General features: G+C 40.3%; 1 protein-coding gene across 1 annotated transcript; it reads right to left on the bottom strand.

Annotated features, from left to right (window-relative positions):
* Positions 1-2,844: 2,844 nt before the first annotated feature.
* rtn4r (reticulon 4 receptor) lies at positions 2,845-68,189 on the bottom strand. The gene is made up of 2 exons (XM_077522961.1): positions 67,728-68,189; positions 2,845-4,918 (listed from the first exon to the last, which is right to left on the bottom strand). The coding sequence occupies exons 1-2, from the start codon at positions 67,747-67,749 to the stop codon at positions 3,537-3,539; spliced, it is 1,404 nt and encodes a 467-aa protein (XP_077379087.1). The 5' UTR covers positions 67,750-68,189; the 3' UTR covers positions 2,845-3,536.
* Between the last annotated feature and the right edge of the window lie 52,056 nt (positions 68,190-120,245).

Below are 120,245 nucleotides of genomic sequence, written 5' to 3'. Positions count from 1 at the left end.
CAGGGCCATTTGCAAAAAGCTCTTTTTGCCAGTGTTTTCAACAGGTTTGTTAATAATGATGAAACTTAGCAATATTCTAATGCTAATTGCTGCAAAATGGAAACGCATATGTTTTTATAGCAATAGAACAGAACATTCTGTGGACCTTGCAAAGTCAGTCAAAACCCAGTAAAACAGGCAGGAGCAAAAGGGGTTGCTTCTGTGAAAATGGCTGGGAATTAAAGAGTTAAAAAAAAATGAATGCATAGAGGGTAGTGCCAAAAGCAACAGATACAAATACAGCAAGGTTGAGAGTCACAAGCGAATGAAAAGTAAAAAAAAAAAAAAAAAAAGGTAAGTTTGAATGTGACAGAAAAGTAACGAGAACGCCGTGTGCTGCAGCGAGTAAAAGACGTGAGGGACAAATCCATTTTCTCGCCAAATGTACCAAATATTATTTCTGCTTGGCCAAATGATAACTGATTTTCAGTCCAAGTGTGTAAGGCTCAAATTCACAGACCTTGTGATTGCACATATGCTTTGTGGAAATATTTCCTTCGAGACTGTGGGATATTTAGTGTGATTTATGCAAGTGGGTCAGGCCAGAAAAAGTGATGCGGTCGGCAATCCTGACAGATTTAATAATTGCATTTTCTGTAAAATGTCAGGCCCTACAGTATAGTTTGTGTCGGGATCGAGCACGGTCAGCTTCTGTATTAACGAGCAGTGGAATTATTTTGACTCTTGCAAGTGACACCTAATTACTTAGATCCACCCAGGCTGTAACTGCTTACAGCTTGTCAGTGTCCATCAGTGAAGGATACTGTAGTTACATTCTATCAGAGGAGCCTTGTTGATTTTTTTTTTTTTCTCCCACTTGAGTCAATAATATCTTCTCAGGCTTCCTTCAAGCTTTTTTCTTTCCCATGTTAATCAAGGACAATGGAACGCTTTAGGGACTTCTGTAGACACCCCTTCCAATTATTTCACTTTTTTGTCGATTTGAAACTGTGCAAGCATTGAATGGCCACAGCGCTGTATTGTTGAAATAGTGTCCGGTTTAATTTATTTAACTCCAGACAGTAGCGCACATTTGTGAATCCATTGAAGAAGAGATTTTATCTATGCAAAGGAATGATTAAGTATGGAGACAGAAATAATGCAGTCAAGCTTTTGTAATAGTGGTAAAGAAATGTGCTTCAGATAAGCAGTTTCTATTCGTGTCTCCTTTAATTATTAGTTCCTATCAATAATTCAGTGCCATTGCAAACAGGACTAATTACCCTACTTAAGTTTCAGCACATCACATATATGATATGAACAGTGAGTGATCTTTTATTTATTTTTTCCATGTATGTATTTGCTGCATTCTTGAGTGTATGCAAATGTGAATTTTGTGGTTTCTATATTTATTTTTTGTTTTTCATCACAGTTATCAATGTACTATTTTTTTGTTGAATTTACTGGCAATTCTCAGACTATTTGATGTGCTGCTTTCAAGTACCTTACACTGGCTGCCAGTCAGCTGTGTATTTAATTTTAAAATCCTGCTACTAGTATATTAACTCATTCACTGCCATTGACGGATATACACGTCAATGGGAACGGAATTGACTTAACTCATTCACTGCCATTGACGGATATACACATCAATGGCAGTGAATGAGTTAATCACTGAAAAGTTTGGGTCCTGAATGCTAATTGAATATCAATTCAGTAGGGCTCTCAGGTCCGGAGACAATTAATAGAGTCCAGTTTTCAAAGCAAACATGGTGAAGCAGCATTTGTCTGTTGTGCTGCACACAAATAGAATAATTTCCCATTGGAATTAGAGTCACCCACAAGTATAAATACTTTTTAAATTCAGGTTTAATACTTTGCATTTTCTTTTCGTAATTTCAGAAAGTCTTTTACGTCTTTCCTTTGCCTTTAAATGTTTATAAATCTTTTGCTTGCAAATACACTTAAATGTTTTCGTTATATATTCTGCTTTGCGAATGTCTTCAGTTGTACTGTTAATGTTTTCAAATGTTGCGCTTGTGGTTGTGTGAATGAAGCACATCGAGTTGCCCAGTGTATGAAATGTGCTATAATATAAAGTTGCCTTGCCTGGATTAAATTGGAGTGAGGCCAGATCTGATACAGTTTATTTGTATTATTGTTTTTGTGCCTCATCTACAGTATGCAAAGAATACTTCAAAATACTACTTTGCTTTGTTATGATACCTGTCGGATTAATTCTAAATCTGAGTCATGATGGGAGCTGCATTAAAAAAAATACATATTACATCACCATTATTATAAACAGTTTAATAATTTAACCAGGGATGCAGCTGTGTTTGCTTATATGAATTTGCTTATATTTCTAATGAGATGTTAAATACCATGATGCTGCCTCAGGCAGCAGCCACGAACGGCTTCTAAATATGCTGCGTGTATAGATGTTGACCTTGTTTAAAATTACAAATTACAGCACAAATCAATTATTTGTTTCAGACATCCAGCATCCATCAATGATATGAATTATTGGCCCACGTTATTCATAGACAATGCCGTCAATATGATATGGTGGATCAGATGAAATTGGTGATAATGGCATTAGGTTTACATTAAATATCAAGTACTACATTAAAGTATATTAATACTGTATTTTCCTCACATAGTGGTTTGAAGAGTATGAGGCATCGAATAAGGGAAAAGGCTTCTAAGAAATGTGGCCTTTATTTTTACAAACACATTATAAGTAATGATATTAAATAATATTCATACTAATTGAGGTATTGAAATACAAATCAACATTAAAGGAAATGGTAGAATGGAATAGTCCTAAAAAAAAAAAAAAGAAAGAACACACTGTCGAAAATATCTACGAAATCAAAACTTTTATTCATAATATATTCATACTTGTACACAAGTAAAATAAAATGCATATCTATGCTTCCATTGCAATAAACAAATTGACAGCATTCTTTTGGCAAATGCTACCCATATATTCTTTCTTTCATGAAAATAAAATGGAAAATGGGGGAAGATAAAACATTTTTTTTTAACATAACCAACATAACATTACCCAACAGATGCATCACTTTCAATAAATAACGGGGGGCAGGGGTTCCGTTGTTTTCATTAAATGGACCCAACATTCGTCGTGTGCTTACTGTGTCAGATTGCTTGTCCTTTTTTTTTTTTTTTTTTTTTTTTTTTTTTTTAACTCCGTCTCTTGGTGATCTCTCTAAGCAGTAAAAGCTTTTAAGGGGGAAACGGGGGAGGAAATCTCCAAAATGTAGCTTAGACACATACAGTTCAGTACATAGAGAACAAACAATTTTGGGCACCGATTCATTATATACATCAAATCTGTAGTGTTCTGTAAAGGCATCCATTTTGTTAAACATACTCTTATCTTCATCCTCGTTTTGTTTTCACCCTCGCAGGGTGAACGTAGAGCAACTCACTTTTCAGTCACTGCCTGTTATAGATGCACCTTGCGTCATCACTTATCATTGTCATGAGCATCCACAATCTTCAGTCCTGCATTTTGAATCGTATCAGGAGTCCTAAGACATGGCTAGAGAGATCCAGATGGTGGGAATGAGGAGAAAGCGCAGCATTTGCAACGTCGCACCCCGGCCTTTAATGCAGTGGGTGTCTGATCTGGGCTTTTTGGAGCACTTCTTTTTCTTTTTGTTTGAGACTGTAGAAGATTCTAGACTGTCTATAAGGTTAGGGTTCATATTTTCCAGAGACTTGTCCAGGGTGTTGGATAAGGTTCCAAGGGGTCCGTCGTTCTGCTTGTTCTGGGTGTCATTTTTCGTTCTTTCGGGATCTTTAAATTTCGTCTTGGACATGTTCTCCTTTTCCTTCAAGGGGTTGTTGGTGATTTGGCGACTCTTTCCAGACAGGATAGAGGACTTATCGTTATCACCTAGACAACACCTAGGAATTGTGTCCCCTTGAGGATTTTCAGTGGAGGGGAACTTCCCAGATTGGGCCTTGGAGGTGAAGAGATTGGTCTGGATTTGAGGCGTTTCCACACATCCCTCCAAGTCTTCGCTCTTTAGTCGTTTCAGGTCCTTTCCTGCCAGGAATTCGGGAACATCACACTCCAACTCCGAGCTGGAACCCTTGAACCGTTTGAACCACTCCCACAAGGTCCTGGCCCGGCAGTCACAAATCCACTGGTTGCCATTTAAGCGCAAGTACTGGAGGGTGCTAAGCGGATCCATTGTTTCCCCGGTCAAAACGGTGAGGTTGTTGAAAAACAAAAACAGGGATTTCAGCTTTGCCAGATCACTGAAAGCACTTGGTTGGACAAAAACGACACGGTTCTGGTGTAGCAGCAGGCGGTCGAGATTAATTAAACCATGGAACATGTTGTCAGTCACTATCTTGATCTTGTTATTGTGCAGGTAGAGATAGGTAAGGTTGGCAAGGTCCAGAAAAGTGTCGTCATGCAGGGTTAAAATGTTATTATCCTGCAGGTAAAGGTACTGTAGGGAGAACATTCCTCGGAAAACCCCCACAGGCAGCTCTGATAGGCCGCATCTGTGCAGGTGGAGCGTGTGCAGTTTAGTTAAGCCTCGGAAAGCTGTCGGGCTGATTGTGCGCAGGTTGCCATTGTCCCCAATGTCCAGTTCCTCCAGTTTCTCCAAGCCGTAGAAGGCACCGGCCTCTATGTGGCTAATGTTGTTCGAGTAGAGCCACAGGACGGTAAGATTTTGGCAAGAGCTGAAGCTCGTGGATCTCACAACCGTCAGCTTGTTGCTCTGGAGGAAGATCCGCTGGCTCCGCACGGGAATCTCAGTCGGGATGGAAAAGAGTCCTTGTTGCTGGCACGCCACAGTGGGCCGGGGTTCACTGTAGCACACGCACTTAGCAGGGCAGCTGTCGCTTTGAGGCGCAAAGTTCAGCCACATGATCAGAACCAGGAGTCGCCCCCCTGAAAAGACAAGAAAGCATAGCAAACGTATTAAGAAATGGTTTTCATTGTCTATACGCAACACTTGAAACCAACACAGTTTGATTCATGACGCAGGCAAAGTATAAACCACGGTTTTACTTTATTAGTGATGCTTTATTCCAAAATACATTTTATGGACCCCAAGATACTTGTATCTTGTAAGTATCTTGGGGTGTTGTTCACGGGTGAGGGCAGGATGGAGCGAGAAATCGACAGGGGGATCGGTGCATTGTCTGCAGTGATGCGGACTGTATCAGCCCGTTGTGAAGAAGGAGCTGAGTCGAAAGGTAAAGCTCTCGATTTACTGGTCGATCTACAATCCTACCCTCACCTATGGCCACGAGCTGTGGGTCGTGACCGAAAGAACAAGATCCCGGATACAAGTGGCCGAAATTAGTTTCCTCCGCAGGGTGTCTGGCTCTCCCTTAGAGATAGGGCGAGAAGCTCGCTCACCCGGGAGGGACTCAGAGTCGAGTCGCTGCTCCTCCACGTTGAGAGGAACCATTTGTGGTGACTTGGACATCTCGTTCGGATGCCTCCTGGACGCCTGGGGAGGTGTTCTGGGCAAGTCCCACTGGCGGGAGGCCCCGGGGACGACCCAGGACACGCTGGAGAGACTATAGTTGTTTTTCCACCGCTGAAACTTTTGGAGAACTTTTCAGTTTACCTTGATAAAATTCAGTTCCCGCATTTTTCCACCAACAACAATTACCAGGGTAATTAAATTCACCAGGGAACATCCAAGTACTATCTCGGCAGCAGGGTCTTGCTGAGCCAGGCAGGAACTTTGAGGGGGCGGGCTGCAATGACCACGGCTGATTGGTCAAATTTGGGGGCGTTGTTTTTACATCGGCTGGACTCAATCAAACTCATTTGAATTAATTACTGAGAACTCTAAGACTGCTGTGAAGCTGTGGAAACACAATTCTCAATTCCCTGCTGAACTTTTACAATCAAGAACTCCGTTTACCCAGAACTCAAAGTTCCTGGGCTTATTGGTGGAAAAATCGCTTATGTCTCTCGGCTGAACTGGGAACGCCTTGGGATACCGCCGGAGGAGCTGGTTGAAGTGGCCGGGGAGAGGGAAGTCTGGGCTTCCCTGCTAAAGCTGCTGCCCCCCCCCCGTCCTGACCCCGGATAAGCGGTAGATGATGGATGGATGGACATTTTATGGACACAATAAGTATATTTCATAGTATTTGAATCAATGGACTAATTCTCTCCCTGCTGCCTGCTAACGTGAGCAGGCAGAAATGAACCGTCCAAGTAGATTCATTTAGAACTGTGGGCTGCCTTTATGTGAAAGACGCCAACTCTAATATGGTCGACATAAATAATGGTGCTTCTCCCAGGGTGATAAGCTTTCTGACCAACAAAGAGGTCGGATGTTTGGAGCCCAGGTGGTGAAAGCTCCATGTGTTCAGTTAGTTTCCAAAGCATATTGTAGCTGTTAATCTTGGCGACCGAGATGTGATATGTGGCCTTAGAGCTTAGCTTGCCCTCCAGACATCGACGTTCAAACTGAGGCATATTCTGTATTTGTATGCATTAATTATGCTTGCTTGTGTGCCAGTGTAATTCGGATGAGCTTACTGCATGGAAGCATATATGTTGAAAGTGAAACCGACTGGATTAGCACGTGGATAATCACTTGGTGTTTCACTGCATTTACAACGGTTGCGGCGAAACGGATGTATATCTTGCGGTGCTTGCATGTGTGGCAGAAGCATGTCTTAGTATCAGCGCATAACTGCGGAAACAACATCCAAATCTCTAAATCCCCTCTAGCTCCTGTCCAATGCGCTGAGATGTTCTATTATCCGCTCCCATGCATGCGTTTGAATCCCAAGCTTGCAGCTATGACAGGTGCTGAGACCTGAAGAAAAAAACGCTTGAGCCTTACTCAGCCTTCCGTCCATCTCTTCTCATTTCCCTGCAATGGATAGCGGGTGCAGCTCATTTGTGAACTTGTTAAAGCGAGCCCCGGTGTGGCCCCACAGAGGGCCTCTGCTGCAATTTCCCTCCAATCGCCCTGCTCAGCCGTCAGACTGCCACCGGAAAGCTGTCAAGACTTTCCGTTCTTTCTGCATCGCAGCACTTTTTCTCCCAGCAGTGCCTAACAATAGCAATATTTTACCGCACAGCACGCTCCGTGTATCTCCTCCGCCGTCTTTTTTTCTGCAAGCCCTCTCCGCTGTCTATTCATTAACAGGCTATTTCCACCCACGCGTCGCATGTCAAAGTCAGCTTTCCTCTGCTCTCGGCGTATTATGTCCTGTCTTTGTTAGCATCTGTTTGAATGGCAGCGTTAGGCCCACAATGTCGTCAACTCCATCACAATTATGCATGCACAGTCACTTATCCAGTTTGCATATGTCGATGATTTATTTCTATGCTTGGTTCCCTGGAGGGGCCACATTTCTGAAGCTCAAAACGTCCGTGGGTCATCAAATATTTAAGTCCTAGCATAGCAATATTATGCCATGTCACTGATTACATTTATATGCAGTCAATAACCCTGCGGATCTTTAAAAAAAATCTTTGCTGGATGACTTGTGGTTGCATCGCAATGATGTTAGCGGAATTAGTGATTTTAAGGACTCTTATTTACAGATGCATATAATTTATATTGCATGTTTTTTTGACACAATCTGTGACATTGGAAACATTGGAAAGTTGGCCTTAAATTTTATTTCAAATGAAATAAAGTCTTAAAATCTTGAATTTACCTTGCCTTAAGCTGTAGCTGTGAGTTACACGCTGCCATGAAAGGCAAGGCGAGTTTATTTTTATCACACCATTCATTCACAAGGAAATCCATTATACTTTACATTTGTAGAAAAACAGAATTAAAACCATGATCAAATGAGAAGATAAAAATCCCAACATAAAAGCACGATAGCTTAAATGAAAAGATAAAACAACAAAATAGTAAAATGACCAAATGAAATCACAAAATCAAAGCAAGATGGTGAAAACAAGAAATAATATTTTTGATTTATGAAACTACAGAAGTGAGCAAATAAAAAAACAACAAAAAATGTTTATAGACCCAATTTAACTGTAGGTGAGAGTGGGGTAAATTGAGTCACTTTTTATTTCAGGATCACCACGGGAAGGGGCATACTAAAATATGAATAATATATATAATAATAAATGCGTCAGTATGATGATCTGCATTTACTATGCTACATGACCTCATGTTTGTGCGTATGAGTGTGACTTCATGGATGCATTCTGTTCACATCAGAAGTCAACATTTGTTTTTATAATGTGAACCACTATATAAAAAGATTGGATTTAACAACAAAAATCTGAATTGGGCATCTTACCCTGTAGTGTGAACATGGTCTAGTCTGTATAGATGTCATGTTCAAATGTTTTGTCCATTGCTCTAATTGCACCCTTGCGAGACAGAATTATGCAAAATCTGTCGGAATGTATTTTTACATTATTATATTGCTATACAGCCAAAATACACAAATAGCGTAGATTCGGTTTGGACACCAGCTCAACTTGCCCCTGCCCATATCGCTCAACTTACGGCTGCCATATTGAATTTATTACCCTACTAGAATGGAAAAACTGTTGAGCACAATTAGCTACAAGACCATTCCAAACTTTGCAGACCCAGAATTATTTCCATTCTTTGGCTGACAGGAAGGCAGTGTAGAGTTGTTAGTAGGGCAATATTGTGATATTGTGATATTAAAACTGCCACAATATCGTCGTTGTCATGTTCACAATATTCAAAAGGAACACATCTGTTATAAAAGTCAGGTTGATTTCCATTTGTGCAGATCTAGCACCCCCTAGTGGCAAATTTATTCGTGCAATGTAATTTTCATTAGGGATGTTTTGGCCTTCTATGTTTAAAAGCTATGCTAATTGTCAGATGAAGGTGAACCTAATTTGCTTGTGAAGCGATCAATGTGTGCTTGCATTAGCAAGTAAGAGCCTCAATATTGTTATTAGAGATTGTAGGTGGTTTATATGCTTTGCTATTATGTACAAAAGCGCAATATTGCGTTTTGTTTTTTGGTATGAGGTCTTTTTTTCCCAATATTGTGATCTTTTTCAAATATCGGCAGTCGCCAATCTACCGCCCCAATATCCTGATAATGATCGTATCGTGACCTTCATATTGTGATAATATCGTATCGTGATGTTTGGATATCGTTACATCCCTAGTTGTTAGGGCCCTTGTGACCTGGTCCAATTTCTGGTTCCAGTAAAGAGTCAAGCTTAGACACTCTGTGATCCAAAAACAAGCCTGATAAGGATTTACCATTCCAAACCGCGCCATGTGGAACCTCACAGAGATCTACCATTTGGTGAAAATATGTGTCAGTGGGTGACTTTGGGTTGAGGCCATTTCTCTCTCGGGACAGACACCCATGTACAAGTTTTATCAGGGTTGCATTTGGGCACCAAAACTCCTCACTTTACCTTTGCTGTCAGTGTACATGAAGACACTATAACGGTACAGATTGGCCCCCCCAACCCAACGATATCTGTCTGTTTGTTTTTACTGCTGATGTTGTTGATGCTCAGTCTAACAATACAACACCAAGGTTGCGGATCGGCGTAAATAAAATGTATTCCTTATCGTCTTCTGCCAGTTTTGTTTTCAACACTTAATCTCACCCTATCTGCTGTGTCAAAACATGCTTGTGAGCACCGGCTCCCTGTTTCAAGACCCTGCCAGTGGCATATCTTCAGAGAGCTATAGCTTTGTACAACAGCAATCATCACTCAGGGTGAGCAGACGAGGCTCTTTTGTTTCCTCTTGACTGACACTGTAGGCCCTTCAGCTTAAAGTACATAGCTTTGCACCCTTAACACTATTTACAATTGGACCCTGACAAGTGAGGACAGATTTGCAGGGTTTGACTATACTTCAGTGATACTCCATTTGATTGACAGAACAATTTCTCCATCACAACAAATATCCCTAAACTGTGTGGTCACGTTGTGCTATTCATCTCGTCATCCAGTATAGCGCTTATCCTGCTTGGGGTCACCGCAGGGGTTGGAGCTTATGCCAGCCGACTTGGGTGAAAGCCAGATCATACTCTGGGCTGCTCTCCTGTCAATCACAGGGTGATTATGAGCAACACAATGAGTGGAAATCGATCGTATACCGACCAAATGACAGGCAGCTATGTGAACCACTTACACTAGCAAGTAGGGGTGTAAAAAAAAAAAAAAAAAAAAAAAAAATCGATTCGGCGATATATCGCGATACTACATCGCGCGATTCTCGAATCGATTCAATAAAAAAATCTTTTTTTTTTTTTTATTTTTTTTTTTTTTAAGAGCTCAGAATTGTTCATTCGGTAGTCTTACCGATTCAACGTCTTATCATCATTGCCTTTTTTTTTTGCGTGTGTGAATCGATTTTTAAACTTCCATTTTTAATGGAAAAATATTCAACAAAACGTCTGACTTCGGGTTAGGATTCACACCTTGAGCATGGAAGAATGTTATATGAACGGAACTTAAGCCTTAATATTTTATTTTAATGCTGTTCAAACATGAAACAGATTACAACCTCTATAAGACTGAAATTTCAGATAAATAAATAATACATTTTCATATAAATCTTACACTCTACAAGCTTACTGATTAGTATTTTCTAAATTTGAATGAAAAAAATCGCAACAATCGACTTATAAATTCGTATCGGGATTAATCGGTATCGAATCGAATCGTGACCTGTGAATCGTGATACGAATCGAATCGTCAGGTACTAAGGTACTTTGAAATATAGTATACATGGTCTAAAAGCATACAGGGTATGTACAATTCATTACCGAGTGTAAATTGATGGTTGTCCCTTTCCAGACTATCTAAAAGTGACACATAAATCTACTTAATCGAAAAGGTGTCTGAAGCAGGATATGTGTGAATTACTTCTTTCCTATGGAGTACAGCATAAATTCCACACAATATTTGCTGCAGGGTTTTTTTTTTACAGTATGCATGCAAACACTTAAACTAACACTGACACCAACCCTGCAGCATGAAGAGAGTGGGTAGTGTCATGAAGATAAGGATAAGATTATAGCATACTGATTTCAACCGTGACAGCGTGAGACTTTTTTTTTTTTTTTAATATACATGGGACTATGGACAGACCTGACCATGAGTAGCTAATTTCTGTGAATAAATCTGTTGTGTTTAGTCCTAGTGTGTGAAACTTTCATGAGCCAAAGTGGCAGTCGACATGGGTTTCACAAACCCAAAATTGTCTACTGTTAGATTGGAAATTGGAAGAAGTCTGATTGAGCAGACGACCAGTCGGATGGTTTTGGTGTGGTTGCGGCCAACAGTGTCCGTTTTTTGTCTCAATTAAAGAGACTGTAGTTTACAACAAAAAGAAACAATTTTCAGACTTTTTTTTTGTTTACATTATAGAAAAGCATGAATAGTTAAGTTTTTTTTCTGAGAATAATAGACAGGATCCAAAAAGAAAAACAGGAATAGGTCAGTTCATGCTGAAATATGAGCATGCATGGCATGGGGTCTATGGTGCTACAGTATACATTTTCTTAATGTACTGTATTTTCACGACTATAAGGCGCACCTAAAAGCCTTCATTTTTTTAAAAATCTGACCCTGCGCCTTATAATCCAGTGCGCCTTAATATGGATCAATATTGAGCCGCAACAGGTCTCGCTGTCAAGACGCAATCAGTGACCCTGCACGATCGGTGACGCGGATGCGCAGAAGATCCCGCCATCTTGGATCGCTAGCTAAGACTAATTCTTTACCCCAGATAATATAATAAAACAGCTGTTTATTCATTTTGGGAGTGAATGGAGTTGTCAGAAAGCTATTAATAAAGTTTGACTGACCAATCTGACTGTTTTGTTGACATTCCCTTTAGCGCAGCACCATCTAATGGATGCATAACGTAACCCCAGCCTCTACTGTAGCGCCTTATATATGGAAAAAGTTTTAAAATATGTCGTTCATTGACGGTGCGCCTTATAGTGCGGAAAATACGGTAATTTCGCCAAGCAGTAGGCAAGAAAGAAAGAGCTAAAGCTCAAAACAGCAAATAGTATAAACCAAAGAAATCTTCATGAATGTGGCCCCATGTCTAAATATTTATTTATCTGTTTTTTATGTGTAACAGATTATTTCTTGATTTGCCATTGTCTCCTTTTCCGTAAATGCTTCTAATTATCTGAAATGTCTTCCGGATTGAGGTTATAGCACAACTGTTGCGTTGACATTTCTTTTAACGGCACTGGTGTGGAAAGATATTTTTTACTTTAGCCCGAAGTGAGGAGAAAACAAGTCTCGAAGTAATCCAATACGTGTGGACATAGCCGAAAATAGAGACGTCCGCAGGAATGAGCATATACGAGCGGTTGCAGTGTGTTGTCACTTATGTATCCCCGGTAAGTTTAGAACACTGCACAAACACTAATTTGTCCCAGTGCAAAAAACAAACAACCAAAAAACACAAGAAGCACTTTCCTCCAACCCCCAAAGTAGTCAAAGGTCATGCCAGGACAGTATAGAGCGCTGCCAGTCCATCACAGTAGCTTTGCTTTCGACACGCTCGGGATTGGGAATGGGTGGCTAACATGACAGTCTCATCACCCCGGCCCCCCGAGTAGAAGCGACATATCTGTCAGAGATGAAACACATTCCTCTCCACCGGGACCTCCTGGCCTTTTTCTGCAATCATACATTATTGTGTTGCTCTGAGGCAGCCCTGTATTTAATATAGCTGTGATCCTTTCCTCTAAGGTTGAGTCTCTGCGTGAAACCATCCAAGCACGCATAAATTGTTTCCATCATTTGCATAAGCATTTCAGATAACAGCAATGTAAGCCCTAATTTCTGATTAGAATATCACGGACTACTCTAAACGACGCTTTGACCCCCGGGTTGTAAGGGTCATTTTTACCATTTAGAGTTGTGCATTTATGCTTTGATTAGACAAGAATGGTACAAGGACTCCAGCACCTTTGTTGTCATCAGTTATTGCTTCACATTAACCGCGTTATCTGCGCACATTTGTTTTCTCTCTCCGGCATATCAACACGGGCTCGCCGCCTTCTGGTGTTCATTGCAAACAAACCCCCATTCTGTCAATATGCTTCAACAAGATAGTAACTGGCTATGTTGTTGCTGTATGGAATTAAAAACAGAATTGTGACATCTTTCGGCAAAATTATTTCTTTCGAAGGGTAAATTTTTTGGGAAAGAATACATATCATGGTCTCTCCACAGTATTTTATAGGCTTTGTACTGTTTTTTTTCTGGGTGGAAACCCGGCATATTATATCACAAGAGAGGTTTAGGGCCTGAGCTCGCGGCCAGGCAAAGATACATTTACTCAGTTTGTACATTTGGCATTTTCATACCCACATTTAGAGCTCGCTTCTCCCATTCCAACTCAGAGGATAGTGGTGGTGACTGACTAGGGCTGGGAATCTTTGACTGTCTCACGATTCGATTCGATTACAATTTTTGGCTCTACGATTCGATTCGGAATCGATTTTCGATTCTCAATTCAAACGATTTTCGATTCAAAATGATTTGATTGACAAATGATTTCTGCTTCAATTGTAAGATATGCACAACATTGTCATGATCTACTCCAGTCTGCTTTGCAAGACAAAATGACAAATAGACATTAAAGTGTCTTTTTTTTGTTTAAACATTTATTAATTTTGTATTGTAAGTGCCTTTTTCCACAAAAACAGCATGTGGGCTACAACTGCCTTTTCCCCTTCTTCTTCATTTCTAATTTAAATAAAATCGTTTTTTTGATATTAATATCGATTCGATTAATACGTAAGAATCTCGATTTTTTTATGAATCGATTTTTTGGCACACCCCTATGACTGACCACAAAAAAGTGTCAGCTAACTCCTATCGAACAACATGTGTTCTGTTATTTTTTTTTATTTAAAAAAAAGTACTGTATGTTAACACACTTTTCTAGCTTGTTTTAATACATAAAAGAAAAACTCTTTTAAATTTTAGGGTTGCCTGAGAACCCCCAAAAATGGGTTCGAAATGCACATGGCAGGACTAGAGTAGAAAGTCACACTGCAGCAGAAGAATGTATGCAGTAAATAACGTACAATGTAAATAATGTTCAATTAATATATGATAAAACATTTGTGATGCTTAAATTATTCTTATTTTACTATGTTTGTTTTAATTGTTCAGCACCTTGAGTTGTATTTTAATGTATGAAAGGTTCTATAAGCAAAAGTTTGATTTGATTTGATAAATGTTGCTGTCAAGTCTTCAGTCATGTACATAAGGATTCATTAAGGCTTCAGTTTCAGCTCTGCAGAAGCAAGACTGATTTTTGTCAAAGATGAAAAGTAACAAGACATAAAATTAATCTCCGAAATTCACCGCTTTTGACATTTGAGTGAGGATTAAGCATGGCGGCCATGGAAGAACTGGAAATACATTTGAAGGAAGTTTGCTTTGAACTCTTCTTTGCCCATAAAGCTGTGAAAAATGTCACATAATGGGAAGAAATTGAATATTCTGGAAAGTGTAAGGGTTGTTAGGAAGGTTATATTCACATAGAGGAGGTTGTGATCATGAAAGAAATGCACCGTTTATGACGTTACTTTCCTTGTCACACGAATGGAAAATGTTTTTTTTATTTTTTTATTTTGATTATTTTTTTATCCTAGAATAAAGTGCAATTGCACCTCCACAACATTAGGGGGCTGTGGCGCTCTCATTATTGGCAGAGTGTGCGCAGGGAACATTCGCTTGGTGGTGTAGGGGTTTTGTTTGCACTGAGCATGCGAGCTTTGTATACAGCAAAAAAAAAAAAAAAAAAAAATCAGCACAAATTATTTTATATTTTTGTTTTGCAGGTTAATTTAAAGTTGTTTTTTTTTTTTTTTTTTTTAAATATTGTGCTCCCGAGTTAATGTTGGTGATCAGTTTGAATGCATTATTATTTATAGATTTTATGTAATTTTATTTGTCCGTATCATATGGTTTGACATGACACTCAAAAAATGTTTATAGTTTAATTAAGGATTTAATTTTATTTTTGAATTTCAGATGCACTTTATATCTTTTCTGTTACAGTTAATAAAACTATTCTTTGTTGTAAGTTGGTCCATAGTTCTTTCTTTTTTTTTTTTTTCATTCTCTTATACGTTAATACGGATACAGTGTTATGCAGAGGTGTGCTTATAACAATTTTATAGACAAATGATACTATTTATAGTCACGGGGACGGGGGGCGCAAGATGTTTTCTTCTTAGGGGGGGCATGACAGAAAATAATTGAGAAGCACTGATCTAATCCTACACGTAGACATATGCACACCCAAATATACGTTGACAAATCTTTGCTTGTCGGTACGACGTCGACGAAGCAGACGCTTTGATCCTAAACGAAGACGCAGACGTCAGATCAAACGGGTTATTTAGGACATGCTGGAGCGGAGGGGGCACAACGGAGTATTGCAGGGAGCATTAGTGGCACTCTTGGAATGCAGATGAGGACACGATTAGATGGCCGGATTGGAAGATGAGGGGAGGGGACAGATGAGGTCCTGTTTGACACACATGTGACACAGCACTGGCCCAAGCAGATGGCTCATGAATAACTGAGGAACGGGCCGGTTGGCTGGACCAGGCAAGGCTGTGTGTGCGTCAACATCGGGGCCGCATCGACACGTACACACATGCGAGTGTTCCGCAGGAAAGATGAAAATCAATAAAGAAGAAAGCATAGTAAATGCTTCAGGATAATACTAGCGGGCAGATCTTGTCACATGGTTAAAATGGATGCAGTTAAGTCGAGGCAGCGGGATGGCGATGTCCTGACAGCAAGAGAATGAGCTCGCAATCAGAGGGCTGTCGGATCGAATCCCCCCCCTTGACTGGTGAAAAATTGAATGGGAAAGTGGAAGTGAAGAGTTCTCCCTTTTCAGCAAATACCATCAAATTATCATCAAGCCCCTGAGTGATACGCTGACCTCCCAAGTTAGGCAATGTTGTTATCAGACTCAAGCTCCAAGCCAAGCTCAAGATGCTGCTTCCACTTTCTTTCATTAGCGGTGACGGCATAATATTGCAGCATGGCGCTGCCAGCAGACTGAACTTTTTGCTTTTGGAAATACAGTTTCATAGTCTCACGCAATCAACTTTGGTAAAGTGATCATTTGTCCACAACGGGACAGTCCCGCATCCTCGTAAATTTCGCCAATCCCACTTTTTGTCCCGATATTATGGAGGTCCCGTCCCAGAGTCCCGTTTTTTTTTTTTTTTTTACCATGTGAATGTCAATCATAAAGTTGTGGTAGCGATTCATACGATAAACCCATTGAAATTCCTTCCTATTTGCTTCCAAATTCACGTTTGCATTCTTATTCACATCCACATCTAATCAGAAGCAAGCCAGAACTAGAACTACTTCCCGCTTCCGTGTCTAGGAATCATGGGAAATTTAGTCCTATTGCTGCGATCGCTGGTGGTCAACGCCGATGCAAGCTGAGTGTTTCTCGTGGCATGTTTCCAATGCGCGATCCGCGTGAGGTAAACTAGCCAGCTTTTAGCTGCCGGGACCAAACAAAAAATGGTGCAGAATGGTGAGTGAATTGATTGTTTAGCACTGGTTAACTGTCAACAGAGATAGCATTTAGCAAGTTAATTAATTACTACAACCCCCCCACCACACCCCCCACGCTGCCCCACTCTCCGTCAACTAAAATGATTTAGCACATTCCCTTGATGAAGATTGACTAGCAAGTGAGATTTTTTTTGTACATTAGATTTTCAGTTACATTTTAGCATCCCAGTTGTTAATTTCGAAAATCTGGTCACCCTACTAAAACTTGGATCTCGAGGCTGATGTCCAACTTCAGAAGCGTATTTGGAAGTTGTTTACAAAACAGCCCGTAAGACTCCAGATGTTGGTAATTTATCAGTCACTTTTGGAAACATCAATTTGGGATGAGCGCGTATTTATTTCAAGTTTGCTATCTTTGGCTAGAGCAGATATTGCACAACAATTGCGGCAGAGTCTATGAAAATTGCATATTAACGTCTTCTATGACCTCTTTCGGTATTCTAAAACCGTCCTCTATGCAGGGCTGATTACGGACACAGTATCTACATGTGTATGTGAAGGTGTCCAGATGGACCGCTCGAGCCACAGAGGAGCAAAAAGTCGAATGGCCTACTTGGGGTTTGTTTTTTTTTTTTTTTGTTTTTTTTGTGCGTGTGCTAGCTGTAAAGCCACTTTGCCTCACGTCGTGTTGGAGGCTTTATCTCATCTGCACATGGATGCCACGGAAAAAAAAAAAAAAAAGAGGCTCCGTGTTTCACTGCATGCTCACAGTCGTGGCATTTGAACAGCCTTCGCATTTTAATCATTCCTAATGCTATTTTGTTCAAATGCACATGTTGGAATATACAATATACCGGCCCTACCTTTTTGACATCATGGTATTTCCCTGCTGAAGCTTATATTAAAAAAATGCTTTAATGCAGAGCTAACTGGTTTCAAGGATAACCAATTTCACAAATATATTTTGCACATATGTTTCATACCATCATAAACCTTCACTATCAGATTGCTGGCATACAATTTAAAAGCGTTGAATGGAGAGAGATCTTTTCTAAGGTCTTTGAGTCACTTAACAAGTGCACTTTTTATGCAGCATCCATTTCCAGTGAGGACTGTGAGCAATCACAGTTCACAAATGAGCCTAGATGAACCCTGATGAATGACATTTTAAAAGCACGGAAAAGTGCCACCCAGCATCACATTATAGCTTCAGATAATGCTAACACCTCCACAAATAAAAAAAAAATACAAAAATAAAAAACCAAGGCAGTTTCAAGCGGTGATGATGATAACACAAGTGGAGGTGGTCTGACCGGAAGGCACGCTTCAATCAGCGTTGAACCGTTTTGGAATTTGATTGTAGCGTGTCTTTGCTGAAGGCGAAAGCTGCACTCTCGACTGACTGTGAGCGACGGACTCCGGTGGGTGGAGAAGAAGGTGGATGTCACAACATGTTTTTGGCAGGGTCAGTCGTACAAATCCCTAAGTTTGGCAGTGGCTCGCTTTGTGTTTGTCGCAAGCTCGGGAGTGGAAAGTGACCAGTCTATTTGGTGGTGTGGCTGGGAATTTGAGGTTTTGGGGTTTTAAGTCAAAGAAGAAAATGACAACTATGGAAACCTAAAAGGACAAGTTTCAAGTTGGCCACATTATTATTTGAAAGTATTTCTCACATAAACAGTCCAGTGTATAATTTTATGTTGACCAAAGCCCAAAATTCCGAGTTTTGAAGGCAATGAGGAAAGTTCATCTACTCTCTGTTTTTTTGTTTTTTGTTTTTTGTGAGGAATGAGGAATCTCTCTTAAGTTTCAAGTTTACAGCATTGTGTATGTTGTTTCCCAAATCTGTCATATTCTTACAGAAGACGACTATTTAGCTCGTTGGCAGCATCTTCCTCTTATTGTGATAAACGAGCACTCGGATGTTTGTTTTCCTTGAAAAGATAACCTTTTTGAAATTTAAACACTCTACTTGGTGACCTTTAGTTCCTCCGTTGCAGTTGCCAAACCCTTATTTTACAGCCCGAGACTTTTATGAGGTATCTTATGGCCATTTATTTCTCTCCTTTTCAGGATTTTTATTTTATTTTATTTTATTTTTTTATGAGCCCGTTTGATCAAGTCAGCTCATGAGTTTGATGCTGCATCAATGGATATGTTCATAAAACATGCACGTGACACAATATAGCAGACGTTAACAATCAAGGCACTGGCAGTGCTGCTTTGTAAATAGATTTATGATTACGTGACTCTAAGAAAGGGAGCTGAGAGCAGAAAAAAAAAAACCTCAAATGTTGACATATGTTTCCTTAATATCCATCCATCTTCTTCCGCTTATCCGAGGTCGGGTCGCGGGGGCAGCAGCTTTAGGAAGGAAACCCAGACTTCCCTCTCCCCAGCCACTTCAACCAGCTCCACCGGCGGGATTCCAAGGCGTTCCCAGGCCAGCCGAGAGACATAATCTCTCCAGCGTGTCCTGGGTCGTCCCCGGGGCCTCCCGTCGGTGGGACATGCCCGGAACACCTCCCCAGGGAGGCGTCCAGGAGGCATCCGAACCAGATGCCCGAGCCACCTCAGCTGGCTCCTCTCAATGCAGACTCTGAGTTCCCCCCCGGATGACCGAGCTTCTCACCCTCCTGTTTCCTTAATAAACCAATGTAAAACTTAAAAGACTTAAAGGGGCACACTTCACTTTTCCAAATGTATTTTTGTCGTATTTGTTACAACTAGAGGTGTGCTCAAAAAATCGATACGGCAATATATCGTTGCGGGCCTCATTACAATACACGTATCGATACTGCTCGTTAACTTTAAATAGGCAGTTAACGTTTGCCGTTGCAGCTTGCATTGTAAACCAGCAGTATCTTTGAAGTTAATTGCTTTCAATTAATGCAAAAATAGCTCACCAGTGATTGGACACTGTGTCTTGGCAAAGAAAAATTAAAGCAGGGGAGGAATATGAACATTTATTTACTTACAAACTTAACATGGCACATGTCTTAATGTACCAATTTTCCTATATTTTGTTTAAAAAAACGAAATAAAATGTGTTACATGAAAAAAATGCTGTTTTTGTTTCCCCAAATATTTCAAATAAGCACATTTTAGAGTTGTAATTTTAATACTTTGATATTTTTGCTCATATCGACTCATGCCTATTAATAAATTTTCCCGGTGTGCCTGTGAAAACTGCTCCTTGCTCTGCAGTGCGTACACATTTAGACCAGGCATGCCGCTTGGTGGTGAACCAGAAGAGCTACTAACAAAAACAGTTTTGTCATCCAACATAATAGACATATCCTTTAGGTATACATATGACTGTTATTATAAAATGCAAGTAAATTAATGTAAAATATCGGGATACATGTATTTGGGATACATATGTATCGTTATACGTATCGTATCGTGAGGTTGGCGGCAATACCCAGCCCGAGTTACAACTGTCAGTTTGACCCTACATTCATATCGTACTACTAGTTTTTAACACTGCAAACACCCCATTAAAAAGTAAAGTAACAATATTAGAATTGAACTGCAGAAAAACATGGTATTTTACTAATATTTGTCCCATTGTACTAAATATCAACAATGCCCAGTCAGAGTTTAGTAGATTTTTTCCACACATTCCAAAGTACATAAATGTATGGGTGGTAAATCAATTTGTCATTTGCCTTCTCGCCTTTTAAATGTAACCACGATAGTCACACTTTTTACTGTCATAATATATTCAACCTCGGATGTCGTCTTCACTTGGGCAATATTCCACTCTGCTGGACCCGCCCGCTGACTATGCAGAATAATGAGTGTCGTGCGGACTCACGATGGCAAACATGGATGTGATTTATAGCGGGACAAACATGAAAGCAGCCACGCGCGAAAAGCAGAAGCCGTTTTCTCGCCAATGTTAAATCAGTCCAAGAAATTTGTTGGGCCACATGAGATTTCATGTTGCCATTCGTGCAGAGACTAAAAGCTCTTATGTCAAAAGCAGCGACACTTGACTTCCTTGAGATTTGGCTATTTTAAAAGTTTGTGAGTGGATTTCTCGCTACGAAATCGGCAGATATACTGAGATGTGCGGTAGAAGCCCTTTTATAGTCTCACTTTGTTTATAAGGAGCTTTAAATTATGTGCAATTTGGTCATTGCTGTTGTTGATTAACCTTCATCCTGACTCATCAGTCATGCAATGGTGGAAACACAGACACAATGTGTGCACAAATTTCATACAAAGACGGATGCTGTCATGGAAGCAAATAAACGTGACACATTGTGCTATTGATGGCTAATTCTGGTGAAAACGTTGGAGGCGTGTGCAACCCTGGAGGCATGTTGGTCTGACAAAAAAAACAAAAAAGGGCAAATCTCTCCCTCCCTTTCATCTAAATCAGTGTATTCATGTTGGTAACAAGAGGCCTCCTTCTGCTGCTCCACACTCTTAACAGGAGAGGCGTCATTAACTGTGTTTGGCCTCTGCTGCATTTAAAATGCTGTCGTCTTTGTAAAAAGTTGATCACCTTGAAATGTGTCGTGCAATCCAAGCTAGACAAGGCCAGTGCTACTTTTGTGTTACTCTTAAGTGGATGGATTTGCATTTTGGTGAGTGTGTTTGGAGGATCTTGCGACATCCGCATGCATCATATTCGCCATCACAAAACTTTGCGCTTGATTGTCGGTCACACTGAAACTCAGGTTGGCAAACTTTGAAAAGCTTTGAAATAAATGCAATTCGGTTTGGGTAAAGTAGTTTGACGCAACCTCTTGGGGTTTGTATGATACATTTGTAGGAAAAAGATGACACATGGATGGACGGATGAATTGATTATTGCTGTGACCTTTTATTTGTAATCGCGCCTTCTATCTTCTGTACGCTTAGTTTAGACCAGTTAAACCTGTTACACTTTGATTGTCTTTCATATTATAACAAACATTAAAGACAAAGCGCCAGCAGAAGTTTGGACGGGACTTAACAGATGTACTGTATGTATGAATAGATGGACAAATTATACAAGATGTGTCAGAAAAGCTCCAGGACTCGTGATACATATTTTCTATTCAAACTACAAACTAAAAGTTCCTCCCTTTGAACAAATCATCTGGAGTCTAACACATTTTCCCAGCATTCTCTGCCATTGACGGCTAAAGACGTCAAATTTCTTTGTCGACGTCTTTAAAACGAGTTTCTTCGCTTGGAAATGAGGAAATAAATTACACGGATCCAGGCAAGGTGAGTAGGGAGGTTGCTCCTGTACAAGCATGGTCGTCTCGGGCAGGAAGTGTCAGATGTTCAGGGAATTGTCTTGGTGAAGCACCAGTCCTGGAACTTTTCTGACACACCCCATATGTAAGGTAAGCTATCTTAATAAACTCTGAATGCATAATGTTGATCTCATATTAATGTGGCAGTGAATGGTGGTTATATGCACGAATGTATGGGTCAATAGATTAAATTTATGTTCCTAATGAATCTGTCGGACAGATGGCGGCTGGGCTGGATGGATGACACATTGATTAATGGGAGGATGTTACATGATAGACAGTTCAATTATATTACGGATTGATTGATGAGCCATTGATTTCGTTCATCTGGATTGATGGGTGATTCATTGATAGGTGGAGCAATCCATCATGAACTGAGTCATGGCTCATACCTTGATGGATCAATATTGGATGGATGATGCCTGGATAAAAGATCAATTCATTAAGAATAGACGGCTTGGGCTTCAACAATAGTAAATGACTAGAACAGACCTTCAAAATCATCATTTAGGACAAATTAGACAATCTAATCTTACATATTGACAGGAGCTCAGTTACATTTCAAATATTTTGAGAGCTCTTTGTATACCTTCAGAGAGTTTATTTGACTTTTGTGGGCTATAAGGGTTAAAAAGGAAAAATAATACCGTATGCTACTGCAGCGGATGTTTTTAGACATATTCAAGCTTTCTTTCACCTTGCAAAATGGGAATAAAAACAACTATGGCCTTGTTGGTTTAATAAGCCCACTTCACATATTGCCTAACAATGAGTGTTCCCTCCTCTGCAAGAATGAAAGGAGGGGGGAAAAAAACCTGTGCATTATTTACCAGTCGCCTCAATTCCGCCGCACCCTGTGCTGCAGGAAAATAGATTTTTTTTTTTTTTCTGCAGAGGATCTCTTATAAGCGGAATAAAGTGAGGGGGGGGAAGTGGGGACAAAGGCACAGAGAGCTTTAGAACGTCTCCACCTTGCTCAGGAATCAGTCACATTTCCCTCCGTAAGCCTCTGCGCTATCTCCCCGTCTTCCTCTCTGCTGGCCTGATAAGGGCAGCTCTTTACATCAAAGGCCTCCACAAATCAGTCACCTTTGTTACTGCAAAGGTCGCACTCAGACCCAAAGCTCACTTGATGCGAGAAGTCATCATTCCCGCGCCTTAATTCCCATGTGAGGGATGAGCCCAGGCTGAGTTCCCACATAGCCCCTCGCCTGCCCTCTCGTCTCTCTGGAAGCAACTTTCGGGTCGCATCCAACGAGATAGGAGGTGACGTTTGAGCTTCCCATTTCACCATTCACGGCATGCAAGGCATCAGATAAGCCAAGAGTAAAGATCCAATAGTGGCAAGTCACCTTGCTGCCGCAGTGTCTGAGCAAAAAGTATTGGCCAGGTTATCTACTTTTATTGCTCCTCTGAGGACGCGCGGCAACACATAGCAATCACTAAAGGAAAAATAGCGACTTTGCTGGATTTAATCTTTCCGTATATGGACAAATGTATTGGGAAAGCTCTCGACAGGAAATGAAAACAACATCCACTCTTTTGTAGAAGACTTTGAAGTGTGTCCCAGGGATTATTTTGTTCCGTTTATGAGCGGATGGTGGGCGAGAGGGCCTGGTTAACTTTTTAGTACTTTCGTGTTGAGGTAAAACCTGTACCAGCCTGCCTTCCTCACCATTCTCATCCAAGCATGCCTTAATGGACCTTGCTTTGTGCAATGGGCACAGTCAAGTTGGATCAGGCCGCTCCCACAAAGAGCTGTCCAAAATGTCTTGGTAAAACACCAACTTCAGATTCAAGGGGTCTTGCCCCATCCATTATTTACTACTGAAATGAAAAAGCGATGTGTAGCAACCGCTCTTTGTCCAAATTCCCCGTGTGTTTGTTCCAGTTTCCGAACAAGCGTAACGTTTCAAGCGTAATGCACAATGGCGCAATTGGAGTGTGGCTATATTGCGGGATGACCCATCTGACAGCACTTCCTGCTTTGCTGCCCGGGTAATGAGTCATTCCTGCCCCAGAGGAAAAGCAATCTGGTATTTTTAAAACCACATCCTTCAGCTGTTCTTTTCTCTCCCTGAAGCACCATCTTGGAAGCACCCGTTGGCTTGCGATATGAATAGCGTTGCCAATGTCACCGCTAATGGGCCTGAAATGGTGGAATATTGCAAATATTTTGCACCACATTGTTTGGAATGAAGCCCTCTGTACTTGAGTCTTCAGCTTCAAATTAAAAGTGACAACCAGTTTGTGGATGTACTGGAGTCTGTACCGGCAGATTTTGGCATCAGCTGGTCAGCAGGTAACAGCAGACAATATATAGAAAAATGATCTATGTTTTTGTTAACTTTGGATTACATTTAGTTTTGCTGTGTCCCTTGTTCAGATTTGTTACGTCTTCCTTTCCACCTGTTCTTGTCTGCCCTGTTCTTTGCGACGACCAGTCAGCTCCCTCCAGCGACTTGTGTGTTGGTTCATTGTCACTTTCATGTTTCACCACAGCCTTTGTCGCCACGTTTTTTTCATAGTCTTCAGTGCAGCATGTTTTGTTTCTCCATTTAAAAAAAAAAAATGCTGCAAACCTGCCACACTAGGTGGGTTTCCATCCACCTGTTTTTATTTTCAAGCATTGTGAAAATACAGTAAACAGGAATAGAAATGCTAGAAAATCGAAAAAGGTCTAAAACTCATAGTTTTTACTATTATATAAGATTTTATTTTTATTTTTTTAACTCATTCACTCCCAGGACATTTTCGCTGTTTTACTGGATTTTGACTAATTTTGTAAGGCCCATAGAATATTGTAGGGATAGACCGCCACGGCCGATTATCGGCGCCGATATTTGGCATTTTGACAATTATCGGCATCGGCCATGTTTTGAATCTGAAGGCCGATAAAGCTCACTGAGCAGGGGATACTTGCGAACGTAGCGAATTTGGGGTTTTCATCAGGATTTGTAAGATGTTCGCAGTCAGTTTTTATTTGTCGTAAACACATTTGGAACATATTCACACAATTTTTCACCGCGAAAATCTTTTTGAAACGTTTTTACGAACCCTAACAAAAACCCCAAATGAGCTACATTCACATGAATTTGTTACTCAGTGAGAAATTATATATAGTTTGAAAGAATTCCCCCCCTCCCCATTTTACTGCAAATGAATATCGGCTTGAAATATCGGTTATCGGCCGACTTGACTACAAATAATCTTTATCGGTATCGGCCTTGAAAAAACCATATCGGTCTATCACTAGAATATTGTGTCCTATTTCTATAAAAACATGGAATCTACCAAAAGAAAGATTATAGCCTCTTCTTGCATCAGGAAAAAAAAAAAAAAAAAAAAGCATGTTTCTATCTGTTTCCATTTTGCATCAATTAGCATTGGAATATGGCTAAGATTCATTATTATTCACACATCTGTTTCAAATAGTGCAGAAAAGAGGTTATTGATCTCTTTTACTCTTCTGCCATCCGCTGGCCGTTTTTGTAATAACTACCATTGCTTCAACCGTTCTCTGCAGTTCAGACGCTGCATCAAAGCCAAAACACATAAATACATCTTTGGGAGCATGGTAATATTTAAAATATAACATATTTATAGGTTTTTTGGAGTAAATGAGTTAAGCATATTGATAAAAAGAAAATGTTGACCAGATTCCACGTTGCATGTTTTGACCGGATATTACGTCACATGTATCACAAATAATGGTGGTGGGCGATCAAGTAATATCTCTTTTGGAGGGTAGGCTTCAAGAAATTGAAATATTTCAGGAATTAATAAAACATGGAAGAACATTTATCTTTTGTTGTTATTCATCCGAGTATCTTGCAGCAGAGACAGGCGCTCTCTTATGACATCATCTCATGGCGCAGTCTCCTCTGCCCTTAAAGGGGAAGTCAACCTTAAATATTTCTTGACAATATGATACATGTGACCTCACTAGTCGAAACATGACATTCTGATTAATATTACGTTTGTGGAAAATGAGTTATGCAGAAAAATCCAGCCATTTTTATCTATCTTAGGGCAGCCATTTTGCCAGTTGATGTCGACTGAAGATGACACAGGGCTCAGGAAACGACCAATCACAGCTCACCTGTTTTCTGAAGCAGAGCTGTGATTGGTTAACTAAGACCTGAGCAGCTGTAATGTCATTTTCACTTGACAGCAAGTGGCAAAATGGCCGCCTTGTGTTATTGCAGCTTGCCTCATATTACACTGACGCAATATTAACCAAAATACCATATCTAGGCTCGTGTAGACTGTGTAGAACATATTGTCAAAAATAATAATAATAATAGTTTGCCTTACCCTTTTTAGTGTTTGCAAAATAATACCAAATGAAAACAGGGATAAGTCGCATGGTTGTTTTGCACATTTTCACAAAATGTGCTTAAAAATTATCCAACATTTGGATGGAAACCATTTCTGACACTATGTAGCTACAATATTACAAGGCAAGAGGGATAAAGATGGTTTGATGTACAGGCATTCAATTAATTCATGTCTAAGTACTGCAACTCATTAAGCTTCTGAAAATTTATGGCAAGCCACCTGCCTGCACTGAATATATTTGAAAGTACACTTGACATATGTATTTGATTTTTAATGGGTGTATAACCTTTCCTATATCAAACCCACCTGAGTGTTCAGTCTGCTTAGAGAGGCACTAGTGTTGCCATATCACCTGACAGCAGGGATTTCAATCATTCCGCTGAGCTTGTAACATTTTTTTTTTTAAATGCAGCTGCCTAATTCTCCCCACAGCTGCTCGCTAGCATCTCGCTAATTTACTAGCACATAGTAACGTGTGCACTTGTGTTTTAGACCATTCTCATCGAGAGACCATCTTCTAAATTATGCATGAGCCAAAAGGAAGACAGAGGGAAAAGAAGTTGCTTTTTTTTTCTTTTTAGGAGAAAAGGCTTTAATCAAAAGGTCCTGAGGATGAAAATAGCTTCAAGGCAAGATTATAAGAAGAAACTTCACAGGTACAAGCACATTTCTTCAGGGCATCTGCTGAAAATAGCAAAACTGCAGATGTTAACCAAGGATTCTGTTTACACTTGTTGGCTGCTTAAATAAATATCATATATATATATATTGTAGGGCTGGGTATTGCCGCCAACCTCACGATACGATCCGTATCATGATACAGGGGTCACGATACGATACGATACGTATCGCGATACAGGGGTCACGATACGGTACGATCCATATCACGATACAGGGGTCACGATACGATACGATACGTATCGTGATACATATGTATCCCAATACTTGATCTTCAAGGCGATACGGATCCCGATATTTCACATTCATTTACTTGCATTTGATAATAACACTCATATGTATACCTAAAGGATATGTTTATTATGCTGGATGACAAAAATGTTTTTGTTAGTAGCTCTTCTGGTTTACCACCTAGCGGCATGCCTGGTCTAAATGTGTACGCACTGCAGAGCAAAGAGCAGTTTTCACAGACACGCCGGGAAAATTTATTAACAGGCATGAGCCGATATGAGTAAAAATATCAAAGTAATATTAAAATTACAGCTCTAAAATGTGCTTATTTGAAATATTTGGGGAAATAAAAACAGCATTTTTTTTTCATGTAACACATTCTATTTTGTTTTTTAAACAAAATATAGGAAAACTGGTACATTAAGACACACGTGCCACGTTAAATTTATAAGTAAATAAATGTTGATATTCTTCCTCTGCTTTCATTTTTTCTTGGCAAGACGCAGTGTCCAATCACTGGTGAGCTTTTTGTGCATTAATTGAAGGCAATAAACTTCAAAGACGCTGCTGGTTTTTATTTTTTAGGTACAATGCAAGGCGCAAAGGCAAACGTTAACTGCCTATTTAAGTTAACGAGCATTATCGATTCTGACGCCTGCGTATCGATACGTGTATTGTAATGAGGTCCGCAACGATATATTGCCGTATCGATATTTTGAGCACACCCCTAATATATTGTAACTTGAAAATTGAGCCATTTTTATTTTCACTGGAAAACAAAATCATGCTTCCATAAACAAGCACTCCCAGGCAGCGTTCAGTTAGTCAAAAGACTAACACTGCAATATTTACTCAGCAATGATGATAACTACCAGATTTTCATTGCATTCCAAAGAAAAGTCACCAAGAGCTTAGAGAAGTTGCTCACGAACATGACATGGTATTTATGTTGAATGGCACTACGGACTGCGTCAAGATAAGAGCTCAATTAGCAGTGTGGGGCGTAGGACCTGACTCAATCTCCCATGACTAATCCTGTGGCTTTTGTTGTCATTAGCAAGAGCAATTGCTCTTTAATCTTAGCTTCTCAGTGCAATGCAGTGACGCACAAAAAAAAAAAAAAAGTGAAGTGAATATAAAAAGTCTGCAACATCCCTGTTCAAATGCAAGGTTTTTGTATCATGAAAAAAAAAAAAACGAGACCAAGCAAAATAATTTCAGAAATTTGACACCATTTATGTGACCTACAATCCAGTGGACCTAGCTGAGCCTGGCAGCAGCCACTTACTGGTGTATGAAGGTGTCAGTGAACGGGTAAATGTGAGCCTCTGTAAAGGGCGTTGGGCACTGTGATGATGTGGATAAAAGCACAACAGCATAGAAGTGCGCTCCACAAATAACACTAAAGCGAACCCTAATGATGGCAGCATCATGCTTTGTGGCTGATTTTCATCACCTTGAACTGGGACCTTCGACAATTTGGAAGGAATAGTAGTCAGTGTTGGCACAAAGCCTTCAGCCTTCTGCTAGAAAGCTAAATAAAGTCAGGAAAGCCTACAAGAACATCTGAAATGTATTTTGGGTTAATCAGAGGTTTTAACTGGTGGTAGATGCGCGCTGACTTCCATTAATTCTGAACACAGCCACAGCCAGTTGTAAGATGTTTATTTACGTCACTTCTTGAAAAGACATTGTAAAAAATCTATTATGTTGGAGGTTATAAGACAAGTCATCTTTATTTATATGGAGTCACATAAATGATGGAAAAAGTTCTGGAATAATTTGTTTTGATCTCATCTTTTTCCATGGCATTTGAGCAGGGGTGTGTAGACTTTTGCAAGATATACATGAGTTTGTGTGATCTCCTTTGGCAACATTGGTGGACATTTCTGGTAAAATGGATCCATCCCGTTTATTAATATTTAAGCAAGAGCGGTCATACTCTAACCTCATTGACTCTGCTGGGGTGGGCTTGGTCGGGTCTGCCACAGATGCTTGTGGACTTATAAGACATATATAGCAACAACTCTTATGAAGGAAACTCAAAACTGAAAGCTAATGTTACAAATGTGTGCCATTTCTTATCAATCTTGTGCTAGTAAAATGTCTTTTCCTCAATGTAATCTAGAATATACATAATCAATATATTTAGATCTAACTGCGTTGATCAAATGACAACAACAACGAAAAGAAAAAAAATCTTGGAATTCTTGCTGAGAAATGCCAACTGGTAAAAGCATTTTTGCGACAGTCAGTTCAGCAGCTGAAAACACATTTGAAAAGTGCCAGAGGGAAACAGACTTGATACGCTCGTCGTTTTTGGAAAGCTGACTCTATTTACTTTCCGTAGGTACACAAGTACATTGTGTTGAAATATTTAAAACTGTTGGGCTTTGCAGAGACTCACATGCCACCCCGTGCTCTCTCTCTGTTTATTTGCTGTTTTGGTTTCTACAGCAGCTCCTTAACTGGTAATCTAGTTTGGCCAGGATTAATTGAACCTTCTGTTGTGTGCGGCAAGTCGGGAAATCCACCGCGCTGCCGTTGCTAAAGACAGGATTTCCCAGACTTGTTTTTTAATTAGTTTCCCAGACTTAGTCAAGTGACGACCCAAAAGAACTTTGTTGCTCCCGACATCAAAATATAATAAATGTGTGCCATAATACGGGCATATAAATAAACGGTGACACACAACGGATATTTACTACAATTCAGGGTTTTTCCTGGCTTAAATTGAGGCAGAGGTGCTATCACCGTGACTATGATGGGTGACTACAGATACCAGGGGTTTATTTCACAAACAAACTGTGAGATTAACCCTGAACGAGTTGACATACCCTCCGATAGGAAACTGCGTTTTCGGTTTCAGTCCAGCTGATTCCAGTGAGTTATTTCAACACTGAGTAGGCTCACCTGGACTTTAAAAGACTGCCTCAATGGAGCCCCGATTCGTCGATTCACTATGGCAACGCGGAAGCAGAGCACGGCGCCGCCCTCTGCTTCCGCGTTGTTTTTTTTTTTTCTTGCCCCTTTCAACCGAAAATCTTAATGCGATCATATGTCGAATTCGAACATGTCTTTATTTAAATAAAAAAAATAAATGTAAAAAAATGCAACACCGTAGCGATATTGAATTGTCAATATAAAAAAAAAAAAAAAAAAAAAAAAGTAACACTGCAGCGGCTCCCCATAGAGGAGAGCGCCGTGGGAGAACATTTGGTGCTCGGGTCAATGCGTAAATTTAAATGTATGGTCTTTAGCAATCACATATTACATGGGAAACCTGTTGAATGGTTGCTCATTAATTCATTTCATTTAGGTACAATCCTGCGAGGGAGAAGCGCACTTGATGTAAGATGAAATCTAACAAAAAACTTAGATGAAAAACATTATTCAAACGTCTATAAGAAAAAAAATGGAGCACAATACATGCTGCGGTGTGAGTGCATATGACCACGTCTGGTAATGTTGCAAATGACGGATTAAGTTGTGCATGCAGAGGATGAACTGCGATGTAAAATGGTACCGCTCAAAAAGGTAACTGTGGAAATGCCAGCTATACGCGGTCTTATAACATTCTCGCAACGAATATCTAATTCCCTGCGCAATATTGTGGCACTTTCATCAATAGGGTTATTGTCAAGAGAACATGTCATGTTAGTGACAAAAGTGGACTTTACGCAAAAAGTCGCCTCAGCGGACTGAATGAATGAGGAAATGAATTGTCTTGTGCGGCTGAAAGGACACTGGTACAGGGAAAAACTCAAGGTTCATTGTGAAAAACCTGCTACCGACCAGGTTAGGTTGATGGACCATGTTGCTATGGTAACTGACCGAGAGCTCAAATGACCTCTTTTTATGAAACAGGCTAGAGTTCCCTCTTATCTTCTGGTTTCAGTTGCCTCCCTTTCTGAAACGAGTTTCCCACTTTTCAGGCTTTCTTTATCCAGGTTTCTCACTAAACCTGCTTTGTGAAATACACCCCAGGTACTCGCGGTGGTGACCGATACCATTATGGGCCGCCCTCCTGCAGCCATTTTGTAATCACGGACTAGAAATTAGAAATTCTATGAATACAAAGGTGCCATTTTTTAATTACAATCATTACAAATTCATCCACTAGTACATATCAGCGTTGTTGTAAAACACTGTTATGTTTATTGTGTATACTGTGTTTTTATAACTTTGGCGATGGCTGGAGCACGCCACCCCTGCCTCGCAACTAGGAAATGGGCTTCTTCTTCGGTACATTAAAGGGATACTTTACTTATTTAGCCATTTTTGGCAGTCAAACATTAATATTTTGCCTATAATAAATTTGATATTTTCATTATTTTTCATGTACAATTAGTACTTTTAAAAACACATTTTGCAACTTGCTGTCGACTGAAAATGACATCACAAGGGCTCAGGTAACCAATCACAGCTCAGCTTGTGAATGTCACATGACCAAACCTAGAAAACAGGTGAGCTGTGATTGGTTATCTGAGCCCCTGTGATGTCATTTTCAGTCGACAGCAAGTTGCAAAATGTGTTTTTAAAAGTACTAATTGTACATGAAAAATAATGAAAGTATCAAATTAATTATAGACGAAATATTAACTTTTTATTGCTAGAATGGGCTAAATAAGTGAAGTCTCTCTTTAAAGTTTTAAAAAAAGAACAAATGAAAGCTGTTTCTTCTTCGGTTGTTGCTTCAGGTCTTTACCGTGCACTGCTGTTGATAGAGCGCCTCCATAATGTTGCAACACTGCAACTGCAGTTAAAATGCATTCCTGCCAAGCTCATTCAACACAACTGGAGCGCTGTGTTGAGCGATATCAGTGGCTCAGGCTATAGGTGGCGAGCAAATTAGGTGGAGGTGGCCGCCTCTGAATTTTGTACACAGGAAAAACCCTGAACATGGAGCAAGGAGCCTTACTCTGAAAATTAGAGGTGTAGCAAAAAACGGCCTTTTTTTTTTTTTTTTTTTTTTAAACTGACCTAAAATGTATCCACCTCACCTGACAAGATCTAATTTTGAAGCAAAACAATTCATAACAATCAATAAAAACAGCGTATAATTGTAATAATCCATTTAAAGTGTTTTCAGTGATGTTGAATGTATACAGTGCACCTATGTCAGTGTAAAATGGTGATGTTCAAACTAAAAATACACAGGTATAAAAAAAACAACAAAAAAAACAGTGGCAGCATTCATATGTGCACAGATATCCACTGAGGAAGTCGTGCGCACTAAACCACATCTCGCATGATGCTGTACTCATCCTCTGCGGGGGGAAAACGTAACACACCATCTGTTCACTGATCCCCGGCAGCAAACAACAGACAGACCAGCAGACTCGCGGCCCGGGCACCATTCCCGCACCAGCAATGAATTGTGGGAAACACGGAGGCAGCGACATGGAAGCGAGGCGGCTAAATGCGAGATGAGAGCCGCCATCGGCTTGTTAGGATTTGATCAGCGGGCCCGAGCTGACATTGCACACCGAGGAATGATGCAAATTTAGGCAGACAGTGCAATAAGCTCGCACAAAGTGAGGCGGCGGGAGAAAGCCAAATGACGGATTGGAGAAGGTGGCCAATGAGGGGGAAGCGAGATGTGCTGAGTGTATTTTGAGCGAGCCGGAAACCGCGCAGACGGAACAAGGGGAGGGCAAGGAAGAGATTTTAGGATGCCAGCAATTTTTTTTTTTAACCACAATGTCTACAGCAGCCTTCGTCAGAATTGCCCACTTGAATGCTATTTTGGGTTTAATATTAAGCGTGTGGGTTAAACAAACACCAACCGAGCGTGTTAGCTCACAGGAGAATTCCACCGTGAAGCCAGCACACGCAGCAAAAGAAATAAAATAAATGATGTTAAATATGCTAGACATGTGCGAGGAAGGCTTTAGCATGCCCCCTAGTGTCTGCCACAATCCCTAATGGCTTTTTACACATCATAACATCATCCAGCTATTCATTTTCGATCACTTATTCTGATAAGGGTCATGAGCTGACATTTGGGTGACACCACTATGTATATAAAGGACAGACATAAAAGGCACAGGGAGGGACTGTTGCATGCTTTTCGTCCCAAATTGTCTCATTTTCTTGTATGAAGATGATTGAGTGGTGTTATATATACAGAGCACCCATCAAATTCTTCCTTCATCAAGGTCTGTATGTCTGTATTCCACGAACTGTGAGCTTAAGGAGCACAGATTGGGCCTTTTTTGTTTGTTCCCCCCCTCCCCTCATTCTCATTGCTTTTTCCCATATAAGAAACTCAGGGCACTAATTAGTGATCCGCCAGGCTTCCCATCCTGTCTCCTGGTTATTTTTCGTGTTTCTCGGACGGGTTGTGCTTGTGAAGACAAATTTCATGTGTTTTTACATACTTTGTCAATAAATCTGATTCTGATTAAATAATAGCTGCATTTAATGTTTTTTTTATGATATTGGAGGAATTAGTGTTGTTCCGATACCGTTTTTACCCCCCGATACCGATTCCGATACCCAGCTTTGCAGTATCGGCCGATACCGATACCATACCGTTTTTTTTCCCTCAACATGAAAAAGCTATCCTGCCATTGGTTCAGAGCATTCAAGGGCCAATAGAATATCTTAGATCGGCATGCAGTGAGCATGTCACATATCAGTGAATGTCGTGCACGAGCAAGACACAAGATGCTGCATCCAAAATCCTATATTAGTGTTGGAATTAATGGTATGTTACTTGTGAGTACTCACAGATACCGATACCACTGTTTTAATGCAGTATCGGCACCTCTGCCGATACCAGTATCGGTATCGGAACAACACTAGTAGGAATAATTGTAAAATGTAAATCATAAGTTATAATACATCATTCACCCAAACAAATACATATATATATATATATTGTATTTTTTGTATGTTTTTATCCCCATTTTTTTCTTTTTAACACAGTAGCACATCGCAACAAAAAAATAAACATACCTGCCCATTGCCCAACAACAACAACAACAACAACAACAACAACAAAAAACATCCAAGCTTTTGGTGATTTTTGCTTCTGTTAAAAAGTTAAACAGATGCTCAACTACACAGTATCGTAAAACAGTCAAATGTTCGAAGACCAAAAATGACGAGACCAAAAAGTAAGTTATTTAATTCTTTAGCTATCTATATATATATATATATATATATATATATATATATATATATATATATATATATATGTGTGTATATATATATATATGTGTGTATATATATATATATATATATATATATATATATATATATATATATATATATATATATATATATATGTATATATTTATTTATGTATTTATTTTCAATTAATCGACCAATTAAGCTTTTGAAAATTTCACTCTCTCAAATGCCGGAATTGGCATCGGCCATATTGGTCGGGCCCTAGGACAAATATGAAACAAACGCATTGTGTATGCTATTACAAAAGCACTAGTGTGAAGGATTTCAAAATGGGAGCAGCAGATCTAAATCAAAGGTGCAGCTTTTTTTTCCCCTCCTTTCTTTAATCACACAAGGCCCTTTTACTTCGCCAATCTCATTTGTGCCCCCGAGATTATTGATGCACAGATTTGATGATTACTAGTCATCTTCTGCTCAAAAAGACTTTGTACTTCCACTTTTAAATGAATTTCTTTTAGCTAAGATGTCTTCACATGATTTATTTAGCTCGCCCTTTCTTCTGGTTAATTACTCTTATTTATAAGTAATGAAAGCATTTTGTTGTGCCTTAGGATGAAATGTTGGCCAGATTTCTCAATAATTAAAAAAAACGGACTCACTAAAAGAAGGCTGGGTGATCGATGGATGGATAGATAGAGTATATAAGTAGATACAGTATGTCATAGATCATCAATGTGATAGACAGGTGGACGTAGCGAGAACGTCAGACCATAATAGAAAAAGAGCCATTATTTGAAAGGACAAAACAATTTGACCCATTCATGACATCACTCATCCGCTTCTCCGTTTTGTATTTGCCGGCAGCAGTTATGATTAAATAATGTGCAATGTTGCAGTGCTGTTAAATACCAGCAACAGACAAGCTGAAGCAAAAAACAAAACAAAACACACAAAAGCCAGTATGCTACTAAGGAAATTAAACAAATGTATTCAACCAAAACTACACAGAATGACAATTGGTAACATAAGTCATATTACTGTCGATTCTGATCTATAATTTAGGGAGGATTTTTGTCAATCATGGAAGTCACATCAGCAGCGTTATATCAATCGTGTTTTTAGTAGCTCAGTAAAAAGGTCAACCGCCCAGATTGTTTTATGTCCAACAGTGATATGCAGCTCATAGAAGCATATGAATCTTTCAGGTACGTGAGGATATAATCCTGTTGGATAATGGTGTAAACTTAATGATCGCTATGGCAACACGGACTGGCAAACCTGTCAGCTTCTTGCAGTGAGTTGAGAGGGAATAGCGGAGCAATTAGTCCAAACATACGTAACGACTCGCCTTATCGTGATTCTGTGCCAGCATTAGATTAGGGCGTCGTAAATAGAATGTACATGTCCATTCATCCATTTTCTATTTGGCGCTTCCTGTTCAGGGTCAAGGGGAGCTGGAGTCGATCCCAGACGACTTCAGATAAAGGCTTTTTTTTTTTTTTTTTTCTCCCAATGAATCTATTTCAGGGTCCAACTGCCGTTATCATAAATTGGGATAGAGACGTGACTGCCATATTATACAGTTTTGCACTGTCAAACCATGTCATTGATATATTTACCATTGTTAATTTATATTAACAATTTTTTAATTAAAGCCCATTTAATGAGTTTATCTCAAAATCAGAAAATCAGAAGGACGCAAGGGCCACATAATGTTATGAAAATAAATTGTGTTTAGTCCTAAAAATTATACAAATAATTTATTTGTGCTTTTGCATATTTAGAAAAATACTACAGTATATAAATCAATTTATTTGTAATATGGCAGTAGGGTTATTATAGTTTTAGAATTTTTCATTTTAATTAGTTTGTATTAGTTTTCAGGGTGGTTCTGTTAGTTTTTATTAGTTTAGTTCTTTAAAAAAAAATGCTTAATTTTAGTTTAGTTTGTTAGTTTCAGTATTAGTTTTTATTTTATTTTATTTTTTAAATGTGTATTACTTGTGCGCAATACTTAAAAAACACGATGGGAGCAACGTTATCTGAAGGTGCTTTTCTATTGGCTGCTGCTAGATGACGTCACTTCAAACGTCATTATTCCGGTTTATATCAAAATAAGTCTACTAAAAATCACATTTAAAATCATCCCTAAAGACTCGTGCATTAAATTAATTACCAAAGACTAAAACGAAGGACATGTTTGCTAAAATTATAGTTTTTTAGTTAGCTTTGTAAACATAAAATGTAGTTTTAGTTAGTTTTCGTTTTTAAAAAGCATTTTTTTTTTTTTCTGTAACAATATATTTTTTTGAATTTTAATTTTAGTTTTTTCAGTAGTTTTAGTTAACTAAAATAACCTTTAATGGCACCTGTTTTTCGATACCCTCCCTTCTTACTTTTACCATCTCCAAACATTTTTGTTTTGTTTATTTTAGTTGAACTGAGTCAAATGCCATTTTTAGTATATGCCGTGGGCCACTGAAAAATGGACGCCGGGCCACAAATGGCCCCCAGGCCGTCGTTTGGACACCAATGATATACATGTTTTGAAAATCAATGTTGAAATCAGGTGCAAAACTGAGAACTGTGCTGTACTCAATTGTAGAAGTTAGGGATGGACTGATTATGAATAAAATTAAATAATTATCAGTTAATAAACCAAATATAAACCTATGCACAAATACATACTGCATACAAATATAAATATATCCAAATATCAGTTCTCAGCCTCCTTAACTACTAATAACCGGTATTGGCCCTGAAAAAAACAAACATGTCAGTCTATCTGTAGTAGAAATATTGCACTAGAACTGTTTTTTATCATTTCAGTTTTCCTGATTTTTGTTGTTTTGTGGCTAAAACACGACCCAAAGACGCACTGCAGTAACACCTCACGCACGTTATAGGAACTTGAACGCCTGCATTACCCGGTTATCCAGCACAATTGCGACATGCAGTTAGCTAGGTAGCTTTGGCTACACCCCGAAAACACACCTGCTTTAGAGCGCCTCGTTGCGTCATGAGTGTGCGCATGTCATGCAGGGTAAGGGTGAGAAGCGAGGAGGCGGGATTCATTTATTTATTTATTTACAATCCGACTCGCTTTGGTCTGGTGTGGCTGCCTTAGCGCCCCCTGTTGTTGCGGCATGGAAAAGCTTCGCAACGACCCAGTTTAATACGTCTTGACTTGTATTTATTTGTTTGTTTATTTATCTTTCACAATTGGCAGGGTTGTTATCACCACTCTTACACTCAAGCACGATTTATTTTTAACTTGCAGCGACTTTGTGAAGCATCTGATGTGACATCATTCTTGACAGCGTTTTCGGATGTGAGGCTCCACTATGCACTGTCTCATCTTTCTAATGGTTATTTAAAGGACAGTGTGATAACAATATATGCAAACAAAAACAAAAAAAACACTGCAGCATATACTATTTTTTTGTTCAGTAAATTGCTTTTGTTACTAAACTATCTATAATAGCATGGTGTCAAACTTTAAAGTCACCACAATTCAAACCTACAGTATGTTTAGTCACAGTATTTATTTTTGCAGTTATGGTCTCTCTGCTTGTGTCGTCTTGGAAGTTTATGATTATATTACCTAAATCAAATCTGAGATGTAAACAAAAGAATAAAGTGTAGCAAGCAAGCTTTAAAACAGACACAGCATATTTTGCTGGTTTAAAAAAAAAGAAAGCATTGCATATTGAAAATACAAATAAAGCAGTCACCCTTTGATACATTAGTGCAACAGGAGCGAGCTCTGACTTCTAATCAGTCAACTCGTTATTTTCAGCTTTAGTTTGCTTGTCTTTTGATTAAGGTGAAATAGAGCATGGAAAACAACGCTGACATGCCCCTCGTATCCTGCTACCTATTATCTCAGCATATCTGCCTCCCTTAGTGGAACAAATTGCTTGTCTTAACTTAGCAAGACTCCCTTGCACAGCGCATGATACATGCAAAAGGGGTCAGAGAAAAGACAAAAGTCACAAACAAAGTCTTGTGTTCAGAGGATTTGTTTGTCTCCAATGATGCTCAAAATGGACATACGGTCCTGGTCTTAGGTTTCAACATCAAATCATTCGGATGGAAAAATAAAAAATCCTGCATTGACAAGATAAGTAGCTGGCCTTTTGCTGGAGAAGCAAAGCAGTCTATTACGCAGGGGTGTACAGTCTCTGATCCAACCGTCAAGCTTAGGAGTGAAAATGCAAAGTCATCTCCTTATCGGCAGGGGGCGAAGACTTTGTGGATTACATTTTTTAATGTATTTCCCCCCTCAACCGAATATCACAGCGCACAACCAGGATAAGCAATCAACAGCGACAAATCTCCTCATAATTCTAAATGAACTAAGAGACCCGAGGCGCTTTTTAAACGCTGCCAGTTGAAACGTTATTGTCAGCAGCGACAGGGCAACAGTCTCAGTGTGAGCAAAACAAACAAACAAACAAAAAACAAATCAACAAATTGCTCCTCAGCCAGTCGGATCTGGCAGAAAGTGACAGCGTGTTGCTTCCCGCCTTCTCCTCCAGCCTAATGTCCCACCAGGGGAACTTATCTGATTGGACCTTGCGCTGAAATCGACACTTTGAAGATGTGAGCTTGACGCGCGCCATTTGGAGTCTATTTGCTGAAAAGAGCTTTAGCGTTGCTAGCCAGTGGTGAGACAAGATCCACTCATCGGGACGGAGGTCGATAACAGTATCTGCTCATCAGGCGAGAGTGACATCCCGTAAGATGAGACCGCATCAATCACGTGGAGCCGACGAGCTGCTCAGATAAAACACGCTGGCACCAAACGGAAGACCCTCACTATGTATTATGCAGTGAGGTCAAGGGGTCGTTAGACTCGTAAATATTTTAGTGTTTTCATTCATGTTGTCCCTCGCTTCCCCAGGCTAGGCTTTAGTACTACTAATAAAAACATACTGAGGCCTCAACACACCACAATCGAATACAATCCAACACTGGAATGTTTTTACAGAAATTAGTCTGTCAGAGGTTTTAATGGGGATAAAAATGATGATTATTTAAGTGAAAATTTGCAATGATTTGAAACAGAACTGTGTGGTAATAAGACCTGTGTCAAACCTCACCTCACAAGCCAGATTGATAATTGTGATTCACTCAATGGAGTTCTTCACATTCTCCGGAGTTTGTGAACTCACAAATACCGCCAGAATTCACCTTGTTGGCAAGGTTACCTAAGACCACTTTCCCCATTGAAATGAATGGAAAAAACATGATCCATATATAAGGAGGGATCTGACAATAATGGCAATATCGTGATATTAAAACTGCCACCATATATCATCATCGTCATGTTAACGATCTTAAAAGCAGCACATTTAAAAAAAATAAATAAAAAAAAAGTCAGGTTGATTTCCATTTGTGCAGTTCTAGCACCCTCTGGTGGCTAGTTTTTTAGTGCAGTTTAATTTTCACAAGGCATGTTTTGGCCCTTCTATGTTTAAAATCCACGCTATTAGTCAGATGAAGCAGAACGAACGTAATATGCTTGTGAAGCGAGTCAATATGTGGAGGAACTCATCGTGTGCGTGCATTAGCGAGTAAGTGTCTCAATTTTAAATATGAGATTATAGGTTGTTTATATGCATTGCTGTAAAGTACAAAAGCACAATATTGTGTGTTTTTTTTAAGTATGAGCTCAATTTTTTCACAATATTGCCTGCTAGCCCGCTATGTTATGTAATCCAACACACGAAACGGTGACTTACTAGACGATGGTGATTCTGGCCCGTGGGCTAACAAGCTTGCTAGCTTGTTACTAGCTTGCGGAGCTAGAGTGTCTCGCTAGCCTGTGGATGTGTGGGTCAACATAACAGACACTTCAAGGAAAGTTTACTTTTTTTTAAGCACAGGCAAACATTATTCAGGCTATCAGACTATTGAGAACATACTTTCGCACAGGAATTTAGTTGCGGACACACCAACATTTTCTATCATAATGTGCATTTGCACATGATGGCCAAGGGGTACATTCGGCAGATGCAAATACAATGCCATGAAAAACTGATTATACCTGAATTATATGCATAAAGACATGAGGCATGCTTCGATTTAATACATTTATTTAAATAAAATTATTTTTCGGGGGTGTGGTCTATATTTTTGCAGTTTTTTTTTTTTTTTACCGATCTCGGGTGTTCCCTGCCTCTCACCGGTCAACTGGAATAGGCTACATCTCACAATAAGGAGAATAAGAAAAGGAATGAATGGATCATGATCTGAGAAATGTCTCACCAGTCTCCATATATCGAGATGTCGAGAAAACTGGTTCCTCAAACACCTAATTGAATTCCAACTGGCACAAAGCCCACCTCTGGCAAACATTCTAATGACTGTTTTCTCAATAGATTCTTCACAAACAATTTGAAAACCCGCAATTACTTGGCAGGATAATATATGTATGAGCTTTTTGTTTGGAAAATAATCCGATGCCAAATATATAGTACCTGAATTGAAATGAAGATTTTCAAAAACATGCTTCCATCTGTTAATTCCAACTTCCTGTTGTCTTGTTCAGTCAATCCCGATTTCTGCCATAGCAAATAAAGCAGGAATGCAAACGGGATGAACCCAAAGCATCTCGGGCAGCTCGCTCCCCAAGGCGACTCGAGAGCAGCAGATGTTGCGCCGCAGCGCACGTTAAGCACCGATGTCATCCAAATTCTCAACATGTTTTCTGTGTTGCCATTTTCGCAGCATGCCACCTTCATACTTGCAGGAATCCGTGACTTGCTTTGCGGCCTTGTGTTCTAAGTGTGAATGACTTGACAGAGTGTAATTTTTTTGACCTTTCTCTTGCTGCTATTTGGACATTTTCTGTCCAACAATGAACCCCGCAGTTAAACATTTCACTTTGCTGCTTAACGCATGTCAGCTTCAATCCTTTGTCGCCGCTTGCAAATTCAATGTGATGTCGGCGTTGCATTTATTTATTTTTTTCCCCCTTCCAGGTTCTTTAAAAGTCAAAAGGTTTCAGGTGAAAATGTGTTCAGAATGTCAGGCCTTTTAAAACAATAGTTTTTCCCCATCAGACTCAATTGAGCAGAATTGTGAAAAATCCTTACTGTGATTGTGTCGCTGTCATGTCATTGTGGTTAGTTTACTTTAGTATAATATAGATTAACCGTGATGTGCTTTATCTGTTATCTGTTCTTTAACTGTGATCTGTCATTTCATTTGTATGGCAAACGTTTCAGGAAATCACTTCTGTAGGTTTTGATTGAAGACACAACCTACTTGTTGACAGTGAAAATTGGAATTGAGCGCAAATAGGACACATGGGGACTCCCAAAGTACAGTCAAAGGTCAAAGCAAAACAAAGAGGCTGCTAACTAACAGACGAGTTGCTGAATAATTTCACTTGTGCCCTTGTTTTACAGTCAAAATAAGTTCTGTGAAACCTCGCAGGGGTTTTAAATTTGTATGGTTAGCGTCTGTCTCCTTACATTTTTACCACACGGGCCATTTTGAAGTCACACTCGCAGCACTGTGACAAAAGAAAAGCGCAATAGTTGCAAAAATACAAAAATACAGTGCCTTGAAAAAGTCTTCATACTGTTTTGACTTTTTCACATTTTACCACCTTAAACGTCAATGTTGTGTGAACATCACACAGGAAGAAAAGAGGGACATTAAGGGACATTTCGTGCTTTTCGGCACCGCCTCTGGTGGGCAGCAGGGATGAAATGTAACCACAGACATTTGTGTGTTTGTTTTTTTTTTTTTTTTTTTTTTTTTTTTAGCTTTACCAACACAAAGTAGCACATAATTGTGAAGCGGAATGGAAACGATACCAACTTTTCAAAATTTTAAGCAAATAACACATTCACTGCCAGCCCAGCAAAAATGCACCATTTGACATATTTTTCCGTCAATGGCAGTGAATGAGATATTCTGAAAAATGTGGTTTGTATTTGTCTTCATCCCCACTATATCATTACTTTGTGGAGCCTTCCCAATTTCTTAGTTTTGCAGCCTCCAACAGGATTTCATCCAGGATTGCCAACTCTCGCCAGATGTTTTCTGCCATGCGTAAAAATTCCACTTTGGTCTCATCTGACCACAGTATACTTCTTCTACGTTTGCAGTGTTCCCTAAATGGCAAATGGAACTTCTTAAGCCTTTCTTTCAACGATGCCTTTCTTCTTGCCAGTGTAATTTACAGACGTCTCAATACAAAATGAATACAATGCACACTTCATTTTTAACATTATTTACTTCACAATTATGTGTTACTTTTTATTGGTCGACCACATTCCATCTCAACAAAACACTCACTTCTGTGATTGTGAGGTCACGAAATGTGTAAAAGTTCAAAGGGTATAAATAATTTTCAATAAATTTCACATTACACCTTATAGCTGCATCTGCGCCATCCTGTGAGAACATCCGCATGAATTATGGTTCTACGCGTTCTCATCACTTCCTCACGAACAGAAGGTTTGAACACCTCTTCGGCTATTCGCCGTGCCGCTAATGACACATATTACGCAGTCACACCCCCGTTTATCATCTTCCTAACAGCATTTCTAAGCCAATTAGCCAAGTCAATATGGCGCCTCTGTTATTGCCGACATTATACCATCGGTAAATTACTTCGAGGTGGTGAAGACTGCATCAGTGTGACACCAGTGTGCCGGTAGTTGGATCGCAATCCGGATGACAGATTGATGGTGCAATATCTCGGGCTTGGTGATTCATGGATACTTCAGGCCCCAAAAAAGTTACATGCAAAGTGGAATACTGTGTAGGAGGCATCGCTCCAGGAAGACAGTGAATTGGAAAAGTTGAAAAAGTTGAAATACAGCCCCTCATGTAAAATAGAAGAGGGGACACAAGGATGCAGAGGGCAACATTAGTATGCAAGATTCTCATCTGTCTGTCTTTGGCTTAAGCAGTGGCGTAGCGTGGGCTGTCAGGGCCAAGGAGACTCAAATATTTGTTCCTCCCTTAGGCTTGAACCTCAAGGGCTTCCTGGGTCTTCTCCCTTGTCTAGTATTCAAGTTTTTAATCAAACAGACACAGCATGAGGTCTGAAACTTGATGCATGTTCAACAAACTGACACTGTGAATATTATCCATGATCTTGACACAGTGTATGCATATTGACCTGACAATTGTAGATATTTAATTTTTTGTTTTAAATGATGTGAAAGTCGTCAAATCGAACCAACTCGAATCATTCCACTTTAACATATATTAGGATATGTAACGAATAGGGGTGCCAGTCTATTTATAGGCCCCGATTTCCGTAATTTTCGGAGATCAGTGATTGGCCGATCCCTTACAATCGCTTAAGAATAAACTGAGCTTTTCTCATCTCTCCTCAGATGTCTGAAAAAGTATCCTCTTCTGCTGAGATGATTAACTAATTTGCTCCCAAAGACGTATTTATACGTTTTTTTTTTGTTTTTTGTTTTTTTATGCTAGAGCAAACAGAAGCGCTTTGATGCAGCCTCTGAACTGAAGAGAACGCTTGAATCCAAGGTAGTTGTTACAAAAACGGCCAGCAGGTGGCAGCAGAGTATAAGAGATCAACCTGGGCCATGTTGCAAAAAAACTATTTTCCCCACTGTTTTAAACAGATTTGTGAATAATGGTTAAACTTAGCTATATTCCAATGCTAATTGCTGCAAAACGGAAACATAAAAATATAATTTTTTTCCTAATGAAAGAAGAGATGCTAAACCTTCTTTTGGTAGGTTCCATGTTTTTATAACAAATAGAACACAATATTCTGTGGGCCTTGCAAAATCAGTCAAAATGCAGTAAAACAGCTGGGAGTGAATGAGTTAATAGCCTTCTATTTTTATTTGAGAGAAATACTTAATGTGCAGTTAAAACAAACTGTTTGCATTATTTTGCAGAAATAGTTCAATATTTTTCAATAAAACAAATTGGAACACTGAAGGTGGCTGCTTATTATATATTAAAAAAATTGGGATCGGCAAAAATTGAGATCGGCAGGTCAGACTTTTTAAAAGATCGGTGATCGGCTGGAAAATTGTGATCGGTGCACCTCTCGTAACGAATCATCTTTTATTGGAGAGGTATATTTTCAGTGTTCCCTCATTTTCCTCTGTGGTTAGGTTCCAAAAATTACCCGCAATAAATGAAGTCCACGAAGTAGTTAGCTTTATGTTTTACATTTATTATAAATGTTTTAAGGCGCTAAAACCCTTCACCACACAGTTTATATACTTTTCTCATTGAGGATTTACATTTTTTACATTTCTGTCTTGTTTAAACGTTCAATAAATGTTCAAACTTTCATAAATCTTATAAAATAGGTACATTGCTGTTAAAAAAAAAAAAATGCATGCAAAATTGCACTAAAAAAAAAAAAATCTGCGAGACCACAAAAAGTGAACCGCGTTATAGCGAGGGAACACTGTATAAGGAAATGACACATTTAAAATACTGGTAAGTTCATTCATTCAAATACACGTATAATCACTACAAAAATGTAATTGCATTAACCCTCTCGTACCATGTGGAATCGAATCGTGATCCCGCTGAGACGAACCGAACCGAATCGTTCCACTTTCAAATCGAACCGTCCTTTGAATCGTTTCGCACTCCACGTATCAAAAACCGTATTGAATTGGCTCTTGTGGATATATATATATATAAAATATTGCCGTCAGAGTGCCACTCATTTGAACTTTGTTACATAACCCGGCGCACTGTGGCGCTGCTCGGCGTGTGGCGGGCCTTATAGTGCAAAGCGCTAGCAAAAGTTTCTGCCATCCCACGCTACGCCACTCACTGCTCTTGAATATGAATATCTGTGCCGTCGCCATTCCGACATCATCATCCTCATCATCACCTGAGGTATTTTTGTTCCTGCTTTTATCTGCTCCGCTGGTGACAGCCGTGTCGCGCGGGGAAAGAGCAGCGGTAAACGTCTTCGGAGAAGTTTTGACACTCGATCTCAAACACGAAGCTGCTCGCGGAGCGGAGCGGCAGCATGTTTACTTCTGGAAAAAAAAGGGGGCACGATTGCAATCGACGAAGTTTGAGCGCAAAGCGAGTCGAGTGCAGAAACTTTGAAAGAAACGCGAGGCTGATGAAATATAGATTGGGCCGGGGTGACCGAGAGTGACGGGGTGTTTTGTCTGGGCTATTCCTATTTCCCTGCTGATGAAAACAGCCTTTGATGGCTGGCCCATATGGAGTTTATTACAATCCTCCCGTGCTAGAATTCAGAGCAAGTTGCATATGGTGCAATTATTTTTTAAATTTCCACACCGCATTTGGGATCCCGTGTCACCTCACCAGAAGCTAATTCTTCACAAACGGAGAAAAGAACAGCTGCACAACTGGAGTGAAGAAAAAAAAAAAAACAGCTTGAAAGCAGTTATTTGAAGTGCTCGTTTGTAACATTATTTGGCTTGCCAATGAAACAGCGAGGACACCTGGGAATCACTCCTGGTAATAACCCTAACCAGCACCTCCCAGGAAATACTGAAATTATTGAGTCTCGTTAGGGTTTACTGCCTGATGCAATCACATAACTTCCCCTCAAGTGTGTTATTTCAAGTCAAAGTTTTACCAAGCCGAATGTTAATTATAGACAGTTTTGTGATTGAAATGGAAACTGGGAAGACTATTATTTGTGCATAATGCAATCATCGGCAATATTACTTGAGCCCGCGGCAATGATTCACAAACCTGCAGTAATGTGTTTTACAGTCACATATTCTTTGTAATCACCCCGGTTGAGGTTCATTTTGCATCTTGTTTTCGGCGAGCGTCGATAAGAGAAGCGCGAGATAAAAGCACAAGTGGAGCAACATTGCTTTGAAGATGGGAGTCAATCTGGCAACAGCGTGTCTTCCCTTCCCCTTCTTCGTCTATTCAGCACAGTGGGAAGGACAGAGTGCAAACTCACCGCAGGTGCACAAAGACCTCCGCTTTCGCACGCCTTCTTGTTGCAAATATCAAGCCAGTTTTGTCTTTTTGATGAATATTTACAAACTCCGCCTGCTTCAGCTTTTTCCAATACTGTAATTTACTGTGAATAGTACGTGCCCTTGTATAATACGCCCTGCCAAAATCACCATTCAAAGCAGTTTTTTTTTTTTTTTTTTTTCGACTAATACTACCAATTTTCACTGTGGAACAATTTTGGGCAAACAATTCTGTTGAGTTAAGATTTTTATTAGGGATGTTCGATACCACTTTTTTTCAGACCGATACAGATACTCAGACCCTAAGTACTCACCGATACCAGTAGTACATTTTGACAAATAAAATAAAAAATCACCAAGATATTTTTAAACAAATATATTTCCTTTAATTTTGACCAAAAAAAAACAGCACAGTCACTCTTCAATAGTTTTGGTGCACTCAACATTTGTTGTTAAAGACAACAGTATTTGAGCTAAAAGTTCAAATGTGCTGTCAGCATAATTGTCTTTTTTGGATTGCACAAGGAATTCTGGCACAAACGGCATTTTAATAAAAGTTGAATGTACTGTCAGTCTGTTACCTTTCACCTGTCACCATCTTTATTACTAACTTGTACATATATTATATTCAAGCTATATGCTAATAATGGTTATATAAGAGTAGCTGCTTGCTTGTCAGCCCCTTAAAAATATTGGCCTAAGTCGTCAAAATAAAAAATAAAAAAAATGCTGGCCACCTTTGCTAAAATTGGCTACATCCCTAGTTGAACAGATTTTTTATGTACTGGTATATATAATTATACACCTGAAATGAAAATAATACTTAATCAGAATGTGTTTCCGTTTTTGGGGTTTTCTGAGGAAAAAAAAGGGTCGAAAAAAAGACTTTGGGCAATTATTTAAGGAGGCTGACGATGCAATCCGATTAGTCGACTAATCGCGACTACTGTTGATGATTAGTCGACTAGCAAAATAGTAGTTTGTGGCAGCCCTAATCTATAGAACGATAATACCCAATACCCAAAATGCTCCGTGGAGGTGATGTTTCAAATCTGTTTTGTAAAATACAGACTGGCATAATGGCTGCCCAGGAACACCGTGCATGCATTTGTGCAGTCCATGTCACGATGCGGGGGTGTTGGAGGCAGGACCCAAATGCAGGGGGCAACAAAAACAGGGCAAGGCAGGGATGCAAGTAAAAAAATGGGTTTAATTAACAAAAAATGTAAACCAGGAACTATGGAAAAATACAAATTAACACAGTCAAAAACAAAGTAATGACGAAAACACAAGGGCAACAAGGCATGGCATGGAAAACATGGGATCACAGGGATAGTAACAGGAACAATGATTCAACAAGAAGTGAAAGAAAGCAGGGTAACTAAATACACATGGTAACGAGAAAACAACAGACACCTGGGCAAGATACAAGAGGCTTGGGGAGCTGATTGGTCAACACACTGGGAAGGGAGGACACACTCAGGTGGACGTGGTTACACATAACGGGACAAGGGAAGAGACAAGGAATACATGACAACCAAAAACACCAAAAGAAAACAAAATCCCACCCCCACAAAACCAAAACATGACAAAAACATGACAGTCCAGGGCTGTTAACTTGCATAAGCCGTATTTAGAATCGCGGACAATGTTATCAAGTAGAAACCTCTTGCTACGTCTAAGCGCCCAGTTCATTTCAAGACAATTTGCATACAAATACCAAAAATATTCCTAAATGTGACTCCAGATTGGGGAAAACACTGAATGAAATGACTCATGTTCAATCTTGGAGAAGAAAACATTTAGTCAGTTTTTCAATTATTTTTTTCAATTGCCTCTTGTGCTGAACAACGAAACAAAATTCCATATCAATGCCCAGCACCTGAATCTCATCCTAGATGAGCTGGAAAACACATACGACCGCAGCTTTAATACCCAGGTAATTACTCTCATCTTGCCCTGCTGGTTAAATGAGCCCTGCTGCCACTGCCTCTTGTGTTTCTGTTATCTGCGCATAAACGCATTAGCATGCGCCCCCTTTAATGACATTAATTAGCTGTAAATTGAGCTGATTTTCCTGTTAAGTACTTGGAAGAGTCAATACCATAACACAAGCCTAATATATGCACGTCTGACGTCTATCTCGTTTGGAAGGTGGCGCAACAGGGAGAGGGGTTTATGAGCCGGCGGCACCCGGTGGGCTAGATGAGCCCGTTCAGTAATAAAGAGGGTATCGCGTATCGGGCGGTATCCGTTCACTTCTCTGATACGTGGAGAGCATAATTACATTGCTGCACTATTGACAGACTATCTCTTTCGGAGGGACTCAATTATGCAAAAAGGAAGAGAAAGGAACTGAAGAAATGATGATCCGGTGGAAAATATATCGGCGAGGAGCGCCGATGAAAGTTCTCTATAGACAAGGATAAGTGGGAAGAGAAAGAAGCACTTTGAGAGAGGAGGGGGGAAAAAAAAACACTTGTCATGGGGCAAGTGAGCTTGAGGAGACAAAGAGGAGCTGCGACATTTCTGTAATAGAGGCGGAAATTACAGAACAACTCTCGATATGATAACAATGACTGTACAAGGGGGTGGTGATACATCACAAGTGATATTTAAATAGTGTTCAAATCAGGGGTGTCCAAACTTTTTCATTTGAGGGCCACATACAGAAAATCAGAAGGGCCACATAATGTTATGTTGAACAAATAATTTATTTGTGCTTTTGCATATTTAGAAAAAATGCTACAGTATATAAACTTATTTATAGTATATAAATGTATTTGTAATATGGCAGTAGGGTTATTATAGTTTTGGAATTTTTTATTTTAGTTAGTTTTTATTAGTTTTCAGGGTGGGTCTGTTAGTTTTTATTAGCTTAGTTCTTTAAAAATGCTTAGTTTTAGTTTAGTTTGTTAGTTTCAGTATTAGTATTAGTTTGTTTTTTTTGTTTTTTTGTTTTTTAATGTGTATTACTTGTGCGCAATATTTAAAAAACACCATGAGCGCGACGTCATCTCAAGGTGCTTTTCTATTGGCTGCTAAATCTACTAAAAATCACATTTAAAATCATCCCCAAAGGCTCATGCATTAAATTAATAACCAAAGACTAAAACAAAAGTCATTTTTGCTATAATTATAGTTAGTTTTGTAAACATAAAATGTAGTTTCAGTTAGTTTTCCTTTTTTTAAAAAGCATTTTCGTTTTTATTCTATTTCGGTAACAATATTGTTTTTTGAATTTTAGGTTTAGTTGTTTTTTTTTAATTAGTTTTAGTTAACTAAAATAACCTTTAATGGCACCTGTTTTTGATACCCTCCCTTCTTACTTTGACCATCTCCAAACATTTTATTTGAACTGAGTCAAATGCCATTTATTCTTACAGAAATAAAATAAAAACGAAAATGCTTTTTTAAAAACGAAAACTAAGTGAAACTACATTTTATGTTTACAAAACTAAACTAAAACTAACTATAATTATCGCAAACATGTCCTTCGTTTTAGTCTTTGGTAATTCATTTAATGCATGAGCCTTTGGGGCTGATTTTAAATGTGATTTTTAGTAGATTTATTTTGATATAAACCGGAATAATGACGTTTGAAAGTATGTCACACAGAAGTGACGTCATCTAGCAGCAGCCAATAGAAAAGCACCTAAATTATTTGTACAATTTTTAGGACTAAACTCAATTTCTCTTCATAATATTATGTGGCCCTTGCATCCTTCTGATTTTCTCAAATGAAAAAGTTTGGACACCCCTTGAACTTGGGAATGACATGGATTGGTCTTTGAATATTCCCAGAGAACCGTGCTGGTGGGATTTTGTGCAATGTTTGAGATTATTGACTGAAATTCATTAAAAATCAAATAAGCTTGGGATGCTGCTGTTTTCCATGCTATTTTTTGACTAACACACGCCGTCAACTGTTAAAAATAAACGACAGATCGTGGGATCACTGAGCAAGGTTAAGCATGTGTGAACCGAATAATGGCTTCTGTGACCTTCAGGTCAGGGAGGGGAACCCCAGTGGAGTTGCTCCGAGACGCTGCGGAGACCAGAGGCATTAAACCCATGTTGACAATGATTGCTCAGTGATTCCACCACCACTGTCATGCCAGTAAAAGATGTCATCAGCTCATCCGCAATAACGTGCGCCGTCGTCTCGCTCTGCTGAGTAATGCTTCGGCGTTCACTGGTGACTTGCAGTGCTCTCTAATGCAGATGCTTCCTAATGCACTACACTTTTGAAATAAAAGGTTTCTATTACGGGCTCGTGTGCAGATGGACTCCATTGACGGGAAACGGCGGACCGCAAGTGACCTCCTAGAATTTCCCAACGCGTACGTCGTCTTGACCGACGTAGCCGCCGGCTTTTAATGGAAGACTACCTCCGCTGCGGAATGCGGTTATCGGCAGGAGGGGCTCATAACGCAGGCAAGTTTTCCAGACAGTTTAATGCTTTAATGGCAGCTGGTCGCTCTCATTGATTAGCCTTTATGGAGGGCCCACAGACAGGAAGTCCTTTCGAGGCCCAGTCATACAGTGAAAGATCTGATTGACTTCGAATTCTGATTCAAAAGGGGGTGACCTGATTTGCTGGATTGAACATATAGCTCTAAATCAATGATTCGGTTTTAGACTAAACACTATGTTAGGGGTGTGAATTGCCTAGTACCTGACGATTCGATTCGTATCACGATTCACAGGTCACGATTCGATTCGATACCGATTAATCCCAATACGAATTTATAAGTCGATTGTTGCGATTTTTTTTCATTCAAATTTAGAAAATACTAATCAGTAAGCTTGTAGAGTGTAAGATTTATATGAAAATGTATTATTTAGTTATCTTATAGAGGTTGTAATCTGTTTCATGTTTGAACAGCATTAAAATAAAATATTAAGGCTTAATGTTCCGTTCATATAACATTCTTCCATGCTCAAGGTGTGAATCCTAACCCGAAGTCAGACGTTTTGTTGAATATTTTTCCATTAAAAATGGAAGTTTAAAAATCGATTCTCACACACACACACACACACACACACACACACAAAAAGGCAATGATGATAAGACGTTGAATCGGTAAGACTACCGAATGAACAATTCTGAGCTCTTAAAAAAAAATTTAAAAAAAAAAAAATTTAAAAAAAAAAAAATCAATTTTTTTTTATTGAATCGATTCGAGAATCGCGCGATGTAGTATCGCGATATATCGCCGAATCGATTTTTTTTTTTTACACCCCTACACTATGTAAAGCAAATCTAGTGGACTAACAGATCAAGAGAGAATCTTTTGCCAGTTAGGGTTGAGATTATTTTTTTTTTATTTACATTGCCCTTGGTAGAGGTCTGAAGAGTGCAATTCCAGCTTCTTTGTTCTAAGTCAAACGCCAATATTTCGTTAAACCCCTGACATCAACTAACAAGGACCTTTTGGCATTTACTCTAGTTGCACCGGGATTTCAATCAACTCTAGCGGAAATACATCCCAGCACTCTTTGGAGTTTGTTGTTTCAGACAGGCGGATCCAATAACAACTATATAGTCTAAAACAGGCATGGATTAGAAAATGCAGGGATGTGACTAAAATGCAAAGGGCAAGAAAACAAAATGCATGTAACAGTTAACTGTCTTTTTTTCACTGTGAAGATGATTTGATGACAACAAACATCTTGAGTTTTAAATCAGAAGTGATCTGTAACACCTGCGGATTCACAGTATGGATTGCCAGAAAAAAAAAACCCCAAAACAAAACATTGTATTCCATCCACTGACTATTTTGCAGATTTTAAATTATTAGAATATAGGAATTCAACCTTGTGGAGATTTTTAACTAAAAAGGAGCGCAACGAGGCGCTCTTCTCTATTTATTTTTCGGCATGTGGATGTTAGTCTGGGTAAGGAGGCACTTTTTATTCGACAAGAGACTGAGGACAGAAAAAAAAAAAAAGCTTATGAAAGTCGCTTTTAAAACTAGGGAATGCATGTGAAGGCCAAGAAGCTCAGTGAAAAATTGTGGATTGATTTGAAATTATATTTAATGAGTAATGGATGATATAGGATGGCACGGAATGATTTGAACATGCTGAAGTTGAAATGGTTTGAATCGGTCAAAAAATATAGAAATCAGAAGGGGATGACGGCGGTTGAAATGTTTTCTTTTTATATTGAAATTTTGTGGTAGAGATAATCTGAACTGTTTAATGATGGAACAGTCTGAATCAGTCAAAAAAAAATGCAGATATTAGAAGAGAAAAATTAAATACATTTTGGCTTCTATATTTAAAAATTTGAAAGCATTTTTTGGTAGGGATAAGCTGAATTGTTTCAAGTTGGGACAGTTTGAATCAGTTTTAAAAAAAAATGTAGAAATTAGAGAAGTAAAACTTTTATTTTTGAAATTTGCAGTGGGGATGATCTGAGCAATAATCAATAAAATCCTTCATTAGGGCTTTTATTTTGATTTGATTTGATTTTTTAATGCTGTTGGGATAGCCTGAACAGTTTGAAGTTGGAACGGTTTGAATTGTTTAAAAAAAAAAAAAAAAAAAGGAAAAAAAGTACAAATTAACTCTTTGACTGCCAGGCGTTATAAAAACAAAACAAAAAAATCCACAGTGCCAGCCGCTTTTGAGCATTTTAACTCATCTTTCAAGGCAAAAAGAATATTGTTTGCCTTTACTACATATACAATGTGGCTACGAAATGAAAGATCACATTCCATTAATTGGAATTTTACTAATCATCATGAAACGTCTTTGGCAGTCAAAGAGTTTAAGTATAAAGGAGAAAAAAAAAGTAATTTTATTAATTTTTTTGTGGGTATTTAAATAGTGAAAAACTTGAATTTTTAAGTGGGAATCTTTTGTCATGATGAAAATCCTTGCCAAGGTGAATTGAGTGAGCTGAAAATTTAGAATTTGTAATGGGAACACAAATCTGTTTTGTTGAATGTGCCACTGAGAACTGATAAGGAGAAATTTGCAGAAATTTAATCAGAGGAATTTTAGGGGAAATTTTATGCATCAAAAATTGATATCGAACATGCCTAGAATTAAGCACAGTTTTGGACTTCACTTCCGAGGGCAACTTATTCCATTTGTCTGCGGCGTAACAGCTAAATGCTGTTTCACCATGTTTGCTTTGAAACCTGTGCTCCACTAATTGACTCGTCTGCAGACATCAGCGCCCTGCTGGGTTTGTATTCAATTAGCATTTGATGAGCAGTGTCTTCAAATCAGAAGGGAGGATGCGGCAATCTCCAGGCACTTTCTCCAAAGTTAACTACGGGTGTTGTGAAGATTCTCCTCAAGTCTGCCAACTAAACCACGTGAGTCAGCAAGCAGCAGGGGGTTCGAGCCGCGCGTGTGTGTGCATGTCACGCTCCTTTACAGCTGAAGTTTGTACGAGCTGAGCTGAGATGAAAGTGGACGATGCGCCTTACTTCCTCCAGTCTCATATTTCTCAGCCTAATGTACGGCCTATTCACGAGACGCCCTTTAAAGGCACGGTGGGACGCTCGTCACGGTCAGGCCCGAAACTTAATATGCTAATGTCTTCCCAGGGAGCGATGGGTCGAGCGAAAACATAACCTGTCTTTTACTCGCGGGCTAACCGCTGAAGGATTTATGGGAAACCACCGGAAATTTTCAGCAGACAAATGAGTTGAAGAATGCAATAAATCGAAACACGGCACCGGTTGTTTGACTCATTAAAAAATCATGTCACTAAACCTCAGCACCTCTGATGGCGGGGGGGGGCTGATCTCTCAAAGCTCTAATGTCTGTCAACAACTCAATTTCTGGCACTGGTCCCGGGACGCCACAGTGAGACCATCAAGAACTGGTTTTCTCACGCAGGCATCGCAAAGGAACCTTCATCATAATTTGTTTACAGCTCAGAGATGGAGTGCATGTCGGCTTCGCTCATCTCCCTCACTAGAATAATTGCTGTAACGATTTGGGAGCTTTTACCAGGCAACACGTGCAGGCATGAGAAAATGTGACAATTTTCGGGGGGGGGGGCAACACTGACACGTTGCTTTTCCTTCCTTCCGTCGTCCTCATCAGCTCAATTATTTCTTCAAGTGTGCTGATACTGAACATTGAAGGCAGCCCTTGGGAATTCTGATTCCGCACTTGGACTGCCAAAATGGACGCAGTGGGAAGAATCTCATGATGCAATCATCAACACTCTGACGTGAATTTTTTTTAAAAAAAATGTTCTTCAAATCCAGCGAAAGATTTTTATGGGAAGAAAGAGGTCTCAACTGCAGGGTGGATCTCGCCTGCAATGAATGTGACAATAATTCATGGCATTGATCTACAGGGGGCGCCGACCCTCCCAAGGATGTAGACGGGTTCTGGAAAATAAACGGGCTACGGAGGTATGCCTGGGAGATGTCGTAGCGTTCATCTTTCCATTTTCTAACGACTCCTGTGTGGTGCACAGCTGAGCAATGAGGAGAAGTGGGGGAAAAAAAACAAAACAATAAAAATACTATAATGATTATGCTTTCAAATTCCGTGCACCGCTTGACTTTACAGTTTGAGCTGAACATGAAATCATATAAGATATTGTCCTGCATGGTATGCATAAAAATGAATGATAAATAACACACACAGACCACCACACAAACAACAAAAGAAATCCACTCAGACAGTGACACTAAGTTTAGTAGACATTCAAGGAAGTAAATGTGATTTGATCGTCGTATTAAAAATGTAGACAAAATTGTTGGATATGTGCCAGACAGTCAAATGATGGCAACAATTCAAACGTACAATAGTCAACTCGACGGATAACAACCAATTAGGGAGAGAAACAAAGAGCTAAATATGCCATGTCTATTTCTGGCTCAAAAACAAAACATATTTTGGACAGATGAAGACAAATACTGAAAAATTGGGCAGAGGCTTTTCAGTCTATTACAGATACAGGTTATAAAATACAATTCAAGGCTTTCTTTGTGTAGCAGTTTTGATAATCAATGATTGTCTAATTTTGAGGCACAATTTTTGTGCAGGTTAATCCCAGACCTGAAGAACAGAAAAATATAATGAATTGCTTTTTACATGAACAACAGTTTTTTTTTATGTCTTCAATTCACATTGCGTATGGTGACCAAACAGTCCGGTTTGAGCTTTGTGTCCCGAGTCCCGGTGGATTTCACCAGCTCCATTGTTTTGTTCCACTATTACGCATGTCCCTTCCTGGCATCCCCGTTTTTCCAGTCAGCAAGCCAATTGTTTGACCGAAGTGTGTCAGTCACACAGCTGTCATAGCAATTCATACTATAAGTTAAAAAGGAATTTAACTGCGAAAAATTCTCTCTTCCTATTTGCGTTTACGTTCACGTTTGCGTCATACCGGAACTAGAACTACTTCCTGCTTCCGTGTCTAATCATCATCATGGAAAATGTAGTCACACCAAACACAAGCTAAGTGTTTGTATGACGCATTTGTTTTCACTTAGAGACATGAAGAAAACTAATTTGTGTGTTTTGATTTTCAGTTTTATAAACAAAAATATGCGCCAATAAAGTGATTGAATTCAATGATTGTTAGTTGTGTAGAGAAAAAAAAAAAAAAAAGCAAGAACTCTCACTCGCGCCAGATACTTACCACTTAATTCCGATAACATGTCAATGTTAGGTTAGCTTAGCAATTAGCATGGCTTCTCCGTCTTTCCTCATAATCCCTCCTGAGAACGATACTTGTGAGAAGTGTATCTTATTCACCGTCATGAAGTCAGTGATTACTGACATCAGAGCGACTCCGCAACGTGTTCACCCGCGCTAGTAGCCAGCCGAAGCTCGTTGTTAGCTAGCTAGCTGGTGTGGTGCAAGTCACACCCACGCGTAGGTGATGTAAGCAGCACATTAACATCCAATATGTGTACATCCAGCCTAACAAAACTTCTTGCGATTGAAAAATCAAAAACTTAAGTCTATGATTGTCAGTTTTGCTCTTCAAAATGCCAATTTTGACTCACGAACTTGCAATTAAACAGCCAGACTTGAAACATCCTTGTTGGTTGCTTGATAAACTCTCTTCCAAAATCTTCTACCTTAATCCATGATACCAAGGGACTAAAATTCATTTCCAGCTCTCTTCAGCCCACCACCAGATCCACAGTAAACCCTCCTTCATCCTCCTCCTACCCAATCTTTCCTCGAGTGTAGCAGATTACAGATAATATTAAATGGACGTCATGCTAGGCAAGGTGCGGTCACATTTAATTTGCCGTGGTCTGGTATCTAACTCAAGGGAATCAGCATTTACACCTGCTAGTGTTGACAAGAAGATGAGTGACAGGGCTATGCGCCACGGAGGAAACGTCAGATTTCGAGAGAGAGCGATCTCCGAGGCGAGCGCAGGAAGTGGGAAGCGACAACTGTGAAAAGTCATGAGGAATGTACTTGACAGACAATCCGCCGCTACATAAGAAGAGCGGCGTTCATGCGTCAGATTTGCATTTTAATAGAAACGATCCACTGAGATTCTCGAGAGCGAAACTTGATTCGCGTCAAAGCTCCTGAACGTGACGGTCTCCGCCGCGCCGTTGCGCCACGCAGGCCAGTCCCGCCAACAATAAAGACGGATTGCGCGTTTTCAACAACCTGGTATCGATTTTGTGTATGAAAGAAAGTTACATGCGCCGGCAGAAATTTGCTGAACTCGTGTTTAAAGATCAACAGATTAATTTCTCCTGAGCCAGGAAGTGACAAGCTATTTCTTGTGAATGACTCACTGCTTGTTTTTAAACTATTCATCTCTCCAGGGATACAAGTGACCAATTACACTCACATCACTGTAAGGAAGCTGGCTTCCACTTTTGATTATTTATTTGGAGGGATTTGACTTTGCGACAATGTCAGTTGCAGCCATTGCAGAGTGAACCGGGGGGGAAAAAACGGTGTGGAAGATATAAGTCGTCTCAGCAACGACTGATGATCTCCTGCTCTGAGACAAGTCAGTTTCTCATTCCACATCAGACCCGCGTGATGAACTATCACAGACTGGCCTGAAAGAAGAGAAAATGGACAACCAGGAAATGTCGTCTTGCCGTAGATGGAACTTAATCCCAAGCGTGCTCAACGACACCCTTGGCAACTTTTAACGGTTCCATCAAACCCAAACTTCAAAAAGTTTCAGGATTCTTTGCCCATTAAAGCATTTTAAGATTTAGAGATAGCTTTTAAAAAATGTGCATTCAACTTGCATAAACTGTAGTCACTGAATTTTAGAAATATAATTGCCAGTAGCTTTGGTGACGTTGCTTCACAAGATATTGCTGGAAAATCATTTTTACTTGTCAGATATTAGCACAAGGTCGCTCAGTTTTCAAATCAACCAAATGTGTTATTACTGGATAAATGTAAAAACTTGGAGACACAAAGATCTGTTCTCTATTCAAACTGTTGTTTGCTTACTTCCTTTCAAAGTGCTTCCCAACCCTTCCACACGATCAAATTACCTTTTAAAATCTCACTAAATTATGCAGCCTCTGGAATCAAGTATGCAATGTTTGCCCTTCACATTAAAAGCAGACCATTACTGTATGCAAGGCAAAGAAATGTCCATCTAAAACGTTACCTTGAAAGAAGGCAAGAATACGGATGGCATCTAATTTTTTTTTTTTATTTAGCTACTCTTATGGGGGGAGGGGGGTTGTGTATCCACTAACCATACAAAAATTTTGAAAATGGACAAAATATACATCATTTCTCAATGCATGTATATTGTTTATTCCATTATTATCTCCACCCCCACCCCCCCACCCTCTTTTTTTTTGGTAATTATATATTCATGATTCTCAGCATATGTTGATTGTGTGTTTGTAAAAAATAAAGTAAATAAATAAATAAACAAATAAAACTTCAAGAAAATTAGAGATTAGCAAAAATCTGTATATAATTAACTTAGACTAAAATGCATTAGGGGAAAAAATTTATCTTTTTTTTTTTTTTTTTTTTAACTCTCCAATATTCTAAAAAAAAAAAAAAAAAAAAACAACAAAACAAAAAACTGCTAAACCTCCAATGCAAATTTTCCCCCAAAATAAAGGGAAAAAAAAACAACAAAAACAGAAGAAAAAAAAAACAACATCTGTGAACAGCGCCGAATTGTGAGTATTCAGGGGTCTACTTTAGTAAAGCAATTTACCCCCCCCATGTTTTTTTTTTTTTTTTTTTTTTTTTTGAGTGGGCCAACACACACACACACACACCCACACACACACACAAAACTGCCATTGTCCTTCCTCTAGTGTGTGGGACAGTGAAACCCTTTTCTCAAAAATGCAGAAGACTGACCATGACTGGAAAAGTTTTATTGGGCATTGGAATGCTACAGAATTCTGCCTAGCAACAAGTGGCCACGCAAATTATGTGACTGACATGATCAGAAAAAAAAAAAAAAATCAAAACAATTCCATTCATCGACGTTGCTTTGCTTGCTTTCTCCCCATCAGCCCATTTGTTTATCTATCAACGTGGCACTGCTGCTTGCTAAAATCTGCTCGGGCCCACTTTGACAAGGGCTCCCATTCACGGGTCTAATTTAAGAGCCGCTTCTGCTTCAGTCTGATTAACAATTTACCAGGCCATCAGTCAGGCTCCTCCATGGCGGCGTAATCAGTGTCATCAGCGTGCAGGCAAGCACGCCTGCGCATTTGCAGCTGGACTCCCAACACGCACGCAACTTTCATGGAACGCGCTGACAGACCCGCAAGTGGAAGCGACGCGACAGAATGACATGACAAATCGGTGATTTGTTTACGCACCTTAACAACCGACGCCATGTAACATTACGGCAACGCGAAACGATGCCTTTTCTCACGGCATCCGGGCCGCTGTGGTGCCGCGTGCCGGCTCAGACAGTAATGCATACATCATCTCTGTGCGCCGTTGCACATTTTATGCTTTGAAAGGCTGCGCTCAGGCACACTGAGAGGCTTGACCCGCTCTGTCATGCGTAAGCACCTTTAAAAAGCATTATGATACAGTGTCACAGTAGATTTTTGTAAATAGACGCTAAGAAATCCTCCATGAGACGGCATCCGCCCCACCACGGTGAAGATGCATCGTATTAAATCACGGAGGGCGCCATCCTCCAGTCAAGAGCCGGAAGAAAGACAGCGTTTTGTTGCTACAAACGTTTCATCAACTCAAGGAAGGATTAGCTCTGCGTTCTCTGAAACAAAACAAATATAGATTTACTCATACAGACGCTTGTCTGGCGAAGGAAATAAGGAACTTGTGATTGCGAGTAGGGCCTGGTCAAATGCTGGTTTTTGACAGAAAACATTCCAAGCATGTACTGCACAATCCCTACTCATCCCGACCATACTCCGCACATTTGAAGCGTTTCCATTGGCAAAAAACTGTTCTAGTAACCTGGTCAATAGTCAACCAGTGTTCCAAGGGTGCCAGTAGAAATTGTACAACTGGTTTGTCATTATGTCATTCGTAACTTAAGAGTATGGGCTACACACGACAAAATAAACACACATTCTATGCCTTATAACCAGACTATAGTATTATAATCGATTTTAAAAATGTGACAAAGATGATGATAATTTGAATGAATTGATTTGTCATATTTGTGAGTCAAATACCATGACATCAACCACACATATTCACGGAGCTTCAAATCTGTCTGCCGCGTTATATTACCTGCGCCAATACTTAGACATGGTTCCAGCAGGTGTAAAGTTCAGACGAGTTTCAGCCACTAAATTGTCAGGCTCTCCAACCGCAGAGCAATCCGCCAATTTCCGAAACGGGTAAAATACGGAAGCGTCGAGCTGCCAATGTGGAGTAAACATTTTTGGCTGGCGAGTATGTTCGAACATACTCGCAAATATGTTTGAGCATACTTGCAACTATGTTCGAACGTATTGAAATATGTTTGAACATACTCGCAAATAAGTTTGATTTGATTTTATTGAAAAACAAAAAATTAAAAAAAGAAAAGAAAAGGAGAACCCCATACAATTATCAATCAATCACAATTTACATGTGCAAAAGGGAGTAGGAAGAAGTTAAAAACTTATCTAGTTCTACCCCTTATACTTAAGTTTCGAATAAACACTGTTTTTTTTGTCTACTTAATTTCTAATGAATTGGTAATGTGGCCCAGATGGCTAAAAAATAGGGTTTTGTTTTCACTCGCGCATGCGCAAATAATACCCCGTGGCATTATGGGAAGGAAAGCTAACTTGGTAGCATGTAGCCTGCAAGTACTTTCGAACATATTTGCGAGTATGTTCGAACGTATTTGCGAGTATGTTCGAACATATTTGCGAGTATGTTCGAACATATGTGCGAGTATGTTCGAACATATTTGCGAGTATGTTCGAACATATTTGCGAGTATGTTTGAACATATTTGCGAGTATGTTCGAACATATTTGCGAGTATGTTTGAAAACATTTGCGAGTAAGTTCGAACATATTTGCGAGTATGTTCGAACATATTTGCGAGTATGTTTGAAAACATTTGCGAGTATGTTCGAACATACTTGCGAGTATGTTCGAACATATTTGCGAGTATGTTCGAACATATGTGCGAGTATGTTCGAACATATTTGCGAGTATGTTCGAACATATTTGCGAGTATGTTTGAAAACATTTGCGAGTATGTTCGAACATACTTGCGAGTATGTTTGAACATATTTGCGAGTATGTTCGAACATATTTGCGAGTATGTTCGAAAACATTTGCGAGTATGTTTGAACATACTCGCCAGCCAAAAATGTCTACTCCACATTGGCAGCTCTACACTTCCGTAGGCTTGCACAAAAATCAACATGAGTCATTTTTTACGTAGTAGAACCCTTAGCGTCAATTACTGAAAATGAAACTCCACGTAGAGATGTTCCAGAGGAGATTTAAACCGCGATTTCCTGACTGAGAGGCAGAAGTGAAAACCAAAATGGATCATTCTCCCGTCACGTGTGTGAACTTCTCACAGCAATTCAGTTGTTTTTTCAGGTTTCGAGTTTCGGCAAGAATTGAGACCTTATAAATTATAGGACACAAACACACATGATGCCTCACTGGCTCTGAAAGAGAAGTGAAAGAGCTAAACTACTTATATATACTGACAGAGATAACCTAAGACACAATAAATAACATTATTTAAAAGGTCTCAGTTATTGCCCCTAAGCTTGAAGCCCGGAAGAACAGAATTGTTGTGAGGAAAATAAAATGTCCCATAACGCACTACCGTAAAAAAAAAAAAAAAAAAAAAAAAAAAAAAAATGACTGTGATGCAGATGTGCTTACAGAGAACAAACAGCTGTCTTCTTTGCAAGGAAATATTGTTTGAGCTAACTTGAATATCTATGTCTGCACTTTTAAAACTAAATAAAAAAAATAAAAAAAACAAGCAAAAGAAAATTTAATTAGCCAAGTTGAAAGCAGCTGCAAGCCCAAGACTGCAATCTCATTGCAATCATTTATAGCCTTCTGTAGTGTAGCCATTTATTTCTTTCATGAAAACAACTTCAGCAGGTTGTCCAATGCAACAATTACATTTGCATATTAGTATTGCTGTGCAATATTTCTGCCCGGTTCATTGTGAGAAATTACTGAAATTCACGTTATGCATCCATCTATTTTCTTATACTGCATGTTCTCTTGAGGGTCATAGATGAGCTGTAGCCTACGACTGCATATGATTGGCAGAGGTTATAACAACAGAGATTTTTAAATATCGCTTGTTATTTTCATTCAGTCAAAACGAGTAACAGTATTCATCAGTTTTAGTAAAACCAATAACGTGGCGGTAGAATGAAGATATATGAAGACATTTACACGATTCTACATTCACAAGTGGCCCACTGAGGACGACCGTAATGCTGATGTGGCTCGGAATAAAAATGACTTTGACGCCCTCGCTCGCCGCGTACACGCGTGTAGCGCACCAACACGACATAAAGGGTGCAGCCAATTAACAGAATTCCCCCGATGGACTCGGCTCATCAGGATGCAGTGAACATCTGAGATCCACCTCCACCTGCCGCGGTCCATCGCGGTTGACTGAGACGTTAATAGCACCGAGCCCCTGTTGCACAAAACACCGACATCTTCATCCTCCATTTTTGTTTCATGACGAGGACAATACCTTTCAGACACGTGGAATCACGTTCGGCAATGTTTCATTCACTCTAAAACATTGGGCAACAGGTGTAAAAAGGACTTCGAAACTTCACAGTGGATATGCAAACAAGACAAAAACCCACTGAAATGACCCAAAAGCACAGAAATGAAAAGTTGAAAGAAGTTTTGTCACCGGTGATGTGGCATGACTCCTTCTTGTGATTGCCTCCAAGTAAGACCTGATTCAATGGCTGCAAAATTAAATGTTGCGATCATTTTTGTTTTCTGGCACTTCATAAAGAATTTACATTAGGGTGCAGCAAGATTAATTAGCCATCCAGCCAATTTAATCGGCCAATATTAGCTCCTTGATTATAGGCTTCTTTTTTTTTCACTCTTTATTGATATTAACACATAATGCATTTTTAAGACAATTACGTTCAATTACCCCCAAAAAATAATTGCCAGAAAAAAAAAAAAAAAGGCTCACCCCGCCCATATATATTTTTGAATGAATTGGCCGATTAATCGGTTGTCGGAATTTTACTCTGTCAAATTTTGGAATCTTCATCGGTCTCGAAAAATCTGTATCGGTCTAGCCCTAATTTACATGAGTGTAAAAGTTCTCCCCGCCTCCGCTCATGTTTCCTGCACTCTGCAAGAACCATTTTATTCCCTGATTTGCATATACTCCTCCCACAACAAACAAACTGATCTGTGCAGCAATTTAGCATGTTTGGTAGAAAGCCGTAAAACAAGCCCAAACATATTTTGAGGGCAAATGGAACCAAGGTACCTTGGCATCATCAATTATACATTTGGTATTTTGACTTAAGCCCGGCCTGACTCCGTACCACCCCTGCCTAAAATATATTTCTGCCACTGATATTGACATGTGGTTCAGTTTGCTGTCTATAGTCCAAATGGATTAATGGACTAGTCCCTCTAAATTGCAGGACAGTCTAAAATGGAGGAAAATAATAATTAAAAAACATTGCAAAAGACGCCAGCCCACCGGGCATCTGCCCGGTTTGCCAGATGGCCAGTCCAGCCCTGGTACCAAGTCATTCAACAAAAGATTTTTATTATTTTTTTTTTTTTATTCCCATATAATGGTCTTGATTCTTTCTGAAGGGGTTGCAAAAGTCACCACAACTGACTAAAGTGCAACCAATTTTTGTCCATGTCAAAAAGTGTTAACGCACACAAGTAGTGACAGACTCAAATAAAACTGTAACCTAACCGGACGGACAGAATCTAATCCCCTCGTGCCCTGATGGAATCGAAATCAGCTATTGGCCCTGACCCCAATGCATTTTTTAAAGCATAACTAGTTGTCATCAAAGTTGAGTAAATCAGACTTGGGCAAGCGGGACATGGACTGAATACAAATTTAGGTCAAAAGCTTGAAATTAAAGCCAGAAATCTCCGCACTTGGCAGTGTGATCAATAAGTCAGCGGCATTGATTAACTACACTCCCAGCAACAGACATACAGAATTACAGTCATTTGGCTCCAATATATGAATACTATACATCTCCTCAAATGTGAATTGACAGCAAAATTAGAAACAAAAGCAACTATTATTTATTAATAACATCGATATGAATGGCAACTAGAACATGTTTTTCATTCTTCCACTTTGCAGGAGCGTTTTTGTGGCATGTATGAAAGACACAAGTGCAAATCCCTTAACCTTCAATCCTTCCATCCTCCTGCCTGGCTTCAGACCTGCATTTGAATCAACAAACACAAACAAACCTCCTTTTCTGCTCTTTATATGCGCGCCCACCCAAACACAAAGATGGATCAATTTCACATTTCCGCTCAGGGTTGCGGAAGATGTCGCCTTTCATTGTCAGTTTAAGGCGGCATGTTTGATCCCACCTAATGCCGCTATGCAAATCAGCCATTGTTATTCTTTCTGCGCGTGTCCTCGTTTTCTTTGAGGCGTGATAAGTCCCCGACAATTATCTCTGCACCTCAGATGCTGCATCCTGTGGCCTATTTCCTAAAAATAGGCCAGTGTTTTTTTGTGTGTGTTTTTTTTGGCACTGCCACAACAACAAAAAAACAGTTAACTCATTAAAGAAAAACAATAAGCCTGACTTTCTCGCGGCTTTATAACGGCTGAAACTGAAAGCGTGCTGTTCCACCGTAATGGTTTTAGACATTCGTTTGGGCTTTGTTAGTTTTTTGTTTGCCAGCCAATAAAAGCGGCCACGAGCAAGAGCTTTGCCACTAAGACGTTGATCATATTCGGATTGGGGGCGGAGGGGGGAACGTGAATTTAAGTATATATATATATATATATACAGGGTGACCCAAAAAGATGCGTACCCAAATTTTATTCGATAAAAAAATCCATTTTTTAACGAATGTCTTTTCTGTTGCAGAACGTGAAAGGTGAACCTATGGATGATCATTTGCAGCTATAGTTGCCCTGAAAATGTCTTGGACAAATCAGCAGAAGATATTCTCCCTGGAGACCTATTTATATATATATATATATATATATATATATATATATATATATATATATATATATATATATATATATATATATATATATATATATATATATATATATATATATATTAGTTAGGGCTGCACGATATTGGAATATCATGCGATATGCGATATAGTTGCTGAATATAGAGATATCGATATTATTGCAATATTTAACGTACCTCAGGAAATTAAATTTTTATGAAAGAATGACATTTTTTCATGCAGAAAACTAAGTAAACTCAATATATTCTTAGTTAATTAATTGTAATTATATCTCAATAATATTCAACTATTGGAATGCGGTGCACATTTTATTTAGTGGCTGACCGGTCAAATTCAGATAAAAGCATAAAATTCCATTTGAAAATTATTGCATGTCTTTGCGATATGCATTTTGAATTTCACAATATCAATATTTTTTCGATATATTATGCAGTCCTAATATATATATATATATATATATATATATATATATATATATATATATATATATATATATATATATATATATATATATATATATATATGTATATATGTATATATATATAAAAGAAAAGTTAAAAGATCATAGTTTTATTTTAATAATCCATAATTATTTCGATAATTGATTTGTTTAATTTTTAAATTTCACGTTCAAAATTAGATCACTCTTAACAAAAGAAAAAGAATGCCCTGTTGCTGTCTCCAATGTCTAGCATGAAACGCTAATGCCATCTAGTGGCAGAAATATGACCTTGACACAAATGTCACACTTCTTTTTACAGCATAATACATAACTTTATGAATTACTATTAAATTACTGTATCAATGAACTAAAGGATACAAGCATATTTGTATTTGGTTAACATTTTTCCACTTTGTTAATTAAGATTAGATTAGATTGTTAATTAGAGAGAGATTTATACCCTCACATGTGGGCAAGGAGAGCCAACATCACAGGACAAACAGTCAGATGCAGAAATACAAAATGAAACACTCTCCAGGTATTGTTTGTTGTGGACCACAAATCACGCCCAGATGCTCAGACTTAACTGAACTAACCAACTAACAAAACTCCAGCTCATGACTTTTTTGTAAAACCACAGATCCCCCCCATCACATTATTTATCGTTACTTCATTCGCAAGGTGCCATGGTGTCCCAGTGACCCCACCACTCCTTCCCTGTTCTACTGTACGTCCCACCTGCAAAGCGATGAGAAAGGGGCTCTGTGGGAGACGGTGCCAGCGAAGGGGTCTGCACATGCATATGTATGACATGGTGGGTGACTTATCAAAGAGAATACACAAGTAGGTGTGCCGCTTTGATTTATCTCGATGGGAAATGCAAAGATGGACCTGCCATAATCTGCGGCTTTCTTCCCGTAATCCTCGGTTTTAGCCAAGTAATGAGCAGCGTGAGGAAGAGTGCGAGCATGTTGCGTAAGCCCTGTCAGTGTGTGTGTGTGTGTGTGTGTGTGCGTGACTCAGGGTGGGGCAATGTGGATTGATATAGAGGGGTAAAGATATAAGTTTCATCTGTTCTGGGACCACACTTGTGACTCAAAACAATCAAATCATCTTTCCCCATTGATTTGAATGGAAATTGCATTAATCTGTTTTTAAAATAGGAAAAATAGCATTCTATATTGTACTTTATAAATACATACAGTAACGGGGGGGAAAAAATAATATAAATGTCCAGAATTAAACATTTTTTGCCCATTACCATGTATTAAACTTAGCTTGCTGGACTGGCGGGTTCCGTAGTTATTATTATTTACAATTGCATTGCCTTGCGTTATGTGATATTTTTTAATGATAAACATTAGAGCGGGTCATATTGTACCATGGACATTTTTGTTAAGAAACAAACACAACAGGAGAGTCAAAAGTGGAAGTCAACCCTACAACTTTCTCATCTTCAGAAAACAGGTGAGCCATGATTGGCCACTACCTGAGCCCTGAGCGAGCACATGTGATGTAATTTTCAGTTGACCGTAAGTGACAAAATGGCTGCCCCCTGAGATAGCAAAAACTGGATGGATTTTGCTGCTTAACTCATATTCCATAAACGAATGCTGTGTTTAGACTCGTGGGGCTCCATAGAACATATTGTAAAGAAAACTTTGGCGGGTTGCGTTCCCATTTAGATGTTTTTTAACACCACTGATCTTGGTTAGCCTTTCTATGTTATTTTGGATTGTGTGTTAGCATTAAGCTAACAGCTTTTTCTTAAGGCAAACTTTTGTAGTTTGGTTAAAGAGACAACAAGTAATTGTATCGTTTTGTATTATTTATTTTGTTTTGTATCGTTTTGTATTCATTTTGACAGCAAATGTCAACTGGGCGCGAAAATAAACATCTTCAAACCTCATTTTGCCCAACTGCTGCTTGTTGCAGAGTAACCAAACTTGGACTTGTGTCTCGAAAAACTCTTGATGGAACAAAAAAAAAGTACTGATGTACTGATGCAGAATTTTTTATGTCACATTCTAGATGCGAACAGCCAAAACACAACCACGCATGGCAGGTGCATGCATCCTCCTCCCGGCATGTGACCCGTCTGGCTGCCAAGAAATGAGAGCGTTGGCCATTTCCGGTCAGCCTGGACTGGGGAAGAGCAATCGTGTGCTCATTAGAAAAGCTCCCAAGAACCAATTTCCTGTCACTCTGGGACGACGGCACAAAAATCGCCAATTATCAAGCGGATTGGGGGGGGGGGGGGGGGGGGGGGGGTTGAGACTCGAGCGGTGCGCGGTGCTACTGAGCCGCCAAGTGGACTGTCTGCAAACTTCATCACGGGGGGCGAGGGGGGGCAGCGACTTGGTGCGCGCCCTGGTTAAGTTGTGCTATCACGCACACACATGCACGACTAATCGGAAAAATCATTTGCATCATACAATCATTTCGAAATGCGCATTTCTAATCAAACGATCAGTGCGCAGTAAACAATCACGTCTGATTTATGTGCAAACTTTACACACAGCACAGCCTCCATACTCACCATCAGCGATAATGGTCTTCATGGTTTGAGACGGGCTGCTCCTATGGTGGCTGCGTAAATCCAGACAGAAATCCACCCAGCGGGGAGGGAGGTAATTGGCAATCCGGAGGTGAGAATCTTGCCGGGGGGGGCTCGGCCAGTCCGCAAGCCCCGCAAACTTTAGCCGCGGCTCTTCCCGAGTGGGCAGCCCGGTCCGTGCCTGCACCCGAGCTCAGTCATGGGGGCGACTTGAAGGAAAAGAGTCAAAGATAAACATCCAGTTTGGGAGCGACGCGAAAACACGCACGCGCACAAAATGGAAGGGAGAAAAAAGTAGAATCAGCGGTAAAGGCGCAAAAACAAGATGGAATCCATGTTTTTAAAAAGCATATATCCTCTTGTCCAATCGTGTAGTTCCCAAGTAGAAAGAGAGGAAAAGTGTGTGGATGCCCATGGATGGTGCGCGCTAGTGTGCGCGGTGGTGCTGAGGGAGGGTGAGGAGGGGGAGGGGGTGAGGAAGGGCGGGGCTGCGTGGAGGATGTGGGAGGAGGAAAAGAGAGAGAGAGAGGGGAAGATGGAGAGAATTCCGAGATAAATGTTTCATGTGTCCGTATCACGCGACTAAAATGTCCATCCTATCATCTCAAACAATTTTCATTGCAAGAGAAGAAGAAGAAGAAAAAAAGTTGCCTTCTTAACTGCGTTTTCTGCCTGGTTTCACTCCTGCCCCAAAGTTATTTTTAGACCCATAATCCTTAACGGAAGAACAGACATTATTGTTCACGTAGAGAGCATTTTAAGAGAGAATGTGACACTTAATTGCTTATTCACACAGACATGTCTCGCTGCGCAGTGCTGCGTGCTCTCTGATGAATGTTTTATGTGCAGAGGGTGGGTGGTGGGTGGGTTTGGCTGGATGGCTGGCTTGCTTGCCGGTGGGTGGCTGGCTTGCATAGGAAAGGTGACGTGAGGCGAATTGATGCGGATCGGACACAAGACAGGCACGCACCTGCATGCGAATGGCGCCAGGCTTGCCTTGTGGGACCTGGAGCCTCCTCGCAGGGATCAGGCCCTGCTTGAAGGCATCGAGGGGAGGAGGGGGGAAAAATAAAATAGGAGGGCTGTTTTCCAAACGAGACAAATGTGATTGCAAAGTATGAGTCACTCTTTTTTTTATTTTATTCTTTTCACACATTTGGATCCATTTGGTGTTGTTGTTTCCCCTTATGATTGATGTAGAGATAAACACACATGGGTGGCACTGGCCTGACGCTGTGTTGAGTTTGATGCGGTCGCAACTCACACTGTCCAATCTGTAGCTCTACACCTCCCCCTACCGGTGCACAAAAATACTTTTCAGCACCTGGGACAGAGACACTGTCTGACTACATACATGCACAAAATCCAGACAAAAATGGTGATTCTCACTTTTGATCAGAGGTGAATTGAGTAGCCAAAATATTTACTCAAGATAAAATAGTCTTCCAAATAGTTAGTAGAGTAAATGTTCAGAGAGAAAACTACTTGAGTACTCTTAAAACAGTACTAATTTTAAAACACAACATATAAAGATAACAGTGCTCAATTTTGATTAGAAATGTAGCCAAACATTGTGCTTGAATAAGAAAGAATATTACTACTTAGAGTTATATGACTCAGGTAAAAGAATAAAGTAGTTTTTTATATAGTTACTTAAGTACTGAGTGAAATAACTACTCAAGTACTAAGCAACCGTACAATTTAATAGCATCCAATACAAAGATCAAGTACTCAATTTTGATTAGAGCTGTAGACAAACATTGTACTTGAGAAAGAAAATTGTTACTTAATAGTAACTTGAGCAAGTATTCCGCAGAACCAAATACTAGAGTACTGAGTACCAACACCCAAATATTGTACTTGAGGAGTTGCTAGTTAACTGTAATATGACAATAAAAAAATAAATACATAAATCGTGTTTCAAATGGTTACTTGAGTAATTACTCATGGAAATAACTACTTGAGTATTTTCAACAGCGCAATTTAACGTCCAATACAAGCATAATAATGGATGATACTCACATATGATCAGTGATGAGTACTGTAGCCAAAAGTTGTACTCGAGTAAGAGCATTGTTAATGTCATGACTGGGTCATGCCAGGGTTATGTTTGGGTCATACAAGGGCATGACAGGGTTATGTTTGGGTCATGCAAGGTTTATGTTTGGGTCATGGTACTCTCATGACTCGGTCATGCCAGGGTTATGTTGGGTCATGCAAGGGGATGACAGGGTTATGTTTGGGTCATGGTACTCTCATGACTGGATCATGCCAGGGTTATGTTTGGGTCATACAAGGGCATGACAGGGTTATGCTTGGGTCATGCAAGGGTTATTTTTGGGTCATGGTACTCTCATGACTGGGTCATGTCAGGGTTATGTTTGGGTCATACAAGGGCATGACAGGGTTATGTTTGGGTCATGCAAGGGTTATGTTTGGGTCATGGTACTCTCATGACTGGGTCATGCCAGGGTTATGTTTGGGTCATGCAAGGGTTATGCTTGGGCCATGCAAGGGTTATGTTTGGGCCATGACCGTGAGGTCAAGTGTGTGTTTTGAACTGATGTGACAAGCATCTAGTTTCAACTGGTAAGACTCTATGTGATGTCAGGAGCTATGTGATGTCAATAATCTTTAATATCTTTATCTGTTCAACAACCAATCATTTAATTCCATGTCAGTCCTGCTACCCACATGTCTAGCCACAGCCAATCAGATCGATTTGTCGTCTATATAAGGCGGTCTGAGAAGTGTGTGTTTTTGTCGGAATATTACCTCTGTTCCTCTGTGCACCCTCACAGCCCAAGTTAGATTAGCATCTCGTGATTCTCGACACATTCTCGTTGTTTCTCGTCTAGTCAAGTTTGTTCCACGCCGCTCGATGTGAATAAATAGTTATAATCTTATTTGTGTCTACGTTTTTTGGGAGCCAACTCCAGAACATAACAGTTAAGAGTAATAGATTCAGGTTAAAAAAAAAAAAAAAAGTAGTCTTAGTTACTTGAGTAAATATTTAGTGAGGGAACAAAACTACTTGGGTGCTGAATAACTGTTGCACAATGTATTAAAATTTAATTACAGCACAGCACAAACAAAATATCAAAAAGGAAAGTGCAAATGTAATTATTTCTTAACCATCACTTTATTTAAAAATGCAATGAAATCAATCTTTACAAAATAACAGCAGTTAAATGGAAAAAACAAAACAAAAAAACAATCAGAGACAAGAGGTGTGATTTACAAGCTGTCAATCATTTGTCATACTCGGGCAAACCACAACAGCCTCGCATAACGGTAAATATTGAACCGATAACATTTCGTGTTATAGTAAACACTCCATCACATATAATGTGTTAAATCTGGCGTGACTGTGACTGACTCAATGGCCAACATCTCCCATTCACATGCATGTAATTCCTCTCTGAATGGCACCAGCCCACCTCCCAAGATGGTCGAGTAAAATAATGTTGATAGTGCATATGTAAATGATCTTATTAGTGGTCATAGTGGTTGGTGCGTATGCTTCATGCATCTTGTGTGTAAAATGACGCAATCTGGCACAGCATCCCAACATGGTGCTGAGACGACTCATGAATGGAAGCGGCAGCCGATATGGAAGCACGGGCAGCAAGATAATCCCACGAGTTTTACGATAAACGCCAACGTCAGAAATATGTCCGAGAGCCACTCGGCCCGCGGCTCAACTGCATGGCTGGTAGCGGGTGGGGGAGGGGGCGCCAGATGGCGGTGCAAAGCCGGCGCCGTATAGTGACGTGACCTGCTGGGAGTGAGGTCTTCCTGAGAGCGGAGGAAATGCGGTCACCTTTCGCAGTGTTGTGTGGCGGTGCTGGTCGACAACATTCGGCGGCGTTACATAATGATGTCATGTATGTTGGAAGCGTGTGTCCTTTAGCAGCAGAATAATATTAGTATTATTGAATTTTTTCCTACTCCTTTAATATGTAAATTATGGAATTTATTGTTGACATTTTTCTTTCTTTCTTTACATTTTTATTTTTACTTCAACTTGTATTTTACACTTATATTGTGTTTATGTTTATTGTTCAAACCAATAAACCATTAGTATTAGTATTAGATGCGCAACTCACAAATTAGGCCTACATGTGAAAAATAAGCAAATTGTTAAAAAATGAAATGGGTAATTGTTGCTACACTGCTGCACCATAAAAAAAATTTAACTAAAAGTGTATATGGGTCATTTTCATATAATTTGATTAATTACGGACAAGACTAAAGAAATGTCACTGAATTGACTTTTATTATTTTACTAATGAGTACAGTGTTCCCTCATATTTCACCGGGGTTAGGCTCCAAAAAATACCCCCAATAAAGGAAATCTGTGAAGTAGTTAGCTTTATGTTTTAATTTTTTAGTAATGTTTTAAGGCTCCAAAACATCTCATCACACACTTTATACACTTTTTCCATCGAGACATTTACATTTTGTCAAATTTCTCTCTTGTTTAAACTAGTGTTGTTCCGATACCGTTTTTTGGCCCCCGATACCGATACCCAGCTTTGCAGTATCGGCCGATACCGATACCATACCGATACTTAAGTTTTTTTTCATGAAAAAGACATGAAAAAGCTGTCCTGCCATTGGTTCAGAGCATTCAAGGGCCAATAGGATATCTTAGATCGGCATGCAGTGAACATGTCACATATCAGTGAATGTTGTGCACGAGCAAGACACAAGATGCTGCATCCAAAATCCTATATTAGTGTTGGAATTAATGGTATCGGCATGTTACTTATGAGTAGTCACCGATACCGATACCACTGTTTTTATGCAGTGTCGGCACCTCTGCCGATACCAGTATCGGTATCGGAACAACACTAGTTTAAACATTATCAATGTCCAAACCATAAATTTTATAAAATAGGCACATTACTGTTAAAAAAAAAAAAAAAAAAAAATGTATCCAAAATTGTCCTACAAAAAAAATCCACGAAACAGCGAAAAGTGAACTGCGTTATAGCGAGGAAACACTGTTGTAATTTTTGGCAGTTGACATCATTCAGATGGTAATTGTTTCTAAGGGAAAAACATCAGAAGTAATAATTTTCAAGCTTTTAATGACAAAATGTTTTTTATGATCATTTACAACATTTTTTTCCTTTTTTTTCTTTTTACTAGATTAACTACTTTTTTTGTATATCATCGCTGTCCTGTGAAAAACATTTAAGTCCTTTATTTTTATGTTTTTGGGATGTCTGCATCATCCCATAAAAATGTAAATAAATAAATAAATAAATAAAAAATTGGACAAAAGTGTTTTTCACAGGACAGTGACGATATGTAAGTCACTGTTGAGAGCCTCGATATGTTGCTGCAATACACCAGAGGGACCTGTGAGATGAATTGCCAGCATTAGGTGTTATTTCTGAGCTGTGATATGAATTTTTGAAAGTGTCTTTACCATTATTCCGATTGGATAAAAACAAGCGTGTGATGGGTTTAATTACTACTTAGGATCAATTAATTATCCGCTTGTATCTGCCGAGTTTGACACATGAAACCAGCAACTTGCGTGGTTGCTATGAAGCAGATGTGTGGATCTACCCAATAAAAATGATTTGATGTATATCTCGATACATGGATTGCGATACAGTTTTATTGATCTAGAAAAGAGCAATTCTCCCAGTCACATCCCTAAAAATAAACAAATAAATAAAATAAATAAAATGTTATCAAAAAAACAAACAAAAAAAAACAGAAACAAGGGGAAAACAAGGCTGGTACTCAAGGGAGCACAGTATGAACCTGGAAAAAAAATGTCAGCACAAACAGCTTCCTAAAGACATTACAACAGAGCTCAAAGATTTGGCAGGAAAAACAATAAGCACCACAAGGAAATACCAACATGGCCACTTACGCTATCTCATCAACACTTTTTAGCGCAAACAAGTGACATTCACACAGGTCTTGAGGTTAGAAGCCCGGCACAAGCAGTGACTGCAAATCAACCAAGGTGGGGGTCATTGTGGTGCCAACGGACGACAGATTGAATATATTCAATTCATAACAGTAATGGAATAAGTCAAGCTGTTGGGTCTCAAAGGGCTCGGACTCCCCGGACTGACGCTCGACGACTCTTTTCATCCTGCACTCTGATAGATCAGAAAGGCCATAAAATGACTTCCTTTTGTTAATGCCAACATTGCTGTCGTTGCCATCGGCTCTCCGCTACCATCACGGTTAATGTTTGTCAAAAAGCAAGATTTTCAAACCAGTCTCACGCTTACATGTTCAAAAATTCTTTAATTGATGCAGCGTTGAGGTCATGAAGTTCCCACAAGGACCCGGGGAAGCCGTACGTTCTTATCAAGCGTGACGAGGCTGTAATGTAACTTTTTGCCCTGATTGAGCACTCTCATTCTCTCTTTCTTCGCAGAAGTACTTTTAAGTTCAAGAGTTGACCATTGCAGAGTGACAGTTGAAGTGATGCAAGAACTCTACATGACAAAAAGCTGCTATGTTTCCAAAAGGAAAATATGAAAGTTGAGTTTTTTAATGTATAAAATTGCATCACCACACAGAGCTGTTCTCAGTTTAAAAGGATCTACTTATGTGACCTTTGCACGCATGAACTAGTAAGCAGTAGGAGTACAGTTATTTTATATTGATGGCTTTACTGCCACATATTATTAAAAAAAAACAACCCCCAATGCCAGCGGATTTCGAGCATTTTAACTCATTTTTCGAAGCAAACAGAATATTGTGTTCTTTTGCTACATTAGAAAATACGTATGTTTCTACCTCATTCCGTTCTTTAGTAATCACCATTAGAAAATAGGTCATTTGAGTGATATTGAGTGAAAATTGAAAAGAAACGATACATTTTCTCCACAACAGTGACTTTGATACTAATATTTTTTGTTTAGTGACGCTCCGTCAAAGGTTTAATGTTACAAAGGCTTTGATCATTCACGTCAGCCTTGAAAACGTTCTATTTCATCAGATTGCATCATGTTTCATTGTAATTCGCAGCTCTAGTTAGGGCCCGAGCAGCTACCGCTGCCAGCTGCTGGCCATAGTTGGTAGGTGTTTTTGATTTCACAACTCATTGAGCCGGCTGCGCTGCACTTGGACGTTGCACTGACCACTGATATATTAAAAAAAAAAAAAAAAAAAAAAAAGTAGTTGACGTCACTTAACGTTTATGGCGGCATACATCATGATTTTATTAAACGTTATCAAACGTTTTTGGAGGTCAAAGAGTTAAAAAAAAAAAAAATGAGACAAATCATTTCAAAATCCTTTTTCATCACTACTGTAACTCAAGACCTCCAAAAGCGTCATCTGACGTGTTTGGGAGAATTTGTTTTGTTGAACTTTTTGGCCATCATTCCAAAAAGGTATGTTTGGCACAAAAACAAAACTGCTCATCAACAAAACAACATCATACGGTACACAAAGTTGGAAAGCAATATGGTGGTATCATGCCTCGGGGCTATTTTTCTTAAGCTGGAGCCAAGGCCTCAGACAAGGTAGTGGGAAATATGAACAGTTCAAAATAGGCAGCTGGGGTTAGTACAAGATTTTCCGGCTTCTCCAAAAAAAAACAAAAAAAAAACTAATAATAAAATAATCATAAGAAGAAGAAATAATAATAATCAGAGAAAGCTTAAAAGAAATTTTTTTGGTGTGGGAGGTGTCTTCAGGCTTCAGAGGCACTTTAAATGGCGGCGTCCATTTAACATAATGTTGCATGTGATTGGTTAATTCTAAACACATCCACAGTTAAAAGGCGTGTACACTTTTAGCTTAGCTTCACTACACCTCTCTCAAAACTAAGGAAACTAAATTCAGTGTACAGGACATATTTGAGGTCACAATGATGTTAACTAAACTAGACTAACAGACCCAGCACATTAACATTATTAAAAAAAATCTTTGTGATTATTATTTACATTTGTATAATTATCCACAATTTAAGACATTTCTAATTAGATATAACTAGAGGATAGTTGGTCACACCTAATATTTTCGTTTGTACTTCGTTATGAGGCTGACAATTAGCCGTCTAACAAAACAAGCTAGCTAGCCACCAAGTAAAATGATATATAAATAATATATTTGTTGGGAAAAAAAGTGTATTATTTAATGTATTTCAGGTATTACCACATGATGTCCAAATATGACCACGAGATTACCAAAATTATTTTTTTGCATAGTTGTGAGTAGGGATGTAACGTTAAGCGCGATATCGTGATATTAAAACTGCCACAATGTCGTTGTCATGTTCACGATTTTTAAATGCAGCACATTTGTTGATTAAAAAAAAGTTAGGTTGATTTCCATGTATGCAGTTCTAGCACCCTCTTGTGGCTATTTTTTTTTAGTGCAATTCAATTTTCATTAGGGATGTTTTGGCCCTTCTACGTTTAAAATCGACACTAATTGTCAGCCTGTAAAGCAAGTCAATATGTGGAAGAACTCAATGTGTGTGTGCATTAACAACATAACACAATAATAACATAATAATAAACAAAAAATACATAATAATAACACATTGATGCTATGTATAAAAGCAAAATATTGTGCTTTATATGAGGGTTTTTTTTTTTTTTTTTTCACCAATATTGTGACTTTTTTAAATATCGGCAATCTCCCCATAATATCGTGATAATTATCGTATTGTGACGTTTGGATATCGTTCCATCCCTAATTGTGAGACAGTACATACCTGAGAGCTCCTCTGATGGGTTCTTGACTGTCTTGTGGAAGATACAAACTTCCATCTTTCAATGTATTTCAAAATAAAAGTCCCAAATTGGTTATTTCTTTTTGGTTGCACCACATGACAATTCATCAAATTTGATTAGGGGTGTGTATACTTTTTCTGTAAGTAGTTCCACCTTTCCCCATCTTGAGAATAGTCTTGGCATAAATATAAAACCAAATGAATTTGGCTCATGCCAAATTCAGTACAAACTCATTAAAGATAATATTAATTCACTAATTGCCACATTTTGGCAAGTCCTGGGCAGCTGGCAATGACGAGACTTCATTACAGCCCTCTCTAGGCATTACTTGTTATTTATTTATTTTTTTCGTACTCCTTTCTAAACGTGCAGGCCAAAGAGTTGACACTGCTTTCCCGCCTCTTGCTCATTAGAGTCAGATATTAATTATAGCCAGTCGGGTGACAGCTCATTTTTGTCGGTGGCCTGCAGAAGCACACCAGCCGTGATGAAATTGTTTTTTGTCCCTCCAGTCGGCAACATCATTAACTCATTGCAAGAAAGACAATGCGGACTTGTTAGCATTATAGGCTGCAATTATTCGGATTCACTCAGGTCCAGCCACACTCGCGCTCCTTGTTTTATTTGCCGCCTTGATTAGGTTCCGCTCAAACAACAACATCCACGACGGACCTTTGGGCTCATGAGTTAAAACACCCATCGTTCACATCAAGGGTGGCAGTGGATAGCACGAACGCACGGCATGTGACGACTTCAATGGTCATACATCAGCCGGCTTGACAAGGCTATATTCCTTCTTCAGTCTGTCACCGAGCCCGGAGAAAGTCTTTGGAAATTCATTCCCCTGCAAAGTCACGTGCACTGGCCTGACCTTGATTCTCCGGCTTCCGTCTTCATGTCAGAGTAGCAGAGAGAGAGTGAGAGAGAGAGGAAAGATAGAGAGGCAAAGAGTGATTGCTTGGATGAACGTGGCTTTGTGCATCTGTCTCACGCGGATTGGATTTGTTCTTGTCTATCAGGCGATACGGGCGCCGATCGTAGACGTCAAGCACGACGGCTTCCCTCCCGCCGCCTTTTTTCGGTGCGCGCACAATCGTCACACCAACTATATAGCGGAATGATTTGAAATCACTTTCATATTGACTTATTAAAACATGCAATAGGTTCATGATTTTGAGTCCAAACTTTGTGGAAAATAGCACTGGCGTTCCATAATTGCAAATGACACTTGAAATTCAAGTCATGGGAAAAGTCATCACATGCTGAATGAACATATTACATAAGGATGTTATTATATCTGTTTATTCAACTCGAAAATTGGCATGAATCACAAGCTATTCGCTGCCAACTGCAATATGTGATTTGTTTGTTTCCATGTCATTTCACATTCCTTCTGTTTTCCTGTTGTTATTGTGCCCAAATGGATCCTGACATGGAAAATAAAAACAGAAACTAGTCTGGGATTAAAAAAAATAAAAAAATAGCATGGGATAAACACATCACATCACATCACATACTGTACTGTGCTAAATGCTGAAGTCATTTTTGGCTAATAGACTTTGAGCACAGACATGTTTGATATGGAGCAAGTAGGATTAAGCAACAAAAAAAAAAAAGTATTGCATGAGCCAAGGAAGAACACAAAATTTTGGTAAGACTCTTAATACTTACAGAAATTAATTTTCACTGTTTTATGTCACAATGGCTTAAATTTTCCACTTGCCAGAGCCACATTTGACACTGTCATTCTTTTGAGAAACAGAACATGGGCAAGAGCTGCACTCAATCGAATTTGCTTAAGACTGCCAAAATATAAACGCTAATGGTGGTTTAAAATTTTTAGCAAAATTTACTATGAGGTAGAAAAGTCTAGCGTAGTGACTGACAGAGATTGGAGGATACTTTAGAATGGATATTGCAAACGAGTCAGAAGATGCTGCTCTTTTTAGTGTTGTATTCTCGAGGGTTTCACAAGAATAAATGCCATAAGATTACAGAAGCTGGCAGTGGCTATAATAGGGCTAACAGCTACAGGATGCTGTATGTCTATTAGCTAGTGCTGTCACTATCGAATAGTTCTGTAATTGAATGATTATCGATTAATCAATTAACTTTGACAGCTCTACTATTATCTGATCTAAAGGTTAGCTGATCCTACTTTGCCTTATCTTATGGTAGGTTAAATGAAGACACTAATGTGTCCATGATTATGAAAGTGGGTACTTGTTTGTCTATATATTCTCAGGGCTTTGAATTGGTTGCAAATAGACTGAACTGGTTATCTTAGAGGAGGTTCGGCCTCTCATCTGAGCAGGTTGGAAACCCAACTATTTATTGATAGAGGCAGCCATAAGCACGAATGGTATCACTCTTATGGGATGTAAAATGACAAGGTGACCTCTGAGTATTGTAACGTTATTTGCGGAGTCCCACAGGGATTGGTATTTGACCCTGCATTTTTTTTTTATTTATTTTTTTTTTTTAGCATTTATATGTGGCCACTTGGTGATATCATACAACTCAACTCAACTCAAGTTTATTTATATAGCGCTTTCAAACAGCCTGAGCTGTCACAAAGCGCTTTACAGAAACACAAAAAAACAAACATAACGTAAAACATTAACACCAATACAATACAAACAAATATAGTATTAAACTTTAATTTTAATTTTGACGAGATCAAACAATATGTGCCTATTAAAAGTAACTCACGTGATTGTAATTTGGAGGCGGGTCTTGTTCATATTAAACAATGGATGCCCTGTAACTTTTTACTCTTTAGACCTTGAGAAAACTGAAATGTTGATTACACAGACACTGTGATTGGCTGGCAACCAGTCATAGGTGGTCTATAAAATAAATGGATAGAAATTTCAAAGCCATCAAGATTAGCATTTTTATTCAAAAGGTTTCCCTCACACATAAAGTCACAAAAAATATTAACTTTAACTTTAGTTGTTAGACTTTTTGGACGTTGTTTTACAAAAAGCTTTCCTAACAATTCCCTTTTACACATATCTTTGTTTGATGTTCTTTAGCTCTTGGAAGTCTTACATTCAATATTATTTATTCATGAAGAAGAAGGATTTATGAGTCCCTATTTAACAGTGTGTGGCTGTTGCGTTTCAAAGCACGCGAACCCAACACGCTATTATGTCTAATTTGTCTTCCCGAGTTTAGGCACACATAACAGAACAATTTGTGCATTTTTTTAAATAAAGACATGTCATTGTGCAGGTCATGTTGACAATCACACAAGTGGGTTGAGGGACACTCTTCCAGTTTCTTCCATTACAACCGTTCTCAATTATTTAGAGGCCTAATACCGTCTCCGTGGAAGATAAAGGCGATAACACGTGGTCTCTGAATGGAATTATACAATTTGCCTCACTTCATTGAGAGTAATCTTCCCCGCCAACCACAATTCAACTAGCCTCCCACTTGACAATGCTGCTCCTTTACTATTAGAGCCTGAAAAACCAAAAAGTCCAAACTGTGGTAAGAAAGACAGAGTAGACGTCAAAGGAAACAGCTCACTCAATTCCACCTATCGAATTACACAGTATTAAGGTGGTTTATGATTTACTGGTGAATTCCAGGCTGCTCTTTGTTCACACGCTGAGTGGAGGCAGATCTCACTGCAGTTCTGAATCAGATTGGATTACAAGCTTAGACTTTTTTTCTTTTTCTTTTTTTCCTTTTCTCTGCTGGCAAAAGCTTCGCAAGACGCGATGCTGTCCTTTCTCCTCGCACAATCAGATTTGTTATATTTTCAGCTACAATTACCGTCTAAAGTCGTCGTTTGGCAAGAGTTGGAATGCGGTACTGTGAAAAGTTGGTTAGTAACAATCAATCCATTGATTATCAATTAGGCATTGTCTAGTCCTATTTAGATTCAAATGTAATCCCTGGCCACTGGTGCTGAGTTTGGTATGTCAGATCATATAATGAGTTCAGGTTGGATGGATACATGCTATCATGCTGTGACATCAGCTATGTGTGACATACTCTTATGTTCACTGCACAGAGATATACAGTCTGATGCAATGTCGTGTTAGACTTTATATGCAGTCTGCTGCATTGATGTTGAGATTGTGTGATAATACGCAACTCAATCTCACCAAGAATATTTTTACCCTCTAAGCTTACAAAAGAGGATAAGACATTACGATTGCACTCCTTGAGCATCTAGATTGCAGTCTGACAGCCAGTAAACCATGGCGGCTACATGATGATTAACCCACCAAAAACATGCCATGTCTTGAAGATTATTGTTAATCTGTGCGTCTGGTTTGCACAACTGTTATTCTTTTTCGGAAATATCGCCTCACAGACAAAACAAAGCCTCAGCCTATAACCATGCTTGAGCTCGGACTCACACCTAAAATCCACATTCGCTAGTCATTTACCGTTTAAGCAGAAAATCCCGAACCAACTCGAATGGGATACAAACTGTACTTTTGCCAAAAAACAAAAAAACAAAACACATCATAGTAAATAAAAATTGTATACATGTTTATTTACAGCATATGCTGTCCAAAGTGCATTGTCAAGTATTATATTTATTTTTTTTATTTTTTTTAAACATACCAAAACTGTATGTAGCCGACATGCTAAAGCAGCCATGTCAACATGCAGAAAAGTTCTTCTTTTTAGTTAAAAATAACTTAGTTTACGTTAAAAAAAGATCCCTCGCTGTACACTGTAGCGATAATTGGGTCGTCTTTTGGACGAATTAATAATCTGGACGTTACAGAGGTAAATTGTAGTTACCTCGATAACCTCTGGGGCACCACGTTGAATTTGCTTGTTAACAGGAGCAACCAACGACCAAAATCCTTCTTTCATCAGTCATTGATAATCTAAAGTCGCCACACTCGATATTCAGTGGTTCGTTGTACTAACAAAAGAATAATAATCCACTCGGAAACACAGATGACTTAGGCGGAATACAGTTCATAAAACATGCATTTATTCACGATTGCTACACTACAGAATCAAAATACTGCCTAACTATTCTACCGTCAGAAGAAAAGAAATAAAATAAAGCGAATGAAAATAAGGAAGGAATGCGAATGAATAAAGAAACAGGGAAAAGAGAAAATTTGACCTGCCAGATTTGTGAGGTTTCAAACGTAAGTGGCACACAGTGGATACGCCGAGGTAGAAATCAAGCGCACTTACGAGCCTTAGAGTTGCGTAGCAACAAACAGAAGTGGCGGCCTTTTTGACAAGGGTAAAAAAATAGTCAATGTTCGTTGAAAAATGCAAGGAAAAAAAAAAGGTTTATTCCACAGGTTAGCGAGGGAGCCGCGCCAGGGGCCTGACGTAGTTGCGCGGCTCGTCCCTTGATTGGTCGGCGATCCGGCGAGGTTGATCCTCGCCGAGGTTGGTTCTGCTGGGCAGCTGTCCGAGCTCAGGTGTTGCAGCTCGGTCAGTACGCGCCTGCGTACGGGGAAGGCCAGCCGTTGGAGGTGCGTTGGCACTGCGGCGGAGCGCCACCGAGTAGCAGGTGCGGTGCGCGGCTTAGGTGCACAACCTTGAGTCCGGCGGTGCGTTGCAAGTGTACCCGGGACCGAGAAGGTCGGGCGGGTGAGCACCGATAGTGGAACAAAAAAAACAAAAAAAACGAAAGAGTCTTTAGTCAGCGTTGCAGTTTGCACTTGCTTTGGCGTGGCGTGGCGCGAGGATCCGATCTCGTTAACGGATCCTGCCAGGAAAGAAAAAGCCACGTGGTTTGCAAGTTTCTTAGACAAAGGGTTCGAGCAGCCTGGCTGGCCCACTTGCAAGTCGGGCCAGAGTTTTTGGAAGAGGCTTGTGAGAGCCGGAACAGGCAAGAGAGCAGGAGGGCAAAAAAAGAAGAGAACGGGCAGTGGTCTGCTCGTGTTTTTATAGTCTCTGGGTGGGGCGAGCAGGTGAAGGCACACCCTTCTGTTCGCTCGCGCAGACTCTCAGAGGAAAATTATTAAAAAGATTAATAATTTGGCATTAAATTTGGTCAGTCTGGCAAATCAGTTTTCCCACACAACCCGTTTAACACACATTGTAATTAATGCATCATAAACTAACTTGTGAGGTAACTTCTACTTGTCTAATCTGACTGAACTGAGAGACATTGATTATCTTTCATTCTTTATGGAGTACACATGAAATAGGATGTTCATACACACAAAGATATAACATGAATCATTCGTAGTTCAGTTGTCTGTCAAGAATTATCATGATATAAATGTGTAAAATGCGGTTACTTATGTGAATTGTCACTAAGGATAGTTCCAAGTTTCGCCACTTGGAGGTGTTGTTGCTCCATCTAGACGTTCCAGGAAGGGCGAGGCGCCAGAGTATCCTTTTGTGATTGATAAGAAGTCATGAACATTCCTTTGATCGGTCATTTGTGTATTCCAAACCATTGGAGCCATTTGTTCGGGCTCCGAGCAGACTGCTGGAAATACACTCCTTTGGCAGACGCATAAATTCCTTTGTCACCTGGTCAGCGGCTTCAAAAGAGTTTTGTTGGTGGCAAGGACCACCTGTAGAGCTGACCAGGCTGGATCCTGTCTGGGCATTGGCATATTCATGCACTGCAGAGAATTTGCTTCAAGAGAAGCAAACTAAAAAAAAAAATTAGAGGGTGGAATGGACCTAGGCAATAGTTGTTACAGACCCCCCTTCGTCAAGCGGGATGAATCTTCAGGATGTCCAGGTTGGCGGGTCCAGATGATGCGTGGCCAGGGTCCAGGCCACGGTCAGACGGCCGGAGTCCCACTCACGCTCTGCTGCAACACTCAAGACATACCACTGGTGCCACTTTTCCCTAACCTCTGCCTGGTTATGTGTATGCAGTGTGTGTTTTCAATGTGTCTCTATGTGTATTCAGTTAACAGTGTGTCTAACTTGGTACTGTGTCAGCTAACTGAGGGACTCGGGTCCCAAAACAGGCGCGGGCCTGGGAAAGACGCAAGACGCGAAATTCCAAACAAAAGAAAAGGAAGAAAACTTTTCCTAAGGCTATAAGGCTAGTATCATATTATGAGTAACTAGGGGAAACGAACAGCAAATTAAAGAAAAGAGAGAGAGAACGAGAAAAGAGGCTGTCGCCTTCTAAAACTCAAAAACCCGGGACTATACTCAGGCCATAACTCTCTTATAAAGACGGGGAGGTTGTCTCAGGCACCTGCGTGTCGGTGCAAATCTCCACCCCTGGGGGTGTTCGTCAAAAAAAAAAAGTCTTAGGTCGGTTAGCGCGACACTATCGTTGCTAGGTACTTAGCTATCGCGTCTTCCTATGGCGTAATTAAACACCCAAAAAGTCGTGCGTTATCCAAGAATAACTGAAGGGAAAAGGGAAAGAAAGGGAGGAGGGGAGAAAAGGGAGCAAAAGGAAAGAAAAAAAAAAAATCAGAGTATCCTTGGCAGTTGCGCTAGACTAAGGGAAGGAAGGCAAAGGGGCTTAGTTAGATTAGCTAGACTCACTAACGCTTTAAAAAGAGTACTCTGACCTGCTTTTGAAGGCCTTAAGTACGGGGGAGCTTTTCATGGCTAGCAAAACTGATTTCACGCAGCATACCATTCATAAGTATCATAACACCTTGAGTGTACATAATCTTTTGAATTTGAGTTGCAAATCATTTTGTAGTTGTCTAGTCTAGTTCTGCATAATGCTATCGGTGTTACAGCTAGGACCGTATCCTTAAGTGTTGCACCAAGCGTCTGCAAATAAGTAGCAAAACACAGTATGCTAACCTCTCGCAATCAACAAAGACAAGCGGATTAGCGTCGCTCGGTATGGTATCACTGAGGGGTTCGGTAGGTGCAGCGGGGTGTTGACCCCCCTTTTGCACGTGTGATACTTTCAAACATCGTAGTCAGCGAGGTCGGTCGGCGGAATTTGGCACGTCTGTCGAAGGTGGCGGTTGGGTCGCTGACTCGGAGTCGGCTGGTGACCCCCCTTTGTCAGTTCCGCACGTATGCTGGTCCTGAGATTCGCTCGATCGCGTTCTCAGACGTTCAAACCCGCAGTGACTTTTGATCTGGTTTCGGTGGACCCATCTCAGTTGGTCCCCCTGACGTCCTTTATTCATCCTAATTTGATAGGCGACGGGTGACAGTTTGTCGACGATTTCATGTGGTCCTGACCACCGGGGAAGAAATTTTCGGGCGATGCCCCTCTGGGCACGCGGAGTATTAGCATTTGGTTGCGCGAACAAGTAATACCATACTCGATCACCTATTTCAAACTCGGTTTGTGAGGCTTTCCTATCGTAGTAGGTTTTCTGACCTTCTGCACTTTGCTTAAGCCGTTGTTGGGCAAATGCAAACGTGGCTCGGAGGTGGGCTTGCAAGTCCTCCACGTACTGGGAGGCCGTGTATGCCGTGGCTAGGTTTGTTTCGCCTGGCTGGTACATCAGGTGCAGGGGGAGCGTCATTCGCCGTCCGGTCATCATTTCAAAAGGGGCCACCCCTGTGGATTCGTGAGGGGTGGCTCGAATTGCCATGAGGATCAGTGGGAGTCGGGTGTCCCAGTCCCGATGGTTGGAAACAACAAACTTTTTCAGCAAATTTACCACGGTGCGATTAGTCCGCTCCACCTGTCCTGATGACTGCGGGTGATGGCTAATATGCAACTGGGCCTTGATTCCGAGCATTTGCCAAAGTTGTTGCATCACCTCGGCTGTGAAGTGGGTTCCCCTGTCTGAGTTAACCCGTGAGGGCAACCCAAAACGGGAGAACACGTGGTTCATCAGCAGGCATGCAGTGGTGTGTGCGGTGTCGTTTGGAGCAGGCAGGCATTCTACCCACTTGGTGAATGCGCAAACTACTGTAAGAAAGTATTTGTTCCCTCTCAGAGATCTGACCAGTGGTCCCACCCAATCAATTTGGAGATCAGACCATGGGAAGTTGACTCCTTTCTGTTGGAGTGGTGCTCGGTGACTCGGGTTTGCTGGCTGAAACTGGCAGCAAACCAGGCATCCTTTGATGTAGGTTGCTACATCATTATGCATGCGCGGCCAGTATGCCACCTGTTGTAGTGCGGTGACAGTGGCCTTGAATCCGCGGTGGCCTGCATAAGGCGCGTCGTGGGCGTATGTTAGCAAGACCCCCCTTTGGCTCCGTGGAACCACCAACCGCAGGGCAGGTGGAGACCCGGAGTCATAAACCAGAAGGCCCTTAACGAGACGCAGCCTTTGCAGCACGGAGAGCAAGTCTCTGAAGTCGCTGTCGTCACTCAACGCGTCAGGCGACACGGGGTTGGCGACAGGATCAGAAAGGTGCTGAATTATTTTGAAAAGCGCGGGGTCGCCGGCTTGTTGGGCGACCAAGTCGGAGGTTCGGACGGGCGGTACGCACGCCACGGGCCCCGTAGGGGTTTGTGTGGGGGCGTCGCGAGACTCAGCGGCGGCCGCAGCGCGGCGGCGCGTGAGAACGTGGACCTCCAGGGTGGGCTGGGTGGGCAGCCAAGCTGTATCAAATGTCCAAGGAGTCCCGTTGAGGGCCCCTTGTTTGGCTAACGTGTCCGTTAGGTCGTTAAAATGTTTGTCAGGTCCTGGGACTTTTGAGTGTCCCCGGACCTTTTTCCAATAGACATGCATATCATTGGAGGAAACCAAATGGTCACATGTCAAAATGAGGTCGCGGTGTTTAACGGGTTTCTTTGCTGACGTAAGGAAACCATTTCGACGCCACACCGGTAGATGACAGGTGAAGGCGAGGCGGGCATAGTTTGAGTCAGTGCAGATAACCAGCACCGCGACACCGTTTTCAACTGCCAATTTGAGTGTAACCAGGATGCCAGCGATTTCCGCATATTGAGAAGAGTGGGGGCCCAATTGGAATTGCAGTGGTTTGCACGGTGTGTCATTGACCCAAGCGATGCCCACCCCAGCCTGCAGCTGGGTTTGGTGGTGGTAAGAGCAGCCATCCACGTAAGCTGTAGGCATGTCTTTGCAGACATGTTCCTCAAAATAGCGGTGACGCGTGAATTCCGGCATCGGTGCCACGGCGACGTCTGTCGGCGGGGTCGGGGAAGTTGACACACAGTTCTGGCAAATCGCTAGATCGGTACCCAGCGGTAACTTTGCGTTTTTCGCGTACCGGACTCGAACATCGTAACTTTGTAACGCCATAAGCCAGCCGGCAATGCGCGCGTTCGTTACGACACCGTCTCGAATGCGTTGGTTGTTAAGAAAAGTAACCGGATGATGGTTAGTATCAATCGTTACTTTTTGGCATCCAATGTAGTTTGGGAAATGTTTGATTGCCCATACTGTGGAAAGCAGGGCTTTTTCGCAGTCGGAGTATTTCAACTCGGGGCCGTTCAACGTTTTACTGGCGTACGCCACGACGCGTTTATCCTGGTCGTACATTTGGTATAGACCCGCACTCAAACAATGGTCGGAGAATCCTGCTTCCAAGAAAAATTCCTTGTTGCTATCGGGGTACGCGAGACAGGGAGCGGAGCCCAGCTTTTGTTTTAGCATATTTATCGCGTTGTTTTGTTCGTCACCCCAATCGAAGGGCGTGTCTTTCTTCAGCAGGTTAGTAAGAGGGCGTGCTATGTCAGCAAAGTGTTCAATGAACTGGCGCGAATAGTTGCACACGCCAAGGAAGCTGCGCAATTTTGACACATCGGTGGGGGTTTTGATGTCAAGAAGGCCTTGAATACGGCTGGATTGTGGTTCAATCCCGTTCGGCCCAACCAAGATCCCCACGTAGTTGACCTTCGTGCGACACCACTGACCTTTCAGGAGGGACAGTTTGGCACCTGCAGAAGACAGCTGTCCAAGAACGTGGTCGATTTCCATCAAATGGTCATCCAAAGAGGAGCTCCTCATCATAATGTCATCGACATAAATGAGGTTGCCCCTGGCGGCGGCATCAGGGCACGCCTTGTTGAGGAAGATGTTAAATTCGGCTGGCGAGTTGGCGTAGCCGAATGGACACCGGTTGAAAGTATACTGTTTGTTGCCAAAGGTGAATGCCAACTTGTATTGATCCCTGGGATCTACGGGGATCGTCCAGAACCCCGAAGCCACATCGATGGTGGTGAAGAATTTGGCATCTCGAACCTTGGGAAGTTCCTGTTCAAGTTGTGTCATGGGCCATCGCGAAAGAGGAACCTGTTGGTTCAGTTTGCGATAGTCAATGGTTGGTCTCCATGTACCGTTTGGCTTCAAGACTGGCCACAATGGAGCCGAATAGGTGCTGTTACAGGGGCGAATGATGCCCTTTTCCAGCATGGCGTCGATAGTCTTCTGTACTGGTTCGTAAGAAGCTATCGGAATCTTGTACTGGCGCACGAAAGTTGGAGGAGCGCCGGGCTGAGTCGGGATGCGGACTACATGTAGTGCCGTCAACCCGCAATCCAAGGAGTCCTTGGCAAAAGACGGTGTGTATTTCATTAACACGGTGCGCAAACGTTCGCGGTCCTGTTCGGACCGGAGCGCGTCGGCGCGGTGCAGAACTTCTTGGAGGTGCTCCTCGAACTCTGGGTACGGTTGAAGGTCCCCATTTGGAGTCGTGGTTGGTTGAGGTTTCTCTGGGTTTCCAGAGGGAATGCTCGAGGGCGTTGGAGGCAACGCGCTCAAGGCATAAATCACCAGTTGTTGGTCTGTCCCCAGGTCCACCCGGACGATGTCTTCATCGTTGGTGGGACCGGCAGGGTTGACCGTAACAAGCTGAGATGGCCTGGTGAGTCTTCGGCCACCGGTGTCTTCAGTCAAGAACAAGTCCGATGGGATGTGTCCAACCACAGGCACCGTTAGAGTGAAGTCGTGGAAGTCGGAACGGATGAGCAGGCCCAGACGGGTCGCTTTTGGTATGCGAACGTCGTACGAAAGGGGGTTGTGAACCAAGATCAGAGTGGTGAGAGAGGCGTCCACGATGGGCGTGGCCTCCAAGAGTAACGACAGGTTCATGAATTCCGATGAAGGTTGAAAGAAAGCGGAGTTAGCATTCAAGACCTGGTTAGCTCGCGCCACCAAGCGAACCGGAATGTTGATCGTGGTCGCCGGAGCGATCACTTCATCCTCGTTTAAGACTTCGCAAGCATCTGGGATGGTCTGTCCGGACTTCATGTTTGGAAGACTGGGAACACAAGCTAGAGGTTCCGAGTTGGTGAGGGACCAAAGCACGTTGTTGATGGTGTCCACCTGGACGGCAAGACGAACAAGCAAATCTGCACCCACGAAGAGGGTGTGAGGCGCGTCCGGGACAACCAAGAAGTAGTGGGTCAGTGAGTGCTGCTTCCACTGAAGGTTTAAGGCGCACACGCCCACTGCAGTTATTGTGAGAGGGGGTTCCGTGTTCAACGGAAACCGGCAAGACTTGGAGACGAAAAGCATGTTCGGGTCGAGATCTCGCAAGTTGTCAGCGAATGCTGCAGAAATGGCTGATTTGTCAGCCCACAAGGCGAGGACAGCGTCAAGAACAGGTGCACCTTGCACGTGGACACCTCCGATGATGCGCGGGGCGTACCCTGCATTAGGTGGGGGTGGGTCAAGGTCACAAAGAAAGGTGTCGTGGCTTCTCAGCCGGTCCTTTGTCGGGGACGCGAGGGGTCCTGCCTTGGACTGAGTGGTGTCCCAGCTCCCTGTGGGGGCGTCTGCTTCCCCGTGGGGTGGCTGCGCCCGAGTCACAGTGCAGAGCTGAGCCTGATCAGGGCCCGAAGGAAATGTCGGCAGGGCCTGCCGCACCTGGGCCCAAATCTGGAGTCTCTGGTAGTCTATGATGGGTTGGAAGCGGAACAACAGGTCTTGGCCAATAAGAAGGGGGACTGACTCAATGGGTCCCACATAGACTGGATGGATGAATTCCATGGGGCCAATAGACCAGTGTACCATCGCGACAGATTCCAGCTTTGTGTTAGTAGGTGAGAAGGCGCTAACGGTGAGTGGGCACCGCCGTAGGCGGAGCGGTCGACTGTTAGCTTGTGACGCGGCGCGGAGTTGTTCGAACACCGTGTTGGACATCACCGTGATGTCTGCGGCAGGATCTACAAGGGCTTCGTAGGTAAGAGCTCGCTCCAGGGTGACGCTCAGATAGAATTTACGAGCCATCCCCCTGGTGGTGAGGTCACCTAAAAGCTGTTGGAACGGTCTCACGTCATCGGTTGATCGCGATACATGCGGGTCTGCTGTATTTGGATCAGCCTGCAGTACCAATATTGTTGAGTCAGAAGGCAGTTTAGTAGGTGTCTGAGTGTCGGCTACTGGAGGCCCCTCTGGTGACCTCTGCTGGTGGGTCACTTCAGTGGGCATCCGGCCGTCGGTTAGTCATAAAGGCGGGTCTTTTGACGAGTCTTTTGACAATTTCAGGAGTGCCTTCAATATGCCGTTGGCAACTGCGTTGTGGTCAGTCTCGGAGTCGGCTTGGCGGTTCCGGGACTCGCGGCAGGAATCGGTTGCTGGCGCGCGTTCAACTTTATCACGTTTTGGATGATAGCGCGAATCGGGCTTACCTTTAGCAACTTTGGAGCGCCGGCGGTCGTCAGCTTGCTTTTCTCCGTCCGCTTTCTCGTCACGCGAGTAGTCGGTTTTGGAGCGCGGTTTTCGGTTTCGCGGGGCGCGGGACTGTTTTGACTTTTTGGATTTAGTCTGGTCTTCCCTCGGAGCAAAGGAGCAAGCTCCCTCCAGCTCTGAAGGAGGACCCACGTCCACTTTATAAATTCCTGCGTCGCCTGCCTTGGGGGCGGATAATTTTAGCTTTGCATAGCCCCTAGCTGCTAAGTCACGTAGCTGCGAGCTATTCAGTGTCTCAGGACACAAAGCCAGTCCCAAATAGTGGTTAAGGTTTTGTTGGAGGTTTCGGACAAACAATGTTTTAAAACCAGGATCTTCCTCCATGTTGGGCTCGTTACGAGTCCCAAAGTAGGCATCGCGAAGACGACTATAGAAAGCCTGAGGAGACTCCTGCTTTCCCTGTTTGACGAACATGGCAACTTCCATGCCCGACAACCCAGGAGAACCGTCAAACTCGCGTGAGATGGCTTTGTGCAGTGCAAAGGGGTCAGACAACACATCAGCGGGCTGCCGTTCCAGCAGTCTGCTGACTGCTCGGCTGGACGTCATTTTGATCAAGTACAACTTATCTTCCACGGTTGCCATTGGGAACCTCTGGAGATGATAGTTGATGTCTTTCAAATACTCTGTTGTGTTGTGGGACCCCCCTGGTTTCGGTTCGAATTTTGCTATGTTTCGAGCCAGCTTGTCCAAATCTTTCCAGGCCACGCCCATTTGTCCCTCCAACGGGGGAGTCGACATGGGTCCACGTTGGAAACTGTCATCACCTGATGGCCCTAAAGCGTGTGGGGAGGCGGCCATCGGCGGTGCCAGGCCTAAAGCGGCGGTGGTCACCGGCGGCGTCCTCCAGGCGGTTCCGGACTCAGGTGACAGTTTGAGCTGTGGTGCTGTGGCTCTGGGATCAGGAGGTCTGTGCGGGGGTGGAGCTCCCGGCCGGGAGGCTCCTCGGGAGACCTCATTCAACTGCTGCGCGCGTTGCAACTCATGTTTAATATGAGCTAACTCTGCCTCATATTCCTGCTGGCATTGTCGGAGGCGGGTAACCTCGGCTTCAGTCAATGCTAATTTAGTTCGCAGGTCATATGAGCGGTCCACTTCGGCATTACGTTCCTCCCTAAAGGTTTGTACCTGAACTTGGAGGCGCTTCACTTCATCGGTTGACTGAGCTAGCGACGAACTAACCCGAAAGTAATTAGCTTCTGCTAGCCGAAGTTGGTCTTTTGACGGTCGTTCAGTCAAGTCAGTCACCTCTGCTTTTAGTTTGTGAATTTCATTTGCCGCGGATCTCAGCAGTTTTTCTTGCTCTCGATTTGTCTCTTCGACGGTCGCGAGAGCTTGGGTTAACTCACCAATCTTTTGATGGGAGTCGGGAGTGAAAGCAGACTCATCTGCATCACTGCCCAGATTTTCGGCTAGCGCCGCATCTGCGCGGGCTTCTGCCTCATCCAGCTGCGCTTTAACGTCATCCAGCTGGGTCTCCATGACCTTCACTCGGTCGTGGGCGGCTTCAAGCTGTGCCGTGGCATCACGGCTCTGCTGTTGTGCCATGTCAAGTTGGTGTTTCACTTGACAGTCCTCGGCATCGCTCAGCTTCAAGTGTGCGGCAAGGTTCAAAGTCAGACATCCGAGCATTCGAATGAGTGACTTGTCCTTTGGGGCTTTGGTCTCAGCGTCACTCATGAGCTGCGCGAGGTTATCATTTAGCGTATTGACATCCGCATCCCTAATAGACTCAGCGTATCCAGGTAAGAAGTCCTTGGTCAGCTTCTGCACCAGTTGAGCCAAGGTATCTAGGTTCTCACAGGGGCTGGGAGTCTCTCGGAGTGATGCCATATTGTCAATAGCTTTTTAAACGATCACACTTGTACTAGCGTTTAATAGTTAGTTAATCAGCGTACGCAGTTAGCTAACTACCGCTATCAAGTATTATCGTCAACAATACACACTGGGTTCAAATTATCAAAAGGGGAATTGCCACAAAAGCAAAAGATTTGTAGTGGGCTATGCAACCCACAGCTTACACTATAGTTGGGAGAAATCAATTCCAGTTATCAAAACAAACAAAAACAAACGGCAACAAAAAAATAAAATAATAAATAAAGCAAAATAAAATAAAATAAAATAAAATAATAATAATACTAACTTCAACTTGACTCACTCAGCAAAGAATAGCTTAAACGAGGGACAGGGTAACTCTAAAATGTTACAGCGGTCAATCCCAAAAGCTAAATCAAAAAAAAAAATTCAAACAAAAAATTTTTTTTTTTTTTGGAAGTCGAGTTAAACGTTGAAATTAAAATTAAATTAAATAAACAATAAAACAGAAAAAGGGGGAAATAAACTTAAAAGGGGTTAATAGTCTTAGTCAAATGACTGGTTACAGTGTCAGTACAGTTTCATGCAAATGTCCTGTGGACGGGGTTTTTGGGACACAAAAACTGCAGAACTATACAGAAATATTAGAGCTGCCTCTCTAATAATAGCTCATTCGAACTCACACCTTCTTATTAACTAGACACAACCGAAAAACAAAAACAAAAGAACAAACAAAAACAACAAAGTTAAAAATAATGGATAAAAATGAGAAGAAAACAAATAAAAGGGAAGAAAATAATAATAATAGTACTAGGTCTACCAAACCAACTAAACAAACACAAAACCTGAAATTAAGTGGAATGTTAAGTCAAGAATATAGCTAGTTAGCCTAGTATGAAACTGGATAAAAGGGAATACGAAAAAAAAAGAGGAAAAAAAGAAAAACACAATAGTGTAAATAGTTCCTTTGTATTAATTTGACCCAGCAGTATGTTTTGTTGATGCACCCGTAATTACTCTCACGCTAGGCAGCGTAAAAGGCTAGAATGCGGTCAGCTATTACTATAATCCTTAAACGCAAACAGTCAATTAAGCCTACAACTGCGTTTAATCGGACGTGGATAAATTTTTTTTATTATCCTTGTGTACTAACGGTGACGACACTCACTAAGTACAACGCTCGACACGGAAAACAATTCAAAAAGCAATGTGAAGTGACATTGAATCAGAATTATCGCGGAGCAAGGACCACCGGCGTTAAAGCAGCAGTGGGGGGGTCAGTTGTCTATTGACAGCTCAAACGCTGTCTGACAGCTGACAACCTGCGAGACCCGCTCCCTTTCGGGGCGTCTACAGGCGTGGCTCAAACTCGCCAATGAGAAGGGAGGGGGAGGTACTCAACCACGCCTCCACGAGCCACACAGCTCTTCACAAGGACTATGGCGCCACCTTGTGGAAATGCGTACACGGTACAGGTAAGCAGCTAACGTCTTAGCGCTCTGTTAATCCGCTCGCCACGAGCTGAAACTTTGAGTCGGCGGCTACAAAAGCTCAGTCACGACTCAAACTTCTCCCACAAGCTAGGTGTAGGAGGAACACGGGGAAAGTGACTCGGACGTCGTTTACGTTGCTCGCGGTTAGCTACTCCGAAGCACGTAACTCGAGTCGGGTCAACGCGACGCACGTAGGCTGTCACGTGACTTCCCACAATTTCCGGAAACACAACAACACAAAGACAAACAACTTCAAATTCAGCCAGCTGAAATTTAAAAGTTGCACAACTCGAGTTCTATCACGTACGTTTTCAAATACAAGCCACTATTTTTTCAAACGGTGACCGGCTCTTACTTTTATTCCAACAATCAATCCCGTTACTCTCGTTTACTTATAGCACGTCACTCCGTGGTAACACACGCAAGATGGCGGCTAACCAGACGCTCGATTCAAAGCTGAAGGGGAAAGTCAGTGCAGTTCTATGTAAGAAGAAATGTTTACATTTTTGCACAGAGACAAATGATTAGGTACACTACGTGAAATGCGTTTTACTTTTCACGTCCAAAGTCTTGTGTTTTCGAGTGGATCTTCTTATGTTTTGTAGCCTCACACGGGGCACCATTATGTAGCGATAATTGGGTCGTCTTTTGGACGAATTAATAATCTGGACGTTACAGAGGTAAATTGTAGTTACCTCGATAACCTCTGGGGCACCACGTTGAATTTGCTTGTTAACAGGAGCAACCAACGACCAAAATCCTTCTTTCATCAGTCATTGATAATCTAAAGTCGCCACACTCGATATTCAGTGGTTCGTTGTACTAACAAAAGAATAATAATCCACTCGGAAACACAGATGACTTAGGCGGAATACAGTTCATAAAACATGCATTTATTCACGATTGCTACACTACAGAATCAAAATACTGCCTAACTATTCTACCGTCAGAAGAAAAGAAATAAAATAAAGCGAATGAAAATAAGGAAGGAATGCGAATGAATAAAGAAACAGGGAAAAGAGAAAATTTGACCTGCCAGATTTGTGAGGTTTCAAACGTAAGTGGCACACAGTGGATACGCCGAGGTAGAAATCAAGCGCACTTACGAGCCTTAGAGTTGCGTAGCAACAAACAGAAGTGGCGGCCTTTTTGACAAGGGTAAAAAAATAGTCAATGTTCGTTGAAAAATGCAAGGAAAAAAAAAAGGTTTATTCCACAGGTTAGCGAGGGAGCCGCGCCAGGGGCCTGACGTAGTTGCGCGGCTCGTCCCTTGATTGGTCGGCGATCCGGCGAGGTTGATCCTCGCCGAGGTTGGTTCTGCTGGGCAGCTGTCCGAGCTCAGGTGTTGCAGCTCGGTCAGTACGCGCCTGCGTACGGGGAAGGCCAGCCGTTGGAGGTGCGTTGGCACTGCGGCGGAGCGCCACCGAGTAGCAGGTGCGGTGCGCGGCTTAGGTGCACAACCTTGAGTCCGGCGGTGCGTTGCAAGTGTACCCGGGACCGAGAAGGTCGGGCGGGTGAGCACCGATAGTGGAACAAAAAAAACAAAAAAAACGAAAGAGTCTTTAGTCAGCGTTGCAGTTTGCACTTGCTTTGGCGTGGCGTGGCGCGAGGATCCGATCTCGTTAACGGATCCTGCCAGGAAAGAAAAAGCCACGTGGTTTGCAAGTTTCTTAGACAAAGGGTTCGAGCAGCCTGGCTGGCCCACTTGCAAGTCGGGCCAGAGTTTTTGGAAGAGGCTTGTGAGAGCCGGAACAGGCAAGAGAGCAGGAGGGCAAAAAAAGAAGAGAACGGGCAGTGGTCTGCTCGTGTTTTTATAGTCTCTGGGTGGGGCGAGCAGGTGAAGGCACACCCTTCTGTTCGCTCGCGCAGACTCTCAGAGGAAAATTATTAAAAAGATTAATAATTTGGCATTAAATTTGGTCAGTCTGGCAAATCAGTTTTCCCACACAACCCGTTTAACACACATTGTAATTAATGCATCATAAACTAACTTGTGAGGTAACTTCTACTTGTCTAATCTGACTGAACTGAGAGACATTGATTATCTTTCATTCTTTATGGAGTACACATGAAATAGGATGTTCATACACACAAAGATATAACATGAATCATTCGTAGTTCAGTTGTCTGTCAAGAATTATCATGATATAAATGTGTAAAATGCGGTTACTTATGTGAATTGTCACTAAGGATAGTTCCAAGTTTCGCCACTTGGAGGTGTTGTTGCTCCATCTAGACGTTCCAGGAAGGGCGAGGCGCCAGAGTATCCTTTTGTGATTGATAAGAAGTCATGAACATTCCTTTGATCGGTCATTTGTGTATTCCAAACCATTGGAGCCATTTGTTCGGGCTCCGAGCAGACTGCTGGAAATACACTCCTTTGGCAGACGCATAAATTCCTTTGTCACCTGGTCAGCGGCTTCAAAAGAGTTTTGTTGGTGGCAAGGACCACCTGTAGAGCTGACCAGGCTGGATCCTGTCTGGGCATTGGCATATTCATGCACTGCAGAGAATTTGCTTCAAGAGAAGCAAACTAAAAAAAAAAATTAGAGGGTGGAATGGACCTAGGCAATAGTTGTTACAACACTATAGCCAATGACAGAATCCAGGGTGCTTTTTTTTTCATTATCCATCCGCGTTCTAGGACAGAAGATAGCAAGTGCTAAGCTAACCTGCTTTTTTATCCATCCGCGTTATACGGCATAAGCTAGCTAGTACTAAGCTAACCTGTTAGGGTCCATCTCTCTGGATCAACATCAGCCTTTGCAAACTCCCTTCGTGACAGTGTCAGAGACCAACAGTGAAGTAAAGACAATGAAGATTTATTAAGTGATTGTTTAACAATTGAATATAATGTTCATTAGCCGGCTAAACTTTCCAATACACGCGAACAATGTCGCTCTCGAAGCTCACGCTTCACGTGTCACATACGTTTGCGATTCTAACGTTCCTGTGACACTGTGTCTCAATTTGAGTTGCCACTGATTCATACCGGGCACTGTACCCTGGAATGGTTGCCAGGCAATCACAGGGCACATACTGTGTAGAGACCGACGACACATTTATTCATTTGGTGAGTAGAAACTGAACCTAGGTTTTCTACACTAAACTCTGGAAATTATACCACTACATCATTGGTGACCGACCAAAGAAATGATACAACAAATTTAGCATTAGCATGTTCTTTCCTAGCGCTAAGTTACTTGAGGCTAAATTAGCATATTCTTTCCTAGCGCTCTCCCACTCACAGTTGTGTACATTCTAGCATCTCAATGGATTGTAATAAATATTCAGAGCGCTATAGGAGGAAGCTGAGCTCAAAGCTTTTAGCTGTGTTTTATCAGCTTTACGCATTGCTATTTTCATTTCATATTGCTCTCGCAAAAGCCATCTAAAGCTGGCCTTTTCCCCGCTCTCTTTATGCCGTGTGTAATGTAGCGGTGTGGAATACGAGGGTTTGAAGTCAACTGCCGATTCTGTCGCCTTGAGGCAGAACGCTGCCAGTGTGTAAGCGGAGTGTGACGTTTAACACCTAATACTCACTGCCCACGCCCCGCGTGCTTTTGTGTTGAAAGCAACTTTTCTTTGTCGGGCTGACATCGCCAAATAATAAGTAATTATCTGGGTGCGTGGCGACACGACTACTGTGTGAGCACGGCATTATCCGCCTGGCGAGTTCTGTCTGAAGAGGGATAAGTGGAAAAAACCCTCAAAAAATAAATATGATTGAATCAATTCCATAGTGAAGGCAGTGCAAAAACGACTTAAGTTTCCTACATTTTTTCAATGTAGCTAATAGAAAATCTGATATTTGATTGATGACTGATGCTTTGCAAAAACGGCAAACAGTTCCCTGACCTGTTTTGATTGGAGCTATGAGCTGATATTGATTTTAGATTGCCTTCCACAACAGGCTGATTTTGTGTTAACATGAGTAAGTAGCTAATCAAGGATGTATCGAATCCGATATGACTAATAGCACTGAGAATAAGATCACAATTAATGAAACCAAAAGTAAATCATCCCCTGTGATAGGTTAGCTTTTCAAGGATCTGACATAAGATGTGGAAAGGTGCAGGGTAGAAATCAGCAATGAGTGATTTATGGCACTGCTGTCAGAAATAGGTACACTCCGTGAGTCATGCCACCGCATATGTGACCCTTAAACCTGCCATCTGCGGGCCTCAAAAAGAGATGGATCACTCTCCAAAACGTACCTAGCAGCAGAATGACAGGCGGGCATCATTTAAAGTTTTGTTGAGAGTAAAACTCCAAATTTGATTTTAATCACTAGTTGCAAGCTATACTATAAGTGGGAGTTTAAAATAAATTTTACCAATGCATTCCAGATCTTTGCATAACATGTGGCAGAATTTGGAGTGACTCAAATTTTAATTGGTTTGTAAATTATTCCCTCTTTTGAGTAGAATTGCTGGGCATAGTTAGGTATGCATCGAAATGATATTTGTAAAACAGTGATACACAAGAGGTGGGTCAAAACTTAAAAAAATACGATGATTATGTTCAGGATTTTCCAAGTTCCCACACCAAACATATTAGATAAGCAACAGGAATCACTCCAGCCGCTAGTTTACTTCATAAACAAATACAGTTCAGCTCAGCCTCTGACTTGCGGACGCCATGGCAGTTCATCTAACCAGCTGGTGCTAGGTAGCCCCCGAGTACTGCATGAGTAATCCGTAGACCTGTTCTAAAAATAGCTCAGTGATTTGGAATGTCGTAGAAATTATCATTTCAAAATGTAAACATTTGCAGACATTTATAGAAATAATGTTGCCTACTAATATTAACTGACTCCAACCTGAATTACCCATTTTTATTCAACCCAGGGGCGGCCATTTTGCCAGTTGCTGTCGACCATTGGGCATTTGCTTAGTCTGGTCACGTGACATTCACAAGCTGAACCATGATTGGTTGTTTACCAATCTGATGTGAGCAACGCTGATGTTATTTAGAGTTGACTGCAAAATGGCCGCCCCCTTGAGATGGATAAAACTGGATGGATTTTGCTGCTTTATTCATGTTCTACAAACACAATATTAATCAGAACCCTATGTTTAGACTTGTGGGGCTGCATACAACATATTATTGTAAAGAAAATTTGGGGCGGGGGTGTAACAACATAACAGCAGACAAGAATCACGGTCGTAAAAGGTCTTTAACTCATTTGCTCCCAATAGCGTGTAAATACGTTTTTTTTTAATGTTGTAAGTGTCCCAAAGACGTATTTATACGTTTGTTTGTTTTTTTTATGCTAGAGCATACAGAAGGCTTTGATGCAGCCTCTCAACTGCAAAGAACGGTTGCAGAAATGGTAGTTATTACACAAACGGCCAGCAGGTGGCAGCAGAGCAAAGGAGATCAACCAGGGCCATCTAGAAAAAAAGCTAAATTACTTTAATTTTAAATAGATTTGTGAAAACTGATGAAGCTTAGCTCTCTTCTAATGCTAATTGCTGCCAAACGGAAACAGATAGAAACATACTTTTTTTCCTGATGAAAGAAGAGACTTTAATCTTTCTTTTGGTAGGTTCCATGCTTTTATAGAAATTGAACACAATATTCTGTGGGCCTTGCAAAAATCAGTCAAAATCCAGTAAAACAGCCAGGAGCGAACGGGATTGCTTCTGTGAAAATGGCTGGGAGTGAATGAGTTAAATTGCTGCGCTTTGGTGGAGCCCTCCCAAATTTTTAGTTCACGTCTGATATTGAGTGTTGCCGACTGATTAGTGTTAGCCTGTTTCTGTAAACGAAGTCTACTTAACGTCAGTCACACGGCAGTTCGCCAGATTTGCGATGATGTCGAGTGGTCAGTTCTGTCGGGGTGCAGCAAGGACCTTGTTCCAGCTCGTGGCGCTACCTTCAGAGTCTCATGACTAACAGCTTTCACTTTGTCTCTCTGCAGGCGTCTGCCCTCAGGCTACTGGCTATCTCCGCAAAAAGGTCAGGAAGAACATCCTGGTCTCGTAAAAAAAACAGGCCAATTAACGCCCCTCCACTCGGAACTCGGGCTTATTTATTCAGGATCCCTGCTCAGCGGGAAGATGAGAATGAAGGAGAAGGTAAGGACTATATCATAAGAGATGGGAGAGATCAGAGGGAAAGTCGAGTTTAATTACAGTCCGCTCAGCGAGCGATCTTCACTGGACATGAACTTGGCAAGGGCTGGTGCAAACACTATCTGCGCTTTGAACACATTTCACTATTCACACGGCTGTTGTGTGAAAAAGAACTTGTATGAGGGTGAGAGCAGACCTCCTTGACAAGACTGACGTGTTCCACGTTGAATAATGAAAGAAGCGTTTTCGTCAAAAGCCCGTAATTGGCTGAACGAAGGGGAGCATTTCCATGGAGTGTGTTAAACCCGCCTCCGCCTTTTGGAGACGTAATTGAACGTCCTCTGTTGATAACTTCCCATTCATGATACACTCCCGGCTTCACGAAGCAAAAACGTGTTATCAAGTTTTTGGGATAAACACTTAGCCTCACACCGAGTGAAGGAAATGTGATTAAGTCGCTGCATCGACGCATCAGGCGATAAACATCATTAGACGGAAAAGCGGCTGCTCTAATTTGTTGTGATGCGCCTGTGATGTCACGATTGGATGTGCTCCTCCAGATGAGAACGAGGCAACGCCGGTCGCCTCGGAAAAACACTTTTATCAAGGGATGTTGTTGACTACAAATGTGCAGTGATGAGGCAGGTTATTTTCAGCATGCATCGCTCTAGTTTGACACGCACACACAAAAGACAACGTAATTAACATGACGACTTGAAAAAAAACAAAAAAACATGATGACTTGAACATCATGCAGCTTATCTAGTGGCAGTGTTGGATGACAGTTCACATCATGTAAAGGGCACAATGGATATATATATATATATATATATATATATATATATATATATATATATATATATATATATATATATATATATATATATATATATATATATATATATATATATATATAGGGGGTGTGCAAAAAATCGATTCATAAAAGAATCGAGATTCTCATTTATTAATCGAATCGAATCGATATTAATATCCAAAAATCGATTTTATTTAAATTAGAAATAAAGAAGAAGGGGAAAAGGAAGTTGTAGCCCACATGCTGTTTTTGTGGAAAAAGAATTGAATACAAAATTAATAAATGTTTAAACAAAAAAAAAGACACTTTAATGTCTATTTGTCATTTTGTCTTGCAAAGCAGACTGGAGTAGATCATGACAATGTTGTGCATATCTTAAAATTGAAGCAGAAATCATTTGTCAATCAAATAATTTTGAATCAAAAATCGTTTGAATCGAGAATCGAAAATCGATTCTGAATCGAATCGTAGACCCAAAAGTCGTAATCGAATCAAATCGTGGGACAGTCAAAGATTCCCAGCCCTAATATATATATATATATATATATATATATATATATATATATATATATATATATATATATATATATATATATATATATATATATATATATATATATATATTCAATAAATACGGTGAATTTTTCTATATTCTTAAGGGGGAGGATTTATTATTGTTTTATAGTTTCTTGTTTGTTTGTTTTTGTTGTTTTTTTTAAACTTGCATCTCATACATCCGGTTAGGCAAGAGCCGAACTGGATGATGCCATCATGTGAAATAAACGATAAAGCAACAGGAAGTAAATCCTTGAAAAGTGACAAATATTCATAATTCACATCAAATCCATCTAAAGAAGAAGATAAAACAGCCCAAACGGAACAGTGACATGTGAACCCGCTCGTCGTCCTTGTGTGAATTTGTACCTTTGCGCAGTCCATTACGAGCGACATCTCTTTGAAGGCGGACACGAGAGAGTCAAACTCCAGCAGATGCGTCTTAACGAAGCTCGCTGAACTGCTTTGCGGATCGATGGCTCGTGACAGAAAGACTCACCCATGACTTGAGAATGGAAACATGAAACTGAAAACGTACGCGGGGCGGGTGAATCGACCGCACATTACGCAGGCAGTGGTCAATAAACTCGCATCCAATTAAAGTCTCTTCCCTCAGCCCAGTCCGAGCTGGAATTCAATTGCTTTCTGAGAAGTATTTCATACAAAAACTATTTGTGTCGATGTATGAATTCATACCCTGATTATAAATCCAATTCGCATTTTTTTTTTTTTACCTTGTGTTACAAGTGTTGTCTATGTAATGAGATGGCGAGATTGTGGTGACTCCATCCATTGTTTACCTGTATTTAAAATGACTCTGGAGATATCACAATCTGGCCTACTCAAAATTTCAGAATCTACATTATACACATTATATTCTTATTCTTTTTTTTTCTAGGTCTGTGGTTACGTATTTTACTGGTACCCTTCTGTGGTGGTGATATAAAAATGTCAAAGAAAAACACAAATCGGTAGTCCTTCAAATCATGAAGTTTCTCTAAATATTTACGTAGTGTGAGTGTAATTTTTCTGACGATTCCATTCCATTCATTTGAGAAACATTTAACTTTGGCTGTTTCATTGTATATGAAATAATTCTTCCATGTCATTTTCCTTTATTCAGAAGTCGTGCACTCTGGAACAAGGTTATTATAACTGGGAAAAAAAAAAAAAAGTTAACAAAAATAGCTCAAATTATTTCCCTTAATGAAATAAAAAAAAAAAAAAAGTGACTGCTTAAGAAAAAGAAAAACTAACTGAAACTACGTTTTACCTTTTTAAAACAACCTATAATCATAGTAAATTCTTTGTCTTTGTTAATTACGTACTTTTGGGGTTTATTTTAAATACTTGTTTCGGTATTACTGTTCGGCTCTAGAGAAGATAGGGATGTAACGATAAGCACAATATTATGATATTGTGATATTAAAACTGCCACAATATCATCGTCGTCATGTTCACAATATTTAAATGAAACACATCTGTTATAAAACTCAGGTTGATTTGCATTTGTGCAGTTCTACCACCCTCTGGTGGCTAGTTTTTTAGTGCAATTGAATTTTCATTAGGGATGTTTTGGCCCTTCTACATTTAAAATCGACACTAATTGACAGATGAAGGCGAACGTAATATGCATGTGAAGCAAGTCAATATGTGGAGGAACTCGGTGTGCATACATTAACAACAACATAATAATAATAACATAATAATAATAATAATAACATAACATTGCTGTTATGTACAAAAGCACAATATTGTGCTTTTTTTTTTTTTTTTTTTAGTATGAACCCATTTTTTTACAATATTGTGACCTTTTTTAAATATCGCCAAACTCACCACAATATTGTGATAATTATCATATCGTGAGCTTCATATCATGATAATATCGTATCGTGACGTTTGGATATCGTTACATCCCGAAGAGATTAAGGAAAGTTTAGCATTCACTTGGGAATTGCAGCTTACTATATTACACAATACTATACAGTATATAATAATAATAACAACTAAAATTAAAATACATTAAAATACAAAGTCAAAATGAAAAACAAAAACTGACTATAATGCAAAATCCAAAACTATTATAACCCACGTAATAGAATCAGATCATTGATCCGACTGCACGGACTTGTTTCAGATTTCTTAAATATTTTACATTCTCCCTTTGACTTGGAAAAATGATACAAATTGATGAGTTTGAAATTGAAATATGAACTGGTATGCTAACGTTGCTCTCGCAAGATGAATTCTTGCGGTATTTGTGAGTTCACAAACCCCGGAGAATACATCTTGTACCGCTCCCGTTGATTTCCGCGGACCAATCACAAGGCGACATTGTGTTTGGGGGCGGGATATGCAACTGTGACGAAACCAGGAAGCCAGCGCCGACGCTGGGGCTAACAAACAAACCTAACATGGACGAATGGACGCTGCAATTAATTCTGTTCTCGCAGTATTACTCACCGTTTCCTTGTTGAATGTTGAACAGCGAGGGGCGCTTCCTGCATTTCTAGCTGGTAAGATCAAATGTTCGTGTTTTCCCCCCCCTTCAGCAAGAGCAAAGTGGAAATTTTCACCCATGGCCCTGATTGGTTAAAACAAACGTGTAGAATGCCGCATCGTCCAATCAGCTCGAATGAATTACTGGTGTTGCTTTGAACTTCAAGATATTCCATTCCGTTAAGTGCGTGTCTGTACATTGAATGTATACACTATATATTATGTGTCGATCCACAAACTCATTAATTCTTCACGAAAGGCGTCTGCAAGTACATTTGGTGCCCCAGAAGCCATAAAGTTGCTGCATTTCCTAGTGCGCAATATAGAGATGTGCATTAGCCCACCATACCACTGAAGTGAAGTAGCCACTGTATGCTTTAGACCAAATAAGTGGGTGTTAGCCATTAGTCACTGCTGTGGGTTGGTGTTGCTTTCTGTGTGTGTGGGTAGCAGATGTATATTATGGGATTATTGCTGTGATCCTCACACGTCCAGATAATGCAGCAGGACCGCAGGTTGGCTAAAAGCTCGCTGTTGGCGCTTGCAAACACGCAAATGTTCCTCTAATGAACGAGAGCCCTCATTTAGTTTCTTCTTTGTCTAAAGAGAGGGTTGTTTTTCTTTTTTTTCTTAATGTAGGTGGCTTCTTAATGCCTAGTCAATGCTGTGGGAGAGCATTTAGTCAAATACCAGGGCCATATGTTAAATACAAGTGATGTACTGTGCTTCTTAATTAACCACTGGACAATTAGGGATGCTGTTAATTGGGAAATACCATCGTTATGGACATAACATTAAATGTTATTGATATAAAACAAATAAACAAATCATAGGTCATTACTCAAAATGGTTGAAAACGAGCAAAAATACTTTGTAGCTAATTGCGATGTATGTTTGACAACACACAACAGACACGTCAAAGCTAGCTAGCTAGCCGAAAGCTAACATCTTGTCAGCGATGAAGCGCAAGAACAACAACAATGACGTCAAATGAAGTTCAACGCCAGATTATTTTGTGTGGACAACAGCTGTGCGCTAACGACTTTGTTCAGCACACAAAACGCTACGCTGCACTATGTCGTTAATGTAAACATAACTTTTTAAGTGTTTGAAAACGAGCTTGAAAAAAACAAACACGGGTGGATTCTGTCGTCAATATTCATAAAATCGTTCGGTGCTACAGATATGTCGCCTTCACACGAAAAGGAATTCATTTTAAACAGTTTTATCCTTTTCTATTTTCAAAAGGAAGCATCTTTTAATCTCCCCTTGACCAGAAGATGTTTTTCACAAAGGTTAATGGAAGCTCTATAAAGGTTAAAAGATATGACTTTCCCAATTTTTATTTGTTTTTTTCTTGCATTTCCCCTCGGGCTCTGGAGGTTCCAATAGTAAAAATCATACGATACCCATGAACCGTAATTTTCCCTCCCCTGCTTTAGGTCTAATTGTGACCTTTAAAACGGTTTCATTTAAACCTACCAGTCAGGTTTTTGATGCAGATGTGCTGCTGGGCATCAAAATTACATCAATGAATATTAATGAGCTTAATAACCGCGAGCTGCACAAAACTGACACAAGCTGCCTGACCCAAAAAGCAGAAATTCACGTCCGCAACACAAATAGAAGCATCTGTCTGCTGCTGCTTTAAATGTCCGACGTCGTATAAGAAAGCGAGCCGAAGCTCGACAATTGACGTGATACATAAAGATGCAAACAACGAGCTTGCAAATGTATTTTGATGAAAGGAGAGAGACGCTGTCGGAACATTCCTCTGCTCCAATCGAATCCTCGGGAGCGCCGAAGACAATTTACTCGCTCGCTTCTTTTTATTCAGACCTTGGCGCTTCACGTCGAACAAAACAAAAGGTGTAAATACTTGAAATGAAATGTAACATGATAATTAAACCGGGTCTAAAAACGGTTTCCTTTGAATGCAGATGAGTCACCAAGTGGGCACGCATACTGTGATTAGAGTTTATATCCGCTGCATGTGTTCTAATTTGCCATTTGTCCGGCGCGCCGGTACGAGCCGCCGGTGTCTTGTCAGCAAAAGGTCAGCCTTCCCCTCCAGGCCGAGTGCGCGCTTCACCCGGGGGAAATTAATGGTTCCAGCCTTCAGTCGCTGTCTTTCTCCATCTTTGTAATTTGCCAACGTCGACTTGGAGGATTCCTTGAAAAGTTAAATGCGCACTCGCCCACATGCGGAGGCTGAAAACAGATGGGCGGTCTTCATGTGATGATGAATTCAACGACCAGGGGGCACTTTTCTTTTCTTTTTTTTTCATCCCCGTGACACATAACAGGACATCCTGACACGTTTTCAATGTGTAAATGTTTAAATGTTGGACAAATGTTCTTTAGGGATGCTGTGTGTGTGTGAGGTCGCGACTTATTTTTGCTTTAGCCATATTTTACAGAGCACAGCTATCATTATTATTATTGCAGTGCAGCTCAGTTTCCAGTTCTATGGCCATTATTGCACTTCTTTGCCATCACGGGAACCTCACTCACAAACTCTTCTTCAAAAGTCGTGACTATAAAACAGCGATACAATTGTCTGTCCACATCCATATTCCCATTTAATGTACTGTATTGCTGTTCAAAACAGAATTGGATGTTGAAAGCGCCACTGAGATATACTAGGGGTGTGCTCAAAAAATCGATACAGCAATATATCGTTGCGGGACTAATTACAATACACGTATCGATACGCAGGCGTCAGAATCGATATTGCTCATTAACTTTAAATAGGAATTTTAACGGTTTGCCTTTGCAGCTTGCATTGTACCTAAACAATAAAAACCAGCTGCGTCTTTGAAGTTAATTGCCTTCAATTAATGCAAAAATAGCTCACCAGTGATTGGACACTGTGTCTTGCCAAGAAAAAATGAAAGCAGAGGAAGAATATCAACATTTATTTACTTATAAACTTAACATGGCACATGTCTTCATGTCTTAATGTACCAATTTTTGTATATTTTGTTTAAAAACGAAATAGAATGTGTTACATGGAAAAACATGCTGTTTTTATTTCCCCAAATATTTCAAATAAGCATATTTTAGACCTGTAATTTTAATAGTTTGATATTTTTGCTCAAATTGGCCCATGCCTATTCAAAAAGTTTCCCAGTGTGTCTGTGAAAGCTGCTCCTCGCTCTGTAATGGGTACACATTTAGACCAGGTATGCCGCTTGATGGTAAACCAGAAGAGCTTCTAACAAAAATATTTTTGTTAGTCAGCATAACAAACATATCCTTTAGGTATACATATGACTGCTGTTATAAAATACAAGAAAATTAATGTTATATATCGGGATACGTATCGCCTTGAAGATCAGGTATTGGGATACATATGTATCGCGATACGTATCGTGACCCCTGTATCGTGATACGTATCGTATCGTGAGGTCGGCGGCAATACCCAGCCATAAGATATACATACCACAAAAAAAATAGTACTCTAGCTGTATTATGAGACCATTTTTTCAGAGTCAGCATAGTTTGTCAAGGTCTGGGTCAATTTTATTTATATAGCACATTTTTTGTTGCAAATTTTGCCGTCCAAAGTGCTGTAAAATGCAAAAAAAATAAAAGTGATCAAATACATTGAAAATTGGTGGGAAACAAAAGACAAGACAGAACGACATACAATAAAACTACCAGAACAAAATACAGCACACTAAAAGTAGGATGTTGAAACAAATATTTAGTAGTTTGAACTTCACGGCATCACGTGGCGAATATATACAGCATGCGGATAAAACTTTAATGACAAAACCTGTTGAAGTATACAGCTTATCAAGAGAGGGAAATGTTCCCTCTACTAAACTGTCCTCTTCTTTTATCAGGCAGAGTTCAGGCCTGACCGACCTCAGCACACCTCGACAAATCGCGCATGCAGATCATAATGAGATCTCTCGTCCGTTCATAAGCCGCTCTTTGGGAAGGTGGAACGGGTCGAAACGGATGAGGAAGTTCTGTTTTAAAACATGTTTGAGAACTGTGAAGAACAAAGTTAGGATTGCGTTGAGATGGTTTATTGATGTATAACAACCATATGATAGCATACCATATCATATCAGTTATATATGATATGATATATGATATGATATGATATGATGTGATGTGATGTGATGTGATGTGATGTGATGTGATGTGATGTGATGTGATGTGATGTGATATACGATATGATACGATACAATACGGTATGGTACGACACCATATGATATGGTAAGATACGATGCAATAGCCTAATACAGATACATAATGATTAATTTTCTAAGTTATGAAACCTCATTAAAAGAAGAACCGTTCCCAGCCGAGTTAAAACCCCCCCAATATAAAACATTTAAATTCACATTATATTCAAAGACTTACTTTGTGTTGATTATTTTTTGTTGTTGTTGATTAGATAAGTTTCTTCTTTCTGTCCCCTTTCATTTCTCTTTTTTTAAGGAATGAAATTGAATTGAACCTGATAGCAGAAAAATATTGTACAAACAGTGTAACAGAATACTGATCCTTGTATTACAGTAAACAAACAATTTTTTTCCCAAACTAACATAGTTAATTGATAATTTCACAATAATCATGCCCAAGGATGTACATTATAAAACGAACCTACAGATGTTGCTTTCCGTAGGTGTAAAAAGCAGGATTAAAGAGGATTATACACGCAATCACCTTAAAACAAAAACTAGGCTTACTTGAAATACTTCCTGTTTTCATTCTTCTTTCAAATGTAATCCGTCAAACTAAATAGTGTACTACCATCTAGTGGTCGGCAGGGGTTATTACAGGAGGAAGAAAAACAAAACAAAACAAAACAGAAACTGTCCAAAAATAAATAAAAATAAATAAATCAGAAAAATACCATAATTATAACCATAAATGCGACATGCATTGACATATTTTGTCATAGGTGTTTGGTCAAAATCATTCACAAAAAAAAAAAAAAAAAAAAAAAAAAAAAAAACAGATTCAGATATGGTCCACCACTTTCTTTTTTAAAGTAAAAATATTTCACAACTGCATTGCATAGCTTGGTAGCCCAAACATAATAACGTTTGCCCCCCACCCATGCATAAGCCTTAGAAAGTGGACCTAAAAGGCCCACTGATGGGATCATTGCAGGGAGTTAAAAACATATCGCTGGACGGAAGTAGTGTGTATTATCATGGCTGTAGGCTAGTTATGATAGATGGGAGGCCAAAGCCGAAGGCCATCGCAGGTCCCTGCTGGGTGCCCGGGGCGCACCGCAAGCGGCGAGGATGACTGACGCTGTGTGCAAAAACGCGATCCGCAGGGAAGTGAAGCCAGACGGAGGATCAGGATGAAAAAGGAACTACAGAAGGACGGACGTGCACTCGTTTGTGCGGTCAAAGCAGGGATGGAACATTTAAGTCTGGACAATGTATGTACAGTAGTGTCTTTCCAGGTTTTATGAGTCGTGTGTCAAACAAACAACTCTGTGATTACGGTATATGATGGAGAATCTCACAGAAATGTCCCATTTGGGAGATTTGAGATGATGGATTTGTAAATGGGAAGATCAGCCAGTTGGGAGGATGCAAAAGGCGACTTGGAGCTTTGGGCCGTTGTTGTTCTCCTGAGGGATGTTAATGCATCAACCTCATTGCCGTATTCATTACTCACTTTGCTCACAAAAGACATAGTTTATGCAAAGGTTATTTATCACCAGGTGAGCTCTTGTTGCAATGCTACTAAAGTGTTGCTTTTCTAAATACAACCAAGAAATGTATTCGATTACTGTTTTGACGGTTTCAATAATCGCCCATACTGGCTGTCACTGGTAAGGGTTGGGCAACATCTAAGCCAGGTACAATATGATTGGCTCCTTTCCGAGTTGAGTCAATGAGCCTCCTCTTTGAAGTTAATTGCCTCCACTGGCGAGTAGTTACGCATGAAGGAAGGTGGGAGCAAGACGAAAGAGACACTGTCAACACAGATGCCTTTTTACTCTGATTAAAGTGCATTGTCATAAAAAAAATAAATAAATACATGAAATGGTGCCAGCAGGTACAAGTTAGCCCCTAGGATACCATGAGTATTACACGGGTCGGTTCTAAAAATAGCTCACCAGTAATTGGACATTGTGACTTACTATGAAGAATTAAAACAGAAGAATTTAACATGTATTTATTAATTGTATGTATATTTTATTGTATATTTATGTAACATGGTACATGTTTCATCTGTACCAAATATTTTCGTATTTCGTTTAATAAAGTAAATTGTATTTAATGGGGGGAAAAAAATGTTTTGTTTTGTTTTTAATTTACCCAAATATTTTAGAGAGTGGGCGGCACGGTGGGGGAGTGGTTAGCACGTCCGCCTCCCAGTTCTGAGGACTCCGGTTCGAGTCCAGGCTCTGGCCTTCCTGGGTGGAGTTTGCATGTTCTCCCCGTGCCCGCGTGGGTCTTCTCCGGGTACTCCGGTCTCCTCCCACATTCCAAAGACATGCATGGCGAGTTAATTGGGCGCTCCAAATTGTCCCTAGGTTTGCTTGTGCGTGTGGATGGTTGTTCGTCTCTGTGTGCCCTGCGATTGGCTGGCAACCAGTCCAGGGTGTCCCCTGCCTACTGCCCAGAGCCAGCTGAGATAGGCGCCAGCAACCCCCGCGACCCTTGTGAGGAATAAGCGGTCAAGAAAATTGATGGATGGATGGATAATTTCAATCTAATAATTTTGTTCACAATTTTCACTGAATATAGTATTGGTCCATTCCTATGGCCAATTAGCATTCCTGGATTGGCCCTCGATTAACTTTTGAAAAATATTATTATTACTGTCGCTGATCAGTCTTAGCGTGTAATAACAGTATTCACCACTAGATGGCATACATTGCACACCATCACCTCCAACCCCAATACTTTAGTTGCAAGTCAGAGAAGCAGAGAGAGTGAGTTCTGTTTTTTTGCCAGGACTCGCATTATGTCAAGAAAATTGTGTCTTTCAAGTAAAACAGAAGCCGACTAGTCTGACTAATTTGCTTCGAGACGCTGCCAGCCAAGAAAGATTTCAACCCAAGTCGCAAATGCAACACCGATCACAAACACAGCCACAACTGTCAATGTTATGTTTGCCTCGATGGATGCATTGAGGTTGCCTTAACGAGTTAAACCAGAGTGGAGATTTTCATGGATGACAACATCATGTTCTTCTTCAAGCTACAAAATAGTAGATTGAGTCAACAGCGCCGCTGCTGGTTGATTTCAGGTAGTGCAGTCCACTTTGCCTCATTTGTTATGTCAGAATTCTCAACAAGCACTGGCCTTTGACGGTTATTACAACTATCCCTACTGAAAAAGCTGCTGTTATGGTGGTAAAATATTACGCCCACGGCGTCACTGTTCTCGCAAGGCCAAATTTAGTTCTCAAACTCCCACATACACATTCCAGCCTCTAATAGTTGGTCTGTTTCGTGTTAGTATTTCTATCATGTTTTTGGCTGAATGGCCCGCAGTGCAACATCGAACTCCCAGCTGCAAATCCTATCGTTATCCTGCTACTGCAAAAGGACACACATGAATATGCAGAGGCAAGTGACCTCTGGGTACATCAGTGATAAAAGGCTGCTTGGGTAATAGGAAATGTTGGAACAAAAACGCAGTTTTTGGGAGCTTACATTAAGTTTCTCAGCTGCAACTGAAGGAAATTTAAATGTGGCGTAGCTTTTTTTCTGCAAGCGAGGTCATATTCCTTACCCCCGAAACATTTCCAAGCAGATGCTTGGATCAGCATGTTCCTCTCTGTATATTATTTAGGACAAGGAAACAGCATGCAGCATTTGTCACCGAGGTGTCACGGCAGTATAACAAGCCGTGCCAGATGAAATCCCCCATGTGTCAACCTGCTCCGCACTTGACACCCTCCGAACAGCAGCTTTAATCTGGCTCTGCAGCATTAAATTGGAGGTAACATTTAGAACAACACTTTGTAGTTTGTTGTCTTTATGGGATAACTTTTTTTTTTTTTTTTGGCTTAAAGTTTGCAAACATCGAGTACAAAGTATGTGGGTTAATATCTTACACAGTGACCTTCATAAGTAGATGCTATATAAACATATATACGGTCAAAGTTAAAACGTTAACTAATTAATTAATCACAAAAAATTCTCACATTAATCATGTATTAACGCAGATTAATCACACTATTAATTTTGACCGCAGATGATCATTTAGCTGAAAGCGGATGGTTACGTTAAAGCACAGGTTGTGTTTGAGCAATAAACACAACTAAATGCATTAAAGTAAAGCATTTAATAAATGTTTGCATTCAGAATATTTGTTCATGTCAAACTATTGGGGTCATTTTTTTTGTTCCATTTTAAATTATGCAAGTAATTAACTGATTAGAAAAAGAGGAGAATGAGCATGCGCATTGGATACATTTTTTTGAAGACGTCCTCATGACATTAAATGTTGAAAAAATTAACACATAACAGGTAGGGCTGTGCAATTAATCAAAATTCAAATACAATTTCAATTATGACACTCCTCGATTACAAATTCGCTATAATCGTAAAAAAAAAAAAAGATTATTAATTGAAATAATTTAAATGTTACAACAGTTCTATGGCAACTCATAAGCGTACAGCAATGCAACTGCAATGCACAATATTTGTTTATACAAGGAAACATTACTTGAATTTATACATTTGTACTTTTTTTTTTTTTTTTTATTATAAAAACAAATTTTAATAATTTTGGTTGGTCCAAAAGGAACTTTCATAATTACCGTAGTGTTTTGTAGAATTGTATTTGAAACTTAAAAAAAAAATACATAAATAAAATAAAATACAATAATAATAATCATCATCATAATAATAATCATAAATTTATTTAGTATTGTTTACATTTAAACATTTTCTTGTTTTGTACCCAAAAATATAAGATCTTTGATTAACACATTCACTGCCATTGACGGTTATAGACGTCAAAGTTCCATTTTAACTGGGCTGGCAGTGAATGAGTTAATCGTGATTTCGATTATTACCGAATTAATCATGATTAATATTTTTTCAAAAAAAACTTGCATACGCACTTCAAAATGTTTGCTTTGTTCTTGTTTTGTTAACTTGTTCTTTACTGCACAACCGATATTTATGTTTATGTACAGCACTTTGTATACAGCAATGCCTGTTCTTAAAGCGCTTTAAAAATAAAGTTGAGTTGAGTTGAGCCCTAATTACAGGTGCTCTTTAAATTTGGCAGGCAAAAAAAAAAAAATGTTGATAAATGATTTTTAATGAAGCGACTAATTGTTAATCAAAATTCTGAGATGTGATTAATCTGATTTAAAAATGTAATTGTTTGACAGAGCTAATATATATATTTCATTATTTTGCTATTTTGACTTTCAAGATGACTCGGTGATTCCGATGAGGACACCAAAAGCATTTCATCGTAATATTGACCGAAGTATGCGTTTGTTAGTATTTTTGTTGTATAATTTAGTTGAAAAGAGAGCCTTGCCTGGCGATCAATAGCGGGTCAGCCAATGATGGATGGCGGTGTGATTGCTAATTTCAGCGCCAGAAAAATGTAACTGGCTTGAGTTGAGCGACATGGAGCCTTCGCCACTTCTCGATTTGCGCGACCATTAATCACCATTGCTTCTACGCCGCTCACTTGCGCTTCACTCTCGCTCGCTCTCCGAAAGGCCATAACGACGGTCAGGTGATCGCACGTGGGACTGCGTGTGCCTGCCGTCATTGGCTCGATCGCGACATGCGTTACTCTGAATCAGGTCAGCGGCTCAATAGCGGCTGCTGCTAACGGTTATCCATCAAGCACCTGCATTGTGTATTTGCAAAAAAAAAAAAACTTCAAACAACAGGTTTTTACGTAAGCCTTTATTATAAAACATCCCACGAGCGTGGAAAACAAAAGATGATTTTCAACTGTGTTCAGGATGAATCAATCGACGAGAGGTCAGATGAAGACACGATGGGACGTGTCCGACTTTCAGAGTCTCTGAACGCTCAGCTGAACTCATTAGAAGTTAATTAATCAGAGGGATCGATCAGTTGCCACTCCTGTGCCTACACACGAGATTGCACTTACGCTCAGGTCTCCCGCCTCTCCGCCTCATCCTGGCGCCACGCGAGGTGTCACTTTGCAGCATGAGACGGCAGATCCATGTGCGGAATCAAGGCCATCCAATAAGACTCTGAGAAATCGGCCGTAATTGAGTGATAATGTACATTTCCATACGGACGCCCCATCTTTTTTTTCGCACGAAACAATCCATATTTAACAGTCCTCTATTGACGGGCAGCAGCCTTTTGTGGTAACGTAAATCCATGTCTGGCAACAGTAATGGACTTGTGTGAATCTCAGTTTTCATCTTACATAAATGACTGTAATAGCACTGCAATGCAGGGAGTGGATTACTTGTCTTGGCCCCTTTATTTCGTCCACTGGTACAGACCAAAACGCTTCTGTGCGATATTATCACACCTTGAAATAAGTATGATTTCTAATGAGTTTCTGTGTCAGGCCCTCCAGTGTGGGTTTTGCGTGTTCGCCTTATGTGGGTTTTCTGTGTGTACTCTGGCTCCCAGAGGTGGTAAAGATACTCACTGTCTTTATATAAGTAGACAGAGGTGGTTCAAATGCTCACAATCTACAGTAAGTAGAAGTACAGATGTTAAACAAAGATTGATAAAAGTAGAAGTAGTAGGCTACTGATTAATTCCTTTACTTCAGTAGAAGTAAAAAGCACAGACTCTGAAATGTAAAACACAATGTAAAACAACTCAACTACACAACAATTTCCCCCTACGTCCTGTTTTTACTTAAAAGAAGAAGAAAAAAAAATCACAAAGCTGTGAGAGCTAGCTTGCGCTAGCTCGACCGTTTCCGTAGCTTTGCTAACTGAAAAAGCTAAAATGGCTAATGTTTGTGTTTTTTCAGGTTGAATGGAGAATTTATGTTTGCCACTAGAACAAAAACAACACTCAAAACTTGTTGCAGATCCCGAGCACACTGTACACGTCCTGTCGTGTCACTTGATGTGTGGCTAGCCGAAGGCTAACCGTAACCTCACACTAAATGTAGCCATACTCTAACCCTATCTTTCTGGCTGCATGAAAGTCAACTATGTGAACCACTATGTTACAAAACTTTTCTTGACATGAATAAATACTTGGATTTGATGTCAGTCCGACCTCTCCATTCCGGTTCAGTTTGCTTTTGCCACTTACACACATACACTCACACACGCATGCATGAATGTATTCAGCGGTCCACTTAACCGTTCAGTAGTATGTAATTTACTGCCGAGGTTGAGTACAGTGGGCAGGTGCGGGTCAGTGGTTCAAAACCACTTTATCTGTAAAAGGAATTTGTGCATACATGTGGAAGCGTGTGAACCTCTGACTTTAGCACTCGTACAGAACTTGCAGTACGTGTGGATGGAAATAGTCTATGCCCGTGTGGGCCTTAAGATTCTTTGTCACATGTGATTCAGCATTATTAGATGATTATTAGATGATAATCCCCCCCAGTATAAATCCAGGAAGTTATTATCGCAGATGAAGTACCTGAAATTCAGCCACTCGCTGTAAGCATTAGCCTATAGCATATTTGTGATATGGTTATGGATTATTTCTGTTTGTGTTGAGATGGACTATAGAATAAAAGGCTTCTGGTAAAATTCTGAATTGTTGGATACAAATCTGTTTTACTTGCTGCTTGTTGTTGAGAATGTGAAATGTCAGCTCATGAACACAGGCAAGCAAATATCAGCACACGGATAGCAAATGTACGGATGTGCTAAGTTAGCACTAGCTTGTGTGCTAAACAATGTGAGAAAATCAAACGTTTCCATGTCAGTGTTGTAGCTATTGATTGTAACGAGTATACAGTCGGCCCGGCATATTCGGGGTTTGACACTTCAGGTTTCACATGTTTGTGGATTATTTTTCTATATATATATATATATATATATTTTTTTTTTTAAACATTTTAAAATATTTTGGGGGGTTTCCACTAGGGGTGTTAAAAAAAAATCGATTTGGCAATATATCGCGATATTACATCGTGCAATTCTCGAATCGATTCAATAGGCGGCCGAATCGATTTTTACATATCCATTTTTGATGGGAAAATATTCACCAAAACGTCTTAGGGTTCACACCTTAAGCATGGAAGAATGTTATATTAATGGAACATTATGCCTTAATATTTTATTTTAATGCTGTTCAAACATGAAACAGATAACAACCTTTATAAGCTTGAAGTTTCAGATAAATAAATGATACATTTTCATACAAATCTTACACTGTACAAATTTACTGATTAGGATTTTCTAAATTAAAAAAAATAAAAAATAAAAAAATTGCAACAATCGACTTATAAATTCGTATCGGGATTAATCGGTATCGAATCGAATCGTCAGGTACTAGACAATTCACACCCCTAGTTTCCACCCTTATTTGCCACAATTTTTTGCATGAAAAACCTATTGAATGTTTATCAGTGTTTTTTTTGTTTTTTTCCTTAAGATTTTTGTGTGTGTGTTAATTGTATTTTTGTATATTTTCCCCAAGGCTTGTCAACAGGCATCAATTTCACACAAATGTTCGCTGTTTGTGGGATAGTCACAGTTGGCTGTAATATTGCATTTTTGTTCTTATCTTAGTTTTAGTATATAGCTGTCAAACATCTTGGTGGATAAAATGCTTATAGTGTTGGACAAGCTTGACAACATTTCTTGACTGAGATTTGAGCTACATGCTTTCTTGTTGTTGAGTATTTCAATTGGTATCTCAATGTTGCTGTTGGTGCATGAGGACCATCCTCGGTGGGTTGAGGCCAGTTATGGTTCAAGATACGCAAAATATACAAGCAGATTGAAAAGCCTGACCAGTAAAAGTACGGCCTGTAATCCAGCACGTACTGCAGACCCCCTGAAGAGGACTGAACACTGAGGCATCATATTTTTCATGTTGTTTATTGTGTGGCGGCTTGGTGGTCTAGTGGTTAGCACATCCGCCTCTGGGTGTTCTGGCTTTCTCCTATATTCCAAAACCATGTTCATGAACCAGTTCATGAAAATTGTCCTGAAATACGTGAATTCAGAGATTAGGTTCAAAATACAAGATACAGGTTTGAAGCAAATTGCTAAAAATGATGTACAAAGAATGATAATGTTGCGGAGATATAGTGTTAAACTGTTTTCACAATTTTCGTTTTCCTGATTCCTAAACGATGCACTTTGGAATCCGGCATGAGTATCCCCCGCCCCTCCCTAATTATACACGAACTTAAGCACCTTTTCAGACGTTGCAATTGTGATATGCGGTTAGCTAGCTGGCTATGCCTACACCCCAAAAATCTTCCCTTCAGATCGCGTTAGAGACGTCTCGTTGTTGGTCATGTGTATGCGTAACTCACTGTTTCAGAGTGCCTCATTGTTGGGGCTTTTACCGGATAGATTTTTGTAGCTAAAAAATGATGTGTGATAAGAGCGATGCTAGACATTGGACTGACGGTTCAGCGGGGTGTGGCTTCAGCACATTCATACGGTTTCTAAAGCCTCATTGTTTTTTATTCTTCATCAGCCGCAACCCCAGTGAGGATAAATGATGAATAGAATGTCTTTAGAAGGGAACCATGCGGTCTGTGAATGTGGAGGACAAACCACAATAACATAAATATTGACCGAACTGTTTTGTGTTTAAAGCAAAATGAATAGTTTGCGGTGGAGTTAAGATTTGCTCATTTCTGCAGAGCTGAATACAGAATGCGCTCCTCTACTTGACAACTGGTAATCCATAATCCTCACCACGGAGCAAGAACTGATTACATCACATGCAGCTTGCGATCACATCTAATATTATATCATGTCTGTGGCTCTGAAAGTGACAGGATAAAGTCTGTAGCAAAATCAGCACGCTGAGCGCTGACATTTCTTTTGGCGCTACAGCACGCTGCAAAGTGATTAGGTTTGCATTTTCCTTGTAGTTACGAATTAGGTGGTGCATTAAGAGAAAACATCTTCTATGCTAACCTCCAGCCCCGAGCCACGTCAGCTGCCCCCCCACTCTGTTTGCCCGAGATACCGTCTCCGCAAATCCTCTTAGAGCTCCTTCAAATTAAAGGCGTGAACTTTGCAATTAACACCATGCTGATTTAACTCAACTTTTACCACACCGATCTCGATTAACCTTTTTTTTTTGCTATTTTAATGGGTCATTAGGTTTGTGCTGTAACCTTGAGAGATATATCGTGCTTATGTTGTAATCTTCAAAGCCATTACCTTCGTTGTCTCGCACTTGACTGATTCATCCACCTTGGCGTCCTACTCGGGAAAGTAACAGCGTTCATTCCCAGGTATCCAGGGGTGACTAGCCTCGAGGCACTGCCATTTCCTAGGGTCTAAATAGCCAATTAGCCGGGACCTTGGGAACCACGCTAAGGCAGCCATTAGTAATTAGCCATTGACATTTGGGCGGCGAAAGCTATTGGATGGCGGCGCTTGGCTTTCACAGCGAATGACCATTTCATTAGAGTCCCCCAGATAATGCCGGACGTGGTCAGTGATTCGTGGTTGTAGGGAGCACGGTTGGAGATGGTGCTGTGGCTGCCTTAATGCATCGCTGATTTCTAATCAGTAGTTTTATATCATTATTGTTCTGGGACATCGACTTGAAATCATTTTATATCGCAAGACATCATCTAAGTGAGTTCCCCAGATTATTATGAGGAGGTATTTCTCCATTCTTCTCGAAGATTAAGATTTCATACTACTATTATATTGATTTATTAAACAGTGACGAGCCTCAACATTATGACCACTTGCACAACAAAACAAGAGCTGTATATGATGCGGTATCAAGTTCCACCCTTTTGGGAGTGGAAGTAGTCTGTCATATCTAGGGATGTCACGATAAGGGCAATATCGTGATATTGCGATATTAAAGCTGCCACAATATCGTCGTCGTCATGTTCACAATATTTAAAAGGAACACATTTGTTAAAAAAAAGTCAGGTTGATTTCCATTTGTGCAGTTCTAGCACCCTCTAGTGGCTAGTTTATTAGTGCGATTCAATTTTCATTAGGGATATTTTGGCCTTCTATGTTTAAAATCTATGCTAATTGTCAGCTGAGGGGAACCTATAACCTATATAATATATATATTTTTTTTTTAGTATGAGCTCTCTTTTTTACAATATTGTGATCTTTTTTAAATATCGTGATAATTATCGTATCGGGACCTACATATCGTGATAATATTGTATCGTGATGTTTTGGATATCATTACATCTCTAGTCATATCTAACTACACAGTTTTAGTGTATATAATTAGTCTAAACACCCTTGTTTAAATACCAGTTGTTTTTTTGTGATCCAAAAAATGAGCATAAAATAAATTATTTCATACCTTTGTCAACCATTATTGTGACCTATAACCTTTACAAGTTAATTGAAAAAAAATCCTGAGAGGTGGAGTCACAATAAACACCCACATTATTTCCTCATAATGTACACATGTGTATATATTAGGGGTGAAACAAAAAAAAAAAAACGTTTTGAACCGGCCAGAAAATCATTTTTTGATTTGAAAGATGCATCATGCGAGTGCATCGAATCAATCGTTCCACTTTGAAATGTATCAAGATAAGCATTGGATCGTCAGAGAGATTTATCTTGGAAGGAAATGGCACACTTACAAGACTACAAAGTTTGTTCAATTGTATGTAAAATGACGACAAAAAGGTCATTGCAACATACCATCCTGAAGTGACCCGTACCATAACTGAATCGATCGTGAGCCCACTGAGTCGAACTGAATCGAATCGTTCCATTTTCAAATTGAACCGTCCTTGGATCTTTTCGAAACCCAATGATCAGAAACCATTTTGAATCGTCTTTTGTGGAACGAGACACACTCCAAACCTGACCAATCTCCATCCACTGTTCAGCGAGGAGAGATGGCAAGAGTCATATTTGACTCTCGTGGAGGTGCAGATGGTGGAACCAGGAAATATTTTATGAATGAGAACTGAACGAAATGAATTATATCTGTGTCAAGTGTGTTGCTGTGCCCTTGCTCACCTGCAAGTAGAGTGGGGTGCACAAGGTAAATTATCCAGAAACTTCTATGAGTCTATTGTCAAGGGATAAGTGTGAACTCCAAGTCTTGTCAGTGAGTCAGGAGCTGCGACAGGCTGGGGGCAGTGTAAATCTACCTTTCATAAGAACGTCAACAGCCTTCCTGCGACCTACATTCTCCACATCAGACAATAACACTAGAGAGAATATTGTGGAATTATGAGCAAGCCGGGCAATTTTATCAGGACGTCCAGACTGTGCTCACAGTTGCTCTAAATCTCCCGGGACAATCACTCATATTACCACAGGCAGAGGAGGATTTTTGTCAGGCTTTTCTTGTCTCAATAATACATCTATTGTTATTTCACTCTCTTCTGTTAGCAGGCAGGTTTGGCGGCAGGGTAAGAAAGAAAAAAATTAAAGTTAAATTCAAGGCTTTCAGAATCAATTCTGCATGAGGCTCAGCGAAAAGTGCGGCAAGAGATAGTGTTCATTTTTAGTAGAGCACTAATGTTGGTAACATTTTGGAATCTTTGGGGTAAAACGCCAAATGGCTGGTTAAGTAATCTGTGTAATATTGGTACAAATACAAAATGTCCTTCTGAAACCCCCAAAATGACTTAAAAAAAATAAATAAAAAAAATTCAACTAAAACCATGTAGCTTTGCCCTAATTAAAGTCTGTTTAGCCTAATGCTAACATACAATGCAAAACGCTATAGACATGCTAATGAATATCGTCAGGTTTGCATCTGAAAGCATGTTTGGTATATTTTGGGAGTATGTAGGCCTTTTTTTTTTTTTTTTTTACTCATTTGCTCCCAAAAACGCATAAATATGTTCTATTTTAAATGTTTTAAGTGCCACAAGGAAGTATTTATACGTTTTGTTTCTTGTTTTGTTTTTAATG

This window comes from Festucalex cinctus, chromosome 5 (genome assembly GCF_051991245.1).
Source record: "Festucalex cinctus isolate MCC-2025b chromosome 5, RoL_Fcin_1.0, whole genome shotgun sequence".
In the NCBI taxonomy this organism is placed as follows: Eukaryota; Metazoa; Chordata; class Actinopteri; order Syngnathiformes; family Syngnathidae; genus Festucalex; species Festucalex cinctus.
The sequence above is the reverse complement of the archived record's forward strand: the minus strand, read 5'-3'. Positions and strand labels throughout refer to the sequence as shown.

Bases quoted from the DNA above. Each gene is read 5' to 3' on its own strand.
- rtn4r (XM_077522961.1), bottom strand. From the start codon at position 67,749: ATGAAGACCATTATCGCTGATG. The intron at 4,919-67,727 runs GTGAGTATGGAG...TTGTCTTTTCAG, and splicing joins GAAGACCATTATCGCTGATG to GGGGGCGACTCCTGGTTCTG.